Here is a 116,949-nt window from a genome sequence, read left to right as displayed (position 1 = left end):
TAGTGAAAACTGAAGTAAGTTAGGCATTAAACACCTCAGCTTTCCTGATTCGTCCATTGGTAGCACTCCTTCCCTTTTAAGTAGAGGAACCTACACTTTCCTTATTTTTGTCTTTCTCTTGCTCCTAATGTATTTAAAGAACTTCTTACTGCTTTTTATGGTTTTTGCTAAGTTAACTCATTTAGTGCCTTAGCCTTTCTGATTTTGTTCCTACAGGCTAATGCTATTCTTTTCTATATCTCCATAGCAATTTGTCCAGGTTTCCACTTTTTGTAGGATTCCTTTTTGATTTTCAGGTCATTAAAATGCTCCTGATGGAACCATATTGGCCTCTTAATAGTCTTCCTGTCTTTCCTTCCCAGCAGGATAGTTTGCAGTTGTGCCTTTAACGTTGTCTCCTTGAGAATCAGCTAGCTGTCCTGTACTCCTTTTTCCTTTAAATTTCTTCTCTGTGGGACTTTATCTACCAGTTCTTTGAATGAATTCATTAAGGGAAGCTTTTTTGAAATCCATCAGTCTTATTCTGCTGCTCTCACTCCTTCCTTTCCTTAGAATCATGAAATCTATAATTTCAGGGTCACTTTAACTCAAATTGCCTTCCACTCACAGATTCGCTACCAATTTCTCTCCCTGTTCCTCAAGTCTAAAATGACTGTCCTCCCTGGTTACTCCCTCCACTTTCTGGAACAAAATGTTATCCACAATAGATTCCAAGAACTTGCTGGAAATGTTGTATTTTCCCATATTACATTTCCAGCAGATTTCTGGGTAGTCAAAATCCCCAATTGTTACTACGTTTGGTGTTTTGGATATTTCTGGAATCCTCTGCCCTTGGTGAATTTCTTGGCCCCATGGTTCCCTGCTCCCTGGAAGAATGCTTTCTCTCTCAAGCTCCTCATCAGCCTCCCAGGGAAAATCCTTTCCCTTCCCCCGCTGATTTTAAACATATTAAAACAGTAGTTCACAAACTGTGGTCCTTGCAGGGCACCCACACAGAGTTGGCTGATCACATGCTGCTGGTTCTTCTTTTTGTCAGCTCTTATATTCCATTAGAGGAAACTAAAAATAAACAAACACTGAGGGTGATTTGTAAGAAATTTTGTTAGTTGCCCTGGAGATTATATATGATTTTGAATGACAAGGAAATCAGTCTGTTTTCTAGCAAATACAGGGGGATGAGGGAAAGGAGAGGGGCAGACAATTGTGCATGGGAGGTGGGCAATTGTGACTGGGGAGAAATGCCCACAAGAAACTCTTTATTAAGGGGTGGTGCCCACTGTGGTGAAGGTTACAAACACCTGAATTAGATACAGACCAGGATTTGCTGTTTTACTCTCCCTGATGCTCAGTTTACTCAGTGACACCAGCCATCCCTTGTTCTGTATCCAGGTTACATGTCCCTCTCTCATGGACAAGCTGTTGCTCTGATCTGAGCTGCACTAAATAAATTCTGGCTACATAGACTAACTGGGGCACCCAACCTCAGCCTGAGAACAAACACTGATTCCTGCCTTAGTTTCCCTATAAATGCCACCAAATGGCAGACAACCCCAGAATGCAGCACTGACCCTGTTGCCTTCCCCAAGTGCAGTTCAGTGTCCAGCTGGCCAAGGAGACTCAGAGGAGGAATTCATCAAACAGAGAGCTGGGCAGGGCAAATCCATTTCTCCTGCTGTTTATAAGGAACCAGAAGTAGGGTGACCAGATGCCCTATTTTTAAAGGGACAGTCCTGTATTTAAGCCCTCCTGCAAGTGTCCTAACTTTTTCTTTAAAACGGTCAAATTGTTCCATATTTTCTGTCTCCCCCATCAGTACTGGCTGTTGTCTGGATCCCTGCTTGCCAGCCACCCGTTCACCAGCGGTGAGTGGGACGGTCCATTGGCCAATGATGGGAGTGGGTATGCAAGGCTGGTGGCGTGGTGAAGATGCAGTGTGTGGGGCTAGCCGCTCCCACACTCGTCCGTCAGCGCAGCCCCCGCAGCATGCCAGCTGTCGGCCAGCAGGGCCCCGTCCCATTTCCAGCCGGCATTGGCTGTGCACTGCAAACTACAGTAGCTGGTGAGTGCAGGCAGGCGCCAAGTGGCAGACGGTTACGTGTCACTTCTGCTGCCCACCCATTGGTCCTTACGTGCTATACCTTTCCCTGTCCTCTCTGTGCTTTTCCCCTTTGTCCCCCCTCCAGCCCCGCTGCTCCTCCATATCCCCTCCTGTGGGGAGCATCCTGTTCCCAGCGGTGTGTGGAGAACTAGCCCCTGGTGGGAGTGCTCAGCTCACCAACACTCTGGCCAGCAGGCTCCTTCCTTCTCCCACAGCCTCTTGCTGGGCCAGCACCCCAGGAAAACCCCAAACCCTCTGGCCTGTGGCACTGGCCAGGAGAAGCCGGAGCCCTGCACAGCGCAGGCACAGAGAAACCTCTCTGCCCCTCAGCTAAGCTGTGGAGTGGTGGGGAAAAGCACCAATTTCTAGCCTCTTCATGACCTGAACCTGCAGGCTCCACAGCAGCCCCTGGGGCAGGGGTTTAGCATCCTCTTCACCTGTGCTTCCCCCTCCCTGCCCCGGGGTCCTGCCCCCAAGAAGTGCGGGGCTGACCCATCCCCTAGGCACTCAACCCCTGCTGAGCTACCTCTCTGGCCAGGTTTGCTGAAGCCCCTGCAGTCAGGTTCCCTGGGCTGTGGTTCACCATGCATCCTGAGGGCTTAATGCCTTCCTGGCCGCACTGTAGCTGGGGGACAGGAGGTGGCTAGGTTATGTCAGTGGCCAGCAGCAGCCTGGAGGTGTTAGCTGCCTTTGGCAGGAAGGGATAAGCTTCCAGCCACATGGGGTGGGAGGAAGGAGAGATGAGCTCTGCAAAGATATGGGCCAGGTCATCCTTTCCCCACCTCTTGCTTCCCTGTGGCTGGAAGCAGCTCCCATCCCTTTCCTCCTGCAAAGTGCCAAAAGGCTGCTGCTGGCTACATTCTGGTGTGAACTCTGGCAGAAATCTGCAAGGGGGGGCATGTTACCCTGAGTGCCCTCCCGCACGTGTTGCCTTGAAAAGATGTGGCACTGGGTACCAGGAGAGGCAGGTCAGTCCCAGGGGCCCAGCCAGGCATGGAGGGTGGAAAGCCCTGGATAGGGAGGGTTGGGTCAGTCAGTCGGTCAGTCCCCCACCCCCTGTGTGAGAGAGGTGTACAGGAGTGTGTATGTATCACCCCTCCCAGTCTGAACCCTAAAGCCTTAAAGATAAGAAGGTAAATATAAAGATTCCAACTACTCAGTATTTCTTTTTAACAGGAGCTCAGTCAACTTGATGTTAATTTGAATGTTTGTACTGCATAGTTCTGATTGATTGCCATTGAACTCCCTTGAAGATGAGTAATTTTACCAGGTGTCCCTTATTCAGCATAGGGAAATATGGTCACCCTAACCAGAAGCAAGAGGCTAGTTCTCATTTTCCAGCTCAGTTTGGAGGCACTGACGATCAGTGTGTAATAGGAACACATGGCGTAATGTTCTGCCTCCCTGCCACTATTCAAACAGCAAGACATATTCAGACTGAAAAATAAGGCCCCAGCCCAGGCAAGCTGCTTCATGCTGATTCTGTCTGGGAAGCTGGCTGGAGCGGTTGGGACTTCTTAGGAAGGCTGGAGCTGTGCTGCCCAGTACTCCAGGGCTGTGGGGGAGGGGAAACTGTGCACCACCTGCCTGCTCAGTGCTCCGGGGCTGGGGGAGATCGCATGCTTCCCACCCAGCACTCTGGAGACGCTCAGGTGACTCGGACCTGGGAGGAGGGGGCTGGCAGCCACGGGGTGGGAGGGGGATACTCTGGGCTTCAGGTGAGCCAGGGGGTGGGAGGGGTGGGCTGAGGGCCAGCTTCCCCGAGCACATGGTTCACTCACTGCCCATGAGGTCAGCTCTGGGTAATGGGGGACCTCACACTGCTTCCCTCACTATATTGCCTTTCATCACAACACTGGTTTAAGCTTCATCCCTCTAGATCACTGTTTTCAGCACCAGTGATTGGTAAGCAGAAACAAGGACTACAAACTGAGTCTAATCAACTCTGTCTTTAAACACTGGAGAAAAAAGACCAAAAGATATCTAGGACTCTTTAAACAGCAGCCACACCACCACATAGGATCACCTGTTCCCATCCTCTCTGATGTGGCTTGCTTGCCTATACAGTAACACCTTGCTTAATGTTGCAGTTATGTTCCTGAAAAATGCTACTTTAAGCGAAACGATGTTAAGCTAATTCAATTCCCCCTAAGAATTAATGTAAATGGGGGGGGGTTAGGTTCCAGGGAATTTTTTTTCACTAGACAAAACTATATTTTATTATATACACAGTATAAGTTTTAAACAAACAGTTTAATATTGTACACAGCAATGATGATTGGGAAGCTTGGTTGAGGTGATGGAGTCTGTCATAAACAGATAGTTAAGGGTTAATGTCTCTTTTACCTGTAAAGGGTTAACAAGCTCAGTGAACCTGGCTGACACCTGACCAAAGGACCAATCGGGGGACAAGATACTTTCAAAACTTGGTGGAGGGAAGTCTTTGTTTTGTGCTGTTTGTTTTCTTCTCTCTTGGGACTAAGAGGGACCAGACGTGCAACCAGATCTGTCTCCATTATTTCAAACAGTCTCTCATGTTCAAAATAGTAAGTACTGGCTAGAAAAGGTGACTTACTTTTATGTTTGTTTTCTTAATTTGCAAATGTGTATTTTGCTGGAAGGATATTTTACCTCTATTTGCTGTAACTTAGGCTAGGGGAGATGGAGTCCCTCTAGTCTATGTATAAGCTTAGACCCTGTAAACATTTTCCATCTTGATTTTACAGAGAAAATTAAAGAAAGAAAAAACAAAAATTAAAAGCTTTCCTTTTTAAGAACCTGACTGATTTTTTGTTTCTTGTGTAAGACCCAAGGGGATTGGGTGTGAACTCACCAGGGAGTGATGGGGGGAGAGAAGTGGGGGGAAAGGTTAATTCCGCTCTGTTTTAGGATCCAAGGAGCTGGATCAGTGTCTCTCTCAGGTAAAGTCTGGGAGGGGGAAAAGGCAGTGGGAGGAAGGTTAATTCCTCTCTATTTTAAGATTCAAGGAGTTGAATCATAATGATGTCTCAGGGTAACCCAGGGAGGGGAAAATCTGGGAGGGGGAAAAGGAGGGGGAATGGTTTATTCCTCTTTGTTTTAAGACCCAAGGGGTTTGGGTCTTGGGCTCCCCAGGGAAGGTTTTGGGGGGACAGGGAGTGTACCAGACACTGGAATTTCTGGTTGGTGGCAGCGCTATCGGATCTAAGCTAGGAATTAAGTTTAGAGGGGTACATGCAGGTCCCCACTTTCTGGACGCTAAAGTTCAAAGTGGGAATAATACCTTAACAGAGTCAGAGGGTGGAAGAGTGTGAGCTACTTCCCAGGGAATGCCTTACTGCTAAGTCAGAGATTCTCAAACTGGGGGTCAGGACCCATCAGGGGGTCACAAGGTCATTATATGGAGGCTCACAAGCTACCAACCTCCACTCCAAACCCCACTTGCCTCCAGCATTTATAATGGTGTTAAATATATTAAAAAGTGTGTTTCATGTATGGGGGGGGGGAGAGTTGCACTCAGAGGCATGCAATGTGAAAGGAGTCACCAGTAAAAAAGTTTGAGACCCACTGTGCTAAATGATGAAATAGCACTCAGCTGAGCCCTCAAGGGTTAATGCACTGCTGTTAATGTAGCCTCACTCTACAAGGCAATAAAAATGAGGAAGGAGACACAGCATGTGGGAGAGAGAGAGTGTTAAGTGAGGGGTTACTGTATATATCTCTTTTCTTATGGGTTTAGCTGTTTTATTATAATAGGTTATTATAGGTTTATATTAGAATATTTTTGGATGTAATGCAAGGGTCCTACAGGCCACATCTTGTATATTGAACTAAGGCAAAGTTAGCGTACATACGCGTGGGACCTTTCACCCAGATAGGTGGTGATGAACTAAAGCCTAAGGTCCATATATGGCTGCAGCCTATAACATAGATAGCGTGACAAAATTCCTCCTCTACCTTGGTGGGTCCTGCGCTTATTGGCAGATTTGCACCCCTCAGTGATCTTCCCCACAGTCTGGGTCAACTCCTATTGTGTCTGATCAGGAGTTGGGAGGTTTGGGGGGAACCCAGGCCCGCCCTCTACTCTGGGTTCCAGCCCAGGGCCCTGTGGATTGCAGCTGTCAGTAGTACCTCCTGTAACAGCTGGATGACAGCTACAGCTCCCTGGGCTACTTCCCCATGGTCTCCTCCAAACACCTTCTTTATCGTCACCACAGGATCTTCCTCCTGGTGTCTGATAACGCTTGTACTCCTTAGTCCTCCAGCAGCACACCCTCTCACTCTCAGCTCCTTGCACCTCTTGCTCCCAGCTCCTCACACACATTTCTTCTCCTCTGGCTCCTCCCCACCTGACTCGAGTGAGCTCCTTTTTAAATCCAGGTGCCCTGATTAGCCTGCCTTGATTGGCTGCAGGTGTTCTAATCAGCTTGTCTGCCTGAATTGGTTCTAGCAGGTTCCTAATTACTCTAGTGCAAGCCCCTATTCTGGTCACTCAGGGAACAGAAAACTACTCAGCCAGTGACCAGTATATTTGCCCTCTACGCACTCCCCGTCCGTGGCCCCACCAAGTCGTGCGATCTCCTTGTCAACCTCCTCTTGTCCCTGGCCAAACTAGCTATCTACAAAACCAGGGAGAGGAGGTTGGCCGACGGGATTTCCTGCTACTGTGGGGCCTATTTCTGCTCCTCCGTCCGTTCACGCATCCTGGCAGAGTTCCTCTAGGCGGCGTCCGCTGGCTTCCTTGATGCCTTCGAGGAGCAGTGGGCGTTGTCCAGGGTTCTCTGCTCGGTGTCGCCATCAGGTTCCCTTTGTTTAGCCCTGTGACCTCACTCCTGATCCTGTTTTTTTTCATTAGTTGTCCCGCGGATTTAGTTGGTGTCACAGACCTGTGGATCCTCCCCTTAGGCTGGGGGGAGGTCCTTTAGAAGTGGCCGGGCTTTGCCCACCCACCTCCTGGATACCAATAGGACCAGACTCCTGTACCCCACTGGCCAGGATCTGTCACAATAGATAAAGGATGCATTGAAGCAGGTTGGTATAAGGGAACTTCCTAAATTCATGACCTCTTTAAACTTACCAGATACACCACAAAGAACTTGGAAAGAACCAAAATAACCAGTTAAACCAGAAATAATAGATGTGGGAATGAGCTAAGGTTTATTAATATGTATGTATATGTCATAGGTATGTACAAACATACCAGCCTATGGAGTAAGTATACCCCAACATTTCTGTGGGTGAGGAAACTAAGTTTGGACATAGGAGGATCAAGCTCTATAAGAGGGGTGAACCACCATGTCACGGAGGCTTCTTCATTCTTAGTTCTTTGTTTATTATCATTTTGTCTATTAGCCTATTAGTCTGTTAGGTCTTAATTGTAAATTTTAAGTCAGTGAGTTAAGTAAAACTCTGTTAGCTTCTTTAGTCATCATAGCTCTTAGCTTTTTAGCTTCTCCTAAACACTATACCTCCCACTCAAGAATTGAGGAACCTGGACCTGAACTTTCTTGGCATGTCAGAGGCGAGGCTGATATTTTGTCTCTTACCACCAGGTTATCAATGAAGGGTGTGAGTATATTAATCCAAAGCTTTATACTATATAATATCACATGTATCTCTAAAACAATATTATTTCCTTTGTAACTCTGATTATTTTACCATTTGATTACTGTTTGATTACTAATCCACTTATCTCAATAACAGTCTTTAAAGCTGCATTTGTCTCAGTGTGAGCATCCTTGTCAGACATACCGAGGGTCCCTGTAAACTCTGTATAGCCTGATTCTGGGAGAAGAACATTATTATCTTCTGATCAGATTAACTGGTGAGTCTATAACCATATTATCTAAAACAATAATATTAACCTCCTTAAATCAGGCAACACTTTTACTTGAATTTGGCATCACTACCCCCTGCTTTGTGAGTGAAGTTTAATATAGGATGCCCCCTGTTGCAATTATTAATAATATTAGAAATTATTAATATGGGAAACCACCAGACACTAACTTAATATTAAATTCCTTTATGGAGTCCAAAAGCCAAATGGACTTTTATACAATTGCTCTAAACATGCCTAACAGCCTAAAAGTAAGTCACCTCTACACTCAAACAGTCACAAAACATTTATAAGTATGTGATCAAGAAACTTACAAACAGGCATAATCTAGTGGTGCTTAGACCCATATTGGTCCGTTCTGATGTGATCAGGCAGGTATTAGCAATTAACCCCTTAAGAGTTTATTGTTTTATACCCTTCAACAAATAAGTAATGTCACTACCAAGTACTGACTTCAGCTGAAAATCAGTTTGAGGCAGTTCACCCTTCATTCCAGTTTTAATCCAGATAAGATTTACAATCTCCTTCCTCTCCAAGGCCCTTCCTCCCCTGCTTCATGCTAACCAAAAGTTTTTCCATTGCACCTGGGTTCACATAGGAAGGGTCATGTTGGCTCATTTTACAACCATCTGCAACCATCCCTGTCAGTGAGAGGCCTTTTTGTTTTAGTAACCGCTCCTTATCTCATCAGTTATTCTTTGAACCAGACATCCTCCTGACTTCATTCCTTCTGGCCTTATACTGAGCAATCTGAGCTGTGGAGCCTTCCTTCCCCAACCCAGCCACCCAGGAGCCGGACCTACTGGCCGCCTCTGGGGTGCAGCACAGAACCAGGACAGCAGGGAGCCCACCTTAGCCCCACTGCGCTGCTGATCAGGAGCCCCCCAAAGTAAGTCTGTGCCCCAACCCTGAGCCCCCCCAAACCCAGAGACACCTCCTGCATCCCAAACCCCTCATCCCCAGCCCCACCCCACCCCTGAGCCCTGAGCCCCTCAAACCCAGAGCCCCCTCCTGCACCCCAGAGTGCACACCCCCAGCCCAGAGCCCTCACCTCCTCCTGCACCTCAATCCCGGGCCTCAACCCACAGCCCCCTCCCACATTTCAAATCCCTTGGCCCCACACCCCAGCCTGAAACCCCATCCTATATCCCAAACCCTTCATCCCCAGCTGGAGCCCTCATCCCCTCCTGCACCCCAACCCTGTCTGGAGCCCCCTCCTACACCCTAAACCTCTCATTTCTGGCCCCACCTCAGAGCCTGCACCCCCTTTAGAGCCCGCACTCCAAGCCGCTGCTCCAGCCCAGTGAAAGTGAGTTAGGGTTGGGGAGAGCAAACCCCTGAGGGAGGGGGAATGCAGAGAATGGTGGGACGGGGCCTTGGGGAAGGGGTGTGGCTAGGGTCTTTGGTTTTGTGGGATTAGAGAGTTGGTAACCCTAGCAGACACCCCAAACTGGTGCTGTGTTCTATAATTTGAGTTCATCAACCCAGTAACACATGTGAACTCCTAGATCACTGTAACAATCTTACCATGGAGTCACAGACAGTCCCCTTGGGCTCTCTAGTCTATCTTGCCTGTTACAGATGGGAGGAGAAAGCTCCTTTTGACCCTGGCTTACATCTGTGTGTATGTACGTATATGTAGATATGCAGCGTGTGTTGTCTGTAGGGCAAGAGGCTTGTGCCAATTGGTGTTTATGGTAAAAACCGACTGATAGATTTTTGCCTAGCTTGTCAATGTTCTTGACCATTTTTCCAGGCTGCTGCCAGTGTACTATTGTACTCCATAGAATTAGCTTTTCAGAGCGCTACTATGGGGATTGTACAGGACTTTTGCCCATGGCATAGAATATCTGAGGTCTAGTGTCCAGAACTAGGAATCTTAGATTCTGGAGCTCAGGTTAAGGTGATGGGTCCACTGAGAGCATGTAATTAATAATAACTTAGATTGCAAGCTTTATGGGGCATAGAACATCTTTTCTTTGTTCTGTATTTGTACAGCACCTAGTTCAATGGAGTCCTGGCCCATGAATAGGGCTCCTAGGTGCTACAGAAATGCAAATAATAAAAATAAAGCATGTGGCTTTCCTACCCTCCTCCAAACCACAGTCTGCACTACAGAGGGCCCCTTCCTGGGGCTGAGCTACCAAAGCAACTTATGATGAAATAGCATTAATTTCCACCCCAAACCTTCTCCCAGGGTTCCTCCCTGAGGATGTCTTCCTCCAGAAAGCCACTGCCCACCCTTATATACAGAGTGGAGTTACTACAGCATCATCTAGTAGGGCCACAGCCTGTTTACAAAGTGAGTCCACAGGAGAGCACAAGCCCCTATCCTGTTAGGGTCTAGTCCAGGGGTGGGCAAACTATGGTCCACAGTCCACATCCAGCCCACCACCTGAGTTAATATGGCCCTCGAGCGCCTGCAGCTCCCGGAAGCAGCGGCATATCCTCCCTCTGGCTCCTGCGCAGGGGAGACAGTCAGGCGACTCTGCACACTGCCCCGTCTGCAGGCACCACTCCTGCAACTCCCATTGGCCACAGTTCCCAGCCAATAGGAGCTGTGGGGGTTGTGCTTGGGGTGGGGGTAGCGCACGGAGCCCCCTGGCTGCTCTTAAACATAGGAGCCAGAGGGGGGACATGCTGCTGCTTCCGGGAGCTGCAAGAGCTCGAGGGCCATATTAACTCAGGTGTTGGGCTGGATGTGGACTGTGGACCATAGTTTGCCCACCAATGCTTGAGGTAAGCACCGCCCGGAGCCTGCACCCCGACCCTCCCCATGCCCCAACCCCCCACCCCAGCCCTGATTCTCCTCCTAACCCCTCGGTCCCAGCCTGGAGCACCCTCCTACACCCCTCCTCATTTCTGGCCCCACCCTAGAGCCCACACCCCCAGCCACAGCCCTCATCCCACCCATGCCCCAATCCCCTGCCCCAGCCTTGATTCCCCCTCCCGCCCTCCAAACCCCTCAGTCCCAGCCTAGAGCCTTCCCACACACCCTGAACTCCTCATTTCTGGCCCCACCCCAGAGCCCACACCCCCAGCCAGAACCCTCACTCCCTCCTGCACCTCCACCCCAATTTCATGAGCATTCATGGCCTGCCATATAATTTCCATACTCAGATGTGGCCCTCGGGCCAAAAAGTTTGCCCACCTTTGGTCTAGTCCTACTTCTGCTGAAGTCAGTGGAGCAGGAGCAGGGCCCTGGCACAGAAAATCAATGGCGCTTTAGCTGTTGAACAAACTGTCCTTTCGTGGATTCATGCAGCTGAAGGATCACATTACAGACCTTGGACTTTACCTGCAGTGCCAGGCATAAAGCCACTTTGGACAAACTGATTCAGATTTGAGCAGCTGCTGGTAGCCATAGGAAATCCACTGCACCACCTTAAACCGCAAATGAACAGGGGATAGGGATATTTTCACTGTTAACTCATGAAGTAACCATGGGATGTTATCTGAGTTCTCTCACTTAGTGTTTTAATCAGTGCAACTCTAATTACACTTAGACCCAAATTTTCTAAATAGCAGCCTCCCTTTTGCAGCTACAATTTGCAAAAGTGCTAGTGTGCAGGTACACTTGCAGTTGAATAATGAGGAGAGAGAATTTCTTTCCCACCAAAACTGAAGGAATTTTCAGATCTTCTGATGTGCCACATCCTACCCAGGCCTTTCATTTTAGACTCATTACAGGAATAGTAGAGTGTCCATGTTTTGTGAAGCTCCATGTGTAGCATTTGAGGCAAACAATTTCATGAGATATCTGGTAAATATCAAACTTATTTGCCTATAACTAAACTAATCTTAACAAAATCCCGAAGATTTAGTGCTGGTGAAAGCATTATCGTCCCTTATTTGTAGATGGGGAATTAAGATACAGTATAATTACTACCAATGTCATAGCCCATCATCGAGCTGAACATACATCTCCTGAATTGTAGCTCACAGAATCTTAGCCACAAGCCACCCCCTCCCATTTCTTTTAAATATGGTTTTAGCTATAACACCTCAGTGTGGCATCCTTGTTCATGCCTCAGGGGATAGTCTTTAAATACATGCTCACATATTTTTTCCCAACATGTTTGAACTGAGGTTCTTCAGAACCACAACACACACTCCTTCCACTTGTTCTAGAGCAGTTAACTGGATGGACATTGTGTACGGATGCCAGACTCTCACCTCCAAAAACAAGTCTTCTGCTCTCAGTTCACCCATCGTCAGAGATTCCATGGTGGTCAGAGGAAATGCTAAAAAGACACACTGAAAGCGTATCTGTCAAGGCTGATTCTCCACTCTGGCACTTTGAGTGCAGAAGCTGGGGGCCCGCAAGGATTTAAAAAATTAATACTGGCCACTCCAGGCTTGTATTAAACTCCCAACATTACAGCTTTTCTATGACCTTGGATGGGTAGATGCTGCCACCACCCAAGTGCAAAAACCCCTTTGAGAACCCAGGAAGGTGCACTTGGGAATTCCTTCTTGTGGGGTACTCTCAAGCCCTTTCACCCCCGCACCCCTCCAGAAAGAGCTGAAAAAGAAAACAAAGGAAATCAGCTGTTGCCACCAGCTAATTAAACAACATGTGCACAAACCTCTTAAGACACAGAACTCCAATCTTGTTCTTAAAAAGGGTAAATTTTATTTAAAAAAAAGAAGAAAAAAATACATCTGAAAACTCAGGCTATTGATAGATTTTAAAAGAGCAAATACAAAAATTAAGAATCAAGAATAGCTTTCTTGATGGTCAGCTTAAAGGTTACAAGCAAAACAAAAGCACCTGGGGTTAGCACAGAGGAATCCATAAGAAATAAAAGAAATAAACCTCATTCCATCTTCCTAGACATTTCCTGATCTACTTACATATCTGGGGTTTTAAATGAGTAGTTTCTAGGTATGATCTGTTGATTTTTCATACCTGGCCCAAGCTCTTACTGCATAGCTGCAGTGTCCCTTCTCTCCAGGAGAACACCACAGATAGACAAAGGGGAAGTCCCCTCCCCCCATTTAAAAAAGTTTTAGCCTTCTCATTGGCTCTTTTGGTCAGGTGCCCACTCTCTTCCTTTTACCTATGCAGGGAGACTTTTTAACCCTTTACAGGTAAAGCAAGTAGAGAACAACTGCTAAGAGGGGTTTTATAGTTAACTGGCTGGCTGGGTGTCAATAAAAGAGAGCCCCCCATCTCCTTTCATTTATCACAGTATCTCAAGAAAAATAATGTGGACATCACATGCTGGGAGAAGCGAGCCACCAACCAACCTCAATGGCACCACACCCTCCATCAGGCAGTGGCCTGCTTCGAAGAGAAGTGCCTTGCCTTCAAAGCTGAAAATAGAGAGAGAAGGAAGGAAAAAGAAGGAACTTTCTCCCACAGACAGCTGACCTGCCAGGAAATGTCTGTACCTACTGCGAGCGGATCTGTGGTTCCAGGATCGGACTCCTGAGTCATCTCAGGAGGACCCATATATAAATCTGTAGTAGAGATCATCCTGGAATCAAGGGATTGCCGATGATGATGATAGGTTTAACATGCTATTAGACATCATGTGGACCACGCACTAGAAAAGGGCATGACACACCTTGTTCGTGGGGTAAGCAGTTATTTGTGAGACAGCATTGGAATGCTGGAGATCAGGATTCGTGGATTCTATTACTGGCTCTGGATAGGCAAGAGATGTCATGTTCCTTTTCATGCCTGAAGAGAGAGGAAGTTCTGTGCATGAAGGTGGAGGGAAAAGGAGAAGGGAGGTGATTTTACCTCTGTATACTGCAATGGTGAGACCGATACTGGAATTCTGCATACATTTCTGTCTTCCACACTTCAGAAAGGATTGTTGAAAAATCATACAAGAGTTATCTGAGCTCTGGAAAACATGCCATATAGTGAGAAACTAAGAAGATCAATCTATTTAGTCTATCCAAGAGAGGGTTAAGAGCTGACTGAATCACAGTCTATAGATATTTACATGGGGAAGAGATTTCTGATAGCTGGCTCTTTAATCTGTTATGTTCACAATAAACAAATAGAGAAGCTGAAGTATTTTATGTTTTTATCCTTCTGGAAGGTTGCAATGTAACACTACTTTATTTCTTAAAATCCAGAACTTTCACAAACCAGAACCAAAACCTGGTTGCTCCCTAAGGCAGAGAGGCCCAACTCCCCCCACCTTGCTCTAAGTCAGCAGTTCTCAAACTGTGGGATGGGACCCCAAAGTGGGTTGAGACTCCGTTTTAATGGGATCGCCATGGCTGGCATTAGACTTGGTGGGGTCTGTGACCGGGGCCAAAGCCCAAGCTGTACCACCTTAGGCAGTGGGGCTAAGGCTACAGACCCCCTGCCCGGGGATGAAGCCCTTGGGCTTTGTCTTTAGCTCCCCAGCCTGTGGTGGCAAGGCTCAGGTGGTCTCAGGTTTTGGCCTCCCTTCCTGGGGTCGTGTAGTAATTTTTGTTGTCAGAAGGGGGTCACGGTGCAATGAAGTTTGAGAACCCCTGCTCTAGGCTGGCTCTTTGCAGACTGACTGCTGAAAGACCCAGATAGCATACTTCCCTAGAGGGCCACTGTGATGCGTTTGGTCACAGAAAGCCCCTTGGGACTGTCACCTGATGTGCTGAAATTACCTCTGAGCCCATTTTTCCTGATGGCTTAGGACTCCAGAACCCTGCCTTGTTGAGCCAGACACACTAGTCTGCTGCAACACAGATGCAGATATGAACCATGCCCCCAAAGCTGTAGGTTTTAACCGAAAACCACTCAGCAGGTTACCTATCTCCACTACACAGATACCCAGTTCCCAATGAGATCCAAACACCAAATAAATCCATTTACTCTGTATAAAGCTTATACAGGGTAAACTCAAACTGTCCGTAACACTTATCGAGAGATATGCATAGCTATTTGGTCTCCTAGGTATTAATCACTTACTCTGGGTTTACTGATAAACAAAGTATAAAAAGTAGGATTTAAGTGGTTTCAAGTAATACCAGACAGAACAAAGTAAGTTACCAAGCAAAATAAAACACCCAAGTCTAAGCCTGATATATTTAAGAAATTGAATACAGGTAAATCTCACCCTCAGAGATGTTCCAATAAGCTTCTTTCACAGACCAGACTCCTTTCTAATCTGGGCCCAGTCCTTTCCCCTGGCACAGTCCTTGTTAGTTCCAGCTCAGGTGGTAATTTCTCAGGTAGGAGATTTCTCATGACTGGCAGCCCCTTTTGTTCTGTTCCACCCCCTTTGTATGGCTTTGGTACAAGATGTGAATATTTTGTCTCTCTGGGTCCCCACCCGTCCTTCTAAATGTAAAAACACCAGGTTTAAGATGGATTCCAATACCAGGTGACATAGTCACATGTCCTGTGAGACCCTAAGCCTCCATTCTTTCCAGCCTGACTCACGGGAACACAGGAAGGCTTACAAGTAAACAGAGCCATTTACAACCAATTGTCCTGGTTAATGGGAGCCATTAAGAGTCCAAACCACCATTAGGGGCCCACACTTTGCATAATTACAACAGGACTTCAGAGTAATACTTCATATTTCCAGCTTCAGATACAAGAATGACACATTCATACAAATAGGAAGAACACACTTAGTAGATTATAAGCTTTGCAACAATACCTTACAAGAGACCTTTTGCGTAAAGCATATTCCAGTTACATTCCATTCACACTCACAAGCATATTTCCATAAACATATGGAGTGCAACATCACAACCACTACTAACCTGCAAGCAGGACCGGGAAAACCCCTAAGAATTTAAAGTGGTATGTTATAATTTTAACACAATTTTCAATACACCACACAATCTGTCAGAAAATGGCAGAATGAGATCCATTCTGAAGCTGGAACTAGACAAATTCAGACTAGAAGTAGGGTGCACCTTTTTAACATGAGGTTAATTAACTATTGGCATAACTTACCTAGGGACATGGTGGATTCTTTCTAAAACATCAGCTCTAGCTCAAACACAAGTTATAGGTTTGATGCAAAGATTACTAGGTGAGGTTCTTTGGCCCGTGTTATGCAAGAAGTCAGACTTAGATGATCATGATGTCCCTTCAGGCCTTCATTTATTAATATATGAAAACTACAGTCTAGTGGTTAGAGATAGCCAAGCACAGTTTTGGCACGCTCATTCTGACAGGCATTGTGGCAAAGTGGAAATGTTTGAGGCCATGTCTACATCTAAAATTTTGCAGCGCTGGTTGTTACAGCTGTATTAGTACAGCTGTATAGGGCCAGCGCTGCAGAGTGGCCACACTTACAGCAACCAGCGCTGCAAGTGGTGTTAGATGTGGCCACACTGCAGCGCTGTTGGGCGGCTTCAAGGGGGGTTCCGGGAACGCGAGAGCAAACCGGGAAAGGAGACCAGCTTTGCCGCGGTTTGCTCTCGCGTTCCCGGAGCCACCCAGCAAACCGCAGGGAAGGAGACCTGCTTGCTCGGGGTTCCGGGAACGAGAGAGCAAACCGGGAAAGGAGACCAGCTTCGCCGCGGTTTGCTCTCGCGTTCCCGGAGCCACCCAGCAAACCGCAGGGAAGGAGACCTGCTTGCTCGGGGTTCCGGGAACGAGAGAGCAAACCGGGAAAGGAGACCAGCTTCGCCGCGGTTTGCTCTCGCGTTCCCCGAACCACCCTGCAAACTGTAGGGAAGGAGACCTGCTTGCTCGGGGTTCCGGGAACGAGAGAGCAAACCGGGAAAGGAGACCAGCTTCGCCGCGGTTTGCTCTCGCGTTCCCGGAGCCACCCAGCAAACCGCAGGGAAGGAGACCTGCTTGCTCGGGGTTCCGGGAACGAGAGAGCAAACCGGGAAAGGAGACCAGCTTCGCCGCGGTTTGCTCTCGCGTTCCCGGAGCCACCCAGGAAACCGCAGGGAAGGAGACCTGCTTGCTCGGGGTTCCGGGAACGAGAGAGCAAACCGGGAAAGGAGACCAGCTTGATTACCAGAGGCTTCCTCCTTCCACGGAGGTCAAGAAAAGCGCTGGTAAGTGTCTACATTGGATTACCAGCGCTGGATCACCAGCGCTGGATCCTCTACACCCGAGACAAAACGGGAGTACGGCCAGCGCTGCAAACAGGGAGTTGCAGCGCTGGTGGTGCCCTGCAGATGTGTACACCTTCAAAGTTGCAGCGCTGTAACTCCCTCACCAGCGCTGCAACTTTCTGATGTAGACAAGCCCTCAGTCTGTCACAACAGAGACCTGGTTTTTATTCCCATCTCTGCCTGAAGTGACATTGTGCAAGCTCTCAGTTATCATCACAATGAAACAGATACATAATAGTTGTCTTTCCTCAAAACAGTTGTGAAATACGCAGATATATTAACAGAACAGCTGGGACTAGAACTCATGGTTTCCTAGCTTATAGCACATTCCATATAGGAGAAAGTCAGTCCCATTCATATAGTATTTTATTCATAATGTGGGCAGGCGTGGCAGAACTAAAAGGGGACCTTTAAATCACTGCTGGAGCCCCATAGTAGCTGTAGCTGCAACAGCAGCTGGGAGCCCTGGGGCTCTGGTGGCAATTTAAAGGGCCAGGGGCTCCAGCCACTGCTGGGAGCCCAGGGCCCTTTTAAATTGCCCGCCTGGGAAAGCTGCCCCCTGCCAGTATGGTCGGCTGTGTACTGGCTCTTGCCAGTAAACTGTACCGTACTGGACCAGCTTACTTTCACCTCTGAAGGCAAAACTTATATACTGTCTGTCATTGACAGTATGACAGCATTTATTGGGAGGAAATCTGAGCATCTGTGTACAGGAATAGCACCTGCTTCCACCAAAACTATTTGGAAATAGTCTTGGAATACTGGCAAAGCTGAAATTTATAACAGATGACCAAAAATCTGGGAATTCAGTCACTGAAACAAAAGGGATTGAGATCTTCATTTGATAAATCCTACCAAGATCCCAAGATCCTAAGCGGGATTGAGTCATCTATCTGCCTCCTGACCAGGAAAACCAAGAAGGGTGCTGCTTGTCTGGAGCTAGGATTCATGATATGATGGAGAGACTGCCGAGACTCATCAAGCCCTCGGATCACTACCCCTTCCTGCTTCTCCACACGGGGAACCAATGATGCTGGGACCAGTCCTTTCCCCTGGCACAGTCCTTGTTAGTTCCAGCCCTGGTTCTCATGGGGTACTTCTCTCCAATTATACTAACAGCTTCTCTTTTCTCTCCAAATGCTCCATCCTCCCGCTGCCCACAGTGCCTCCTGGTCTCTGGCTCTGGCTCCCAGCATACATTCCTCTCCACACCTCAGGCCCCTACATGACTCATCTCCCTTCACCAACATTTCCTCTTTGTTTAACTTGACCATCCTCAGCAAGGCATTTTTCATTCTCTGTGAAAAGAGAAAAGCCTTATGGACTCAAAGCAAGAAACATGCCTGGCTACTATCTATTGGGAGACTCTGGAGGGATATCTGACATGAAGCTTTCAGCCCATTTTTAGGGTTTCCCTCCCATGTGGATTCTCTGATGTCGAATGAGGGCAGAGCTCACAGTGAAGCCCTTCCCACAGTTGGCACATTCATAGGGTTTCTCCCCAGTGTGGATTCTCTGATGCTGAATAAGGTGTGCGCTCTGACGGAAGCTTTCCCCACACTCGGTACACTCATAGGGCTTCTGTCCTGTGTGGATTCTCTGATGTCGAAAAAGGGCTGATCTCCAAAGGAAGCCTTTCCCACAGTCAGCACATTCATAGGGCTTTTCCCCTGTGTGAACTCTCCGGTGCTGAATCAGGTGTGAGCTCACTGTGAAGCTTTTCCCACACTCAGCACATTCATAAGGTCTTTCCCCTGTGTGGAATCTCTGATGCTGAATGAGGGCAGAGCTCACACTGAAGCTCTTCCCACACTTGGAACACTCATAGGGTCTCTCACCCGTATGGATTCTCTGATGCTGAATAAGGTGTGAGCGCTGCCGGAAGCTTTCCCCACACTCGGCACATTCATAAGGTTTCTCTCCAGTGTGCGTTCTCTGATGTTGAGTAAGAGCTGAGCTCACACTGAAGCTCTTCCCACAGTCACCACATTTGTAGGGTCTCTCACCTGTGTGCACTCTCTGGTGCAGGATAAGCTGTGAGTTCCCAATGAAGCTCTTGCCACAGTCACCACATTTATAGGGTTTTTCTCCTGTGTGGATTATCTGATGCCGAATGAGTTTTGAGCTCATACTGAAGCTTTTCCCACACTCGGTACATTCATAGGGTCTGTCCCCTGTGTGCTTTGTCTTATGCTGAATAAGGTGTGAGCGCTGCCGGAAACTTTCCCCACACTCGGCACATCCAAAAGGTTTCTCTCCGGTGTGAATCCTTTGATGCTGTCTGAGGTTTGATCTCAGCCGGAAGCTTTTCCCACAGTCATCACATATTACTGGTTTCTCCATCTTGGGATTTCCCAGCTGGATAATGTCTGGCAGTTTCCTAAAATCTATTTCACATGCAGTTGATTTACATCATCTCTTCCCTGGAGGAGTTCTTTGATGCATTTCTGATCTGTGCTGACCCTCACAGGCTTTATCCTGGTCAGGACTCTGGGAAATATTCCTTTGGGATGCTCCTGATAATGTGTCATGTGGTTCCACTGACTCATGACTGTCCTGGTGCAGATTCTCCTCCCCATTCTCATTCACAATCCCATCACCTGTTAGAATAAAATGAGACTCTAGAGATGAGTCACTGGAGAGAGAGGAAACCTTGGGAAAGGGAACAGACAGGGAATATCATATTTCCATATGAACATGTGGTACCTACTGTTTTTACAGGTAACCCATAAGATAGTAAAAGAGTGGTCCTGCCCTCAAGCCTACTGAAAACAACCTTCTGAATATACAGTAGAGCAGAAAAGCACCATTAACAAATGTATAGGAAATGTTATAAATTAGGTTATATTGTTTAAAGAGAGAATTGATTTTTTAAAATTTAGTTAATTAAATGAAATCAAGTTGACCGCAGCTCCCGGGACACACAATCAAGGATCAGGGTTCCACTGCCCTAGGCACTGTACAAACAACCAATAAGTAGAGTCCCTGTCCCAGAGCGCTCGCCATCTAGCTTGAAAGAGGGTTTCAGGACTAGAAGGGTTCCAGGTTTCAAACAGGACTAAAATCATGAACTGAGAGCAGATTCTTCCACAAAAGAGAGGGAGAAGCCCTATTCTCCTTTCACATTCCCTCTGAACTCTCAGAGGAAAAACAAGTGAGGTCACAGACTCCCACCTGAAGTCAATCAGTATAGCTGGGAAGCCCTCAGAGATATCTGTCTTGAGAACATGAGTATTGGTTACAATAGTGAGACAAAATGATGTGAGCTCACAGCATTTCTGGGGGAATTCCAGAGTTTCATTCAACTCACTGACAGTTCTCCAGACAGTTTAGCTTATTACTCACCTGCACAGGTGCCACTCAGCATATCCTTTTCCTCGTAACCCTGGAGATCAGGACTTCATGGCTCTTCCTCTCGTTCTATGAGGGAGATTATGTCCAGTTTTTGAATTGGAAATTCTGCTCTGGGTAGGAAAAATGAGCAAGACCAGGATTTGTCACATCTTGCTACAAAAAATCCTGCCCCTCTCTTTGCTGGAGGGGACATTTTATCTGCATGGAAAGGAAATACAGTAAATCCTCACTTAACGTCGTAGTTATGTTCCTGAAAAATATGACTTCAAGTGAAATGATGTTAAACGAATCCAATTTCCCCATAAGAATTAATGTAAATGGGCGGGACTACGTTCCAGGGCAGCTTCCCCTACTCTGCAAGCACCAGGGGCTCAACCCTCAGCCTGCCCACTCCACCCCTTCCCCCAAGCCTCCACCCTTGACCCACCTCTTCTCCCCCACCACCTCCTTCCCCTTTACTTCGCATGCTGTGTCCTGGCTCCTCCCCCCTCCCTTCTAAATGCCGCAAGCAAGCAAGAAAGAGAGAAAGAAAACCAAAGGAGAGAGAAATTCAAACACAAATTACTCAGTTATTTGTGAGCTGCTTGAAAGATATTGCATAGAATGTTTCCACCTTCTAGGAACCAGAGAAGAACCCAGAGCTGAAGTCACCCTGGGAACACCAGAGACCACAAAGCTCCTACTAAATATGGACAAACAAATCCTTCACCACTGATAGCAGAATCTGGTCATTCTCCTGCACAATGTCTTTGCAGAGGGCCCCTTCCCTTTCACCTTAAAGGCCCTGCCCTGCCTAGGTTAAACACATGGCTGCTTCCTCACATTACTGGCATCACTCCCTTTTTCGGTCCTTAAAGAAAGAGACTTTGGGAGGACTAGAATAGATAGAAGAACAGAGAGAGACCACTGAAGCAAGCTTCACCATCATGGCTGCCACACACACACACCCCCACACACCTTTTGGGACGCTGGGTTTTTGTCATCCTGAGAGATGTCCTGACCAGACCAGGCCAGCAAGAGGGATCCAAATGACATCACCTTCCCTACCAGCTCTAGCTGAATCCAAAATACTACCTGAGATGAAATGGGATGGGTCTTTAACACAATAGCTCTAGCCTGCCTCAATTAACTTCTTGGCTTTTCCCCAAAGGATAGTTATTACCATCTTTGATACTATCTACGAGACTGTCAAACAAGGAGGGGGGGTTGCTTCTAAAGCTCTCTCCAGCTAGAGAGAAAGGGAAGAAGATATGTTGTTAAAATGAAAGCCTTACTTAATATTAACATTTCAACACTTTAATTGATTTTCCTTTTTTGTATCTTTAATAAGAGGTTAAAATGGTGCATTTGCCATTGTACTAAGCAGGCTGAGGTCTCTGTATACCAAACCTCAGACCTTCTTACTGTTTAGAGACTGGGTTATCTTAACATATATTCCATCTAAATTAATATAACAGGTGATCTGGAGTGACACACAGGAAGCTGATCTACAACCTGTTAGGATGATAAAGGATTTTGGTCCATTTTAAAGTTAAAGTCTCAGGCTTTCCTTGGGTTCAGATATTCTAAACTCTGATACTGAAAACTGCTTGGTCCCTTTACTACAATGCAGACCTAGCATCTTCTCTGGGACTGAATGAACCAAGACATTTCTGTAACCTCCCTTTAACAGACTGAACAAATGTCTGTAGAGGAGCAGAATAAAACGCTACACTGTGGGGAGTTTCCCTGATAATGTCCCTAAGAGCAGTACATTTCCTTTGCAGCATGGTTACCAGGCAGAGATAGGGCACTGCCTTTTTACTCTGCTCCTCTCAATCTGCACAGTGATGATGCAGTAACAGGACTGGGCAGCACTGGGAGCTCCTCGCTTCTCATTATTTTTCCTGTCTCTTTCAGTCTCTCTTCCTTTCTATCTCCTCCCACTCTGCTGGGAGATTTGGTGACTCCCATTTCCGGGTGCACTGGCTCTCCCGCACCTGGATTGGCTCCTGCAAGTGCTAACAGGACCAAAAACCTGTGTGTGCCAGTAAAGTCAGCAGACCCGAGACGTACAATCACACATGGAGGTGGAAGGGGCAGTTCTACAGTCACGTTCCCCAAGTTCTTTCGGTTACCTGGAGTCTTCAGCTCCGAAGGAAGCTAGTGGCTGTCCCCCACCTTGCTTGGAACAGAAAAATCTTACCATGCAAAACAGGAAGAGAGTGAACATGCTCCGGCTCCTGGGAAAAGTGAGGCAGCGGCAGCAGCAGCACAGCACACATCAGTCTCAGCAGCTGCAGCAGCACTAGCCTTTGTCACGTGACAGCCGTAACGCTAAGGAACAGGAATTGTCATGTGACAATAGCAGCAACTCGCAGACTCCCTTTCTCCCAGAACCGAACCAGGGACGTGTCTGGCTGCAACCACAGGCTCATTTTGTTGTTCTTTTAATGTTAAATAATATGCAAAAGCGTAACCGCTCCCTGCTCTGAACAAGACTAAATTAGTGCCAACAAAGAGAATGATTTTATCGTATGGAAGTTAGAAACCGCTACTTTTGATGGGTTCATTCAACAAAACAGTGAGAAAGGATTGCACTGGTCACAGAAGCAATGAGTTCTGTGTCATTCGAGGATCACATGTATGTTTATTTGCTTATACACTAAAATAAAAAATGTTGTAAAGACGATTGGCCAAAATTCTGATAACAATAAAATACAACATTTGTAGATTATTAGAGGACAAGACTCTACTTTATGGCTTTGGTAAAAAAAAAAAGGATTTCCAGGTTCATTTACATAGAGATACATCAGATCTCTAAATCAAGACTACCTGAGCATTCTCTTTCATGTCAGAAAATGTAACTGAGAAGAAATTAAGGTAACTGGGAAGGTCAGGAAGAGAAAGAACTTTCCCATTAATATCTCCAAAAGAAGTAATCCCCAGAATACAAACAAAAGCTACAGTATGCCATGCATTGGCCGAATGTTGCAATTCAATGAGAATGCCATATTAGACCCACTCTGGACAGTATATTAATCTGACTATAATGGAGCTGCATTCTTCTCAAAACTGGACAATGTTAAGAGTTACCATCTGAGAACTACACCCTAGCCACATCACCACGTGTTCTACTCACATTGGCCTCTGGATCTATCAAAAATTGTCATTTGGAATACTGTTGGCTGAAGAAACTGCAAGAGGTTTGGAGACAATGAGTCCTCTGAATACTGTGCTGAAATACAATGATGACATTCTTGTCTTTGCAAAAAGACATGATGAAAAGCTCAGGAGTGGCTCCTTGTTTTCTCCCTTCTCCTCACCAACATAAGGCTACGAGCAATCTGGACAAAGACTTGGGAAAATAGAATAAACTAATAATATAATGGTATTGTTTTCATGTTTCAAGTTCCCCCATACAAGTAGCAAATACAGCTGTAAAAGCCTGCAACATACAATATCTATTTTATATCAGAAAACAAAAAAAGCTAGAGTAAAGACAGTGCTCAAATCATATTACATATAAAAACTATGTTAAAAATTAGGTTGTAAATTCAAGCATTCCAAAGTTGGAAAATTCCAGATTTAATTCTTTAATTCTGCTTCTGTGTGAGTCCCTGCTGTGCACTGCATGAGGCAGGGGTCCTGAAGAAAAAACATGTTATCATGGAATTAAAGACTGCGTTATAATGCGTACACAGAAGGAGACCAAATTGAGATTGCAGGGGCAACTTTATATCTGGCATATTCTAACTTTCAGCCCTTAATTTTTAGGTGCCAGTCAGGAATGACCCTTCCTCATAGCCCTGTAAAGCCATGGCTTTACTTGTTCGCTTATTGCATGTAGGAGATCTTGTCAGTTTTGGGAGCAGGAAATCCTGTTTAGAGGAGGAGAAATGAGCAAGAGCACGATTTTGTCATAGCTTCACTTATTATTTGCTATAAAGAACTCTCCATGATTTTAAACCCAACTCCTGTCTATATATTGGGAGGTTTCTTTCACCAACAGAAGTTGTTCCACTAAAAAGTATTACTTCAACCACCTTGTGTCTCCTATATACTGGGGGGGACATTTCATGTACACAGGTGGGAAATAGCTCTTGGAAAAGTCAGATGTCCTTGGAAATGTGTTGTGCCTCCTGTAGAAAATTCAGGGCTCTCCACACACCTGGGGACTTCAGCAAAGGGCAATAATATGCCACTTGTATATATCTAAAATGGCAGAGATAACACAAGATAGCACCAGACCCCAAAATGGAGGGATGTTTAGAATGCAGAACAAAGCGCGTCCAAGTTTAAGAAAACCAGGAGATCAGTTCTGAAAAAAATGAATGAGGAAAATTATTGACATCATCAGCTGTTGTTAGTGGATATAAAATGTGTACTCTAAGATCCTACAGGGATCAAGACACTAAGCGCAAAAGAAATGGCAGCATCTTCAGCTCATTCCAAACCCAGCTGAATTACTGTGTGACCCTCATAGCAATGGGACTCCCATCACAATTTTAGTGACAGGAGCAAATGCTGTTGTGAATAAATCCTGAACTAACTGAAAAGAAGGCTACACCTTTGGGATTTGATAATGTAGATGAAATCACCAAACAAAGCTCACCTCTCAAGACCAGATCTGGATGAGTGCTGAAACTGCTTTCTCATCTGGATCTTTTTTGTTGTAGTTTGTTAAATATAGGTTCTGTTCTTTAAATCTGTCTTAGGAAGCTGGAGAGAATTCTAGGTAAAGCTCTCCAGTGAAGCAATGGTAGAGACAGATGAGATTTCAGGTAATACTTCAGTAAATGGGAAATGACTGCCTAGGAAGGAGTACTGCGGAAAGGAATCTAGGGGGTCATAGTGGACCACAAACTAAATATGAGTCAACAGTGTAACACTGTTGCAAAAATGTGAACATCATTCTGGAATGTATTAGCAGGACTGTTGTAAGCAAGACACGAGACGTAATTCTTCTGCTCTACTCCAGGCTGATTAGGCTGGAGTAGTGTGTCCAGTTCTGGGCACCACATTTAAGGAAAGCTGTGGACAAAATGGAGAAAGCCCAGAGAAGAGCAACAGAAGAATGATTAAAGGTCTAGAAACATGACCTATGAGGGAAGATTGAAAAAAAACTGGGTTTGCTTAGGGGACATGATAACAGTTTTCAAATACATAAAAGGTTGTTACGGGGGGTGGGAGAAGAATTGTTCTTCTTAACCTCTGAGGTAGGATAAGAAGCAATGGGCTTAAATTGCAGCAATGAGGGTTAGGCTGGACATTAGGAGAAACTTCCTAACTATCAGGGTGGTTAAGCACTGGAATAAATTGCCTAGGGAGGTTGTGGAATCCCCAGCTTCGGGGATTTTTAAGAGCAGGTTAGACTAACACCTGTCAGGAATTGTCTAGATAATATGTAGTCCTTCCATGAGTGTAGGGGACTGGACTAGATGACCTCTCGAGGTCCCTTGCAGTCCTATGATTCTATGCCAGTACCTGTGATATTATCCCAAGCGCTCCTATTTTGGGGGCATTTCTAGATGTAGCTTAGTGATATGATCAGCTACAGTCAAAATTTTTCAAGTGCCAGCAGGTACCCTGTTAGTCACCAGAGGCCACTATCTATTTCATTCACTGAATAGGCAACACTGGCTGTGCAGTTAGCCCAACATAGGAAGGCCGAGGGAGTAACCACAGTATTGCCAACCTCAAAAGTTCAAAATCATGAGTCAGACCCCCCACAAAATCAAGAGATTTAAAAATATATTATATCATGGTTTTGGACTATCTTTTGATGTTTGGATTCCTCCTGCCCATCCCCAGTGTGTGCAACAATTTCAGAGCTGCCCCTTCTCCCAAATGTACAGAACAGTGATACTCAGACCTCAGTAGTGTGAATTCATTGTTTCATTCACTATGCTACTATTCATCTTTAAAAACAGCATGCTCGGGGAACTATTTAGTTTATATATATTATATTCACAGCAAATAAATTAATAACAGTACAAGTTGATAACTTAATTGGTTAATACTGTAGAACCTCAGCAGGACGAATACCTTGGGAATGGAGGTTGTTTGTAGCTCTGAAATCTTTGTAACTTTGAACAAAATGTTATGCTGGTTCTTTCAAACATTTACAACTGAATATTGACTTACTACAGCTTTGAAACGTTACTATGCAGAAGAAAAATGATGATTTTAACCATCTTAAGTTAAATGAAACAAGCACAGAAACTGTTACCCTACTTTGTCAATCCTTTTTTTAGCTTTTCCCTTTAGTTTTCATTAACACAATACTGTGCTGTACAGTATTTGTTTTTTTATTTCATCTCTGCTGCCTGACTGCGTACTTCTGCTTCCAAAGGAGGTCTGTGGTTGACCGGTCAGTTTGTAACTCTGGTGTTCATAATGCTGAGGTTCTACTGTAATTAAATCACACAGTGTTTTAATATCATGTGCTGCAAAGAGCCAAAGGAGGCACATTAAAGAACCACTTTCCACTCATGAGCCGCAGTCTGAGTATCACTGGTATTGAACAAGGGGATTTTGGCCCATGTTGTAGGAGCTCTCGCTACACGACCCAGCTGAGATCAAATCATAAAAGTTTTGTCTAAAACGCTGCCTGATGACACAGAGAATTCACAGCTTCTCCCCAAACGCATATTCTACCTCAGCCTTTCCCCCGCTCCAGCAATTAATTATGCACTTCCAGCCCCAAGAACAACCTCCTCTTATTGATCCAGGAACGTATGTGTCCCCACCACTGTAGTGTCTACTTGATGTACTTTTTTATTCCTTTCAGAGTAGCAGCCGTGTTAGTCTGTATCCGCAAAAAAAGAACAGGAGTACTTGTGGCACCTTAGACACTAATAAATTTATTTCAGCATAAGCTTTCATGACCTACAGCTCACTTTTTCAGATGCATAGAATGGAACATACAGACAGGAGATATTTATACATACAGAGAACATGAAAAGGTGGAAATATGCATACCAACAGGAGGAGTCTAATCAATTGAGATGAGCTCTCATCAGCAGGAGAAAAAAAACTTTTGAAGTGATAATTGAGATGACCCAAAGAAGATGTGAGGAGAACTCAACATAGGGAAATAGATTCATTTGGTGTAATGACCCAACCATTCCCAGTCTCTGTTTAAACCTAAGTTAATTGTATCTAATTTGCATATTAATTCGAGTTCAGCAGTCTCTCTTTGGAGTCTGTTTTTGAAGTTTTTTTGTTGCAAAATTGCCACCTTCAAGTCTGTCACTGAGTGGTTAGAAAGGTTGAAGTGTTCTCCCACTGGTTTTTGAATGTTATGATTCCTGATGTCAGATTTGTGTCCATTTATTCTTTTGCATAGAGACTGTCTGGTTTGGCCAATGTACATGGCAGAGGGGCATTGCTGGCACATGATGGCATATATCACATTGGTAGATGTGCAGGTGAACGAGCGTCTGATGGCGTGGCTGACGTGATTACGTCCTATGATGGTGTCACTTGAATAGATATGTGGACAGAGCTGGCATCGGGCTTTGTTGCAAGGATAGGTTCCTGGGTTAGTGTTTATGTTGTACGGTGTGCGGTTGCCGGTGAGTATTTGCTTCAGGTTGGGAGGCTGTCTATAAGCGAGGACTGGCCTGTCTCCCAAGATCTGTGAAAGTGAGGGATCATCTTTAAGGATAGGTTGTAGATCTTTGATGATCACTGGAGAGGTTTTAGTTGGAGGCTGTAGGTAGCCAGAAGCAATCTACTACAGGACAGGCCCAAGAAAGAAAATAATAGAACACCACTAGCTGTCACCTATAACTCACTTCAGTTCACATTACGGTGTGCACACGGTGGGGATCTGCTGCATACTAAGCATGTGGCATGAGTCTCTTGGAGGATATCCCCTGATCCTTTGCTTTACTGCTGAGCTGTGTGCATACTGGGATTTTTCTCACTGCACATTGTGGGATGCATATAGAGGAAGCAAGGCAGAAGCCAGTGGCATTATGGGATTTAGGGTCAAATTTTTAAAATCCCATGATTCCACACTCTCTGTCCCATGCTTCCTCTTTCTGGGCATGCTAGCCCCATTTTCTAATTGCCAGCATGGACCCAACAATGTTTCACACCACTATGCTGGCAACCAAAAATATACAGAGGCTGCTTGGGGTGTATTTCAGCTCTCAAAGTCACGTGGCTTAAGCTTTGGACTTTACCCACCACACCACCAAGCAGATGATGTGGCAGCAGCAGCAGATCCTCCATCAGCAACAGCTTCAATGGTGATGGAGGAAGTAGGACAAGGATGATGAAGAAGGGGGTAATACCAAGCAACTGCTACTATGAGAGCAGTTCCTGGGGCAGTTTCACATGATACAGTGCTGTTTCTGGGCTTGGGAAAACAGCATTGATTGGTGGGAAAGGATTGCTCCACAGACCTAGGATGACCAACAGCGACAAGAGAATTTCGGGATGACAAAAGTGATTTTTTTGAAATATGCGTTGAATTAGCTCCAGAGCTGCAGTGGGAGTGTACCAACCTGCAGTATCCCAACCTGCAGTGCCTCATATCATAATGGGTTGTGAACAAGCTGCTTGCTTGTAAACAGGAGAGACTCTCCTTCCTCCTGTCAGTACATCCCATTACAGTTTGCCCCCCCCCGCCCCCCCCCCATCCAGAGGTGCTGCAGGAGTGGAAGGAAATTGCAGGTTATACTGGGAAGCATGTTCATGCAGCTATCCCTCATAACCAGCAATTTCTCAGTCTCAGATTTTGCTTTATTTCCCCTGCAGACATGATGAAAGTGCAGAGAAAAATGGAGGTTTTGCACTTACTGACTGAAGCATTCGCTGTTTTCAGTCTTTTTTGCACGTCTGTGAAAAGCCGTTAAGAGCGTTGCTATCGCTAAGGGAGCTGTAGTCTTAGTGCCGGTATGACTATGCAATGCCCATGTCTACTTCACATAAACTGAGAATACTAAATGAACTTCTTTTCCTGTAACCACTGTCTCAAACAGTTGAACTTCCCAGAATTTTTCATTATCACATTTTCATTATTAAACTATGTTGTGGGAGAGGAGCGGAGGTGGGGTAGAGGTTGTGGCTGCACTATGCTGCTGGCTGCCATTTTGAGCAAACAAACAGGGTTGGGGAGTGGGGTAGGGGGTGGTTCACTGGGCAGACAGGGGCAGGAAGGGAAAGAAAAATAGGTAGATGGGTTTGTGCTCTCCGTGGCACGGGCTTGCACACATGTGGCCACTGTGTTTGTTTTATACCCTCAGTCCACATGCTTGGAAAACACAAGTCCAGGCTTGTCTGGGCGCATTGCTGAGTCTCCTGGCAAGGTTGAGCAATTCCCCTGGTGTGGCCTCAGACAGGTGAGTCATTGCCTTGTAGATCCCTTGCTGGACAATGGTTGTTGAGTTGATTGACACCACACTCACGTGTTGGCTACTTTCCTTGCTGTTGCCTCTGGGGAACTAGTGTCTGGCTGATTCCCCAACATACAGCATGTATTAGTGACCACCATACAACATAATTCTCATAACTTCATATGCATTAATGATATATATATATGAATAGAGAAATGACTTTCAGCAGATCATAACCTTTCCCCTGATACATATAAAGCATGCCTTGTAAGGTAAGATCATGATTATATAAAAATGAGGACTATGGGAGTTCCAGGATGCTCCCCCAAGGTACAGAATGTCTAATCTTGGTTTTAGTGTAAATACCCGAGCTGTTTGCTCAGCATTGGTAGGCATCCAGTTGTAACTCCTTGCAGACATCTTCTTAGCCACATCCACAAAAAGATATTTATTCCAGTGACTTGCCACGAGATTGCTGCACTAACACTTCTTCCCAGATGGCTAGGAGATTTAGGGTCTCAGCACTCCACGAGGCATGTTGCAAAGTTTCTGGAATAGCATTGCAGCAGTGCTGCTATAGTCAATCCAGGAGCAAATGGGAAACTTCTGGGCCTGTGCCAGTTTTCAAATGCAGGAAGGGACATCTGGTCGACTTGACATCAGAGCAGTGGAGGGCACACAGGTAAACAGACAGGTCAGTACTGGACACCTGCAAAGCAGTGTGGGATAGAAGTTGGAGGACTGCCAATACAGTGCATCGCAGCATTGCATGTAGACAAACAATGGACCTAACTAACTCGATTTGCATCAAACAATACACTTTTGCTTGCGATAAATGTGGCATTCATGCGCTGTGATGAATTGCATTATGTATATACAGACATTTTCCTTCTGGACTAACTTGAGTTATTGAGGACTAACACCCCCATTTAGACACCTCCTTAAGGGTTTATACTGCCACCCATCATGCTAGTATCTAAGCACCTTCTATGTGAAATCAATAACATTAGTCCCTAATGGCCTTTATGGAGTCTGTCACTACTCCTTTTCAGAATGAAAATAAGCTTAGAGAGTGTTTTTTTTAATTAACACATTTTAGATTGACTGGTTTCAGGTTTTGGTTTTTTTGTTTTGATATTCCTGGGAGGGATGCCAGATGGCAGGGGGTGAACGCATTTTTTTGGGTAGAAGAAGGTGGCAATGCCATTTGCTCCTGTTCAGACTAAGTGGATGAGGCTAGTATAAAAAAAAAATCTAAACTGATTTGTCTAATGATTTTAACACAAGTGTCAAGACTTTTCCTCCAATAATCTCAGTTGTTTGCCGACCTGTACAAAGACAAGTGGGTGAATGTAATCAGAGCCTAGCTGTTGAGATGCAACTTTAAGCTCCATCTATAGAGCCAGAACCTCCAAGGGGGTCTTTGAGATAGACTAGCTGAGTATCAAGAAAAGAGGCTGTAGAACTCTTGACACAGCAGGAAACTAGGGTATTCTAAAAAGCACCAGAAAATTGGGGCAGGAGCTAGGCATCCAATGGAAACCACAAGCCTGAGGTGGAGTCCGGCCAGAATGTCTTAAAGGAGCTCTTATTTAAAGAAAAGTTTGCTGAACTCTTAAATATAAGTGGAAACCACAGAGAGAAGATAGGTGCTGAAGACACTGTCAGGTTCTCCCGGCGGATAACAGCTTCTCAGGAAGGAGCCATCCCAGCTGGAAGGCTTTATCTACTTTAAGGAAATTTGCCCTGTTGTCACTACATAGTTGGTACTGGATTGAACTGCCCTGATGATAGCCCATATTATGCTATGCAACATGTCTATATCCAGTGGTGGCACTGGTGTAACTACATTAATTACACTGATGAAATTTCTTTAATGCAGTCAGAGCCTGAATAATCTCGTGAGCTCACATGTACCCCTGATTCTTGATCAAAAGCATTCACGAATGGGCTGGACACAGAAATAAGGGATTTCCACTGAGTGGAGCTGTGGATCTTTTTGACACACTACTTGACAGTGAGAAAGTTTCCAAGAAACTGGAGGAGACATGGATCATTTTAAACAACTTTTTATTGGAACTTTAAAAAAAATAAAGATCATGTTTTTTGAAACTAAATAAAACTCATACCTTTGAAAACCATATTTCAAACACTCACACACACAAACAGAAACACACAACCATGCTCCCTGCACTCACAAAAAGAATCCTCAAAGCTCATAACTTCAAGAAAAATTCTTGTCAGTAACAAGGGCTACAGAATCCCAGAGAAGGAAACTGGTTTCTTACATTGTAAACAGTTCGACAGGAATTGCGCAAACCTTGTTGTGCACCACCTAGTATAATACAGCCCCAATTCCTGATGAGACCTCTGGGCACTACTTTAATAAAGTCATTAATAGTAAAATCCTCCTGTAAGAGTGATTATCATTATTATTGTCTCCGTTTTACAGATGGGGGAATGAAGACACCTCACGAAGGTGAGGTGAAGTGAGCTGCCCAGAGTTACCAACAAAGTCTGTGACAGAATTGGGAATAGAACCCAAGAATGCTGACTTTCCACCTCCTCTATCTGCTAGAAGATGCTCCATTTATTCCCCACTATAAGTTCTCTGAGGCCCTCCCTGTGCTTATTTTTTCATTCCTGTTAAATATATTTATTAAAAATGACTAAAATGATTTCCCCTTAATTACACTACCTACTCTCCTTCCATCACCCAAATAACCCACCCCCCAATACCTCCTGGTCCCTTCCTTTGGCTCCCACCATGCATTCCTCTCAACTCCCCAAGGCCTTACATGACTCTTCTTCGAGCACCAACACTGTCTCTTTTTCTAACTCGACCACCGACACTCCATCCTCAGCGAGGCATTTTTCATTCACTATGAACAGGGAAGAACCCTGTGATCCCAAAGTGGAAACATGACTGGGAGACCCTGGAAGGATATTGGATACGAAACTTTCTCCGCTTTCAGACCACTCTTAGGGCTCCCCCCCGATGTGGATTCTCTGATGTCGAATGAGGGCAGAGCTCACAGTGAAGCCTTTCCCACAGTTGACACATCCATAGGGTTTCTCCCCAGTGTGGATTCGGCGATGCTGGATAAGATGCGCGCTCTGACGGAAGCTTTCCCCACACTCAGTGCATTCATAGGGTCTCTCTCCTGTGTGGATTCTCTGATGTCGAAGAAGGGCTGATCTCCAAAGGAAGCTTTTCCCACAGTCAGCACATTCGTAGGGCCTTTCCCCTGTGTGGAATCGCCGGTGCTGAATGAGGTGTGAGCTCACTGTGAAGCTTTTCCCACATTCGGCACATTCATAAGGTCTTTCCCCCATGTGGAATCTCCGATGCTGAATGAGGGCAGAGCTCACACTGAAGCTCTTCCCACACTCAGCACACTCATAGGGCCTCTCACCTGTGTGGACTCTCTGATGTTTCATAAGCTCTGAGCTCTGACTGAAAGTTTTCCTGCACTCGGCACATTCATAAGGTTTCTCTCCAGTGTGGGTTCGCTGATGACGAGTAAGGGCTGAGCTCACACTGAAAGTCTTCCCACAGTCACCACATTCGTAGGGTCTCTCTCCTGTGTGGATTCTCTGATGCTGGATTAGCTGCCAGTTCCCATTAAAGCTCTTGCCACACTCGGCACATTTATAGGGTTTTTCTCCTGTGTGGATTATCTGATGCCGAATGAGTTTTGAGCTCATACTGAAGCTTTTCCCACATTCAGCACATTCATAGGGTCTCTCCCCTGTGTGGATTCTCTGATGCTGAATAAGGTGCGAACGTTGCCGGAAATTTTCCCCACACTCGGCACATCCAAAGGGTTTCTCTCCAGTGTGGATTCTCTGATGCTGCCTGAGGTTTGAGCTCACCCTGAAGCTTTTCCCACAGTCATCACACATTACTGATTTCCTCCTTATAGGATTTCCCTGTTGGACAATGTCTGACAGTTTCCTGAAAACTCTTTCACATGCAGTTGATTTACTTTGTCTCTTCCCTGGAGGAGTTTGCAGATGCCTTTCCAATCTGCGTTGACCCTCACAGGCTTTGCCCTGCTCAGGTCTCTGGGAAATATTCCTTTGGGGTATTCGTGATAATTTGCCTTGTGGTTCCATTGACTCAGGACCTTCTTGGTGCAGATTCTCCTCCTCATTCTCACTCACAATCCCATCACCTAGTCAATAAAATGAGAATCCAGAGATGAGTCACAGGAGAGAAAGGAAACCTTAGAACAAGGACTCATCTTGAAAATCTTATTTACATATGAACATATGATACCTGCACTTGTTACATGTGACAGAGTATGTCTACACTTCGAGCCTGGGGGTGTGGTTCCCAGCTTGTGGAGCCATATTCATACTAGTTCTCATCTAAGTTAGCACACTAAAAACAGAATACAGCCCCAGCCGTGCAAGCAGCAGGATGGGCTGCCACTAGCCACTCTGAGTGCATGTCTATGGTCTTGGACAGACAAACACACCAGGTGGCTCCCTCCAGTCACTTGTCCTACCATGGCTACATTTTATTTTTTGTTTAAATAAATGTCTATATATAGTGTATACTCCTGGTTAGTAAAAAGTACCAAATTTAGTGTAAAGGCTATATTTGGTTGAAAAGCACTATGTTTTTAATAGTTATAGCAACCACAAGATTTAACATTTCCTTAGGAAAGCAACTAAAAAGTACAAATGCAAACAAAATTAAAATTAACTATTTAAATCAAGGTTTCCTGCTTGCTTATTTAACACATGATTTAAATCAGAGATTTAAATGACTTTGAAAAGCCCTGGCTGGGATGATTTAGCTGGGGGTTGGTCCTGCTGTGAGCAAGGGGTTGGACTGGATGACCTCCTGACGTCTCTTCCAATGATTTAACTCAATCCAGCCAGTGCTGCATATTCATCAGTTTGGGCTGGCTAGCTGGGGTTTGCCAGAGGTCTTCGGCTGGTTTTAATATGCCTTTGTTAATGGGCATTTCTAGACAGAGGGTATCAAATAATTTGTGGGCCTTCCTGTTAAACCACTGAAGTCTCAATCTCCAGTGTCTCAGTGATTCTGACTAGCAGATCCTGAAAAGCTTTAAAGACATCTGAGGCCAGTAATTGTGCTGAAGATACTGCTGCCTCAGGAGAGGAAAATGAGAGGTCCACTGCAGAGGCTGGATCTAGAGACTGCTGATCATGGTCTTCCTTATCCATGCATTCTTCTATCTGTTCCTAGCAACTGAAGAAGGTGTAGGTAGGCACATCGCAGTGTGGGAAGTCAAAATGGAAGCAGCAGGGGAACAAGATCTTCACTGTGGCACAGATGAATGAGAGGGGCAAGTTTTGGAGTAGGGGGAAAAAAATCAACGAATTAAAAAAAAAAAGATTTTTTTGAAAAAAGGATTTTTCCCAAAAAACTATATCTAAAGAGAGTTTTAATGAGGACACATTATAGCTCAAAGATATCTCATCATGAAATAGGAATTATAAATTCTAATTCTATAGTATGAGACAATATAGTCATGTAATGTTTGAGAAAAGTTTTGTAAATGAGTTCCAATAGTTCATGCATTAGGGATCCAATCTTATGGAGTTCCAGGGGCTTCTGTATAGATTTATTTAAGTTAATCTTTCTACAGTACAGACGCGTTTACGCACAGATGTCTGGAGTCAGGCCATCACGACCGTGTGTTAACGGACTGCAGGTTAAGAGGGCCATGCTGAAATATCTTAAGATATCTATATATACACACATGTATAATTATCTAGGATTACATACGTATTCACAATGTCCCAAATACTGTAGGCCTATCTGTTAGCAGCGCTTTGCAATAATATGAATTCAAATCTGTAATCTAACAAAAACATTATTACTACTACACAGGGGTGAAAGTAACTCAGGACACTTACAGGTATGGGATGGGGGCAGCTCTGGCCCCTGGAAGGGGAGGGGCCTCGGGTGGAAGGGGCGGGGCTAGGGTCAGCACGCCCCCATCCAGCCCTTCCAGGTCACCTGGTCGCCAGGCCTGGGAGCCAGGCCGTCTGGGATTCCCATGGTGATTTAAAGGGCCTGGGGCTCCAGATGCCGCTGCTGTGGTAGCAGTGTCCAGAGCCTTGGGCCCTTTTAAATCGCTGACCCTGGGGCAGCTGCTCACTTTGCCCACTACCGTCGGTGGCCAAGGGGGGGCAAAAGGGGTAGGGACTGTAAAGCACAGCAGGGTCCTTTGCTGCTGCAGCACTTTAACGTTGCTGCGTGCCCCCCGCCCCCGTCAGCAGCCCAGTGCTGCCGCAGCAAAGGACCATTCTTAAAGCGCTTAATGTCCCCGCTCTTTTTGCCTCCCCCATCGGCGGCCCTGCTGGTAGAGTCCCTACCAGCAGGGCTACTGACGGCAGGGTGGGGAAGGGGCAGCAACGTTAAAGAGCTGCCGCAGCAGCACTTTAAGGATGGTCCTTTGCCGCAGCAGCACTTTGAGGATCCTTAAAGCGCTGCTGCAGCAAAGGACAATCCTTAACGTGCTGCTGCTGCGGCAGTGCTTTAACATTGCTGCCCCTTTCTCCTCCTCCCCGCCCCCCCCGGCAACGATAAAGACGTACAACATGTTTCTGCTCTGCACTTCCTGTCGATTTCTAGGTCACTGAGTTAGTGAGCAAATCTGTAGCTCTACATAGCAAGTTCCTGTACCGCATGTTAACAAGTCTTGCATGTTAAATAGGTAGCGCTGGGAGGCATGGTGCTACCATGCGTTAAGCGGATTTGTGTGTAAACGGGTTGTACTGTATCTACCCAACGGAACTCAGTGCTCTGTCTAGAAGATACCATCAGAGATGCTTAGTTTTGTAGTTCTCAAACTGTGGATTTGTGTCTCCAGAAATAACATGCTTGTTAACACCAAAAATGTTTTAAAATAAATCAATCAACAAGTAATACATAGAGGTGAAAAATAACAGATCTCAACCCTACTGTCTCTCTGCAAATTTGTGTACACAGACTCAATCCCGTACCTCTCTCTAAAAGTGCAAAGTTTCAAAAAGTTCAGTGAATAGAAGATTGTTGGGGGCAGAATAGAACTGGACAAGGAGACGTCTGGAGATAAATGTGAGAAGGGAGGGACAGGCAGTAGAACCAAAAATGAAACTGTTTGAGCAGCATATTCCAGAAGTCTTGAGGTCTTTCTGAGTGTAGCCTTCATTGATTTGAGATCTACCATAACATTCTCTCACTAGAAGGGAAAACCTCTAATAACAGCAAGCCGTAAAAGAGACCCAATTTGGGAATATTTTAATGAAGTTCCTCTACCTGTGAGTAAGACAGGCATGTGTGCAAAATGCAAACAGTGCAACAAAGAAATGCAAGGCCTGATTGCCCAAATGAAACATCATCATGAGAAGTGTTCCTTCTCAGGAGGAAGCTGTGTTGAAGATTATGAAAGGAACATGTCTGAACATGAAGGATCTTCAGATTGGTAAACTTTATTTCATACTTCTTTCTTAAGGACTGCCTGTCTTCCTTCTGGACTATTCTTGAATTCTCATATTTGAACAAAAAATATAGTTGTTACTCTATGGTACTATCATTTTAGATGCAGTTGTGATAAAAAATAAATAGCTGAAATAGGCAGATCTTCCTTTTACAATTTCACCTTTAAAGTAGATCTGAGTGTCAGTGAATGCAATGAGTAAAATGAACACTATGGTAATAATAATTAAATAACTGCATTGAGTTATTTTGTTTAGGAGAATCCATCCTCAACATACAGGATTATGAAGACTATCCACCTTCAAGATCACCATCATTTTCTATAGTTTCAGAATTATCTGCCAATGATAGTGTTTCAGTCACATCATGTATGTCACATAGCCACAGTATATCACCTGTAGCAAAAAGAAAAAAATATCTTCATCATCTAGAAACAACCAGAGATAAGTTTGTGATAAGAACCAGCAGATTACAAAAAGAGGTAATTGATGAAAAAATTGCCCGGTTTGTTTATGCAATGAACTCTCCTTTCCATATGATTAAGAACCCACATTTCATTAACATGGTTCAGCCATTAAGACCAGGATACAGTCCACCCAACAGAGCAAATGTTACAGGCAAATTGCTGGATAAAATGTATGACAGAGAAATTGAGCAGTGTGCAAAAAGTCTAGAGGGTAAAATTGTTAACCTGAATCTTGATGGGTGGAGCAATATCCACAATGATCCTGTTGTATGTGCTTGTGTGACAACAGAAGAAGGGAATGTCTTCCTTACAGAAACAATTGATACATCAGGAAATGCACGCACAGCAGAATACTTACAAGAAGTAGCAGTATAAGCTATAACAAACTGTGAAAAAAAAAGTCTAGTATGCAAATTGGTCACAGACAATGCTGCAAATGTATCCAAGATGAGTAGAAATTTAGAAGAGAGTCCCAAGCAAATAACATACGGCTGCCGTGCTCATTTGATGCATCTCCTAGCCAAAGACTTCAGTGTTCCAGAAATAAAGGCTAATGTTGTTGAAATTGCAAAATACTTCTGTTAAAACCACTTTGCCGCAGCTTCTCTGAAAAAAGTGGGAGGAACCAAGCTAACTCTCCCACAAGACACGCGATGAAACTCAATAGTGGATTGTTTTGAACCCTATATCAAGAACTAACCTAATCTGATGACAGTTTGTGAACAAAATCGTGAAAGAAATAGATGGCACTGTCACGGCCAAAGTTTTCAACATTGGGCTTAAGAGAAATGTTGAACACATGCTGAATACCCTGAAGCCTATTTCCGTAACCTTCAACAAATGCAGGGAAATAGCTGTTCTATTGCTGATGCTGTTGAAATTTGGAAGGAACTGAGTGAGATCTTAAAAGAGAAATATGCAATGACAGAGTTAAATTACAAGCATTAAAAAAACAAATGGGACAAGCACTATCTCCAGCTCATTTTCTTGCAAATATTCTCAATACTCGGTACCAGGGTCAAACCTTAACTGCTGAAGAAGAGGAGTTGGCTATGACATGGACATCCAGCAATTCACCCCTCCATAATGCCAACGATAATAAACTTCAGAGCTAAGGGTGAAACTTCCAAGAAATATATGTTTGCTGATGATATTTTAAAGAAAGTCACACCAGTGAACTGGTGGAAGTCACTTAAGCACTTGGATTTAGAGACTGTTGAAGTGACAGTCTCATTTTTAACAGCAGTAAATTCTTCTGCCGGTGTAGAAAGAACATTTTCTTCCTTTGGACTAATTCATCCCAAATTGAGAAATCATGTGGCACCTGAAAAAGCATGAAAGCTTGTTTTTCTTTTCCAGATTAAAACAAACAGGAAAATGAAGGTGAAGATGACTGATTTAGCTGCAGAAGCCAATATTTTAAGTTTCTCATGTTGACCTGGCTAACAGTCAATTTAATTTTTGTTTTTTTTTAAATATTTCATTTAACTATTTTAGTTTAAAACAATTTTAACAAAAACAAACCTGATTTTAAAAAACTTGAATGTTTAGCTAAATTCAAAAATTCATATGCTTGTTTTGTTAAAATATTATAGGTGTATCTCCAATTATTATTATAATATATCTCCTAGAACTGGAAGAGACCTTGAAAGGTCATTGAGTCCAGCCCCCTGCCTTCACTAGCAGGACCAAGTACTGATTTTTGCCCCAGATCCCTAAGTGGCCCCCTCAAATATTGAACTCACAAGCCTGGGTTTAGCAGGCCAATGCTCAAACCACTGAGCTATTCCAGAATACATTAATGTTGTTGTTTTAGTTAAATAAAATGATTTAAATGTCTGTCTCATGATGTTCTCCTCCAAATATTAATGATTAACCTGTTGAATTGGAGATATTTATGAAGTCATTGAGAGGTGAACTATCTGCTTCAATTACCTTTGGTAAATGAAACAACCAACCAATTATTCATTTTCTGATATAGCTGTAAAACTAATCTGAAAAGTTTTCAAAATAAATCACTTTAAAATGTATAGTGTGTACCTTCTAAAAATGAAACCTACATCTAACTCTGAGTTGTGAAGAATATAGTTTAAGGTAATAACAACCAACAAGAATGCACTTTTATGTAGAAATCCATGATTAAATCAAGTCTTCCTGACTAGTGATTTAAATCAAATCCACCCTGCTTTGGAGGGAGGGCTTCAATATCTAAATTGTTGCCAAGAGGGAATATTAAATGGAAAAAACTGATAGGGTTGAGTACGCCAAGATGAGGGCCAAACAGAATGTGAAGGGTGAGATGGGGCCCTAGGATGAGGGGCCATATATTGAGTAGGTGACCCATCACCTAACCCAGTTGCACAGGGAGAAGAAACTGAAGATGGATTCTAGCTAGAGCAGGGAGAAAAAGCATGGTCAAGAGAGGAGAAGGAATATGCTATAAGTAGTGATCTTGATGATGACAGAAACTACCAGTGATATGGTGATTGCAGCCAACAGGATGTCTGCTGGCACCGTGATTGACTCAACCACTAGTGCTTGTTCTGGTACCAAGGACTTCAGTGTCTAGTAAGACTGCCTGGTTTTGGACTCTGACACCAGGGTTGATTTGACTTTGCTTGGTACTGAGCATGCAGGCATTCTTGCCTCACTAGACCCTGCTGTAGGAGTTGGCTTAATGTTTGGCTCCTGGGAGGAGGCAGAAGGGATATGACTCTTCTTAGGCCTGTTGGATTTTTCCTTTTGCGGGGAGACAGATAGGTGCTGGAAGTCTTTTGACTGATGCTCTGACCTGCCTTGCCATAGTGTGGAGGAGGCAGGGTTGGTCTTTGACACCCCCAGTGGTGCCAAGTGTGGATTAGGAATCCAGGAATGGCCCAACACCTAAGACCAGTATTGATATTGGTCTTAGGTGTTGGGTCTCCACTCACAGGAGCACTGGCTGGATATGATTTCAAGGCTGCAGGTCCTTTTTTAGTGTCAGAGGTGCATTCTTCTGAATGAGATGTTCCCCTCCTTGACTGTTCCAGGAGAAACAGCTTCAGATGAGTATCGCTTGACTGACAGGTTCCTGAAGAGAAGGGATAGCAGATCAAACACCTATCAGGCACACGGTTCTCACACAAACAAATAAGCAACAGCAGTGGCCATCAGCCAGGGGAATAAGTTCACTACAAAATGGACAAGGCTTAAAGCCCAAGGGCTTTGAATCCCCTATTCAAGGTGGTAGTGACAAAGACACAAAGAAAGAGATAACAAAGAAACCTTTTTTAGTTCTTTTTGTTAATTAACCAATTATTAAGAGTTAGAGAGAAAAAATGATGCATGGTAGAAGGCGGACACCACCGAGTTCCATCTTGCTCCCAAGGGCAGTAACGGGGAAGTCGGGAACAGCTATGGCCATTCTGCCCTTTATGAACTCAGATGAAGGACACAAGGATATGCAGGGGCAGCCCCAATGGACTGGTGAAAGATTCTGATCTCACATGCATGAGGCACATGTACAAAGACTCAAAGACTGGTTACAACAGTGGTCTGAGTTAGACAGGACAAAGTGGTGGGAACTCACAACAGGGCTGAGGGAATTCCAGATTTTCATTACACTCATTGACTATTCTCACCTGTGCCATTTGGTATCGTCGTTTCCTCGTAGCCCTGGAGAGAGGGGATCAACGGCTCTTCCTTCTGTTCCATGCGGGAGATCATCTCCGGTTTGATAATTGGAAATCCTGCTCAAGGGAGGAGAAATGGGCAAGATCAGGACTCTCTTTACCAGGGGACATTTCAGTTGCATGGAAGGGAAATACCTTGTGCTAAAGTCAGATGTGTGCTAGGACGTGTGTTGTGTCCCCAGCAGGAGAATCGACTCTTTATAAACGGGGGGATTTAGAAAGAGAACAATACTAAGCGACTTGCAGAGATCTTACTGGCAGAGACCTGGGCCCATCAGAAAACAGAACAAGCCTGGGGTGTGGAGGGGACAGTGACTATGTGTGTGAGTAACCAGATAGGTCAATGTCACTGTTCTCTCCCCCTAGGAAGCCCTGAGTAGAAGGAGATATGGCATCTCTGACCCTCCTTCCCAAAGGGAAGAAATAGAAGGTGACAATCTTTCCCCACAGGCACAGACATTTGCTGTGTGTCCTTGCTGGGCTGCTGCAGGGCAGAAGCAGTCACCTGTCACTGTCTGCTCCCACCCACCTGTCCTGAAGAGCTGCCTGTCCCTCTTAATTAAAGCACTGCTACCCCAAGTGTTCAAATATCATGTAATTTTTAAAAACAAATTTATTTGCCTTCTGGTTTTTGAGCCTTTCGAGGTCATGTTTTAAATGACAACAGATCCTCACATAATCACAAAGCTGGAGCTTTAAGAGAAACACCAATTATCACAAGAGTTGACAACACTGGGTTAATATATCCCTCCTGCCTTCCTCAATTTACTGCTTTCTCATCCTTTTCCTGATATCTCCATTAACAGTTCCCTGAGCCAGCTCCCCTGCTGTCGTTTCACTTCCGCCAGGTCCCTTCGGAGATGGGGCAGAGTAACACATGGATGTTGTTCCGATCACGGCAACTGGGGAGATTTTTATAAAGGGTTTCAGTCCATTTTGAAGCTGAAGTCCCCTCAGGCTCTTCTGCACACATACCACTTGCTTGGTCCCTCTGCTACCCTGCAGACCCCGCATCTTCCACAGCACTAAATAAACCAAGACATTTGTGTAACCTCCCTTTAACAGAGCCTGAACAAAACCCTGCAAGAGAGCAGACTAACAGGCTACACTTTGGGTGGTTTCCCTGACAGTGTCTGGGAGTGCAGCCTTTCAGTCTGTTTCCTTTTAGATTAATCCTTCTCGATGACACAGTACCAGCTCTGGGCAGCCCTTTTCTTGGAGTTTACCGCCCCTTTTTCTTATTTTCCCTTTCCCTTCCCCTCTCTTTCCTTCTACCCCCTTCCCTCTCCGGCTGGGGGACTTGGTTAGCGCCCCATTTCCGGGTGTACTTGCTGTCCTGGAACTGGGTCAGCCCCTGTGAGCGCCAAGGGGATGTCAGCAAAACCAGCCGGTCTGGGACTCGCAGGGAGCGGCGATGGGGCAACAGGGGGGTGTTTTTACAGACGCACTTTACCCGAGACCTCAGTTACCTTTAGTCTCCGGCTCAGGACTTGGCGTTGGGCGCGTCCCAGGAAGCTAGATCCAGCCTGAGGCAGACCCCAGCCTGGCTGGGCTAGGAACAGAAGCCGCGGAGAGCCGACGGCCAGGACCAGCTGGGGCCCTGCAAAGAAAGCAGCAGCAGGACCCGCACCCCAGCCCTTGTCATGTGACATGGCTAAGGAATCACAGACCAAGGTTCTCCCCTGCTGAGCCAGGGACTGTCACGTGACCGTGCTAACCAATCACAGAGAGGGAGAGTGCTCCCAGGGCTGCAGAGGGGGCCGGGACTGTTACAGTACAAACACGCTCCACTCCCGTGACTTGTAACTCACAAGCCAGCCCAGCAGAGCAGCTACGGAGCACACGAAGGAGAAGCTCTGGGTGGTCACTGAGCAGGGGAAAATACACGAACTGATATCCATAGTTAAACAACGGGATTGTCTTGCAGAGAAATTAAAGCCGTTTCAATAGTCTCTGTTACCAGCATACAAAAACGAGACTTTCTATAGTGAAGACGGGGGGACAGCAGGTATTTATTTATATATTCAGTGACGCATTCCAAATGAAACCTTATTTCCGTGAGAGAGGAGAAATAAAACTGCCCAGATCTGCAGGATTCACAACATTTACAAACCTAGGACTACAGCACTCCGAAAAGAGCAAAGAAGCATAAGATAGGGATGTTTTAGTAAAGATAATTAAATTGTTCCAGAGAAGAGTATAAAAGAAGCTGGGTCTTAAAGCTTTGAATAATTTTTGATACTGTAATGTTACTTGTGACACATTTCTTGTTAGGAAGGACAATGGGGGCATCAGACTGAATAGATTCCATCCTCCAAACCTGCTCCAGCCCTTACTCCTATTTTACTGACCCCTTCTAGCTCCAGGTCCAGTAGCTCACCCGCCTTGGTGACCATGGGACCAACACTGCTGAGCCAACAACATTGTTTGGGGAGATACGTCATACCAGGAAGGTCAGACCCATCACATTGTTCCCTCTAACCCTGCTCCAGGCCTGAACCCCATTTGACTGACTGCTGGTAAAATATGCTGTAGTCAGATGAGCACAGAGAAGCAAGCGCACACATCCTGCTTCACCACCAGGTGATTTTATCTATGTGCCAGCTTGCTCACTGGCTCTCCACATGGTTCAAGCTACATTTACCTCCTCCAGACCATCCCTCTCCTCACTCACCACAAATAATCTGTGCTGGGGATGTCAAGGACTATGATGCTTGATTCAGGGCAACATGCGTCCTCCTATGCCATCAAGGCAAGCAGTTAAAATAGGCCCACTGCTAAGCATCTGGAAAGACCCTGCTTACCCCCCAATTTCAACCTCTGACTGCCCCAGGAACTCCTCCCCACATGCACTGATTTCAAGAAGAAGAAAAGCCATTCCTCCTGCGGTGAGTTCCCTCCCCATCCCCCAGCTCTCGCACTGCTACTGTCTCCCCCCTCCCAGTCTCTTGATGAGGATGAAGAAAGAGGTACCTCATTTCCCTTCCTTGTTTCATGCTATGAGGCCTCTGCGTACATGGTCCTTGTATCATAACACAAATATAGCAAGATTGCTGCTCCCTCCATCCCCTCCCTTTCTCCCATTAGTGCTTTCCAGTTTTCATCCTCCCACTATCTGTGTTTCCAATTCATCATTAAGATTTCAAATTTCCCCTGAAATTTATTCCCATATTGTAATTTCCTGCCCACATTTCCATTCTCTCTAGGCTCCCTTGGATTATTTCTCTGTCATCAACAGTCCTTCCAACCCCATTTACCTAGTCCAGGAATGAAATCTCACTTTCTCTCCAAGAGATCCTGGAGAAATTCCCTGGTCAGAATGGTTTTGTTTCTCTCCTCTTTAGATGACATATATGAACCTATTTTAAAATGCCAGACTAAGATGATTTAACTAATAATTTTAGATTGTAAACAAGTCACATGTTTTGTCCAGTGATGTCAGTTGTTTGCTGACCTGTGCAAAGACAAGTAGACTGATGTGCAATCAGAGACCAGCTGTTGAAATTCAGTGGTCCCATCTACATAGCCAGAACCTCCAAGGTGCAACTTTGACACAGAAGATGGGCCAGAGGAGTACCAGGGAAACACACCAAGGAATTGAGTATTCCAAAAAGTACCAAAAAAGTGGGACAGGAGGTGTATAGCTGATGAATACCAGAAGTCTGGGAGGGAGTCTGGCCAGAACCTCTGAAAGGAGCTCTGGCTCTTCTGTTTAAATAAAAACAGTTAATTAAATTCCTAAAGAGAAATAGAATCAACAGAGGGGAGACAGGTGCAGATATTGCTGCCAGGGAGGAGACAAGTTATGCCCCAGCTGGAAGAGCTCATATGTCCAGGCTCTCAGGAAGTAGCCTTTCCAGCTCTAATGCCCTATCTACATTAAGAAAAGTCATACATGTATCCCTACATTAGTGTTACCAAATTGAGCAACCCAATCAAAGCCTCACTTTGTGCCATTCAGCATGTCTGCATCAGGGGTTGGCATCGGTGTACATTCATTATACTGGTGCAAATTTCCTTCAAGTAGCCAGGGTCTGAGCAAGCTGTTTAGTGCACACATACCCCTGATTCCTGATGGTGGAGAGATAAATGAGTATGGGGGAAATTTGTCACCTCGAGAACCTGTTGCAAACATCTCAGGTACTGAAAACCATTTCCAGGAAACTGGAGGACACAAAGGAGTTTTTAAAACAAGTTTTTATTAGGAATTTTAATAAAAGTTAAAGACTGTTTTATGAAGCTCGAATTAAACTCTGATGCTCTCTAAAGCCACATTTTCAGAAAGTTCACCTCAGCCTAGAGAAAAAGGAAAAGAAGTCTAGTCCCAGTCTCAAAGCTCCAAGAAAAATCTCAGTAATAAGGAAGCTGAGACTCACCTTACTGTAGGCCTGGCCTAATATGAGTAATTAGACATTCATGGGGTCTTATTTTTGGGAAGACAGGATTAGGGAGGAATGAATTAACAGGCTGGAAACAGAATGTACTAGCAAAGATAAAGGGGAACACCCCTGGGAACCATTCCCTAATGTTGTAATTGCTTTAAAATATAAAATTAAGTCAATATATTCTAATAATAACACGTATTATTTTAAAAAAATACATGCTATACAAAGTAAAATCAGCCTTAAGTAATACAAAGCAAAAACAAAACAAAAAAACCCACTTGTGCTCTTATCACCACAAAAAAATTAAACATGTAGTACAAAAAGGTAACACCAGTTAGTGCAAAATAAAAAAAATTAACAAGAGTCCAATACCATAAAATTAAATGCAAAAGCACTGCAACCCATACAGTGTAAAAAAAAAAAAAAAAAAAAAGTTTGTTTTCCTTCTTTCATGCAGCTCCCAGAAGCAGCGGCATGTCCCCCCTCCGGCTCCTACCCATAGGGGCAACCAGGCGGCTCCGCTCTGCACACTGCCACTGGCCCAAGCGCTGCCCCCAAAGCCAATGGGAGCTGCAGGGGCAGCGCCTACAGACAGGACAGTGCGCGGCAGAGCAGCCTGGCCGTGCCTCTGTGTAGGAGCCAGAGGGGGGACATGCCACTGCTTCAGGAAGCCGCTTGAGGTAAGTGCCAACAAGAGCCTGCACCCCTGAGCCACCCCCCAGCCCTGATCCCCCTCCCATCCTCCAAACCCCTCGATCCTAGCCTGGAGAATCCTCCTGCACCCTAAACCCCTCATCTCCAGACCCACCCCAGAGCCTGCACCCCCAGCCAGAGCCCTTGTCTCCCCCCTAAGGTGCACCAACCCCCTGCCTCAGCCCTGATCCCCCTCCCACCCTCTGAACTCTTCGGTCCCAGCCCAGAACACCCTCCTACACCCCAAACTCCTCATCCTCAGCCCTGCACCCCCAGCCAGAGCCCTCACTCCTCTGAACTCTACCCCAGCCCAGAGCCCCCTCCCGCATCCTGAACTCTTTATTTCTGGTCCCACCCTGGAGCCCGCACCCCCAGCCAGAGCCCCTGACCCCTTCCCGCACCCCAACCCCAATTTTGTGAGCATTCATGGCCCGGCATACAATTTCTATACCCAGATGTGGCCCTCAGACCAAAAAGTTTGCCTTTCCCTGCAGGTCCGGCTTTATGACCCACGGGGCTCGACTGGAATACTCGGCGGCGGTCCGGGGCTTCAGCGGCATTTCGGTGGTGGGGGGTCCACTCCGAGTCTTCCGCGGCACTGAAGGACCCCCCACCACCAAAAGGCCGCCGAAGACCCTTGGAACGGGGCCCCTTTAGGCATGGGTGCAGGGCCCTCTTCAGCATGGAGCCCGATTCCAGGGAATCAGTGGAATCAGCGTAAAGCTGGCCCTGCACAGGGATAGGTTCCTACAAAGTAACCAAGCCAATCTCAAAACATGTAATGCAACGTATAGTAAATGTAATGTAATGTGTAATTGTATATAAAAGAGGTTTGATGTGTAATTTTAAATGTGTGGTATGTCCTATAGTCACTCCATTTGCTTGAGTCTAATGAACTCAGCATAGGTTTGCTGTACGGCAAGTATGAAAACCTAAGTAACAAGACTGAGGTCAAACTAAGTTTTAAAAAAAAACAAGCGAAAAAGGTCTCAACCCTCCCTCTCCCCCCCCAACATCTATAAACAAAGAGAAGAGAATCCTAGAAAAAAAATCTAGTTTCTTAGACTATATAAATTCCTCTGGGCAGGGACAATTCTGTTCCTTTTTGTGCAGAATTTAATGTGGCCCCAATTCCTTTGACTCTGTAAGTCTATATTAAATAGTATGTGAGGTGAGGATTCTTATCCCAGTTTTACAAATAGGAAAACAAAGGCATGGAGAAGTGGAGTGAGTTACCTAAAGTCGTAGAACAAGTAAGTGGCAGAGCTGGGAAAGAATCTTTGCACCCCACTCTGCCCTCCAGAAGACAACTCCCTACTGGAGCCAGGAGTAGGTTTCATTCCATCCCACAGCAATACGCCATGCAGTCCCTATAAAGTCCCCACTTGACTGTGAAATTCCCACTATAACTTGTCTGAAGCCCACCCTGTGCACAGAGAAATGGGTATTTTTACCTTTCCTTCTAAATTCATTTATTAATACCCTGTCAAAGTGACTTCCACCTAATTACACTACCAGGTCCCCCTCCCTCCCCAAATGATCCACTCCCTCCAGCATCTCCTGGTTACTCCTCTGGCTCCCATCACACATTCCTCTATATGACTCATCTCACTGCACCAACCTTTCCTCTTTGTCTAACTACACTCCATCCTCAACAATCCACTTCTTGTTCTCTATGAACAGGTCAGAGCCTTACAGGCCCAAAGAAACACACTTGGCTTCTATCCGTTGGGAGGGATATCTGACACAAAGCCTTCCCCATTCTCATCCCAGTCTCAGGGATTCCCTCCCATGTGGATTCTCTGATGCTGAACAAGGTGCGAGCTCTGACTGAAGCTTTTCCCACACCCTGTGCATTCATAGGGTCTCTCCCCTGTGTGGATTCTGCTATGTTTGATAAGTGCTGAGCTCCAACTAAAGCTCTTTCCACACTCAGCACATTCATACGGTCTCTCCCCTGTGTGGATCCTCTGATGTTTCATAAGGTCTGAGCTCTGACTGAAGCTTTTCCCACAATCGGCACACTCATAGGGGCGCTCTCCCGTGTGGATTCTCTGGTGTTGAATAAGATGAGAGCTCACACAGAAGCTCTTCCCACAGTCAGTGCATTCGTAGGGCCTCTCTCCTGTGTGAATTCTCTGATGTTTCATAAGGTCTGAACTCTGACTGAAGCTTTTCCCACACACGGTGCATTCATAAGGTTTCTCTCCAGTGTGGGTTCGCTGATGACGAGTAAGGGCTGAGCTCACACTGAAGCTCTTCCCACAGTCACCACATTCATAGGGTTTCTCACCTGTGTGGATTCTCTGGTGCTGGATAAGCTGTGAGTTCCCACTAAAGCTCTTCCTACACTCGGCACATTTATATGGTTTTTCTCCAGTGTGGATTATCTGATGACGAATAAGGTTTGAGCTCACAGTGAAGCTTTTCCCACACTCGGTACATTCATAAGGTCTCTCCCCTGTGTGTTTTGTCTGATGCTGAATAAAGTGCGAGCGCTGCCGGAAGCTTTCCCCACACTCGGCACATCCAAAGGGTTTCTCTCCAGTGTGGATTCTCTGATGCTGTCTGAGGTTTGAGCTCACCCTGAAGCTTTTCCCACAGTCATCACATATTGCTGATCTCCCCATAGTGGGGTTTCCCAGCTGGTCAATGTTTGGCAGTTTCCTGAAACCTCTTTCACAAGCAGTTGATTTACCTTGTCTCTTCTCTGGAGCAGTTGTCTGACGCCTTTCTGATCTGTGCTGAACCTCACAGGCTTTGCTCTGCTCAGGACTCTGGGAAATATTCCTTTGGGATATTCCTGATAATGTGCCACATGGTTCCATTAACTCAGGACCTTCCTGGTAGGCATACTCCTCATTCTCACTCATAATCCCATCACCTGGTGCATTGAAATGAGAATCCACAGATGAGTCATTGGAGAGAAAGGACACCTTAGGAAGGGAATCTGAAAGGGATACAATTTGAAAATCTTATTTCCATACGAACATATGATACCTACCATCATTACAGGTGACCCCTAATTGCTGCTGCTGCTCTCAGACTCACTGAAAACAGCCTTCTAAACAAACAGAGCAAAAACATGCCAGCAACACATTTTAGAGGACATTTTAAAAAAATCAGAGCAGACTATTTAAAGGGAGCCCTGACAGAGATTTACTTATTTATATTAGTCAATAAAAATAATCAAGTTGATTCTGTCCCTTGAAATCCAGTGAAAGGTATTACCTTACCCACCGTGTCTCTCTAATGGTTCCTAACATTCTGTTAGCTTTTTTTGGCTTCTGCTACACACTGAGCAGACATTTTTGGCCATCAACAAGGTTAGGCTTGATATTAGACAAACGTATCTAACCCTCAGAGGAACGAAGTTCTGGAACAGCCTTCCAAGGGGAGTAGTGGGGACCAAAAAAAATCCTAATTTGTTTCAAGACTGAGCTTGATAAATTTATGCAGGGGATGGTATGAAGAGGTTGCCTACAATGGCATATGGCCAATCTGCAACAGCAATTAGTAAATATTTCAAACCAGTGAAGATGGGACACTAGATGGGGAGGGTTCTGAGTTACTACAGTGAATTCTTTACCAAGTATCTGGCTGATGGGTCTTGCCCACATACTCAGAGTTTAACTAATCACCATATTTGGGGTTGAAAAGGAATTCCCCCCCCAGATCAGACTGGCAGAGACCTGGGGATTTTTTGCCTTTGCCTGCAGTGTGGGACCTGGGTCACTTGTTGGTCTGAACTAAAGTAAATGGCAGATTCTCTGTAACTTGAGGACTTCAGTAACTCAGCCAGAGGTTATGAGCTATTACAAGAGTGGGGCATGAGGTTCTGCAACCTGTGATGTGCAGGAGGTCAGACTAGATGATCATGATGGCCCTTCTGGTCTTAAAGTCTGAGTCTAAGCCCTGATGCAGAAAGCTATCCAGTTCAAAATTCTCTTTGTAGAAGATGCTGATCTCCCATCCTTTCTGCACATTCAGTCTCAGCAAGATCTAATTTGTTTGCTACTGTCAATATAGAAAGAGAGAACTCACAGCACATCTAATGTGTGGAGTCTCTCTTTGTCTTTGTGGCTATGAGGCTTTGGAAAGAACATCAGAAGATGAATCATTTGATTCAGGTGAAAGTCTGATACCACTTTATTTAGGAATTTGGGGTAAAGTCTTAAAGAAACTTTATCTTTATAAAAGACCCCACTATCAGACACGGTAGCTTTTCCACTCTGACATGATCACTACCAAGGCGGCTGTCTTTTTAGACATAAGAGAAAAAGAGCAGGAGGCCAGTGGCAAAAATACCATAACGAGGGCCTAGGGAGGGATGGGTTCATGAATGGGAGGACAAATCCTAATTAGTTTTCCTTCAGAAATCTCCCAACCATGGAATGTGAGAAAACCAAATGTTCTTAATTGGGAGAGTGGATTGCTGAGTTGTATGCTAAATGAACTTTTACTGAGCTCATCAAGAGGTCCAGCTCCTTCAATTGCAGTGGGTATTCCTGCATTTTAGATGGCGAGAGAGAGTATCTAGCGGCCAGATGGAAAATCTCTTCCACTTTGCAAGATTAGTTGTCCTGGTGGAAACCTTTCTGCTACTGATAAGAATGTTTTGAACTTCTTGAGAACAGGCTCTTTCCCCTGGGTTCAGCCACTCAACTCGCTTGCTGTGAGGTGGAGACCACGAGGCTTGGTCATTGTTCAGTGTTAGTGGGAGAACTTTGGTCATGGTTCAGTGTTAGTGGGGCCCGAACAATGGTAGTGCCATTGGAGGCTGTATCGAGAGAATCTGGAGGTCTGACAGCCAGGGCTGTCTCAAGCATGCTGGGACTATAGGACTCAGCCTGGCATGTGCATTCCTCAGCTTCTTGAAGAAACTGGGTAGCAGTAGGACTGGGGAGAATGCAGAGAGAGGCTCAGATCAAAGGAAGCAGAAACACACCCCTGACTGAGCCATGACTCAGACTTGCCCTGGCACAAAAACAGTGACATTTTCTGTTTTGTCTTGCTGTGAACAGATTGAAAGGGAGGCTCACAGGAGATGCAGAAATCTTACTAGCAGGGACTAGTACAACCCAAGGGGCCGGAAGGGAAGGGGCTGTGACTATGGCTGTGACTATGCCATAGCCTGCTCCCCCATGCCCTCAGCACTCTTTGGGAATCCCAATGCTCTTGTTGTTCTCGTTATAGTCAAGGGGGTGGAGTTTCCAGGGACTGGGTGACTCTAGATGTTCATATGTGAGCAGCTACTGGGCCCAAATTTCCCACTGATTGAGGAAATGTTTTTTATAGAGTGTACCCACAGGGATTTCCCACTCTCTCCCATTACCAGGCTTAAGCTATCTGTAAACAGGAGGTCTACAAAGCTGATAGTGACCGTGACAAAAGAATTGTCAGACCTAATGGTGCTGGGCTGCAAATGGGGCCTGGTAACTGGCCTGCTACAAAAGGCAAACCAGTCATGCCAAGATGCTAACTTGCTTGGGGGAGAGGGACACGGTGGATGTACTGCTGGGAAAGATCTTTCCCTGAACTCTGCGGCCCTACTACTCTGACCCAGAAAACAAGAGAAGAGCATCACCTTGCCTGGAAACAAGCTCTACTGACGTGTTAAGGCCAGGGAGATGGGCCCAAAAAAATCTGCTGCCAACTAATATGACTCTGACCAGAAGGGTTTCTACAGGTATGTTAGCAACAAGAAGGTGGTCAGGGAAAGAGTGGGACCCTTACTGAATGGGGGAGGCAGCATAGTGACAGAGGATGTGGAAAAAGCTGAAGTACTCAACGCTTTTTTTGCTTCAGTCTTCACAGACAAAGTCAGCTCCCAGACTGCTGCACTGGGCAACACAGTATCGGAAGTAGGTGAACAGCCCTCAGTGGTGAAAGAACAGGTTAAGGACTATTTAGAAAAGCTGGACATGCACAAGTCCATGGGTCCAGATCTAATGCATCCAACAGTGCTGAGGGAGTTGGCTGATGTGATTGCAGAGCCATTGGCTATTATCTTTGAAAATTCGTGGCGACCAGGGGAGGTCCCAGATGATTGGAAAAAGGCAACTATAGTGTCCATATCTAAAAAAGGAAAGAAAGAGAACCTGGGGAACTACAGACCAGTCATCGTCACTTCAGTCCCCGGCAAAATCATGGAGCAGGTCCTCAAAGAATCCATTTTGAAGCACTTGGAGGAGAGGAAAGTGATCAGGAACAATCAGCATGGGTTCACCAAGGGCAAGTAATGCCTGACCAACCTGATTGCCTTCTATGATGAGATAACTGGCTCTGTGGATATGGGGAAAGTGATGGATGTAATATATCTTGACTAGCAAAGCTTTTGATACAGTCTCCCACAGTATTCTTGCCAGCAAGTTAAAAAAGTATGGACTGGATGAATGGACTATAAGGTGGATAGAAATCTGGCTAGATTGTCAGGCTCAACAGGTCGTGATCAATGGCTCAATGGCTAGTTGGCAGCTGGTATCAAGCGGAGTGCCCTAGGGGTCAGTCCTGGGGCCGGTTTTGTTCAACATCTTTATTAATGAATTGCACCCTCAGCGAGTTTGCAGATAACCGTAACAAAAGAACTGTCATACCCAATGGGAGCAGTGAACAGCGGAGAGGCTAACAGAGGGAGTTTCACTGGGATCTGTCCGAGAGAAGGTATGCTAAATGCTGCACTGGGGGGCTGTGTTGGTGAGTATCTGAGTGTCTGTTGCGAGGACAATTTGTCAGTTTGACTGTGTGCCTGATTGTCTGAAAAGTGTGAATTGGGAGTGCTTTGTTCCAGGTGGGCCTTGAGTGGGCCTGACTGTTATAAAAAGGCAGTCAGCTGCCAACTAGAGGAGAGGATAACAGAGGGAGTTTGACTGGGAGTTCGCCAGGGGAGATCCCACTGAGGCTTTCAACTTGCAGGTTCCAACGGCTGAGGAAGCTCTTAGAAAGAAGGTAATATGGATGGTGAACAACCAACTGCTGTGACTTGCACAGGATGTGCCATGTTTGTCTTTCTTCCACAGGACAGAAGCAACTTTGTACAAAGTGCAAGCTGGTCTCCATATTGGAAGAGAAGGTTCAAGGTCTGGAGAAACAAGTATCAACCCTGCATTGCATAAGAAAATATGAAGATTTCCTGGACAGACGTCAGGACATGCTGTGCCTGTAGAAGCAAGAAGTTGCAAAGTGAATGGTGCAGCCCAATTGTTCTAGTTCCCAAATCAGACAACAGCGTTCATGTTTGTGTTGATGTTAGAACTGTTAATATACAATGACGGGGTCTAAATTAGCTGTTACCACTCAGGAAAGAGATCTTGGAGTCATTGTGAATAGTTCTCTGAAAACATTCAGTCAATGTGCAATGGCAGTCAAAAAAGCAAACAGGATGTTGGGGATCATTAAGAAAGGGATAGATAAATAAGACAGAGAATATCATATTGCCTCCATATAAATCTATGATACGCCCACATCTTGAATATTGCATGCAGATGTGGTTGCCACATCTCAAAAAAGATATATTGAAATTGGAAAAGAGTCAGAAAAGGGCAACAAAAATGATTAGGGGTATTGAACAGCTTCTGTATGAGCAGATATTAAGACTGGACTTTTCATCTTGGAAAAGAGAGGATTAAGGGGGGATATGATAAAATCTATAAAATTATGACTGGTGTGGAGAAAGTAAATCAGGAAGTATTTACTCCTTCTCATAACACAAGAACTAGGGGTCACCAAATGAAATTAATAGGTAGCAGGTTTAAAACAAATAAAAGGAAATATTTTTTCAAACAATGCAGAGTTAACCTGTGTAACTCCTTGCCAGCAGGGGCGGCTCTAGGGATTTTGCCACCCCAAGCACGGCAGGCAGGCTGCCTCCGGCGGTTTGCCTGCAGAGGATCCGCTGGTCCCGCGGCTTCGGCGGACACTTTGCAGGCAAACCACCAGAGGCAGCCTGCCTGCCACCCTCGCGGCGCTGGCAGAGCGACCCCCACGGCTTGCCGCCCCAAGCACGCGCTTGGCATGCTGGGACCTGGAGCTGCCCCTGCTTGCCAGAGGATGTTGTGAAGGCCAAGATTATAACAGGGTTTAAAAAAGAACTAGATACATTCATGGAGGATAGGTCCATCAATGACTATTAGCCAGGATGGGCAGGGATGGTGTCCCTAGCCTCTGTTTCCCAGAAGCTGGGAACGGGCAACAGGGGATGGATCACTTGATGATTACCTGTTCTGTTCATTGCCTCTGAAGCACCTGGCCATGACCACTGTTGGTAGACAGGACACTGAGCTAGATGGACCATTGGTCTGACCCAGTGTGGCCGTTCTTACATTCTTATGTTCTAATACCATGGCAAAGTTCATTTCAAATCCCAGGCTGCAGTAGACAAGTTGCTGGGTAGCGCCCAGTTTATGACCACATTCAACTGTACTAAAGCTACTGGCAAATTCCTCTGGCACCAGAATCCAAAGAAAATCTGACCTTTGCTACCCCTTTTGGCCGATGTCAGTTTCAAACCCTCCCATTTAGATTCTGGGAGGTGCCTGCCACCTTCCAGTGTCTAATGGACAGGGCATTACAGCCCCATTGGCAGTATGCTGCTACCTATCTCAACAATGCTGTACTCTAGTCTAGCCCCTGGGGAGAGCATCTCCAGAGGATTGTTGCAGTTACTAAGGGAAGCAGACCTAAGTGCAAGGTGAGTAGTACCAAAATGAAACACTTAGACCAGAGGTGGGCAAACTATGGCCCATGGGCCACATCTGGCGCACAGGACCCTCCTGCCCAGCCCCCGAGCCCCTGGTAGCTAGCCCCCAGCTCCTCCCCCACTGTTCCCCCTCCCCCGCAGCCTCAGCTCACTGTGCTGGCAGCGCAATGCTCTGGGAGGCAGGGCTGCGAGCTCTTGCTGGGTAATGCAGCTGCAGAGCTGCGGCCTGACCTGGTGCTCTGTGCTGTGTGGTGGCGTGGCTGGCTCCAGCTGGGTGGTGTGACTGCCTGTCCTGGTGCTCTGGGCGGCGCAGCTGTAGCGCCACCAGCCACCGCTGCTCCAGGCAGTGCGGCAAGGGGGAAGGGGAGTTTGGGATGGTGGTCAGGGGGCGGGGATGTGGATAGTGGTTGGGGCAGTCAGAGGGTGGGAAACAGGGAGGTTGAATGGGGGCAGGGGTCCTGGGGCAGCAGTCAGGAATGAGAGGAGGGGTTGGATGGGGTGGCGGGGGCAGTCAGGGGTGGATGGGACAGGGGTCCTGGTGGCTGTCAGGGGGTGAGGTTGGGCCATGCCTGGCTGTTTGGGGAGGCACAGTCTCCCCTAACTGGCCCTCCATACAATTTCAGAAATCCGATTTGGTGCTCAGGCCAAAAATTTGCCTGCCCCTGACTTAATCTGACCTTTGGCCAGCTAAGTGAAAGTCATAGAATATCAGGGTTGGAAGGGTCCTCAGGAGGTCAGCTAGTCCAACCCCCTGCTCAAAGCAGGACCAATCCCCAGACAGATTTTTTCCCCAGAGCCCTAAATGGCCTCCTCAAGGATTGAGCTCACAATGCTGGCTTTAGCAGACCAATGCTCAAACCACTGAGTTGTCTCTCTCCTCTGCTAGAGTCCTGCTAGAGTGCCCAATCCCTGCCTACCAAAAGCTAGGTGAAGACATTCCTGGGGTTATCAGGGTAGCATAGGTGCTCTGTCTCCAGGTTTTCCACGAACAGCACCCCTCCCAGACCCCCTAAAGAACAAGCCCCTCAAAACGTCCAATGGACGCCGGCTTGTGCAGGTGCCTTTGGTGCAGTCAAGCGCATCTTGTGCAGTAAACTGGAGCTGCTGAGTCCAGATTTTACAAAAGGATTCATATTACAAAGTGATGCCTCTGAGGTGAGACTTGGGACGGTTGTATTGCAGGTGGCCGAGGATGGAAAACACCCCATCCTACATCTCAGTAGGAAGCTTCTCCCACAGAAGAACTATTCCAGTATAGGAAAGGAAAGTCTTGCAGTGAAATGGGCAGTGAAATCATTATGATACTATGTCCTGGAAGCATCCTTCACCCTGCAGGCTATGAAAGATGACAACCCCAGACTCACCCTGCAGCCATTTACTTTTCGGTGCATCACAGCACATGGAAACACTGATTTTTTTCCCCCGGAAGGGGCAGGTGATGTTTCCACAGAGCGTGCCCTTTGCCACACTCGCAGGAGTGCATGACAGGGTACAAAGGCACTCCCTAGCCCAGACCCTAACAGGTTAATGCAACAGCCAATTAACCCTGCTGCTTAGCAGGAGCAAGCGAAATATAAAGGGCTGCCTGAGTGATGGGGGAACAGCTGGTTATGAACTGGAGTCCCACCCTGGGGTCTACATGGGGAGACCATTGGTTGCAGTTTCTGTCTTTGTTTTGCTGTGGCAGGTTTTGCTCTGTTTGGACACCCTATGTTTTCATAAAGACAGCCCTGTAGAGAAGGGGGCACAACTGCCTGAGGGCTGCCTGACTGTTTTATTTTTGTGTCTCCAAAACACCCCTGTCTGCTGCTTCAGTTCATCAGCTCAGAAGTCCTGCCCCATCCTCCCACTCCCCCCAGCATCTGACTTATCGGCTAAGCCTCACTGCCCAGCTGTCAGTACCAGAGACATATTCACCCCACAGAGACTTCAACCACTGAGGCTGATCACAGACCTAGAGGTCCCAGCCACATAGCTCTCACTGAGGCACAAGCATCCCAGACTCATCTGGCCTATTCACCGCCTCAAGGCCCAGCCACACAATCCTTGCAGAAACAGACTCAGTGCACCATTCATCTAGTCCCACTACACCAGGGGTTCTCAAACGGGGGGTCAGGACCCCTCAGGGGGTTGCGAGCTTATTACATGGGGGCGGGGGTCACAAGCTGTCAACCTCTCCCTCAAACCCCGCTTTGCCTCCAGCATTTATAATAGTGTTAAATATATAATTTATAAGGGGCGGGGTCACACTCAGAGGTTTGCTATGTGAAAGGGATCACCAGTAAAAAAGTTTGAGAGCCACTGCACTACACCCAAATACAGAGTCCATAGCTACGCCCTGGGAATCACCCGTTTACTATTCCTGTTCACCTGGGATGGTGGGAGCTCACGCCAGCACTTCAGCAAATCCAGATTTTCACGTCATTCACTAACAGTTCTCAATTGGTTTAGTTTATTCCTCACCTGCACAGGGGCCACTCAGCATCTCCTTTTCATCGCAGCTCTGGAGATTAGGCTCTTCCTCTCGTTCCCGGCTGGAGATCATGTCTTGTTTGGGAATGGGAAATCCTGCTCAGAGGAGGAGAAATGGGCAAGACTGGGATTGTCACATCTTCACCAAGGATTTGCTATGCAGATCTTTCTAAGGTTTAAAACTCAGCCTCTCTCTTTGCTGAGGGGACATTTCACCTGCACAGAAAGGAAATACCTCCTGGGAAATGTGTTGTGCTGCTTACAAAATTCAGGGATCTTCACACACTGTGGGACTTGACAAAAAGCAAAACCAAGCCACTTTCACATCTCTAACCAGACCAGTTAGAGACCAGAACCAGCCCTTGGGGTGGAGGGGACTCCAGACAGGACAATATCACAGTTCTGTCCCCCTTGGAAGCCCTGGGCAGAGGGAGATAAGCAGCAGTGCAATGTCTCTCAACCACCTTCCCAGAGGGAAGGTATGGGAGGTGACAAAGGTGTTAGGGCCATCAGGGCTGAAAGCATGGTTGGAACCCCAACAGGTGGTCCCTTGGCTGGGGCTGAAGCAGAGCAGGAGCAGTGATTGCTCTCTGCTAGCACTGCTTGCTCTCACTTATCTGTCCAGCAGGACTGCCTCCACCCTTACCCCACCACAGGGAGAAAGACAATGATCTGGGACTCTGAGTTCCCCTTCAACATGGGAATGGAGAGAGGCCATCTCCCACTCCCCACATAGTAGACTATCTCTGCTACTCCAGTTCTTCCATGTGGTGGGGAGGCTGGGAACAACCTCAGAGGAAGCTGCTGCTGGCCAGGAAGGGAACTGGGCTGGAGTGTGACTGGGGGATGTGAATGGGGAGGTGAATATTGTCTGGAAGACGTGGAGCGGAGAGCTGCGATGACCAGTCTGTGAGTGGCTCAGTCTATAGTGACAGGGTGCCTGGTATATGAGTTGCAGGGGGGTGACAGACGTGGGGGGTTGTGAGTGGAGACTGGTGATTTTGGGGGGGCTGAGTGAGAGACTGGGCTGGGGAAGGAGGTGGAGAAACTCTTGGCCAGGGCCAAAGGTGATAGTAAAGAATACAGGGGGAAGAGTGCCTGGGTCAGGGAGGGAAGGAAGGATGGAAAGGGAGAGGGAGAGAGACAGCAGCATGAGAGAGGGAAAAGAGCAAAATAAAGGAAAAGGGGAGGATGGGAGGAGAGCACTAGGAGCGAAAGGGAGTTCCCTGGTGAACACAGTATTTACTAGAGCACAGCAAGTATGTGAAGAACTTCTGCTCAGAATGGGGCAGCAGTGGGAATTCCTCTGAGCCCAACCACCCCCGCCCCCTACAGAGGGGCTGACACCCCTCCCAGACCAGAAACTACTCAAGCATTTATGGGTTGCTTGAAGGATAATGCACAGGATGTTTCCAGCAGCCAGGGCCAGGGGCCAGAGAAGCAACCCTGGGAGCTTCAGAGACCACAAAGCTCTTAACACTCATGAGGAAACCAGTCACTCTCCTGCACTGTCCCTGCAGAGGGCTCTCTGCGTTTCACGCTTAGGGCTCCTTTCTGCCTAGGAGAAAGACATGCTGGTAGCTGGAACAGTAAGTATCCCCAGCTCCCTGCCTGCTTCAGCCCCACTGGCCAGGGAAGGGGCCCCAAGGTTTGGCCCAGATTCCGTTACCTTATGCACCCTGGAACAATAACAGCTCCCATGAACCCTGGCTTAGAGTCATCACTTCCAGCTGGGCCTTTGTACCCAGGATGCCCACACTCCAGACCCAATTCCCTCTCCCCACTCAGACTGCTGCTCTCTCCCTGTCAATAATGACTCAGAAGGAAGCAGCAGCTACAGAAAAACACACTTCATAGCTCCATCCTGTGCCCCCGGTATGTCCAGGTGTCTTCGTCCCCTTCCACAGGATTTATGAGGCTGCTTCTTGTAACACCACCACAGCTGGGAGATCAAGCCCAGGACCTCTCAAGCTAAGGGCATGAGCTTCTACTGCTTGAGCTCATGGAACAGGTCCATTAATTTTTAAGGCAGTGGCAGACTCAAACTTCTGAATTCTGCTTTACAGCTTGGGTACAAAAATTTACACTCAGCCGCGGGAATCACTTGGTGCCTTTACTATGGTGCAGACTCAGCACCTTGCACCAGCACTAAACACACAGACGTGTGTCATGTTCCTTTAACAGACCTGGAACAAAACACTGTCAAAGAGAAGAATAAACAGCAACACTGTGGGGAGTGTCCCCGAAGCAGCATTGTTATTAGGCAGAGACAGTGCACAGCCTTTCAGTCCCACTCCTGTTAGACTAATTCTGCCCAGTGATGATGCAGTAACAGGTCTGGGCAGCACTATTCTTGGAGCTTGTCACCTCTTTTTTTATTTTTCCTATCCCCTTCCGTCTCCTTCCTTTCTTTCTCCTCCCCCTCCAGCTGGGAGAGTTGGTTTTTGTTCCATTTCTGCCTGCATGCTCACTCCAATAGCTGGATCAGCTAAGAGCTTGTGTGTGTCAATAAAGTCAGCAGTTCTGCAGACACACATGGAGCAGAGATGGGAGAGGTGGGGCGTTTTTACAGAATCACTTTCCCCAAGTTCTCTCAATTACCTGGAGTCTCCGGCTCAGGAGTTAGCGTTCGCAGAGTCTGGGGCTTCCCCAGGAGGCTAGTTACAGCCTGAGGCAGTCTCCAGCTTGGCTAGTAACAGAAGGGTCTTTAAGTAAGGCAGATACTGTAGAGAGGAGAGGAGGGAAACAGCAGCTGCTCAGCCAGGACTCCTGGCAAGAAAACAGGCAGCTGCAGCAGCAGCCCTCATCATGTGACAGTGGTAAAGAAGAGAGAGAGAGTCCTTTCTTCTAACACTGAACAAGGAACTGGCATGTGACCGTGGTAACCAATCAGAGATAGAGTTGCTTTCTCCCAGTGCTGAACAAGGAACTTTATTAGACCATGGAAAACGGTATTATCCCTAAAGCTATTCTCGCTCTCTGCTTTGCGGTTGAACTTCTACCTAGAATCTTTCCCAGCCCTGCTCCCTTGCCTAGCTTCCTGTTACAGATTTAAAGCCACAGCATACATATCCTCTCAGCGGCTTAACTATTTAACCTGTCTTTACTGTCACATCTGCAATGGGGCCAACACACTGGGTCATGGAACTATATTTGTTCAGGATGAAAACCCAAGAGGCATGTGACACCCAAGCAAGGGAAACTGGTTTGCTGCTGGTTTTGAGGATAACAGCAGCTAAGGTCACAGTACAGTGCAGCATAATACAATGTACAAGACACAGCTAATCAAAAGCAGATGAAAGGGAATAGTACACAGATGCTAAGCATCCCAAACTCCAGTGTGGCTCTTCTCAGCCTTCCCAAGCCCCGATTTGTATAACAAGGACAATCTAAGTTTAGAGAGCCACTCAAGATCGTGCAACAGAACAGCCCTTCTATACATAACCTATGAGTAGGCTTGGATGGATTAGATTTTTGTTGGTAAATGTCAATTTCATCGTACACGCACAAATCCACCAAAAAATATTTCCATTGATACACAAAATTTACAGATAGGCAAAATAAGAAAAATGCTGCTTGAGAACTTTTGAGTTAAGGATCAGTACGGTATATATTTTGCATATGATGGTGATCATTTGTGTTTTAATGGTTATAAAGCTTTAACTCTTTGAATCTCAACATTTACTGTCATTAATTAGGCAGACCCCCACTGTTGTCTGACCTTCCCCCAGAATTTCCCACATCTGGGAATATTTAAATAGATAAAAGTTTTAAAAATGCTTAACATAATTTTGCACAACTGCGAAAATTTAAATTGATAAAAATATAAAAATGCTTAAAAATAAACGTCAGTAAAAATTATTTTTAAACCCCCCCCAATTCTGCCAAGACTGCCTATCCGCTGGGGAAATCGGAATGCTACACACCTGTATGTGTAGACCAGGAACAGAAAGGCCGCATTGCTGAGTCTCTTGGGTAGATAATAGTATTTTGGTCCCCACTGAAAGTTCTCTAGTGAAAAAGTTGTGCCATGCTGCCACAGCATTAGAACAAGAGGAACACTGGTAAGGACCAAGGACTTTTAGATGATAAGATTATAGATGTAGATGATCTACTTTTCAAACTGTGTTAGCTGTATAATGACGTAATGTTACAAATAGGTATCGGGGTTAATTCTCACCTCTACATATGACTGTCATCTGTAAATAATTCTCTGGGTTCATCTGGAATTTTATTGCACCAGAGACTCACTAATTCTCACTCAGAACAGGAAGTCTCATTGCAAATCAGTGCAGCTTATGAAGCTGCATAATAAAAAAAGATTGTCAGTGTTTTGACACTTGTTTAATTTACACATGCAGCTTTTCTAAAAATAACATTTTAGCAATCTTTAGACCTCACCGCCAAATTATTAGTATAGGTGGAGTTTGGGACGGGGGAGCATGGGAGGCATTGTTCCCCCCAAACTGCAATGTAATGAATTCTGCAGTGAAGAAAGGCAACGTGCTGCTCCCAGCTTGTTGTCTTGAGGCAGGGAGTCAGAACTGTGTTTATAAACAGAGTGATTAACAGGTGATTAAGGTAAGAAAGGGCTGATAGGATTTTTCCTAAAGTTAAAGATCTGTTCCAAGCTTGGTGAACTGCAAAAAGTGAGTAGCCTAAGGCTTTGTCTACACTGCACTTTCACTGGTAAAACTTTTGTCATTTAGGGGTGTGAAAAAACACCCCCTGCAAACAACAGAAGTTTTACCCATGAGAAGTGCTGGTGTGGACAGCACTTTGTTGGTGGGAGAAGTTACCACCGCTCGTTGGGGATGGATTTATTTGGTTGGTGGGAGAGCTGTACGGCTGTAGCGACAGTGTAGACATAACCTAAATGATAGAACGATTTTTTTAGCCAAAGGAAATGCAGTAGAATGAATCTACCTGGATGTCAGTAAGGCATTTGATACAGTTCCATATGAGACGCTGTTAAATTGGAGAACATGGGGATTTATATGAGAACAGAAAGGTGTATAAGGAACTGGTTAAAGAGGAGACTACAAGAGATCATACTGAAAGGTGAACTCTCAGGCTAGAGGGACATTACTAGTGGAGTTCCTCAGGGATCAGTCTTGGGACTAACCTTATTTAATCATTACTGACTGTGGCACAAAAAGTGGAAGTGTGCTAATAAAATTTGCAGATGACACAAACTTGGAGGATATTGACAATACTGAGGAGGACTGGAATATCATACAAGATCTGAATGACCTTTTAAACTGGAGTAATAGAAATGGGATATTTAATAATGCAAAGTGCAAGGTCATGCATTTAGGGACTAATATGAATTTTTGCTATAAGCTGGAGACTTATCAGTTAGCTGTGACAGAGGAGGAGAAAGAGCTGGGTGTATTGGTTGATCACAGGATGACTATGAGCCATCAATGTGATGTGGTAGTGAAAAAGGCTAATGCAGTCCTATGATACATCAGATAAGGTATTTCCAGTAGAGATAGTGAAGCATTAGTACCATTATACAAGACATTAGTGAGACTTCATCTGGAGTATTATATGCAGTTCTGGTCTCCCATGTTTAAGAAAGATGAATTCAAACTGGAATAAGTACAGAGAAGGGCTACGAAGATGATCTGAGGAAAGGAAAACCTGTGTTATTAGAAGATATGCCAACAGCTTGGCTTGTTTTGTCTAACCAACAGAAGGCTAAGGGGAGATACAATTACTCTGTATGAATACACCAGAGGGCTAAATACTAGGGAGGGAGAGGAGTTATTTAAGTTAAGCATCAACGTGACCCTCAGAACAAATACATATAAACTGGCCATCAACAAGCTTAGGCTTGAAATTAGGTCAAGGTTTCTAACCATCAGAGGAGTGAAGTTTGGAGCAGTGTGGGCAAAAAAACCCTTCAAGACTGAGCTTGATAAGTTTATGAGGGGATGGTATGACAGGGCTGCCTATGTGGCATATTGGCAACTGCCTGTAGCAAAAATCCCCAATGGCTGGAGACGGGACACTAGATGAGGAGGCTCTGAGTTACTACAGACAATTCTTTCGCAGGTATCTGCCTGGTGGGTCTTGCCCATATGCTCAGGGTCTAACTGATCGCCATATTAGGAGTTGGGAAGGAATTTCCCCCCAGTCAGATTGACAGAGACTGTGGGGTGAGCGGAGGTTTACCGCCTTCTGCAGCATGGGGCCCAGGTCACTTGCAGGTTTAAACTAGTGCAAATGGTGAATTCTCTATAACTTGTAGTCTTTAAATCATGATCTGAGGCCTTCAGTAACTTACCGAGAGGTTAGGGGTCTATTACAGGAGCGAGCAGGTGAGATTCCATGGCCTGCAACGTTCAGGTCAGACAAGATGATCACGATGGTCCCATCTGATTTTAGTAAGAGTATTGAGTAAGACTATACAATTTAAAACCTACAGTGGCCCTTAAGTGACTTGCCACAAGATGTTAGAACATGATAGTATTAGAGCTGAGAGGGTCTAATATTTATTTGTCTTTCTTAATATAGAAATTATATACAATGTGCCTGCCGGATAGTTCTAGGTTATTATCTGCAAAAACACTAGAGTTTTCAGTTGCCTATGTAGCCCCTGGAAACAGTGTTAAAGTTTGGCTCCCTCCCCATCTGAAATGGTGCCCCTGCAGGCATGGAATTTGTTGTCCCCCCAGCCATGCGCAGCTCCATTGGCCTGACTGGAGATGCCCTCCAAAATATAGAAGTCAAACTACCTCTACGGTTATTAGCTAGTACTGAGAACTGTGGGAAGACTGCAAATACTTCGCGTTCATCGTATAGTGTGCAGGTGAACACTTCTGTGCAAGCAGGTCCCTATGCACAGAGTGGGCCATGTCGAGGTAATTTACAGAGGGAGGTCACTGGAACAGTCTTCAAAGTTGCTATACTAATGTGACTGCTTGAGGGACAATTCTTGTATTTGTTTATTCTGGGAACATTTACAGAGACTGCTTTGCTTTACTGAGTTGTTACACTGGTCTGACACCCCGTCAGCATGGATGGCGGCCTAATGTGCATCCACCCTTCCCCACAAACCCTGTAGGAAGGGAAAGACAGGCAGGCATCAGGCTGGGTAAGTTGCCTTTCCCTTCCTGTTGGCATGGAGCTGAGCAGTTAGCAGGCATGTGGGGAAGGAGACCCTGTGAGCCTCACAGGATGAAGAAATAGCATCTCAGCCCATCCCAGTAGCTGACCAAAACAAAGGGTAATAAATCAGCTGACGTGGGGGCTAAGTCAATGACGTGCACATCTGAATGGCTAATTCTAACTGGCTGCAGCAGCCAACATGATGCACAGCCACCATGACTCACAGAAACACATGGGGTTCATGAGCGTCCAGCAGCTGGGCTCTCCACCTCCGGCCTCCCCTCCTCCAGTTCCACCTACAACAACCCACTCCCAGGGCCCAGCAGATCAGATTCCTCCTGCAGTTCTTCCTAACATTGCCTCTGATCCTGGCAGATGGGGACTCCTTCCCCAGCCCTGCCTTAGTTCCCCGTATCACATGGATTTGCTTGCCTTCCTCAGTCCTCTCCATATAACAGAGCTAGCATTCCTCACGGCCAGACTCCCATTTGTTGCTGCAGCAGCTCTCTCCAGCCTCCTGCTCCCCACAGTAACCTGACTCCTCCAACTCCTTGTCAGGGTCTTTAGCAAGCATGAGAGGCAACTAGTTGCTGGGATGCCTCTGCAGCTCCAAGGCTGGGCCCAAGATTTTAAACAATAAATTGCCTGCAAGCCTTTTACTTGATGCTGCCTGTTAACAAAGTTTACAGCTGAAGGTTCTTACAATTTTATTTGCACATAATGTACATCCAATAAAAACCACACTATACTGTATCAAAATTAAAAAACAGACATTCTTATGCTACAAAAATATAAACATTGGTTTGAGGAGCTTGGCTTCTTTTTTTACGAAGTGAGGCCATCATCGATTCACAACTCCCAAGGCTGGAAAGAATCAGCACATCTCTGAAGATTAAATAAATAGAAGTCAATTCTCTAGGATCCAAGACTTCCCTGTTGCAGACTTACAAAGGACCTGGAAGCAGTCCAGTTTGGAAACTAGATTATGCAGCAAGGTGTGGTTAGGTGAGGAATGAGTACAAGGCGCTGAAGGTGTCCAATGGTCACTGCAACATAAATATGGTGTCTCCTTTTTAAAAAAAGAGAGGGGGGCGCAGTGGAAACACAATTGTCCAAGCCCAGGCCACATGGCAACTTGACAGGAGTTCTAGTACCACTTGCAGTTCTCAGAAAATGGAGCTGACAGTATCTTTAACAAAGAGGTCTAGCCCTGCAGATCCCAGCATGCAATGCTCTACCTCAGTCCAAACAGTCAAAACACACCATTGCATCTTGGGACCTGTAGCCTCTGAGGTCCTTATCACTGTATTAAATATAAGATGCCGAAGGACTCCTGGTACCCATCACAAATCTATAGAATAAGAGTGCTTGTAGATTGTATGTAAACAGTATCTCTTCCCTGCATTCTCCACAACACAGCTGTTATCAATAAGTTACCCTTTCAATACAGCAAGTAACATTCTGCACTTCAATAACACCGTCTTCCATTCTGAGCCATTCAAAACCCTTTCCAAAGGCGGGCAGCTCTCATTCCCCTCTTTTACAGGTGAAGCACACAGAAATTAAGGCTCAGACTTTCAAAGCAGCCATTCATTTTGGGTGCCCAACATCAAATACCTGTGGACAATTTCAGAGGTGCTCAATACCCAGTACCATCAACTGAAGTCACTGGGCTCTGCAGGTGCTCGGTACTTGCTGAAAATCAAGCCCTAAGTGTCAACTGTTAGGCACACAACAAGTGAAGCATCCAAAATTTGAGTCCTCTTGCCAAAGACCATAGAGTGAGCCAGGAACAGAAGCGAGGTCTCCTGAACTACCCACTAGACAATGCTGCCACCACAACACTCCCTGCCCCTCAATCTGTAAAATCTCAAACTGAATAAACAGACTGAAAAACTGCTGGGGTCCCAAAGACAAACCTGAACATCTGGCTGTTCTCACTGCTTTATACATCAGGGCAAAGTGAGTTGTTTCCTGCTAGTGTGGTGGGTTAGGCAGGTGTGTTTCTATTCTAGGAGAGAACAATTCAGGGGGATTTGACCTGCTTCCTTCCACGGCCAGCACTGCCTACGTCACTCTTACCATTCAGGCAGGACCTTATGTTCCAACACTGATGCACTCAGCGAGGAGCTTGGAAGTAGCACCCTCTGTCAGGCACTTGGAAGAAGCTCAACCTCTAGAAGCAGCAGTTAGAAGCAAGGCTGAAATCAAACCTATTAGAAAGGAGGAAGGCAAGTGGGGAGGACAAGAGGAGAGAAAACAACTGAAGAGGAAAAGGCAGAGGACAGATAAAAGAAAGTGGAGTGGAAGGGGAAAAGATGACAGAAAAGGCAAAAGGAAACTGATGGCTAAAGAACTAGGAAAACAGAGGGACCATATTAGCTGTATGCCGAAGCTTCAGCAGTACTAGTATTGGCCTTGGTGTCCTAGAGATCCAGCAGGCACTTTCAGCAGAGAGTGGGGTGGATGGTACTGAAAGCATGCGGGGTCTCTGCACCTCTAAAGCAGCGTGACTGGGAACAGATGCGTCTCTCACAGTTCCAAGCCATTCAAGCACATTGGGGAGCAATGTTCTAACTGACTGAAAAGTCAGCAGCATAAGCACATGTACAGCAGATTCTACTGGGGCCGGGAGAATGTTTAGTAGCAAAACTGAGGAGCAATTCTTGAAGAAGCTCTGACACGGGAACAATGGGGAGAGTTTTAGAGCCTGCAGTGGGGAAGTGTGAATGCACCAAGGCAGCAGGGAAGGGAGAGGAGGATCCAGTCAGTATCGTTTGCATCCCTTTTTCTTGCCCCCGCGTTGCTGCTGCTTCTCTTTCCGTGCCCCGGCCGTGGTAAAGGTGATACAGTGAGCATCCAAAAAGTCCAGCAATTTCCCCAGTGCAATCTTAATGCCATTCTGCTTCAGCTCTGCCTGCAGCCCGGTCAGCTCAAAGGGCTGGTAAAGGAGGATCTTCCGGTGCAGGACTGGATTTGAATGGATGTAGCGTCTCACTGCCTCCAGCTTATCTGCCTCCCGAGCTGCAGCCTGAGATGCTGGGATCCCCTCATCCTCTTCGGATGTAAGGGCACCTGTCTCAAACTCATTGGAAGAAGAGCTGAAAATGAGAGAGAGGAGAGATCAATGAAATGCCCTATTACCAAGGAAATGATCACGGACTGACAGGGAACATGGTGGAGTTATTGATTAAATACCCTTGTGTGGCTCACCCTAGTGCTATGAATTCTCTGACATTTTAGGTCTCATGAAAACAACTGTCTGACGGGACAGACAGTGTGGGCATGTGTTGAGCAAACTTCCATTCTCAGCTCTGCCAATGCCCCACCCACTTTATTGGCAGCATCTCCTGCTATTCCAGTCTTGGGCCTCTCATACATGTGCTGGTGCGCCTCAATCCTGACCAGCACTGCCTGCTTCTATTCTACTCTTGGATTCCCTATGTACAGCTCTGTTATTGCACCTCCTGTGACCAGCAGAGACCCCGGCTATTCCAGTTCTGGGCATTTACCAAGCTCAGAATACCAGATATGCCAAACTACGGTTTTGTGATCTGACAAGAGATCACTAGGAATTAGACTGAAACCCCCACAAAAAAGATATGTGGGTGAGCTATGCCCGGGACAAAGGGCAGGGCTTCTCTACTTTGAGGGAGAGCGGAGGTGTCTCCCCTCCTTGACCAGACCCACACCAGTAAATGAGGTTTTCCCTGCTGTTTCAGTCCCTTACCTCTGTGACCCAAAGGAGTTGTCACTTCCAGCCACTGAAGAAGCCGCAGACTCTTGAGATGCTGAGAGCACCTCTCCATCAGCACTGCCCACCAGAGAACCTTTAACTGGAGATGTAGCTGGAGACAAAACATCTCCCTTTAGCCCTCTGGCTCCTCCTGGGTGGCTGTTAGTTTCAGCTGTTTTCTTAGTCCTCAGACAGCCTGTTGTAGAGGGGCCCGCTGAGCTGTCAGCATCACCACTGCCCAGAACTGGCAGGGAAGGGACCGAAACCCCCAGCTTTTGCGTGCACCCTACACTGGAGGCTTTGGAACTCTCTTCTCTCAGTTCAATCGAGTCTGCTTGGGGTTGGCTGGGGTACTTGGCAGTGGCTTTCTGTAGGGGTGGTTGGGAGGATGGGATCTCATCCTCCGAGTCAGAGGACATGATCTGATGAGTATACTGGAATATCTCCTTCAGCTTTAACACCATCTGCCGTTTTGGGAGAGGACGGACTCCAAATCTAAAATACAAAGGTGGCACTTCAGTTAAGCAATATGGTAAGTTTAGGCTGATGTGGTGATGCCCCATCTTTGTGGCGTCGCAGCATGGGTGGAAGAATTTAAGGCTCCAGTCCCACATGAAGTCTGCAGTCCAGCAATCACTACTAACTGGGTCTCAAGCAACATTTACTGGAATGCCATCAAATGTTTCTCTCTTGCTGCAAAGGGGTTTCTCTGTCAAGCTACTTCCCTGCAGGTACCTGCACATTAAGAAACTGGCCTTGTTCTCCAAAGTGCTCAGGCAGGCAACACTAACCTGTTCAGTTCCTTCTTCAGCTCTGGGGTCTCCATGATGGAGTAAGCTGGTACTGGTGTTATGGGAACTCTAGGGGGCTGGTTTCTCTCATGACACATAGGGTCTGCAGCAAAATGAAATTATTACAATGAGAATAAATATATCGACATGGAGGGACCTGGGACTGGCTGATGATTTCTAGTCTTTGTGAGAGATACTACAAGGGCACATACTAGTAATATCTAGAGCATCATTTTCCCACAAAGGATCTCACAGCCCTTTACCAACTATCTCATGTTCATTTTAGACAGAGCTGTGAAAACTTTGGATGGGGGGTTGGGTGGACTCAAGTCAGCCTTTTATTGTTTTGTTTTTACTCACTTTAACTAAGAAAACAGTTTAATTTAAAAGAAATGACAAGTTTTGGACCCAAAGTCCCTATGCTGTAAGGACAGGCACCTTTTGCCAGTGAAGAAAAAGGCTGTGTTCTTGAACTTTGTAAAGGGGCCACTGCTGGTATGAGCCATGCCTGTAGCACAGGAGGGTGAAATTCAGAGGAGAGGAGCTGTTGTTCCAGAGGTAAACGAATGGGTCTTAACTCTCTGGAGAGCCAAGTTAGAACACTGTGCTGGGTCTAAAGCAAAATTAGTTTGTTGGCCACTTCCAAAACCCTTACTGTGAAACTATCACCCAAAGTGGCGTAATTAATTAACACTATGAAATCTTGGATAGAAGGAGCTGTATCAGTCTACAGAGATTTAAAAACTGTAATCAAATAAGCTCTCCAGCTCTGCAGAGAGGTAAGTGTCAGGTCAAATGTATCGATATTTAAGCTGAAGCACAGAGATGTTAAGTTACTGCCCAAATCATACAGTGAGTCAGTGTCAGAGATGAGAAAAGCCCAACCTCCCACTCATATCACTAGGTCACACTATTTCCCTCTTCGTAGGTCAAGATTTGAGCGTATTACGAGAGCCTCTGGGAAGGGGTCCAGAACTGGGGCTGCAGGTCAGGACTGAAGGGCACTGTCTGAGCTTTAAAGGAAATCTTGCATGACGTCCATCTGCAGCCTGCCTAGTGCTTGCCAGCGCTATAAGTCTCCCAATTTGCTTGCCACATTCATATACGTAAAAAAAAAAGACAACTGCAACTGTTCTTCTGACAAAGTAGCTGGTCTGAAGGCCTCATGTGCTGTTAACAGAAAGGTCACACATAGTGTTTGAATAGTAAGGATCATACTGATACCAAACCATACCCACAGCAGCCAAGCATCCAGTAGGATTTAGATTAAAAAAAAACACACTTGTATTGTGATCTTGATATTGTTCACTGCAGAAACCTCCCTGGGGAATGGGACTCATGAAACAAACAATGTGAATGAAACACAAAAACACTGTATTCCAATAACACTTAGTGCCAAGCAGAATCCTCTACCTAGCAACTAGGAACTGTGAAGCTAACGCTACCTCTCTGGCCCCTGGCCTTGAAAATCATGTCAGACCAGCAGGTGAACCACCCCAACACAACAAGGTGAACTACAGACAGAGTGACCAGTTCAAATGAACACAGCACAATCCCTTGCAGTCATTCTGGGATGCATACAAGTACTTACCAGGAGTCTTTAGGGGCTGGGTATTTTGGGCAGCTGCTGCAGCTGACACCCTCTGTGTGAGAGGAAGAATCTCTGGGAGTTCATCTTCATCCCAATCATCCCAGACTTTAGAGTTCAGAAAACTTAGCTTATTGCTCACTGAAGAATTTTTCTCAACAGGACTCCCTTCATGACAAACCAAGGTCTTTCTACTGTCAACAGGATTTCCTCTAAGAGGAGTGCTACCTGCAATTTCCAGGGCTCTGATTGGACTCTTCCATTGGTCGTGATGAGAGCCACTTTTTCCGCGGATGGGACTGCTGGTATTTGCACAGTCCAACCTCTCAAGCACCCTGTTGTTATCTTTGATTGGTGATAGACGTTCGACACTCCAGCAGTCGTCATCGACTGGGATTGGTGGTTCATCACCGAGCAGGAAGCTGCTACTCGAAGGGAGTGGAGCCATCTCCTTTTCCTCCTCACTGTCCTCTACCTCAACCACACTAATGTCTGTTTTCTTCTCCAGAGACAGCTCACAGCATGGAAGGCCTCGTATGAGTGAAGACGGGTTTTCTGAAGACTTCTCTTTCACACGAACACAGGCAGGCGAGAGTGAAGCTGGAGAAACCTGCAGAGAATCCTTCCAAGACTGACCTAAAGGGCTGCCAGGAGAGGTTTTTTTGCTGACTGATGAGTTCTCTGTAAGCAAATGTTTTTGTGAGGAAGTTGCAAGTAACAGATCTGAAGTTATCTCTGGAATCTTCATAGTTTCCCCAGCTTGTCTGCGGTCACTAATATTTACCAATAAAGCCTTAGTCCTGTGCTTAGATCCTTGACTCCTCAAACAACACATACTTGTTGCCTGGGTCTGTGTGGAGCAGTTCCTGCTTCTGGTAAGAAGAGGTGTGTCTGGCACCAACCATGAGGTGTCCATGCTAGAGCTCTCCTCATGGCTCAGATTCAGTCTGCTATCAATACAGGTCCCAACCTGGTTGTTAAGAGGCATCTCTCCTGACAGCTTTACAGCATTCTCACTCTGCATCTTGTCTTGACTTCCTAGTGACACTTGAAATTGTCTCTGGTGTATTTCAATGTCAGCAACTGAAACAGGCCCAGATTTTGGTACCTCGTGCTCTTGCTCCACTTTCTTATAGTTACAATCCAATCGCCCGGAGATTTCCATTTCCCTCAGGGAAGATTCAGAATCTGATTTCTTCTTCATTTGTTCTAACTCCATTTCTTCATCAGAATCCAGCAAAAGAATAACTTCAGCCTCTTGGTTCACATGAGAAGCAGTATTTTGAGTTGTGAGGACCAACGATGAGCAAGTTGGGACATGTTTTTGCTTTTTTAAATCAACATGAGGAGACTTTGCTGGAGAAAGTGTGTTCTTTATGATCTTCTCAAGTCCTGAAGCTTCATTCTGTTCACTGGCTTTTTGGAAGGATGCATCATCAGACTGAAAGAGTCCTTTATTTTTATTTTGCTTTGGTGCTGATATGGGAGACATTTCTGTGGATACTTTGGAAAATGTCCTATTTGATTCTGGAGACATAGGTGATGAACCAACAGCTGGCAAAACCGATGACCAAGGGTTGATAAGAGGACTGCTACACAAATCACTCCTAACTGACAGAAGGTCTTTCTGTGACTGATGGTGAACAGGTGGTTTATTAACCTCAACGTGTGTTTCACCGAAAATCTCTCCTGACTCTTTGTTGTCTTCATTTAGTGGAGAAGGCTCACAATGTTCCCCTTGGGTTGCAGAAAACACGGGATCGTAACTTTTACTGAGGTCAGCACCATTGTGTCGACAACTAGGAAACAGTTTTTCCCAGGCATCATTCTTTTCTTCACCTTGTGAATCCTGAGAGAATCTAGAAACCTTCACAACTTTGGGCATTCTCTGAGAGCCCTCTCTTTCATCAGAGGCTCTACCATGGGAAGCCGCAACATCACCGCATTCACAAGGCTTATCCTGCAAGTGCACAGGAGCGATTCGTGTAACACTCATGCTCTCACTCCTACTTATACCTGGGATTTTCTTTTCTTGCCCAGGCGATTCACAGCTGGATTTTCCCACACAAAAGTTTTCCTTCCATTCTTTAATCTTGCTGCTTGTTGAGGGAGATTCACACACCTCAACCTCTTCATCCTCAGTCGGTCGGTTCACATTTTGGGCCTCCTCTGTTTCACTGTAAGTGCAGCTGCCTGTGCCTTCTTCCACCTCTGCTTCATCTTGAACAATCTTTCGCTGAGTGGCAACAAACTCATAAATTTCCTCCAGTTCCTGCTCATCAACTTTCTCATTGTCTTCCTCTTCCTGGTCTTCAGGTTTCAGCAAAGCTACTTCTTCCTCGTCTTCATCTACCCACATTGACCTCAAGAGCTCCTGGAAGTTCTCAGCTCTGTTCTCACAATTCTCTTCTTCCCCCACAGAGAAAAGTTCATCTCCTGAGTCAACCACAGCATGCTGCTCCTTCTCCCCAGAGCTGTTTCCACATACAGAGATCAGTTCATTCACACCAAACCTGCAATGATACAATGGAAGGTTATTGTTCTCCCTCCACCAGTTGGCTGGGCCACCAGCATCCTCATACCGATTTCCTTACAAGAATCACATGCTTCATTTCCATTACATGCATCAGCTCAAATCTAACTCTATTATTCAGAATCCCCTTTCTCAGCCAATACCCAAAAGCACTAGTCCCACTCCTTAAAGCTTATATTTTAAGGTAAAAGACTTTACATGGCTGGAATTAAAATTCCTGGCACCGCAGACAAAATCAAGAGCAAATCACAGCCCTCCCAAAGAGCAGGATGATCATGTTTACACTTCTTCTGTTTCTGCCTCCATCATGGATTCTTTTGCTAAGGCGGCTCTGATGTCTGAGCAGCCTCTCCCTGAAATGAAGCTAGTAGGCTCAATATAGACCCTCCCAAAGCAGAGAACATTTAATACTCTCAAGAGTCTAAATTTGCCACACTGCAAAAAGGGGCAGAAGGTCAGGTATCAAGGACAGAGCCTCAGTCAAACTGATAGGCTTAGAAAATATACATGATACATACCATCGATCAGACATACAACATCCATGCAAACTCATCAGCCTTGCTGTAGCTACATTGTGACTCCAACCCACAGTCTGTTCTGTTTCTACCTAACTCTCCTGCTGCTCACTAGGCATAAGAACTAGGGCCTGGTTTGTGAATTGCCCTCACAAATTAGATGCAGTTTCCTTAAAGCGACACAATCAATCTGAAATCTACTCAATCAAAAGGTAAGTTTTACACCTTCCCCGAGTCCTTGTGTCCATTTTTGTGGTTTTACAATCATCCTTTTTTTCCTGTTTTTAAAAATCTGTTTCTGTCTCACTACTGTGAAGGAATATACAAACATCAGGGGAAACTGACTGGTTGTTGGTACAGAGGAAAGTACTGTGAATGCACAGAAAATATAGAATATGTTTTTCTTTCACTCTGAGTCATTAGGTGTTACTTGTAAAACTAACAGGTCCACATTTTCAGAGGGAGGGGTGAGTTTTTAAGTTGACAGAATTCCTTGAATCTGTCCATTTTTTTAAGGATTATTCATGAAGAGCACTTAGAGTTACAAAATGACAGTAAAGTTGATACCGCAAGTTAGTGTTACACATAGTATTGATCTTCTCTCAGCAGGTCTTCTGGGGATTAACTGACTATAGTGAGTGAAGTGCTTAGAGAACCTCAGATGAAAGACATACTAATTATTATTACATCACCGCCAGCAGCAACAACAGAGACCTGCTGAGGACACTAGGGGCAGAATGGAATGGCCTGTTCTCCCTCAGGCTATAATGGGCCTGTGTTGATAGGTGTAACTCGGTAGATATACCCAGTGAGAAGATGAGGGGAGTGACACTTCTGTGACAATGGTCACACTGGAAACATACACTGAGAATTAAAAAGTTTGTTGTAGCCACTCAGGCCAGGAATGAAGATGTCAGGCTAGATATGCGCAGGAAAACTGCAAAACACTGAGCACCACTGAACATCTGAACTGAAAAGACTTCACCTAAACCAGTGCAGCCTGGGGGAGTCACCTCTGCAGAAACTTGGCTGTAAATTCCCAGCCTGGGACCCCAAATAAATGTCACCGTGTAAGTGACTAGACAGCAGTGTACACACCTGACAGCAAGAGCTCCCACATCAGAGAGCACCTGGGCAGGGATACTGATATCAGCTGCATAGAGGTACTGCAGAAACGCATGGGCTGCCTCGACCGTCACTTCACTCAGCAACACTCGACAGGTCCGCAAATTCCCATCCTCTTCCACTAAGAAACCTTCACTGTGAACCTGAGAGTGAAAAGAAACAAACAGCCAAAGCAGGGTCATTTGTCAGCAAGAGAAGGGTGCACGGGGATCAGGCCCAGAATGCCCATACCAGGTGAGACCTTTCATCCACTAAATCCTCATTTGGACTCTGGCAGTAGCCAGTACCCAAGGCTTCAGGGGAAAGCTAAAAAGGTCAAATATGGAATGTTCTTTATGGGGGCGGGGGAGTGTTCCTCCTGACCTCTACAGCCATCACCTTACACCCGGAAGTATGATATCTGATCCCTCTGTATAACTGCCACACATCAGTCATAACCTTATCCAGCCCCTTTCTAAATCCAGTACCTTCTACAGCAGTGAACAGCACAGGCTGACTATACGCTGGGTAAAGAAAAGTTTCCTTGGATTGGTTCTAAATTTACCAATAATGGATTGTATTGAGTGACCTCTTGCCTTCCTGTTATGGGACAGCATAGATAGGAGGGACTGATCAGTTTTTCCCATATCCGTTGCAGCCTGAATCATACCCGCTGCACCCGCATGGATCGACCCTGCTCTCATCTCTTGCTTGCATGCTTCCATCCCTATCCACCCACAGCATCCACTGCAGTATCTGAGATTCTCTCTTATGGTACTGAATGTCACCCAAAGGCTACATCTAACACTGGAGAGCTAGGGCTGTGATTCCCAGCTTGTGTAGAAATACTCAAGCTAGCTCTTATTGAGCTAGCATGCTAAAATAGTGGTGTAGCTGAAGCAGCAAGGGCAGCAGTGAGTGGCAGCATGGGCTAGCTGCCCAAGTACAAACCCACCTAGACTTCACAGGCACGTACCCTTGGTCGCTAGCCATGCTGCCACTCACCTCCGCTCCACAATAGCTAGCATAAGTTTGCCTACGCAAGCTGGGAATCAATCCCCCAACTCCAAGTGTAGACATAGCCAAACAGAAAACACAGGCTCCCAGTTGCTTCTGATTCCTCTGTTAACTTCTAGTGGCTCAAGGTCTCTGAAAATGGCAAGACCTGGCTCTAACAACACTCCCCTGGCCAAAAGAGAGACTAAATGGAAAACACCACACTGCAGAAAAAAAAAAAAGATCCACACAAAAGGGATTAAGCATATCATGTAGGGACCGGATCCTATAACCATTACACATACAGGTAGTTCCTATGCATGCAAGTAGTCAATGAGGACTACTCAGGTAAGAAAGGGTTGTAGGGTTGGGCAACGTGTCAGTAATGCTAGGAGTGTAACTAAACTACTGTGCATGGGGCTAAACCATGACCTCAGCCTCCTAACTCCATTTACAAAAGGGTCTCAGGGTGTACAGGTACCTCTGAGTTAACAGCATTTAAGGAAACTCAAAATGTATTCAGATGCTGGTGGTAACTCTTTGTGCTATGACCAGGGTTCAGATCCTAGACTCAGGGCCTGTCGCGTTGTGTTGGCGGGATACTATTGAGGATGTACTGGGGCTGCTCGACTGCACACCCTGCTGGGGAGTGTATGGAGCATTTCACTGTCCTTCATGAGAAGCTCTGTTCAGCACTGTCAGCTCAACAGCAACTGTGGGAGGAGAGGCCTTGTACAGGAAAATGATTTCTACTCTGGGGGAAGGGGTGGAGACAGACCCTCATAAAGGTCACGCACAGGCAGAGCTAGACTCTCCATAGCCTAGTCCCTAGATTTCATTCCCTCTGCACCAGGCTTTAGCACATGCTCCTGACTCTGAAGCAGTACTGCCTGTAGAGACTGGAGCCAATCTCCTAGTTAGGAGGAGAGTACCGCATGGCAGCTGTGCCCAGAGACATCAGCACTACCAAAAGGAAGAGGAAGGCAGCACAGCAAACAAATACAAAAGCAAATACATCCAACCATACTTACGACTTCAGTCAGCTGTGGGCACCGTGCATAAAGCACAAACATATGGGCATAAAGGACTTCCCCACTGTCTACCTGGAACTGGACGTCACTTAGATGGGGGTTGTTGACCATTCCACTGAAATCGGCAGCCAGTGACCTGAGTGAAGACTAGAACAAAGAAGAAAGGAGAGAGAAAAACACTGGTGCAGCTGTAATTCATTTCCCTGACAAAGGCAGAGGGGATAACCCAATTTGTCAGTGCTGCTGTACTCTGGGCCCAGGTTTGGATGGATTTAACTTTCCCCTTTGTGATGGTTCATGTCCTTGATTAAATTTCACTTCTAAGCCAACAATAATGAATTTGAGAAGCAACTAGTATCAAGCTTTCCCTTCGGAGTTACTACCCTGCAGCTGGAGTCATGCTTCTCTGCTGAACTCTGTTACCCTGCCTGTTCTGGCAGATAGGACAGTTTTAGTGAGACTTCAGTTTAACTGGCCTTAAACATATTGGGCCAAATTCTTTGCAGGCGTAGCTGCAAAAAGCTCCACTTACTCCAGCAGAGAATTAGACCCACAGGCTGACTGCAGTGTGAGTAAGCAGTCCTCACTGGGATGTACCCAGCATCTAAGCCAAACTTGGGAGATGAGGCTCGAGCAGACTTCTGAAATTGTTCTGACTGGTACTGCAGCTAGAAACACTGCAAGGTTAGGAGCAAAGTCATGCCATGAGGCGCACCTATCCCCAGCTAGGGTGATCAGACAGCAAGTGTGAAAAATCGGGACGGGGGTGAGGGGGGTAATATGAGCCTATACAAGAAAAAGACTCCAAAATTGGGACTGTCCCTATAAAATCGGGACATCTAGTCACCCTATCCCCAAGCAATGCAACAAGCACATCAACACAGGGCTTTCCCAAGTGACATCAGAATGCTAATCTATAGCACCTCTCTGGTTGCAATGTCTACCTGAAATTATTTTAACTGAATGCATAATAATGGGAAAGGGCGCAGAGGACAGTGGAAGACTCAGGAACTGCTTCATGGGATACAGAGCCTTTTCTTCTCCAGCTCACTGTAGTCTGGCTCACACTGATAATAGCTGAGAAATGTCACCATCTAGCTGGCTGATCCATGGCTTGTGTTCTCACTCCATTTTCCCATGGACAGGTGCATACTGGGATTTTGCTTAAGTGACCTTCGGCGTTCAAAAAATCTTTTTGAAAATCTTACTCACTCGTCATAACCCCTCCCCTACTATTAGCAAAAATAGAGTCCCTAGCCGGCAGGCTGAAGACGGGAGCCATGGAGACTGAATTCCCTCACATGGCTAGTGATGGTGCCCCTGGGTCAGGACTGGGGCACATTGCCAGGGCATCATGGGAGACAAACTTGTCCTGCCACCTCCTGGTCTGTACCTGTTCTGAGGCTAGAGAATTTCAGTACCAATTGAAACCAAACTAGTGCTTTTCACCAGCATGAAATTAAAAGGAAAAGAAAACAGCGTACGGTCCATTTCTCCTTTAGGAGTTTTGGAGCTGCCCCAGATAGTTCGATCTTTAAGACAACTGGATCCATCTAGTCTGATATCTGGCCACCAGACATGACCTAGTCTTTGAAGGAAAGTGAAAATCCTCATCTTGCCAGTTGTAGACTGGAGGGGCTTCCCCCATCCAGCTGGGAAGCAGCTTATACTTGAAGCACTGGTCACAGACCTGGTACATTTTTAACCTTCAGTAGCTTGAGGAACTGCCAATGTTATTCCTCTGCGCGAAATACAGCTCCATCTGGAACAACACAGCTCTAATTTATTTTAGCAGGTTTCTGTATTCTGCAATGGACTGTGGAAATCAACATTTGATTCTACACAGTACATGCTCATGGGTGGCCGACACTACGTAGCACTGAACTATCAGTATACATCTGAACAGTCTTCCTGGATTTGGTAGATGGGCTGGAGAAGGCTTCATGGGTCTGGGCAGCAAAGTGGAGTCATTCTCCAAGGGGAAGACAGGAAGCTAAGTTTGGAAACCAATCAGATACTTCTCGCTGTCTTATTCTTGGCAAGACATTCCCTTACAATGCCATTGAACCAAACACACTGGCGCCACATTCCAGGCAGGGAGCCAAGATTGGCTTTCCTGCTGCAGCTAAAATCATGAATGAGGAAAAGGAAAATGAATTCAAGCTAGAAACCTTCTTCTGGCTGTACATTAGCCTGGGAAAGGTGAGTGGCTGGGTCTCAATCCAGTTCTGAGTGGACAGCTGTTCACATCACAGAATCCAAGCACTGCTCCTGGCAACTTCAACAGCAAGGCCAAGTTCTGCAATGTGACACAGAACTTCCCATAAACCAGAAAAAGTTCCGGTGTGAGACACAAAGGCTGAGCAGTGTGAAGAAGCCTGTGCTCCTCTATCTTTGCTCTAGTTCTGGTCACATAGAGAACTGAATCTTCAAGGATTTTTTGATCGCCCCAAAGGGTCACAATCTGAGACTGGAACTTCTGCTGGAGTTTCTCCAGAGAGAACCTCAGGCTGCAAAGTGGGGCTCCCCTATCCCAACAGATTACATGCCAGAGTTTACCACTGACCCCTAAGAGATTGGATTCCTTTCAGAAGTCTCTTAATACTATCAGTCAAAAACAACAGTCTCCATCCTCAAGGATTCAAAATATATCTAGCCTGAAAATCCACAAGGCGCCATGACATGTGCACCAGATAAATAGAGGATAACAAATTTCTACTACATAAAGTGGATGATCTTGATAACAAAGATAAGAATTAGAAACCTCTACAAAATTATACATATACTGCAAGTGTGGGAACTGGAGTATGATTCTGCAGGGCAAGGTCCCTGCATCTGGGGTTAAATGTGATTAAGTATTACAGGCTTGATGGGAGACCCTCTGGGGATGCATACCACATGGCATTGCACTGCTCACAACGTGGGAGTGCAGAATCTGGCAGGCTGCAGCTCTCAAAGGACACTTTGACCCATCCAGCTATCTTCTTTGAAATTTCACCTATGGACTGAGGGTACCACGGAAAGATTTTCTTGGCGAGTAATAATAGTGCTGAACTCTTACAAAGTGCTTCTCATCCATAGATGTCCCAGCATTCCATCTCATCTGCAAGCTTCTTATCCCAGATGGCGTGAGTTCAGTGTAAATCAGCCTGACTCTGTAGGAACCCATCTCTTTATTTTTATTTATATAACTAGGTGCTGGATAGACAGATAGGAAGACATGGTTTCCTGCCCTGAAATGCTTAGAAACTAAGGGTATGTCTATACTACCAGCCAGATCAGCAGGCAGTGATCAATCCAGTGGGGGTCCATTTATCGCATCTAGTCTAGACTCGATAAATCGACCCCTAAGCGCTCTCCCGTCGACTTCTGTACTCCACCAGGCTGAGAGGCGCAGGCGACGGGGGAACGTCAGCAGTCGACTCACTGCAGTGAAGACACCACCGTGAGTAGATCTCACGGATTCACATAGCTGAAGTTGTGTAACTTAGATCAATCCCCCCCCCCAGTGTAGACCAGGGCTAAGAGCATTACCTCCTGTACACAAGCCACTTGTCTTTACACAAATCACCTGGGTATTTGCCTAATGTTCTCTTAGTTTAGATCTATCCATTTCACTGTATGATAAAGTTCTTCGTCACATACACACGCCTCTTTGTGGGCATTAATGAGACACTGGGTGTGTTGACATCAGCTGCCTTTTCTGATGATCCCTACCACAGAAGGATGGGACCTCAGGGCACCTCTTCCTTTTCTACAGACAGGGATGGAAGGTATTTTGTGCCACTTTCTAGGTATTTCTGCTCTTACATGAATCAATATGCCCCCTTCAACCCCTGAGATACATGGCAATAAAAGTGCAAAAAAATAAGAACTAAACAAGGCTCTGCCCTTACTGTGTGAAGGCTGCTGCTCTGGCACATCTTCACCTTGGATGGAGGGACGAAGCCACTACGTGGAATGTCATTGGCCACTGATTCTCCTCCTCAAGGAAGAAAATACAAATCGAAACTCAAACACAACCTCTGTACGAGACAAGCTGCAAAGTAAACAATCCTAATGGCACCTGTGTTTTGACAGATAGCCCAAACTTGTGACTCCCCCCACTCACATGTGAACTAATCCTGACATGTCAGCCTCCCTCTCTCTTACTTAACAGTGATCCTCTGGGCTGCGCTGCTGCTGTCTGAATCCCATTCAGCTGAGGGCAGCACCCTCTTACCATGGATCCTGAGTGAATCTGAGACTGGGGTTTCAAAGTGTGGTATGCAGAACAACTCAATGGGGAGTGGCAGAAGAAACCTGAAACTGGTACAATTGCATTAGCATCTATTTAGAGCCTTTCATCTCAGAGGGCTCAAACCAAAATACATATATTCATGAGAATTACTTCAATCACTAGCAAAGCGAAGTCCCCTCCAAAATGGATCATGGCTGCAGTTTAACACACCCAGCAGCACTACACAACAGGAAGTGAAGAATACTACACCCAATTGAAAAGGCAGAGAGATGGCACAATTTATTAACTGAGTTCTCCTTTATAAGGACACAGGAAATACATAATATACCCACCCTTGACAAGTGGCCAGATCCTCAGTTTTAAAGGGCCACTGTCAACTTGAAAATCACGTCACCCTCTGAAAAATCTGGCAGTTGTTGTCGTTCTAAGTAAATCCTTAGGGGACTATAACTGTGAGATTAGAGAGAAATAAATATTCTGTTTTCTGATTACACAGAGTTCTTTGTGCATTTGGCAACTCTTGTGCATGGTCAGTCTCTCTATTTTGCTGATGGTTAGTTGCAATTCCTGGCTCATCTTCCAGCATGACATTACTATTGTGCTCTGTTTTGGGAGACGCTTACACACATCATGGCCTTCCCTTGACTCTGGAAGAGTGTGCTACCAGTGACCGCCAAGAGACATGAACAAGGAGCAAGGAGGGGTTTGCATGGAAAGAAAAGGGGGAAGTGAACAGGCCTGGGCCAGATATTTTTAGCATTGCTCTTGGATGTGTCCAAAAGACTCTCCTGGGCATCAGATGAACAGCAGAAAAATGCTGATAGAGTTTTTAAAGGAACTGTAAAAATAAAATTCAGGACATGCTGTTTAAAAAGGACTCCGTCCAAAACAGGATGTATGAAAAATTAGTCAGTCAGTTTAAAAAGTGTCAAGGTGACAGTCTCCCAGGCTGGCACTGCTGCAGAACAATGCCCCATACACAATGCTTGGCACATTCATGATTCTGTGAAAAAAGTGCCACCGACTGAATCACCTTTATTATTTCCTGCAGCCTCTGGTCAAGCCTCTGCTATCCAAGTATTGCCAGGCCCAGTTCTGCTTAGCTGATGTGATTTGATGGGATCAGTTCAAAGGGCTACCAGAACTTACTCAGTGGCTTCACTTCGCTGGTGTGGTCAACATCAATGTTCCACTGCGTGAGAGTAAGTCCTTCCCCAGCCAGCTCCACCAGGTCCTGCAGAGTCTGAACATCCTTCTGGCTGCAAGATAGAAACTGCTGCTCTCCATCAGGGTCTGCCTGGGGATCATCAGTAGTTCTGTTTCCAAGCCTCACAGAAGTGTGATCAAGATGATTGCTGCTGCTCTGTAACTGCTGAGATAGTTGTGGCTGGTCAGATCTCGCTGATGGCAAAATAGTCCCTGACTTATGACAGAAAGATGGACAGACAGAAAGAATTGGTTCCTGTCTTGTGTGTTCATGCAGCTTGGGAATCACTCAGTGGTTGGACTACACCAATGGTTCCCAAACTTTAAAAACCCATGAACCCCTTTCACTAAAATGTCAAGTCTCACGAACCCCCTCCTAAAAATGAATATTTCCAGCTGTTTTCTCCTTTATCTGAATATAAATTATAAAAAGCAGTGATCTTAAAAATATAAAATTTGTTTTTATGACATGCTTATTACACATTATTTATGATTAATTATGATGTATCATTACAATATTTTTATTATATTATGAAAACTTTTCCAAGATCTCACTTTCGTAGCTTGTATCATTTTAAATAAGCCTGTTATAAGACCAGGCTCCTATGTTTCATCAAGGAGTATCAGATGTGAAACAGCAGGAAGGTATTTAAGAAGCCAACTCAAAGAGTTCCTCCTACACAAGCTTTCAGGTCTTGAGCAGTCCAGGCAAACAACGCATGTTACAACAAAGCTTAAACTTGTTCTTCATAATAATTTAAAAAACAATACTAGCTGCCTATTTAATTTTAAAAACAGCAAAAAACATCTACCTCCCTTTTCAATTCATATAAGGAGTCTTGAAGTTTAAATCTCCTCAGTGTGATAGATATGCTTGCTTTGATCTGCTTCACTCTTGGAAGTCCAGGGGCTCCAGGCTGCTGGCTCTGTGCTGCCCAGGGTCCCTAGGGACAGCTCTGTCTGCCATTAGGGAGTTTTTTCCCCAAGAACCCCCGGTAACATTTCATGAACCCCCAGGGTTCACGAACCCCAGTTTGGGAACCACTGGACTACACTCTAGTTCACAGCTTTAAAGTCCTAGCGTGAAAGTTACAGGGTCTCCAGAACAGTCCCCAGATGCCATTGCTACCTGCTGAGACAAATCTCCTTTGTATATGTAGAGGTCTATGGAGATAAGAGAGCCCAAACCACCATCGGAAGCAAGCTGACTGCAACGGACAATTTGAGACAAGGGGTTTCCCTGGAAGTGTATTTGTGTGACAGCAGTTGCCAAGCAGGGAGGATGGACTCTAACAGGTGAACATTTCATTATGGCTGGAGCTCACTGCAACAGCTATGGCTAAGGCAGCCAACAGTTCCACTCTGAAGGGTCTTTTTGCAGTTACTTATAACTCAGAATTTTTACCTTCTGGGCTGAAATTTTCCAGGTTTGGTCTCTGCTTTAGTTTTTAATGGTGTTTGGGTCCCCCCCATTTCAATAAAAATGGCTCAGCCATTTCTGAGAATGAAAATTATGAGGGAAAAATACACTCCTGCCATTATTTAAAATGTTTTGCAACCTGTTTTTGAACAGCTCTAGTGCCTCATCATTAGAAACTTGAAATCTGGCACACAAGTAGCTCCTAGGTCAGATGCGTGCCTTTGAGTGACCAACTGAAAATCTACTGGGATTTAACCAAGTTATAAGAGTTTAAACAAGGTACTTGCATATGCACACCACATTTCTTGTTCTAAAAGAGAACTATTCTTCTAGTGTCCATGGATAAGGAAGGAAGCAAAGTGAAATTTTCCCTCTTGGAGGGTAAGTGTGAAAAAAGACAGAACTCTGAAAGAGTCCTATCAATGTTTAAACTGAATGAAGTGCAATGAAAGAGGCGGGAGATCTGTGAAAAAAATAGTTTGTGATAGTGTAATTAAAGAGTGTACCATAAAGCATATGCACGAGGGGGCAGAGTTAAGGTTGCATGAGCAACCTCAGATTTGGCAACGCCTGATGTTTGAATGCTTCACTTTGCAACCTCAATTTACTTGGACCATACTCTTTGTATGGAATACTAACAAATGTCCTCAAAACACAGGTGCAACTTAATTCCTAGCTAGTCAAGTACTGTATATGGACTAGGAAACAGATATAAAAGGTGGTGAGCATGCCAAAGCCAATCAAAGAACCAGGAACTCTCTGGGCCTTGGCAATGGAAGAGGCAAGCATACACCTAAACTGGGGTCAAAATGACTGGGTAAGATTTCCTTATTTAATTACCCTCTGTTGCTACACAGCTTCTTTTTCTGAAATGTAAAAGAAAAAAAACTCTAAACAGACCAGCAGGTGCCTTTCCCTTCGGTTCTAAAAGCAGATGTACACAGTCAGACCACATGAGGGCAGTGGTGGAAACTGGAAGGGTAAAGACTCCGGAGGGCAGCAGGACCAAAGAGCAAAGGAGCACCACTGCAAACGTGAAAGCAAGAAGGTGGCGGGGACAAGCCACTGGTGACAATAAGTAGTAGAGGAAAGAACGGAAGGATTCCTCACCTGCACAGGTTTCCAAGGTAAAATAGGAGGGGTTAATCCTGCTGCATAGAAGGACTCTGGGACACAGGGTCCTGTCAAAGTACTATACTCCCACAAAATGCAGTGCTGGTCTTTGGGCAAAGATAGAAGCCAGGCTGCCTTCCTGGGCTCCTCCTCCAAAATCCTGCTGGCAGGGAGCGGAGGGGTGCTAGGGAACTCCACCTCCTCTGTTAGTAGCATGGCCATCCGGCTTTGAATCCGTTTATGGGCTGTCTCTGGATCTTGAAGTAACAATGGAGGAGGTGTGCATGGGGTGTTCTTGCGCCTTTTTTTCTCTATTAAAAAAAAGTATATAATAGAACATATAGGGTGCAGGAGCACAACATGCAAGCTCCTCTGAGAGCTAAAGACAGGTACCTGAAGTGCAGCTGATAGGCCAAACGGGACTCTCAGAGCTCCACAACAACACCTGCAGCTGCCATAATTTTTAATACAGGGAAACAACCCCCTGAAACTACAGCTCCCACTATGCACTGCTCCATGATGAGAGCTGTAAACTTTGAGTTTCACTTTCATCATATGCAATCTCTCTATTTTACTGAAGTTACGGGCATCTCCCAAGTTCATGGCAGGTTGCCAATGCAGCTTTTGGTTGCCTGTCCCTGCTACAGGAAAGCAGCGCAGCACCTTGTAGCAACTATCACTGTCTCTTTGTGACTTCTGATGCCCAACCAACAGTAGGTCCCCAACTCCACACAGATGCCATTCAGCAATCTCTGTGCCTTACTGGCTCACTTTCGCCACTGCAAGGCTCTTCTGCATTCCCCAATGCAGCTATGAGCTCAGTAACTGGAGCCTTGGCAGGAGGATGCTAAGGAGAATTTGAGCACACTCCTGAAGAGTATGTTCACCCACCGTAACATTTCACAGCCAACTGGCTTTCGTTCAGAATCTTCATTGAGTACTGCATAAGCAAGGCATGCAACCACCACTATCCATTCTCCATCACATGTCCATCACAGCCATTACATGGGGTACAGGTAAGGTTGGGGGAGCACTGTGATTCAGGTTGGATAATAAGGAGTAATGCAGAGTCCATGGCAGTGGAAAAATGGAGTGACCCCTTAGCTGTTCATTTCTACACTGTACAAAAAAAATCTACAATTTCAAAACTCCCAACAACAGAAAGAAAGTGTAAGACTACAAGGGGACTCCACTGACAGTCACTGATGACCAGAAATCCCTTTTAACTAAATTTTGTGTAGGAATTATATATTGTGTTAGAAACTGACATGAAATACAGGCAGGGCTGTCATACACAAACACCACTGTATCCAGGTTTTAATCCAGGATATACTGTGTTACATTGCTCCTACAACACTGCCAGCCACTGACCCTAAGACACTTCAATATGTACCTGCTCCAGGCTTCCACTTGATTGGCAAAGCACTCTCCAGTTTAATGCTTGTTACCGATTTTGCTTGCTCCTGCCTTATTTGCTCCAGCAGAGATCGTGACATTGCCATGGCAACCAGAAGATCCTCATCTTTGGTCTCCACCTTGGATGTTTTCCGCTTTTTCTTTGACTCCTTCTCTTTGGAGGAGCCTTTTCGCTTTGACCTACTGAGCTGATTGCTGAAATGTAAGAATGCAGCATGACACACAAGTTAACTGCAACCGGATCAGAGATGAGGAGCACTTCACCCTCCACATCAGCGGTTCTAATCACTTAGGTAGATTCCCATTTCCATGATAAGGGGAAACCATTCACAGTAAACTACTCCTGAACAGAGGGAAGCATTAATTATTTTAATTAATTCATCAATTTCACTATCTAGGAGGTCAAGAGAAAGGCAGGAAGGACGTCGCCGAAGCAAAACATAGAAGTGTGTTACACAGTACCAGAAGCTGGCTGTAAGTGCTTCACAGCTGCTTCTGGAATCTTTTGTTTGCAACTCTGCCTTTTCAGTCCCACGTCCCTTAAAACTTGGTGCTGGAGAACAGCAAAAAACAAGTCAATGTAGGGCAAAAAGCCCAAACACCAAAAACTACTCTGCCATTTCCCATGTGGCTGGGGGGAACGGAATGAGCTCCTCACCAACTAACGGACTTTCCATGTATTGAACTTAGTAGTCAGCCAGAGTTTGCTTTACTATATAGAACGGGGTGGGCAAACTTTTTGGCCTGAGGGCCACATCAGGGTTCCAAAACTGTATGGAGGGCTGGGTAGGGAAGGCTATGCCTCCCCAAACAGCCCTCAGAACCTCCTGTCATAACATTTCTTCCCAGATCTGGACCTTAGCGTCCAAAATATGGGTGTTAGCATGAAAACCTTCAAGCTTAACTACCAGCTTAGATCTGATATCACTGCCACCAGCCAGGAATTATACAGTGCCTAGCTCACTGTGGTCTCCACGAAACCTTCCCTGGGAGACCCCCAGACTCAGATGCCTTGAGTCTTACAACAAAGGGAAATAACCCCCTCCCCTTGTTTCCTTGTTACTTCCTCCCAGGCTCCCCTCCCTGGACGACCCTAGGAGATTCCCTGCTTCAAGTCCTTGAAACACAAATACTGAGAGATCAAATCTCCCTCTCCCCTCACCCACAGGGTATGCAAAGTCAAGCTTAGTAAATCTAACACAAAGAGAGTTTCCCCCGACTTCTTCCTCTCACCAATTCCCTGGTGAGCTGCAGACTCAATTCCCTGGAGTCCCCACTAAAGAAAAACTCCAACAGGTCTTAAAAAGAAAGCTTTATATAAAAAGAAAGAAAAAGGACATAAAATGGTCTCTGTATTAAGGTGACAATATACAGGGTCAATTGCTTAAAAGAAAAATGAATAAACAGCCTTATCCAAAAAGAATACCATTAAACACATTCCAGCAACTACACACATGTAAATACAAAAAAACAATATAAACCTATTGTCTTACTATCCTTGTACTTACAACTTGGAAACAGAAGATTAGAAAACCTGGAGATAGAAAAATCACTCTCAGAGCCGAGAGGGCACAGACCCAAGACAAAGAACAACGAACCCACACCCAAAACTTCCCTCCACCCAGATTTGAAAAAGTCTTGTTTCCTGATTGGTCCTCTGGTCAGGTGTTTCAGGTTACTGTTTGTTAACCCTTTTATAGGTGAAAGAGACATTAACCCTTAGCTATCTGTTTATGACACCTCTGTCCCATCCAACCCCCCCCCGGTCCTTGTCCCCTGACTGTCCCCTCCTGGGACCCCACCTGCTCCCTGTCCCCTGACTGCCCCAACTCCTATCCAGACCCCCACCCCCTGAAAGACCCCCTGGGACTCCCACGCCTATCCAACCGCCCGCTGCTCCCTGTCCACTGACTGCTCCCCAGGACCCTCTGCCCCTTACCCAAGCCCTCCTGCTCCCCACCCCCGTACCATGCCGCTCAGAGCACCAGGACTGGCAGCTGCACCACCCGGCCGGAGCCAGACAAACCGCTGCCCAGAACGCTGGCGGCATGGCGAGCTGAGGCTGTGGGGGATGGAGGACAGCATGGGAGGGGCTAGGGGCTAGCCTCTCTGGCCAGGAGCTCAAGAGCCGGGCAGGATGGTCCCGTGGGCCGGATGTGGCCCACGGGGGCTGTTCTTTGCCCACCCTTGATATAGACACCACTTGAGGCCACCAGCTCAGCTAAAAGTCCATTCCACCTAGACCCCATTCTCAGAATAAATATTTATACATCCGATTCTTATGTGTATTCCCTCTTCGTGTCCAGGTACAAAAAGTTCCTTTGCTCCAATCTGTCTAATAAACTCCAATGGATCATTCAGTTTAATTTTTATAATTACCTCAGCTAGTGTAAACACCTCAGCCAAGTCAATGCAAGACTAATCCTTGTTTTGCCCCTCTCTGCTCAGATATTAGCCCCTCCACCCTACTGATCATCTTGGTTGCCCTACTGTGCTCTCTCCAACTGAACTGCAGCTTTCTTCAACTAAGGTGCTGAAGCTGGCTCCTACTCGATTCCTCCTAGTTTCAGAGCCCAGACAGTATGTGCGCTTACCCTGGCTCCAAGGATGCTACTAACGGGAGACTTGGAAATGGCAGAGATGCTTAATGACTTCTTTGTTTTGGTCTTCACTGAGAAGTCTGAAGGAATGTCTAGTATAGTGAATGCTTACGGGAAGAGGGTAGGTTTAGAAGAGAAAATAAAAAAAGAGCAAGTAAAAAATCACTTAGAAAAGTTAGATGCCTGCAAGTCACCAGGGCCTGATGAAATGCATCCTAGAATACTCAAGGAGTTAATAGAAGAGGTATCTGAGCCTCTAGCTATTATCTTTGGGAAATCATGGGAGACAGGGGAGATTCCAGAAGACTGGAAGGGGGCAAATATAGTGCCCATCTATAAAAAGGGAAATAAAAACAACCCAGGAAACTACAGACCAGTTAGTTTAACTTCTGTGCCAGGGAAGATAATGGAGCAGGTAATCAAAGAAATCATCTGCAAACACTTGGAAGGTGGTAAGGTGATAGGGAATAGCCAGCATGGATTTGTAAAGAACAAATCATGTCAAACTAATCTGATAGCGTTCTTTGATAGGATAACGAGCCTTGTGGATAAGGGAGAAGCGGTGGATGTGATATACCTAGACTTTAATAAGGCATTTGATACGGTCTCGCATGATATTCTTATAGATAAACTAGGAAAGTACAATTTAGATGGGGCTACTATAAGGTGGGTGCATAACTGGCTGGATAACCATACTCAGAGAGTAGTTGTTAATGGCTCCCAATCCTGCTGGAAAGGTATAACAAGTGGGGTTCTGCAGGGGTCTGTTTTGGGACCGGTTCTGTTCAATATCTTCATCAACGATTTAGATGTTGGCATAGAAAGTACGCTTATTAAGTTTGCGGACGATACCAAACTGGGAGGGATTGCAACTGCTTTGGAGGACAGGGTCAAAATTCAAAATGATCTGGACAAATTGGAGAAATGGTCTGAGGTAAACAGGATGAAGTTCAATAAAGATAAATGCAAAGTGCTCCACCTAGGAAGAAACAATCAGTTTCACACATACAGAATGGGAAGAGACTGTCTAGGAAGGAGTATGGCAGAAAGAGATCTAGGGGTCATAGTAGACCACAAGCTTAATATGAATCAACAGTGTGATACTGTTGCAAAAAAAGCAAGCATGATTCTGGGATGCATTAACAGGTGTGTTGTAAACAAGACACGAGAAGTCATTCTTCCGCTTTACTCTGCGCTGGTTAGGCCTCAACTGGAGTATTGTGTCCGGTTCTGGGCACCGCATTTCAAGAAAGATGTGGAGAAATTGGAGAGGGTCCAGAGAAGAGCAACAAGAATGATTAAAGGTCTTGAGAACATGATCTATGAAGGAAGGCTGAAGGAATTGGGTTTATTTAGTTTGGAAAAGAGAAGACTGAGAGGGGACATGATAGCAGTTTTCAGGTATCTAAAAGGGTGTCATCAGGAGGAGGGAGAAAACTTATTCACCTTAGCCTCCAATGATAGAACAAGAAGCAATGGGCTTAAACTGCAGCAAGGGAGATTTAGGTTGGACATTAGGAAAAAGTTCCTAACTGTCAGGGTAGTTAAACACTGGAATAGATTGCCTAGGGAAGTTGTGGAATTTCCATCTCTGGAGATATTTAAGAGTAGGTTAGATAAATGTCTATTAGGGATGGTCTAGACAGTATTTGGTCCTGCCATGAGGGCAGGGGACTGGACTCGATGAAATCTCGAGGTCCCTTCCAGTCCTAGAGTCTATGAGTCTAACATTGCTGATTTGGTCCAGCTCACCTGGGTGCTACAGGGAGCCCATCACCCAGGGCTAATGCCTGCGATTGCACTGCCTGGAGAAGCAACTGCGGAGGGACCTCCATCTTGACTGCGCAGCTTTTCAAGTGACTGGCTCGGCTTTTTGGCGTATGGAACTGCTTCCCACAGATGGGGCACTCAGCGATCTGTGGGTTGCTGGAAGAGGATGCCTGTGACTTCTCCATTTCATCCAGACACCTGCGGGAAAACAGCAGGGTTTGCTCTTAAAAGTATTTTAAACTCTGCTCACACTAACACTTTTAACCCACATTGAAGAAGAACTGGAGTGATCAGCTCTAATGCCTGAAACAAACAAAGTAACTTTCCCTAAAGAAGTGTGTGTTACATTTTATACGCTGTTACCTATCAGCTCTGTGTTCTTGGGGAACCAGGGCACAGTATCCAGCCTATCTGACTCTCAAAAGACCTCCCCCACAGCCCTCCAGCCTCTGCTTGAACCAAAGCCAATTAGAAGAAAGCAGGAAGCACTGCATGATGGGGAATCTCTGCTCCAGGTGTTAATGAACCCATGCCTGCACACACCCAGCTCAGTAGTTATCAGACCAATTCTAGTAATGAATCCTTTATTGGTATCCAAAATACTGAACCTGCCTAGCTGCATTGTGACCTCCCTCAAAGGAACACAGTCCATAGCCAGGAATGATCAGTTCCTATTCTCTAGCCCGAACAAAACAACTTTGGTATGCTCCCTTGAGCCATCAGTTTACCCACAAACAAATCCAGTGTTCTCCCTTGAACCATCGTTGTTTCCCTACAAAACTCCCTACCCCTACTCAAATAAGTGCTCTGATGCCAGGAGTCAAAATCTGCATCAGTTCCATTGGGACTTCATCTTCTCCTGACTGATTGTGCTGGGGGCTCTTCCTGTCCCCAGCACTCCGAACCCGCAGCTACCACCACCACCTGGGACTCTATCGATTCAAGCTTCATGGAGTGGTGAGCTCTCTCTCAATAAAGCCTTCTGACCCTGACTTGTGTGATAGGTTAAAGCTTATCAAACTTGCCTTTTCTAATCAAATGTAAGTTAGACTGAATAGTAATAGTATAACTATTCTGTTTGTTTGGCTCCCCTTGTATAGTTATTACTTGACAATAAATAACCTTCATGGTTAAGCTGGTTGCTTCTCTCTCTCTCTCTCTCTTTCTCCCTCCCCCTCTTAGTGGGTGTTTTTTGGCTTCCCTATTTGCTCTGCAGCAATGCTCCTCGTACCTAAGCTAAAGATCCCTGCAGCACCCAAAAATCCTGTGGGGTTTGCTCATCAAGTGGATTACTACCAGAACAACTGTAATTTGAAAGTGGGGACAGGGACGTGCTGACCCTGGGACATACGAGGGTGGCAGTTTGGAAGTGCTGCTTGACCCAGCCCACTCTACTCTGGTGCGGTGCCCATGGCATATGAGGGTGACAGCTTGGAAGGCTGTAGGACGAAGACTACTTTGTGGGCTGGGACTGGCAGCACTCAAACTTGGATTGTCAAACACATGCTTTCATAGATCATCACTTACTTATGAGCCATGCTGTCTTCATTTATGCACCTCAGTGAGGCTTACGCTGGGAGAGGAGCAGAAAACTCGCCCTCACCACACACTCCAGGGAGAGCCACAGGACAAAGAATCCAGTCCCTGCTGTGACCCCCACAACAGGTTATATTTACTTACATCTTCAATGTTAAAATTACCATGACACAGCCTCAGCTTTTACCTTTCCTACAGTAGCTAGGATGGCTGAGTCTTTAGTCTAGGAGGCCAGGGAGAAAAGGCAATTCACCTGTTAACATGCTGCTCCCGTCGTGTTGCATTCATGGCTGAGAGGTCCTTCTGACAGATCTGACAAAAAAATAAGCCTGCCTCTTCCAGACTTCCAGGTACTTCTTCTCTGAGCTCCTGCTGGAGGGCCAAGGCCAGAGCAACATCTGGCTCTTTCGCAGGCAGATCCGGAGTGGTCACTAGGGTGAAGGAAAGATCTTCTCAGAGATAGTGCTAAGCATTTTTATAAAAGGCTTGAACCTGTTATCTTCAGTTATTATTTTAGGGAACTGGATACTTAAAAATAAAATGTGAAATTTCTCTAGAACCTTTCATTCGAAACGGTCTCGAAGTGCATTGCAAACTATACACACAGCATCACTGAAATGCAGCCATTTCTGAGGTGGACAGTGGCAATCAGCACACCTCCATACAATACAGGAGAGAAGCACAGTGGTGCAAGTCAGGCGGTCCGGTCCGGCCTGCAAGTAAGATATTTATACCTGGTACACTGTATCAGAAAGGCAGAGAAGGAGCAGAAAGTGGGGCAGCTCCTCTAGTGTGGCTGTACCATCCCCACCTGTAACACCACCCTACTCAACACACTTTTGTCTAGCGTCTCCTGTCTGGGACCTGTAGGCAACCCTGCCAGAGGGCAGGGCTGGGGTGGTACCGGTACAGCCATGCCGGAGGACCTGCCAGAGTGGGGCCCACGCTCTGTTTCTTTTGCCGTTGCGGTTCCCGGGAGAGCCCTGAACTGCAGGGTTCTCCCAGGAAGGTCAGTGATGAAAGGAGCAGAACGTGCACCTCCTCTGGCATGGCTGTACCGCCCCCAGCCCTTCCACGTAACTACAGGCCTGTGTCTCCTATCCGGGGTCTGTACAGCAGCCCTGCCGGAGGACAGGGCTGGGGGCGTACAGCCACACCAGAATTGCTGCCGGCTTGGGCTGCCAGGGCTCCTTTTGCCGCTGCGGTTCCCAGGACAGCCCAGTGGTTTAGGGCTCTCCTGGGAACAGCAGTGGCGAAAAGAGCAGAACCCCATGCCAGCAGCTCCTCTGGCATGGCTGTACTGCCCCTAGCTTCACCCCCACAGCCTTGTCCTCCGGCAGGGCTGCTGTACAGACACCAGAGAGGCTCAGGAGGAATTGCTGTGTGGAAGGGCTAGGGAAAGGGCTTGGGGTGGTTCAACCATGGTGGAGGAACTGCTGGCGAGGGGCTGCCAAGTGGCCCCATGTTCTGCTTCTTTCAGTGTTGTGGTTCTGGAGAGCTCTGCAGTTCAGAAGTCTGTGGTGCAGCAGGAGGAGGACAGAGCTCCACCCTCCCCTCCCCCAGGTAACATTGGACGAATCATGGGGAGGAGAGGAGAGGCGGAGAGCCCGGGGCCCTGGGCTGGGGGTCGGTCATGTCGAGAGGTCACATGTCCCCCTCTTTAGCTGGTGCAACGTACTGGTAAGAAACGGATTCTATTCGCACCACAGGAGGAGACAGGGAACTTTGGCTAGGGTCACTAGTGCAAACTATGGCTCTTATATAAAGGCCAAGGAGATTTTTAATGTCCACACAGAGCCAAAATGATTTTAGTTTTTAAAGATTCAGTTTATCTACAATGATACTGACCTCCTTGATAAAGTGCTTAGAGATCTACCGATGAAAGCGCTATATAAGAGTTAGTTATTATCATTATTGTTACACTAGAAGGACAAAAGAGTGACCTGACCCCGCTGGGATTTAAACCGGGGCTTCCAAGAAATCTATTTCAAACAGGATGCTTAGATCACCATGCCCTCCAGGATTTAAAAGCCTGTTACGGATATTAATTAAGCCACACAACAGCCCTGTGAGGCAGGTATTGTTAACCTCATTTTACAGATGAGGAAAGTGAGACACACGAGGGATGAAGGGATTTATCCAAGGCCACACAATGAGCCAGTGGCAGAGCTAGGAATGGAAACCTGAAGCTGACTCCCAGTCTGGCACTCTGAGCACTAGACAGCACTCCTTGTATACTTAGGATAACTTGCAAGAGACATATACCATTCTCCTGCTGGTTCTTCTCCAGAATCACCTCAGGGATGTTTCCATCTGTTACTGTCTCTGGCAAGCTGCTGAGCCGGGTGTGTTTCAGCTGTTTCGGTTCCACTCTCTTAAACTGCTGCATCCTCTCCAGCACCAGCTCTGCCACCCGCAGCCTGGTTCCTGAGATCTGGAGCGTCTTTGCAGGGGATGAGGTGGAGGTTGCTGGTTCTGCAGCAGCAGCAAAGGATGATCTGTGCTTGTCACTGCCTGGTGGGGAAAAAAGCCCAGTTCTAGTAACTGTCCCATCTGGGGCTTTGCGAATATGCATCGAACACTCAGCTAACAGGCCAGATGAGAGTTTCAGAGATGCCTCCTCCTACAGCAGCCTAAGCCATTCTTGATTTTGGAGTACGCTGATTCTGAGTGGACTGGTTACACGGTTTGCTTAGCTAGTGAGTTTCACCCCCAAATAATAATCACGCTAGCTCTTCTACAGCACTTATCAGTAGATCTCAAAGTGCTTTACAAAGGAGGTCAGTGTCATCAATCTCATTTTACCAATGGGGAAACTGAGGCACTGAGTAGTGACATGTCTGGCCCCAAGCCATACAGCAGGTCAGTTGCAGAGCCAGGAATAGGACCCAGATCTCCTGAATTCCAGTCCATGAGCTATTCATTGGGCCACACCAATTCCCAACCAGCACTCTAGGATCCGACTTCCAACCTCTACCAATGATGGGGCCTGAGAGATGCTGAGCAGTAGGAGTGAAGGGTTTCTGGAGAGAAGAAATCGGGAGGAGCAGACAGAAGGAGTTGCCAGGGCAATACCTCATTGCAGCCTTGGCTGCTTTGGGGAACCCTCCCTTCTCTGTGCTTCACCTGACCAAGGAACACCTCTCCTATCTGACTGCCCTGTTGAAGAACAGTTATTAGGGACAGTCAAAGGTGTCAGTCTAACGAGTTGAATACTGTCTAATAATGCACTGTCTAATGGTATGGGTGAGCAAAATGCACCCCCTGTGCCATCCTAACTGCCTCGTACCCCTCTCTGGGTGAAGTTTAGAAAAGTTCCACTGAACGTGAGAGTCCTTCCAGTCCCAGGCTTTTTTCCATTAGAAATATTTCAGAGTGAGGGAAGGAAATGTTGGAGATATTACCTGCCAGGCTGTTCCGATTACAGTTTGGTGCCATAGCATCCAACTGAATGGCAGAAGGAGGGTCTCCATTTTCATCTTCCAGTGGAGGCCCATCATTTCCACAGGCTGTAGCTTCACCTTCTAGTTCATGCCCCAAAGCCTGCTCATTGGGGTCCGTGCACCCTGGCCAGCCCACTCTCTTTCCAACAGAGGAGTTATGCTGGCTTTTGCTCTTAGCAGTTGACTTGCTCTTTTTTAATTTGCTTTTTGTTGCAGTGCTCCTTGTCCCACTCTGAACCTTCCTCCCTCCCTCGGCATCTCCAGCCTTTTTCTTGACCCTGCTCAATAGGTTAGCACAGAGTTCTTTAAAATCATTGTCCAGCTCATCCATTAGCCACCAGCCTCAAGACACTCAGCTTGGCTTCAGTGCAATGGAGCGCGTGGGAGTAATGGACTGGGATAGCAGGGTCAGTGCAGCTCTGCCTCCTTTGATGACCTAGTCCCCATTGTGCCTTCCACCATCCCGGAGATCTGCACGCTCTGGATTCCAACAAGATCAACAGTGGACACCTTTCTGGCTGGTCCAATATTTCACTCTCTATATTTACAGCTTAGCCATCAAGTCTAGTACAATCTTCAAGGAGTCCATTTGATATCATTCATATTTAGGGGACTTCCTTGCTCTTTGATGAGTTCGACAGCAGATGGACAATGCACTCTGTTTAGAGGATGCCCCAGGATCTTCATGGTGTGCTAGAAGGCTTTGCGAGGAGCTTTATCATAGCATCTAAACAAAAGAGAGAAACAAGAGTGTAAATGAAAGACTGTCTATATAGGCATATTCTGGAATAGGGTGGAGCTTCGAGGATCAGTGCAGGAAAATCCTGACTAGATAAGGCACATAATTGACACAAAGTATTATCTATCACTGAACTACCAACAGACACAGAGCGTGTTAGGAGATGAGACACAAGCATTTCAAAATAGGTTCCTGACATTAGGCACAACTATCACATACACAGAAGCATATTTCCTAATTTATGAATGGGCTGGAGCTCAGGACTTAAGAGTGACTTTAAAAAAAAAAAAAAAAGGTTCTGGAAGTGAGTGTCAGGGAGTGGTGTATGGGGAGACTTTGGCAAACCAGTAAAGTGCCTGAAACCACTATGGCTTATTGTTAAAGGCAGCTTAGTCAGCAAGCTGTAAATTGGCCATTCAGCAGTTTCAGCTTAACCAAGACAGGAGGGAAGGGGGCTTGGGGTGCCACAGAAAGAGCAGCTTGCCCCTGCTTCCTTCCTGATAAGAACTGTGTTGAAGTTGCTGATACATGCATTTTAAAAGAGCAGGATGTGCCTCAGGCATGTCTACTGGGGTCTCAAGGCTGCAAACTCTGGAAAAACCCATACTTGGTTAATCAATAATCAGAAGGAGCCTCTTGCTTGCCCATTGGAACTGCTTGCTTAACAAGGTTTCTTTAAGGGACATGTCATTCTATTACTAATGTATAAATAAGGGGAAAAAAGCTTGAGATAGTTGGACTCATTTGGGGACTCTTTTTGGACTCTCCTTCTGGATATATCTTGCAGTCCTCACTGGCAGACGGAAGATTTGGCCACTAGAAGCCTGCCGCTGTTTCAGTCGAGAGCCACATTCAGGTTTGGTAATTATCAAGGGTTGGGGGTGTTTTACTAATCTTGTTGTGGACGTGTGTAAGTGCTTGAGACCAAGTAAAGTGTAGCTTTAAGTGAAAGCACTCTTGTGTTGTCCTGTTTGTGCCAGCCATCTATCGGTTGGACAGCCATGACTCCCCTGATTTATTTCCTGACACCATCCCACACAGAGTAAAAATTACCAAGAGCTTTGGGTTGAAAGAAGCCCGGGTAACAGTGGAACTAAAACCATACACACACTTCAGATTGAACACCTATGCCATCATAGTGTGAAATTCAGTTTGTCAGAGCACCTTTTAATAGGATGGCCTGACACGTATAAGGCTTTTTCTGCTCCTGGTCTGTGTCTGGAAGCAACTCAACTATACACAGTCAAGCCCACATCTCTTCCCTTCCCGCTCTCTCTGTACACAGATACTTACTGCTGCCTGATCACTTTCAATGTTTGCTGCTGTCATTGCTGGTAAACACTGCCTTGCAGGGCCCGAGGAAGGACACTCAGCAAACCAGGACACTGGCCACTCTACACAAAGTTCCATCAAAGTACAGAGACTAAACAATCAGAGAACAAAAATATCAATAAATATGTTGTTTTTGTGGATACAGACTAACATGGCTACCCTTCTGATACTTAAAAAATATCTTTAATCTCTCTGAGTTACAGTAAACATAACAAACTATTTAGGGGTTACCTGGATAGACATGTCCAGATGGAAACTGATCAAACACCAAGTGATATTACAACTATATCTCTATTCTTAGACTGCCTTCTTCCTTGTCCCAGAATTTGGTATGGTCATGACTCATTTACAAGAGGTTATATATTGCTCCCAGTTCCTATTGCTTTCAGTCCTGAAACTGAGCATTTCACTTAGAATGGCAGCAGTCGCTGTTCAGTTTCTCCAGCAAAACTCTAGGCACCAAAAGAGTCAAAATGCAGGAAAAACACAAGATGGATTGTTTTTTCAAATGGCTTGGCTTCAGACACATAAGGCGAAGGAATGCTGGTTACACACTTTATGGGTCAGCCTTTCCTATAAGCAATGACAGATGTTAATGGATATTTTTCTTTCAACATAATCTCCCAAACCTGTAGAGACTTTGCTGTGAATCTTGGAGTAATTTCTTATTAGAGAGAAACAGATTTTTTTTTGTGGCTAGTTCATACATATATTTTCCAGGACAGAGTCTTGAGGCAATTATCCCTACAAACTGACCACGTTCTTCTAAGTAGAAGACAGCATAGAGAGAGAAATTGAATCTTCAGCCTCTGAGTTTCTATACAGTCCTCACAGACAAACTAGTGGTGTCACATTACTTAATGGTGACTTCCAAGTACTGTCCTTTGAAACAAATCCAGAACTTCTTTGTTTATTATATGTGCTCAATGCCTCAAGCAGGGAGGTGAGATGGGCAAAGCACAAAACTGACATAGAACTTACTTTTTATATTCCTTCTTTTTCAGGTATCAAAGTCTGGATTTGCAGGCACTTGGTCATGCACTGTGCTGACAGTATCACATGAAACTTGGGGCTTGTCTTCACAAGAACATACAAGAAAATTAATCCAAATTAAACTAAAGGTGTGAATTTAAAGTGGATTAGTTAAACCACATTAAATCCCTGCGTGTTTTTTGATTCACTTCCAAAGTGAATTAAGATAAATAAAATTAATGCTGCTTTAAACCTAAATAAGAGTGTCCACATAGGGATCCAATGCAGTTTAACTAATCCACTTTTAAAAAATAATTCGGATTAACTTTCCTGAGTATTCCCATGTAGACAAACCCTTAGAAATCCTTGGACATTGGCTTAAAAGGGAAGGGAAGTATTGCTTCTTCACAACATTTCATGGGTTTGCAAAGTGCTTCTTTTACATTTCATATGCTCTTCTCCTATGGGATCAAAAAATCTTTCAAAGCCACCCAAAAGAGCAAAATAAAATAAAAACAACAGCACTTAAACCACCTAAATGCCAACTCCATAATCCAGGTGGGGCCTGTGACTGATCTCCCATCGCTAGGGTAGTGCATGCTGGGATATAACACAGAATGTGACCAATACAAATGGATGTTGGGACCTGGAAAAATAGGGTGGGGAAGGTAAGAGTTAATTATGTTCTGAGTGCCTCTCTTACCTAGGCTATTTGACAGACAGGGAACTCTAAATCATAGAATGTCAGGGTTGGAAGGGACCTCAGGAGGTTATCTAGTCCAACCCCCTGCTCAAAGCAGGACCAATCCTGACAGATTTTTGCCCTAGATCCCTAAATGCACCCCTCCCCTCCCAGGATTGAGCTCGCAACCCTAGGTTTAGCAAGCCAATGCTCAAACCACTGAGCTATCCCTCCTCCCAAGGTACTAAATTTTTCAAGGAATTTGCCATTTCCTTTAAATAGTGTAAATTATTTAAAATTGGCTGTGAGATCAACTATAAGGGTCTCAGGGACTGCGAGGTTCAGCTTTCTTTTTTTCCAATTAGTGACATACTCTGTGGAAATGATGACTACAAAAATAAAGTGAACCATGAGCCCTTCTCAAGAGGGAAAGCATGAAAAAGTGAGTGAGTAAATCCAGTGGAAGAGAAAGAAAACTAAGCACCACAAAATAATAATAATTATTATTAATAAAAATGCTTTATTTCCCTAGTTACTCCTGAAATAGATGACTTCTTGTCTCATTGGAACATAGCAATTGTGACATTGGATCTAGTCCAGGATTCTGTCTCCAACAGTGGGCCAGGCACTTCAAAGGATAGTACATGAAACCATGCAGTAGGCAGATGTGGAATAATCTGCACCCCACATTAAATCTCATCCTAATCCCTAATGATTATCTTAAACCCAGAACCATGAAATTTAATATCCCTTCCAAAATGTGTTAGCTGTAATAACAACTCTGGATATTCTAGTTATCTATATAATATCCAACTTGAATCTTGCTAAATTTTTGGACTCGCCGACATCCTGTGTCAATGAGTTCCCCAGTTTAAATAGCTGCTGTGTGAAAAAGTATTTCTTTTTATCAGTTCTGACTTCACCAGGTTTTAATTTAAAACCCTGTATGATGCTGAAGTAGGGTGGTCACCAACAGTGTTCTAATTTTTTCTACACCAGTGCGGAATAAATTTTTTTATGTGCACCAATATGGAGGTGATGTGTGGTGGGGGTGAGGCTGAGGGGCTCAGAGTGTGGGAGGGGGCTCAGGACCAGGGGAGAGGTGCAGGGGTGTGAGGCCTCTGGCTGGGGGTGTGGGCTCTGGGGTGAGGCCTGGGATGAGGGGCTCAGGCGGGGCAGAGGCTTGGGGTGCGGGCTCTGGGATGGGGCAGGGAATTAATGGTTCAGGACTGAGGCAGAAGGTTGGGGTGGGAGGTGAGGGCTCTTGCTGGGGGTGAGGGCTCTGGGGTGACGCTGAGGATGAAGGACTTGAGGTACAGGCTGTCCCAGGGCCACAGTGGGGAGAGAGGACTCCCCCTAGGTCTCTCTCCCTGCAGCAGCACCTGGGGTGGGGGAGGGAAGGTGCATTTCCCCTGGCTGTGGCAGGTCAGGGCTGAGTTGGGGCCAGGGAAGGGGTGCCCTGCCCCCAGCAGGTTCGGGCTGAGGCTGGTTCAGGCTGAGGGAAGGGGGCCCCTACCCTGGCTGTTCCGGGCAGAGGCTGGGTTCGGGCCGGGGGAGGGGTGTCCCTCCCCTGGCAGGTCCCAGCCAGGCAGGTTCACTGAGCACCTGCGCGGTGCTTAATAGGCTGCTGTGCGGCTGCGCAGCTTACAGGGAACTTAGGTCACCAACACATCCAAGAATACCTAGTATTTGGTACTGGTGCATGAGGAGATCATGTCAGTGGGGGCTGAACGACACTTTCTTCAAAATTGCTTATTCCACATGTGATACTGGACAAAGGTTTTATATTAGTACCAGACAGAGAATAAACCACACAAAAACATAAAACCAGAAGCTTAAAAATCAGACAAATGGCCTGTCTATGTACAAGTAGTTTACATTTTCCCCTCCTATGTGCATTCCTTTACATTTATCATCCCTTAACTTCATGTGCCATTGTGTTGACCATTAACCCAGCTGGGTTAGGTCTTTCTGAATTTCCTTACAGGCCTGTCTGGTCCTGACTAACCTATATAGAATCATAGAATAACGCTGTGTCATCTGGAAAATCTTATTACCTCACTGCTCACCTCTTTGTCTGGATCATTAATATACATACACTGGACCTAGTACTGAACCCTGAGTCCCACTGTTAACTTTTTGCCACGATGAAAATTGATAATTTATTTCTACTCTTTGTATCCAGTCTCCTAGTCAGTATCTGATCTATGACAATGCTTCGCTTCTCACCCTGTAACTACTTAATTTCAGAGTGGATTGATTTAAATCAAAGTGATCTAAACCACCAATTTTAATCAGTATTTAAATCAGCAATCAGGAAACCTTGATTTAACTCATTGATTTTTAATCTTGTTTTGCTTTTGTACTTTTTAGTTATTTTCCTAAAGAAAGGCTGATTCTCACTGGTTGGTAACCATTATTGCATGTTGATTTGCAACTAAATATAGCCTCTACACTAAATTTAGTCCTTCTTTTTGATAACCAGGTGGATACACTATATCTATATACATTAATTTAAATTATACAGCTCAATTCACATTTATTCAAATCCTTAGGTTTTATATTTCCTATTATGTTAGAAAACGGTGAATGATGGATTTCTTACTTACTAGATAATTAATTTTTTACTTGTGATTTGTGTCAAGTTCTCTTTGGATGGCAATTGAAATTCAATTAAAAATGCACCAAAATAGTATTTAAAAAATAATGAATAAAATTTTTTTAAATGTGCTAGACACATAAGGAAAAAAATTATCATAACATATTTTACATTTAAAACAAGTATTATTTGTAGTTTGCGAACTGAACTGATTGTTTCTAGTCACACAATCCATCAAGATTTTAGAACTAGTAGAGCTGGTCCTCTCCCACCTAGTTTTTGCTCATAGGTTGGAAGAGGAAAATAAGCTTTCTTGCTTTTTCAACTTCCATTCAGTTTCTCAATTTTGAATTAATTAGTCATTGACCTAAACTAACTGAATATACTGATATGAAGAAAATATTATCACTGCACCTGCAGAAGAGGCGGCTACTGCTGTCAAAGATTGGTTTAGCACTTCAGTAAACTATGGTTCCAGATGCTCAACCAGTGAGTACCACCAATTCAGGGGTCTGACTTTCTTTAAAACTTAAAAGCAAACATGTACTGCTTACCATTATTTTTTTATTTTAAATTGATTTTAATAGTTTATAAGTTTAGGCCTTAATATAAGTTATCAATTTCAAATTTAAATATGTTTATTTAAAAATAAATAAACTTGTATTTAACTTAAATTTTAAAATTCCAATTTAAATACAAAAAATATTTTTATCCACCCTGCTTAGCTTCTTTAGCAGCTTCTTGTGATAGACCTTGTCAAAAGCCCTTTGAAAGTCTAAATAAACTATGTTGACTGGTTTTCCTTTATCCACTACTTCCTGACATGTTCAAAGTATTCAATAGGTTAGTGAGATATGACTTTCCTTTGCAGAAAGCATGCTGATCTGACCCTCTCACATTATGATTTTCCAAATGTTTTATCATTATAGTTTAAATATCATTTCAAATAATTTACCAGGTACAAATGCAAGGCTTACTGGTCTGTAACTCCCCAGTTCACCCCTATAATCTTTTAAGTAATGTAAAACATTTCCTACTTTCTAATCCTCTGGTGCAGTAGCTGTTTTTAATGAGACTGCACATTTTTTGCTAGCAGCTCGGCTCCTTCAGGACTCTTTGATGAACCATCTGGGCCTGATGACTTACTGTTTTTAAATCATCAATTTGTTCCAGGATCTCTTCTTCTGTCACTCAATCTCAGAGAGTATCTCATCTTTATCACCAGAAAAGTGCAGGTCTGCGGTAGATATCGTCCTGAAACCTCCTCTGTACTACGTAGACACCTATTTTCTACCTTGCTGCGAAATACACTTCCATGTCCATTATTTATGAAGGGCTCATTCTCAAAGATCCTGATTCTGCCACCCTTACTGATAAATAATATCTTACTCTGTGATTAGTCCCTCAATTTGAACAGGATTACCTGGGGAATAAGGCACTAAACATCAGTAAGAGTGGCAAAATCAGACCCTTTAAAAATTAAGGGTCTGATTCTGACACCATTATTTGTTGTTTCCTTGAGGAGACAGTGCAGATTACACCATCCTACAGAGACCCCTGCTGGTTCTATATTCCCACCGCTCCATCAGTGGCACAGCCTTTAGGGAGAGTGCGTATTCTGATGTGGGATGCAGAGAATTGGAAGGAACTGATACATCTGCACTGCCTGACACTGAAGAGCAGGAGACCTGGACTCAAATCACAGTCTGCATGCCAGCCATAGCTTGGACTGCTAAAAAAGCAGCACACCCATGTCTGGAGGAGTACATCACCTCACTCAACAGCAGATCAGTGAAGTATCTGCACTGATGGTCCCTCAAGGATGGCCATAACTTAAGGAGGTCTCAAGGGATAGGGTCAAAGTAGCAGGAAGGTTGGAGGCGCCTCATTCTTCAAAAATTAAATGAAATGTTTCTTTTTCCATGTCCACCTAGGTTTCTAATTACAGAAAGTTCCCGATGGAGAATAGCTCCATGCTGCTGTGCAGGCACCATAAATATTACTTCTCCTCCCCTGATGGCTAGTTACAAAAGATTTGGAAGGTTGGTAGCAGAGTCTTCAATCAAGCCAGTCAAAACACAGCATGGGGAAAGAATTGGTGTTTGTGCTGAAAACCACATCAGAAAGAGACCCCCTGGAATATTTCCAACCCGAGTCTTGCAACTACAAATGTTCCTACAGTTCTCAGTACTTCCCATTGCTGTTGGAGAGAAATCCACAGATACAAAGCAGACTTTCCTGAGGAGCAGAGACCTCTATGCCTCTCACAGACCTTCCCTTATGCAGTCTCTCTCTATTCAGTTCTACATAGGTTCTTATACCATGCTCATCACAGTAGTATCTCCAACACATGCACTTATCTGTAAGCACAGTATGGAAGAATCACTATATTGTTGGACTGTCCACAAGGTATGGCTTCTCTATGGCCCTGGGTGTGCAGAAAACATCTCAATGTGCAATGGCAATCAAAAAAGCTAAACCAATGTTAGGAACCATTAGGAAAGGGATAGATAAGAAAATATCATAAAGCCACTAAAGAAATCCATAATATGCCCACATCTTGGATACAGCATGCAGATTTGGTCATCCCATCCCCCCCAAAGATATATTAGAACTGGAAAAGGTACAAAGAAGAGCAACAAAAATTAGGACTGTTCATCTTAGAAAAGGTGATATGATATGATAAAGGTCTATAAAATAATTAATAGTGTGAAGAAAAGTAAATAGGGAAGGGTTATTTACCCCTTCTCATAACACAAGAATTAGGGGTCCCTTAATTTCAGTAAGTACTTTTTAACACAATGCACAGTCAACCTGTGGAACTCATTGCCAGGGGATAACATGAAGGCCAAAACTACAAATGGCTTCAAAAAAGATCATGGAGGATAGGTCCATCAAAGGCTACTAGCTCAGAGGGTCAGAGGTGTCATTAACCTCTGACTGCTAGAAGCTGGGACTGGATGACAGGAAATGAATCACTTGATAATTGCCCTTTTCTGTTCATTCCCTCTGAAACATCTGGCACTGGCCACTGTTGGAAGACAGAATACAGGGATAGATGGACCATTCATTAGTCTGACCCAGCATAGCCATTCTTATGTTCTTATGAATCCATGTACAAGTGCAACCACAAAATACCATCAATACCACATTCTAGGCAAATAGCTTTAAGAAGTCTTCCTAATAACCCCACCTGCTCATCCAGCTGACCAAGTCTATTGAAAATAGACTTTGTGGTTTGGTTCATTGCTCCCAAAACGTATTTTTACAATTCTGTCCAGTAAGTTAGTAAGAGAAAAAGTAGTTTAAGTTCCTGACCACTCAGTATCCCGTTGCAATGTTACTGACCACTGTTATACACTCCATCTGAATGCTATTGTTGAGCTCTGCTATCATACAAACAATTTCAGTTTAAGCAGCAAAGAATCCTGTGGCACCTTATAGACTAACAGACGTTTTGGAGCATGAGCTTTCGTGGGTGAATACTCATGCTCCAAAACGTCTGTTAGTCTATAAGGTGCCACAGGATTCTTTGCTGCTTTTACAGATCCAGACTAACACGGCTACCCCTCTGATACTTGATACCAATTTCAGTTTAGAACATGAATTCCCACTTATTTCCATTCTGCAGATTACTGCATAAGAACAAAAGACTATCTCACAGACCCGCATTTGAAATCCTCTGATGCCCGCTTCTCAAAAAGATTAATTCTACAAACCATAAACAAGGGCTTTGTACACTTCTGAAACATACTGGTAGTTTGAGATTGACTGGTCTAGAACCAAGTATTTAATCATAGCACCCTGTTTATGTAGCTGTACCATATCACTAGGCATTTTCACTGGATATTCCTATGATCATATACAGATAGGGCAGGGTAGGGGGGAATCATACATAAAAGGACCTATGGTCTACTTTTCTAAAGATGATATTTAGAAAGTTTCTAGCTGTTTCAATAACAAAGATACATCTCTGTAAAGTGATGCACTGTTTCCTAATAAACAGCATGCAAAAAACTATCTCTAGCCAAACAGCAACAGCAGCAGGCAGCAAAGGTGGAAACTCACCTATCTCCATCCCACGGATCTCAATGAGATGGGAACTGCAATCCCACTTGGGACTTTTTCAGTGCTAAAGCAGTGACTGCACCCACCCTGGAGATATGACATTTTCTAACATCTGTACAATGTCCAGCACAATGGGGCCCCAATTAGGACTGGGGCCTTTGAGTATTACCATAATATATGTATTTACTGATGATAATAATAAAGGATCTAATCAAACACTTACACTTGTGCTTAACTTTACTACTATGAGTAGCTCCCTGAAATCAATTCAGCTACCTGTGATAGTAATAAGTAATAAATCATAAAAAGACCTAGCTTTTATATAGCATTTTTCATCAATAGATCTTGAAGCACTTTACAAAAGATGTCAGTATCATTAACACCATTTTACAGATGGGGAAACTGAGGCATAAAGGTGACTTGCCCAAGGTCACGCACAGACCAGTGGCAGTGCTGGGAATAAAGCTAAGCATGTGAATGCTTGCAGGCTCAGGGCCAACATTTTGTCTTAAACCACTACGTCCCCTGGTTTTCCACCCAGGATGAGCTCTTTCTGTACCCAGTCCCGTCTGACCTTGAAAGTGAAAGGTAGATTCCCACTTTGCTGCCTTGAAGAAGCTGCAGAGAGAGTCCTCAACTGCTGAATCCCCAGGTAACATGGCCTCAGTGAACATGCATTAGCTATTTTTAAGCAACAGCACAAGTGAGTGAAGCAGCTAACATGAATTTGATGACTACAAATATCTGTAACCATAAGACAGTGCTGCAATAGTCCAAGCGGAAAAATCTATGCAATTTTTAAACATAGCCCACATTTTGATTTTTACTGCAAATTCCTAATGGCATTTATTATTTCATCTCTGCACTGCTTGGTTATGTGTAGAATTTGCATGAAGTGACTGATTCACCTCTCTTGCCTGTTTAATTCTACTGAAGTCAACGGAGTTATTTCTGATATACGTTGACATGAGAGGAGAAGCAGGCCCTAGATATGACAATTGTTTTGGCTTTACTTTATTAATATAAATTTAATTTTTAGTGAATTTAATCCTAGGGATAGATGCCCACACTGGATACTGAAATCTTCAATTCACAGAACAATTACTATAGAATATAAGAATTGCCACCTGGATTGGACCTGAGATCCATCTAGTCTGATATGCTGTCTTTAACAATGGCTAGTACCAGATGCTTCAGAGGAAGATGCATGAAACCCCTCAGTATGAAGATATGGGATTATCTGCCCCCATGAAGACCTCATCATAATACCTAATAGTTAGAGGTTGGTTTGAGCACTGAAACATGAGGTTTTAACCTCTCTTTCAAAATTTGTTACCAGTATCTATTGCAAGGGTCGGCAACCTTTCAGAAGTGGTGTGCCGAGTCTTCATTTATTCACTCTAATTTAAGGTTTCGCATGCCAGTAATACATTTTAACATTTTTAGAAGGTCTCTTTCTATAAGTCTATAATATATAACTAAACTATTGTTGTATGTAAAGTAAATAAGGTTTTTAAAATGTTTAAGAAACTTCATTTAAAATTAAATTAAAATGCAGAGCCCCCTGGACTGGTGGCCAGGACCCGGGCAGTGTGAGTGTCACCGAAAATCAGCTTGCGTGCTGCCTTTGGCACGCGTGCCATAGGCTGCCTACCCTCATTCTATTGTAACTATGAATGTTCTTGTTATCCATACAAATGTTCAATCTCTCTTTGAATTTTGCTAATGTTATGGCCTCCTGTGGCAATGAGTTCCACAGTATAATTACACCTGTGAAATTTTTAAAAATTTGCCATAATATAATTCCATTGATATCACCTTGTTCCTGTGTTGTAAAGCAGGGAAAACAGAAACTCCTGATGTACATTCTCTATATCATAGATTTTTATCATGTACTATCACAGTCCACTTAGAAAAAAGACGATAATTTTAAAAGTTATAATAAAGAGAGGATAATTTAACAGTGGCTTTACTCTTCCTTTTAAAGGGCATTTATTCAGCAAATTCCATACTGTAATATGTTTTCTCCACAATTCCAGTTAAATGTTTTGCCACTTTTTAAAATCCATGAAAATCAGACTGAATTGTATAGTAACAATGTTTCCCATTGTCCTAGACATGTTACAGAAAGCTTTTTACCTATGCTTTAAAAAAAAAGATCTAGTATTGTTTATGCTCCCCTGAATCAAGGTTTGTCCCCTTCTAGGCCATGGGAGATTGGAAAGGTTTAAGGTGATAAGGCCAACTCGACTTCCTGCACTTACTTGCTACAGCAAGGAGGACGGAGGTAATATTGGTAGGCATGGAATGCACATTAGGAAATCGCAACCAACGCAGTGCCGTGTCAAGCGCTAGTCTGCTGGTGGCCAGGGGCTGCCCGTCGAGTGGCCACTGGGCTCGCCCCATTTTCCAGCAGGGCCCTGCAAGCCACAAGCCGCTGCTGTTGTTTGGGAGACATCATGCTGCTATGTGACACAGTGATGATGGTACGATGACACCAGAGCAGTGCAGCCTGACGTGACCATGGATAACGGCACAGTAGTGACATCACCTGTACGTGCTGATTTCATGGATGCGCTGCTGATGTCACGGTGACAGGAGTGCTGCCCGGCACCGTCTCCATAGGAACGAGCAGAGGTACCAGGGCTGTCAGGGGGTCAGGGCAACACGGAACCTACCCCCACCCCCAAGCTGCAGGCAGGCCCCCCCTCCCGCTACACCGGTTCTCCCGGGCCCCTCTGACCTCTGCTGGGAGAGGCACGCTCCATCCGCTCCGCGCCCCTGGGCGCTAACAGCCAGGCGGTAGCAAATTCCGTTCGAGGCGCATGATTTGGCGCGCATGCGTAGAATAAGCGGAGGCCGTTGCCCGTGAACACTAGAGCGCTTTCCGTCGCCTTGTCCCTTCGCGCATGCGTAAAGCATCACTGTGCAAGGCCCACTTCCCAAACGTGTTTCTGTACGCATGCGCAAAACCAGCCCGGGTGCCCTGCTGGTCATGCAGGGGCGGGGCCCTAATGGTCGCGGGGGGGGGTGTCGCACGTCAGTCACGTGGGAAGTTGACCGGCCAGGCCAGTTGGGAGAGCGGGCCTGGTTGAGGGGCGGGGCGCTGAGCCGCGATTTACGCGGGAGCGGCGGCGCTCTGCGCTCGCTCCTCGCCAGCCCCCACGTTCGCCACTCCCCGGGGGGGGGACAGAGGCGCTCCCGGCTGCGGGCACTGTCAGATCGCCAGCCCGACAGCTGGAGGGTGCGGCTGGTGCTCGAGCGATCAGCTGCCGGGCGGCGCATGTGTCCCTAGTGCTCTGGGCAGCTGGAGTAGCCTCAGCAGGAGCTGGCCCTGGGTCTGGAAAGGAGGGAAGTTTGGCTTTGCCTGCGCTACCAGTTTTGTTGGTCGGGGTGTGAAAAAAACAGCCCCCTGATGGGCATAAGTTTCTCCAACGAAAGTGCTGGTGTGGACAGGAAGCGCTGCTGGTTGGAGGTGGTTTATGTCAGCAGCAGAGCTGTCTCTTGCCAGCAAAGAGCAGTTACACCAGGTACATAGTGTAGACGCAGCCATCAGGACCTTGCCCTACCTGTAGTTACCAGTGCACTGAAAATGGATCAATCACTTCCTTGGCCAAGTCCTGTGATATGACAATAAAGAGTCTCAGTACTAGCACAATAACTTCAATGAAAAGAAAAGGAATAGCCCTTGTACAATATATTCTCAGCAGCTGGATAATTTACTCCCACAAGAGGACAGAAGAGGATTATTTTAACCAATGATAATTATGCATGTTAAAACAAGGGTAATCTTTCAATGGAAGTTAGGAGCCTAAATATCTTTGAAGATCTGGGCCTGAGTGGCTTTGCTGAATGTAAGCCTGCAAAACTCATTCTCTAAATCTCATACCAAACGTAGCCATTGAATGCTTCTCAGTATTTCAGGCTCCTGCAATGGTCTTATATTTTAAGCATTGAGAAAACTCTATGTTGGGCCTTCTGGCAAGACTATCTGAAATAAAAATCCCTAATGGCCCTTATTTCACATATGCATAGCTTGGTGTTGTGTTGGGGCTTTACTGAGTGATGGTTCCTGGGATTCAAATAAGCAGCCAAGTTTCCACCTTTCATGATCCATAGGTCCTACACATGCTGTAGCTCATCCACTGCATCAAATGCCCTAACCTCAAGCTGAAACCAACAATCACTGCACTCTCAAATGAACTCACACAGAAAAATAATAAAAGACAGGAACATTCTATCTCCTCTCGGTGAACGCTTTTCACAAAACAATAATTGCATATCTGACCTTTGAGTCCTTATTCTCAAAGAAAATCTGCACACCTTCAAAAGACGAGCCTGTCTTAAATTCATAACTTTGTTAGACACTAAAAACCACGGACTCAATAGAGATACTGAATGTTGGTGTGCAAAACTCATTCTCTGAATCTCATACCAAAGGCAGGACGGCTTTTCAGTTCTTTGCTTCATGTCTCACTCGCTATAACTGGTCACCAACTTGTAGATCGTGATTGACTGGTTGATCGTGGAACCTCTGACAGTCGATTTCAGCCTCAGTCCTCCATCTTGTTTTTTTCCTCCTCCACTCCACACCCGCTCCAGAGGTCCGTGCCATTCACCAGGTCCCTCCTCTCCTCCACCCCCGCAGGGTTGGTGAGGGTGAAGAGAGACACAGCAAGTGGGGGGTCAGGAGGAAAGCCGTGGGCGGGTGAGGGTGTCGTGGGGGAGGTTGGTGAGGAGGTGAGTGGCAGGTGGGGGTGTCTTGTGGTGGGTGGATAAGGAGGCAAGCGGCAGGTGAGTGGCAGGCAGTGGGGATCTGGCAGTGGGCCGGAGGGTGAGGAGGCGAGCAGCAGACGGGACTGGCAGTGGGCTAGGGAGGCAAGCGTCAGGCGGGGGGGTCTTATGGCAGGCAGGTGAGGAGGCAAGCGGCAGGTGGGTGACTAGGTGAGCAGCAGGCGGGGGGGATCTGGTGGCAGGCCACAGGTGAGGAGGCAAGTGGCAGGTGGGGGACGGGTCTTGGGGCAGATGGGTGAGGAGATGAGTGGCAGGCAGTGGGGATCTGGTGGCTGGCCAGGGGAGGAGGCAGTGAGAGGCAGGTGGGGGAGGGGTCTTGTGGTGAGCAGGTAAGGAGGCATGCAATAAGCGGCTTGGGGACGTGTCTTGTAGTGGGTGCATGAAGAAGCAAGTGGCAGGCGAGGGGATCTGGTGGTGGGCCAGGGGATGAGGAGGTGAGCGGCAGGTGGTGGGGGATATGGCAGCAGGCCTGGGGCTGAGCAGGCAAGTGGCAGGCGGCGGGGATCTGGCTGTGGGCAGGGGGGGTGAGGAGGCAAGCGGCAGGCAGGGGGTATGTGTGTCTTGTGATGGGCGGGGTGAGGAGGCAAGCAGCAGATGGGTGACCAGCTGGTGAGGGGGATCTGGTGGCAGGCTGGGTGTGTGTGTGAAGAGGCAAGCAGCAGGTGGCAGAGGGTCCTGTGGCTGGCAGTCGAGGAGGCAAGCAGCAGGCCAGTGGCAGCAGATCGCGGTGGGCCGGGGAGGTGAGGAGGCAAGTGGCAGGCAGGGGGGAGTTTCTCACGGCAGGCAGGTGAGAGGGATCTGGGAGCAGGCCGGGGGGTGAGGAGGCAAGCAGTAGATGGGGGTGAAGGTGTCTTGTGGGTGAGCAGGCTAGCATCGGTGGGGGGGCCAGTCACGGGGAGGGGGGATCTCACGGCAGGCAGGGGATGAGGAGGGGCTGGGCGGAGGGGTCTTGTGGCAGGATGCAGTGAGTGGGGCCAGTGGCGGGGCCAGGATTGAGTGTAGGCGGGCCATGCACAGAAAAGGTTGGACAGGGAGCTAGATTCCCTCCTGGGAAGCTTTACCTACTGCCCATGGTTGCTAGCTAGACATGATAGTGGTGACAGATGACAGAACAAGAAGCAATGGTCTCAAGTTGCAAGGGAGGAGGTCTAGGTTGGATATTAGGAAAAACTATTTCACTAGGAGGGTGGTGAAGCACTGGAATGGGTTACCTCGGGAGGTGGTGGAATCTCCATCTCCATCCTTAGAGGTTTTTAAGGCCCGGCTTGACAAAGCAGGAGGTTGGACTATATGACCTCTCGAGGTCTCTTCCAACCCTAATATTCTATGATTCTATGATGAGTTGACCCCCTCAGCGTAATAGGTTATAAATTTGAAACAGCTTCATAACTACATTTAAAACAGTACTTATTATTAGTTGCAAATGCAGAACTGAAAAAAAGAAAAGGAAAAAGGCTTATCGTGCGTGGCATGCATGTCTACCGCTCAGAAGTATTTCCCATAGACTTCAGTCATAGCTAGTGCTCTCCCATTTTCTCTTTTTATAATAAAAAATACATACCTAGCTAGCTAGCTGGCATTAACAAAGGGTGATGAACCGGAGCCATCTAAAAAACCCGAAAACCTACAACTTCCATTCGGAACAGGAAAGTGAATTTCTATTTGCAACAGTGAAAGGTAAGTGTGCATGTCTGTTCTGTCACACAAGTATATTGATAAGTAAAACGGGGAATTTAGAAAGACACCACAAAACAATGCATAGCAAATTCAAGGACAGCTTCCCCTTCAATAGCACACTCCATACAAAGAAAGTTTATGAATTGAAGGCCGTTTTGAAAGCTCAACAGTCATTTTTTACTAAACCATCAGCAAAAGGGTCTCTACTGAAGCATCGTTACATGTTTGCCATCTGCTGGCAAAACACAAGCAATCGTTTACAGATGGAGGAGTATTTAAAAGAGGGGATGACCGTGTCAGTATATTTATGCCTGCATCTGTAATTTTCACTCCATGCATCTGAAGAAGTGGGTTTTTTACCCATGAAAGCTTATGCCCAAATAAATCTTAAATTAGTCTTTAAGGTGCCACTGGACTCCTCGTTGTTTTTACTTGATGAAGTGGATTCTGCTTATGGTGAGCTGCTCCCCCACGTGGATGTGACTTGGTTAAGCAAGGGGAAAGTCCTGCAAAGATTTTTGGATCTACTGCCAAAAATCATCACTTTTCTAAAATCAAGGAACGAAGTGTGCAATGAGCTGTTAGACAATGCATGGCTGCTAGACTTCAGGTTCCTCCTTACTGACATAACGTCCAAATTGAATGAGCTGAACAGCAAACTGCTGGGAAAGGACAGAGACTTATCACATATGATCAATACGGTGAATGCATTCAAATTGAAACTGGGTCTGTGGTGTGATGGGTTCCGTCACAGAAACCCCTTGGGACTGTCACCTGACATGCTTAGATTACCTCTGAGTCCATTTTCCCTGCCAGCTTGGGACTCCAGAGCCCTGTCTTGTTGAGCCAGACATGCTAGCCTGCAACACAGACCCAGGGTCTTGGCCATGTCCCCATATCTGCAGACTAAACTGAAAACAGCTCAGCAGGTTTACCTGTCTCCAGCACCCAGACACCCAGCTCCCAATGGGATCCAGACCCCAAATAAATCCGTTTTACTCTGTATAAAGTTTATACAGGGTAAACGCCGCCCTCCATAACACTGATAGAGAGATATGTACACCTGTTTGCTCCCCCAGGTATTAATCACTTACTCTGGGTTTGTTAATAAACAAAAGTGATTTTATTAATTATAAAAAGTAGGATTTAAGTCATTTCAAGTAACAGACAGAACAAAGTAAGTCACCAAGCAAAATAAAGCAAAATCACACAAGTCTAAGCCTAGTACATTAAGAAACTGTTTACAGGTAATCTCTCACCCTCAGAGATGTTCCAATAAGCTTCTTTCACAGACTAGACTCCTTCCTAGTCTGGGCCCAATCCTTTCCCCTGGTACAGTCTTTGTTAGTTCCAGCAGACATCTTAGGTGGAAAGCAGGGTTTTTCTCATGACTGGAACCCTCTCTGTTCTGTTCCACCCCCTTTTATAGCTTTGGCACAAGATGGGAATCTTTTCTCTCTCTGCGTGCCCCCCCTCCTTCTAAATGGAAAAGAACCAGATTTCAGATGGATTCCAGTATCAGGTGACATGATCACATGCCCTGTGAGACTCCAGACTCCATCTTTTCTGGGCAGGGCCACAAGTACACAGGAAGTACACAGGAACAGAGCCATTTACAACCAGTTGTCCTTGTTAATGGGAGCTATCAAGATTCTAAATCACCATTAATAGCCCACATGTTGTGTAATTACAATAGGACCTCAGAGTTATACTTCCTATTTCTAGCTTCAGATACAAGAATGATATATACATACAAATAGGAGGAATATATTCAGTAGGTTATAATCTTTGTTATGATATCTTACAAGAAACCTTTTGCATAAGCTATATTACAGTTACATCATATTTACACTCACAAGCATATTTCCATAAAACATATGGAGTGTAATGTCACATGTGGTCCTCCCAGTCAAAGGATAAAATGCAGCAGCACTTCCCGAGTCTGGAGAAAATACTAGAAAAAATTTAAGATAGTTTCTTGCTGGGAGTTGCTTTTGCTGATAAGTAGAAATGATGAGTTCTTTGTTGTTACTAGGGAAACTGTTAGCCCATTAGGGGTTACTATGAGTTGTGGGCTTTGTTTTGAGCAACCTATAAAGATTAGTTAAGTGTGTGCAATTTGGAGATAGTTGGGAGAAGTTCGAAGAGGATTTCTACAAGCTATTAGACTGACATCTAACTCCCCGGTGGCTAGGAGGAAGGCTGGAACCCTGATGCTGAGCATTTGACACCATCTCAGACTTTGGGTAAGTGTATATAGGGGGTTCTAGATTATTGCTATTTTAGATGTGTGCTGTAGACTCAATAAAAACAAGGATTTTGAGGTAAAAGCATTCATGCATACCAATCATTCATCAGACAGAGGAGCCGTGTCCCTACTGATTTATGTCCTGACAGCGCCTGGAAAACACAGACTAGTTAACAAAGTTTCCAATTCAGAAAACCCCAGGTAACAACTGCAGAGGTGTTAATTGCCCACTTCATCTTGAATGGTCTCTTGTCTTACATGTTAACTCCTTATGCTTAACAATGTGTTATCTCTTGTATTTAGCTGTGACACACTGATTACCTTTCAGATCTGAAGTAGACAGAGCTCTGTGTAGCTCAAAAGTTTGTCTCTTTCACCAACAGAGGTTGGTCCAATAAAAACTATTACCTCACCCACCTTGTCTCTCTCATAACCTCGTACCATCATGGCTACAACAACACTTCAAAGTGCCAGGCATTCTGGCACCCTTAAGACATTCCTATTAAACAAAACCTGTTTCCTCAGAAAGCACACACAGGCCCTCTGGGTTGACGATTGCATAGCAGACCTCAGAATTGCCTCTAAAGACAGTTTTTGAACGTTAAACTGAACTGGAGAATGGGCAGGAATTCTCTTGGAAAACAGGCTCCTGAGCGGCTGTCTATCCCAACCTAGGCCAGAAACTCTGGATAGTTTTAGATCTCTGAAATGGCTTGGTTCCACTTTTTGTTGAAATTATAAGCTGCAGAGGACTGGGATTTAGGACTTCTGGGATCTATCCCCAACTCAGATTCACTGTGTGCCCTTGGACAGCTCATTTACCCGCTGTGCCAACTTTGCCACTTGTAAGCTGCAGACAATACTGACCTACTTCACAAGGGGTTGGGAGAATTAGTGTTTGTAAAGCAAGATAGAAGTGCTAAGTATTATTAATGTCTCCTGAGTTCTCTGCTTTTGGAAACAATGGGCATTTCTTCCCTTAATGTTTTAAACAGTTGATGGTGGAGGAGCTTAGACTGCAGATTCCTGGCTTGTGGTTTGTCTGTAAATCACAAAGCTGGACTCCACCCAAGACTCTCTCTTGAATGTTTCAGCAGGAAGTCTGGATGAAGAAAGCTCTGTTCTCAGTTATGTGGCCCAGTGAACTACTTTATGAGCTGGTCCGATTTCAAGGTCCCAGACAGACCTGCAAGGGATTCTGTCCAAGTCTCAAAGAACAGGGTCTCAGACACGTCCTTCCAAACTGGATTTTCCTGCCTATAAACATTTTGAGTCTCCTATGTTGAAGATGTATGTGACTCCGCAGTACTGCCTGTGGGTCAGTTGACCAGCCTCAGAAAAAGGAGGCAGCTTGAGAGCCCAATTTATTACCCCTGCAAATGACATAAACACTTAGGGCTTGTTTGTACACAGAATTTAAACTGGTTTAAACTTATTCCAATTTAGTTAAACCAGTACTTAGATCAGTGTAGCCTGAAGCACAACCTAACAATCTTAACCGGTTTTGAACCAATAGATTGCCCACACACAAAAGTTGCAGTGGTTTAACTAACTCGGAATAAAATCACATCTTATCGATACAACGGTGTGTAGGCCCGGACTTACTACTGTTGTAGCCATGAAACAAAGCAACATGGATGGGGCCTGAGTTCTTTAGAGGACCTCTGTGCTATCCCAACTTGGGTCCTGGTGAAATTGGGCATGGAAGTAAGCATCACGGTTGAAAGCAGAATACATCTGGGAGGAGGAATAAGTGGCCCATCCAACAAAACAACACACCAACATTGCAGGATGTTAAATGTTATTGAGAGGTTTGATTTTTGCTTGCTAGAGGAATCACAAAGTCTGCTCTGTTCTGTTTGCAAAAGTCCAGAAAAAGTATCTGGTGAGATGGAAAGAGTTTGCTGGTGCAAATGCAAATGAGGATGAGTAATTTAGCATCTCTGCATGAAAGAAATGTGGTCAGAAGACTACAATTGACAACACTGGTTTGCTGCCACCCTCTGTACTGAAATTCTGCAGTGATGTGCATGTTCCATACAATGCTCTTCTTTCTGCACAAAGTGCTCCCATATGGAGTGGAAGTGAGAAACTAGGCTGCCTATTCCCAGCTCAAGGTTCTCTTTTTTACCTATATGTTTGGAGCAGCTCATCCTTTACACTATTTTTGTTAATGAAGGAGCCTCCATTGTGCGCTATGAA

The 116,949-nt window shown here is 45.5% G+C and overlaps 2 protein-coding genes across 15 annotated transcripts; both read right to left on the bottom strand.

Annotated features, from left to right (window-relative positions):
- Window positions 1-17,089: 17,089 nt before the first annotated feature.
- On the bottom strand, window positions 17,090-60,267 carry LOC115658474 (zinc finger protein 436-like). Of its 9 annotated transcripts, XM_030577469.1 has the most exons (6): window positions 60,084-60,267; window positions 57,474-57,698; window positions 48,106-49,262; window positions 38,805-38,826; window positions 32,628-33,540; window positions 17,090-19,290 (listed from the first exon to the last, which is right to left on the bottom strand). In XM_030577469.1, exons 2-6 carry the CDS (start codon window positions 57,553-57,555, stop codon window positions 18,354-18,356), a joined length of 3,111 nt encoding a protein of 1,036 aa, XP_030433329.1. In that variant the 5' UTR covers window positions 57,556-57,698; window positions 60,084-60,267; the 3' UTR covers window positions 17,090-18,353. The 9 variants fall into 9 exon arrangements, with proteins under 9 accessions (XP_030433329.1, XP_030433323.1, XP_030433324.1 ...); XM_030577463.1 differs by lacking the exons at window positions 32,628-33,540; window positions 38,805-38,826; window positions 48,106-49,262; window positions 57,474-57,698; window positions 60,084-60,267 and adding exons at window positions 40,494-40,633; window positions 41,184-41,270 and having other exon boundaries at window positions 17,090-19,549; XM_030577464.1 differs by lacking the exons at window positions 32,628-33,540; window positions 38,805-38,826; window positions 48,106-49,262; window positions 57,474-57,698; window positions 60,084-60,267 and adding exons at window positions 20,295-20,501; window positions 22,489-22,595 and having other exon boundaries at window positions 17,090-19,549.
- A 5,023-nt stretch (window positions 60,268-65,290) lies between these two features.
- Window positions 65,291-108,911, bottom strand: SLX4 (SLX4 structure-specific endonuclease subunit). 6 transcript variants are annotated; one of them, XM_030577676.1, is made up of 16 exons: window positions 108,772-108,910; window positions 97,669-97,798; window positions 95,598-96,363; window positions 94,459-94,707; window positions 92,447-92,624; window positions 90,640-90,855; window positions 86,265-86,482; window positions 84,869-85,182; window positions 82,282-82,555; window positions 80,789-80,877; window positions 76,893-77,039; window positions 74,860-75,029; window positions 70,717-73,226; window positions 69,126-69,228; window positions 68,329-68,829; window positions 65,291-67,699 (listed from the first exon to the last, which is right to left on the bottom strand). In XM_030577676.1, exons 3-16 carry the CDS (start codon window positions 95,965-95,967, stop codon window positions 67,366-67,368), a joined length of 5,673 nt encoding a protein of 1,890 aa, XP_030433536.1. In that variant the 5' UTR covers window positions 95,968-96,363; window positions 97,669-97,798; window positions 108,772-108,910; the 3' UTR covers window positions 65,291-67,365. The 6 variants fall into 6 exon arrangements, with proteins under 6 accessions (XP_030433536.1, XP_030433539.1, XP_030433540.1 ...); XM_030577679.1 differs by having other exon boundaries at window positions 82,282-82,504; XM_030577680.1 differs by having other exon boundaries at window positions 82,282-82,501.
- Window positions 108,912-116,949: the final 8,038 nt, after the last annotated feature.

The sequence above is a fragment of the Gopherus evgoodei genome, chromosome 10 (genome assembly GCF_007399415.2).
Source record: "Gopherus evgoodei ecotype Sinaloan lineage chromosome 10, rGopEvg1_v1.p, whole genome shotgun sequence".
NCBI lineage: Eukaryota > Metazoa > Chordata > Testudines > Testudinidae > Gopherus > Gopherus evgoodei.
This window is presented reverse-complemented; position numbering and strand designations above follow the sequence as displayed.

Coding starts and splice junctions, on each gene's coding strand:
- LOC115658474 (XM_030577469.1), bottom strand. CDS start 57,555: ATGATCTCCAGCCGGGAACGAGAGGAAGAGCCTAATCTCCAGAGCTGC. Junction 33,541..38,804: donor CGGCAGAAGAATTTACTGCT/GTTAAAAATGAG, acceptor GGAGGAAATCAG/TAATGTGTGATGACTGTGGG. Junction 19,291..32,627: donor CATCAGAGAATCCACATCGG/GGGGGAGCCCTA, acceptor AAATCCCAAGAT/GGAGAAACCAGTAATATGTG.
- SLX4 (XM_030577676.1), bottom strand. CDS start 95,967: ATGGATGAGCTGGACAATGATTTTAAAGAACTCTGTGCTAACCTATTG. Junction 86,483..90,639: donor GGGCTCCCTGTAGCACCCAG/GTGAGCTGGACC, acceptor CTTACATTTCAG/CAATCAGCTCAGTAGGTCAA. Junction 82,556..84,868: donor TACCTTGGAAACCTGTGCAG/GTGAGGAATCCT, acceptor TTCTGTCATAAG/TCAGGGACTATTTTGCCATC.